We start from the raw sequence: 141,268 nt of genomic DNA on the forward strand, positions 1-141,268 counted from the left end.
TTTTGAGGAGAGGAGGAAAGCTGGTGTTTTCAGTCTTCCTTTGTACTCATGATGTTGGCATTTGTTCTGTGTATGTTCTAGCTGCACACATGGATCACTATGCAAAATAACCCCTTACAAAATGCTATGTGTTAATCCTGTTTTGAAGCTCAATGTGTAAAGGTCCCAAAAGGATCTGATTTCAGAGCACATGCTGATTGAAGCTGGGTTTTCTGAAAATAAAAAAATTGCTCATAATGTTTAATCTAAAACTGGGTGGATCTTGCTTTCTCTCTCCATGATTAATTAAATAGTGCTTTTTTTCTGTGCCTGACTTGTGTGTCTGTTGTTGATGGACACAGTAAGAAGTCAGTTGAATGTGCTTTCTGGTATGAATAACATTCTCCTTGTGTTCATTTATATCACTTCCTCCAGTAGTAGGAATTAGTCAGAAAAAGCCTTATAAGGAAGAAATATATTGAAAAAAACCCAAAAAACCTGGCCCAAACCTAACAAATATCTGGTCTATAATACATACTTTTTAAAATAATCTACCAGACCTACAAAATGTAAGTCAGCTATTTGATGTTTTGTAGCAATATCCTTTTGAAGGATACCACTTGTAGGAATCAGGTGACATTATGCTGACAACTGAACTTTCAAGGTGGAGGAGGCTAAGAAATGTCTCTGGTAGATTGAACTCCTTCTGCATTTTTGATTAATTAGTTACCAAATGAAGCTGAAGGCCGTGATCTGGTTGTATAATTCAGTTTTGTACAGAGGAAATGCACCAGGGGAGGCAAAATGGAGACATGTTGGGGGCCATCCTGCTGGAAAGCAGCTTTGGAAAGTGCTTTTTACTCTGAGTGTGACCAAGCACTGGCAAAGGTTGTCCAAGAGGTTGTGGAGTCTCCATCCTTGGAGCTACTCAGAAGCCTTCTGGACATGGTCCTGGGCAGCTGGCTCTTGGTGGCCCTGTATGAGCAGGGGTTAGACAGGGTCTGAAGAGGTTCCCCTGCTACCTCACCCTGGCTGTGACACTCTGAAGTACAGGTTCTGTAGGAGCTTCAGTGACTGGACCCTGCTGTCCAGCTTGTGCCCTGTGTTAATGGCACAACTGCAGCCAAAAGAAATCAGTTCCCCAGAGAGCTACAGTAGACACTGTGTATGTCTATATTGTGCTCCTAAGGTAACCATAACTTCTACAAAATGTTGTTCCAGTATTTTCAGCAGTACAGCTGCTGTGGAGTGGTGCTGCAGCCTTACAAATGTGCAGCTAATCCATGAGTGTGCTGTGGTGACTGTACTAAATTTGGTACCCAAGCTCATTAATTCATGCTTAACTTCCAGATAAAACTCATGTAAATGCTCCTTTCTTTGACTGACTTGGGTGTTGAGGAGAACAATACCTGTTCAGCAGTGAGCATGAGGGGGCCTGTCACAGGCTGGAGTGGTGGGATACATTCACTGTGTTCTGAGGTGCTCACTGCCAGCACCATTGACTCAGCATTCAATTTGTCTGAGCAGCAGCAATGATTTCATTGTTAGTGTCATTGGAAGCCCCAGTGCTGTGGTGTTTGCTGTATGATAAACTTTTCTAGTGGAAGAGATACGGAGTGTAGTGTCTAAAAGGCTGTGCTGTGATGTGTGCAGTTTGTGTTCCCATCTTATTTGGGAAACAGGTTCTTGTGTACCAGCAAACATCAGAGGCTGCAAAATGCTTTTGAAGTAATTAAAGGGTTGATCCTTGGAATCAAGAAGTGAAGCACCCTTCTGGATCTGGCACCTTAATTTCTGCATGGATATCGTGGAGATGCCATTGTTCTGTAAAGGTATAGGCATCTTAGCACTTGAAAGGAAAAGGTTGATTGGGTGGGGTAAGCATTAAGAGTAAATTAAGAGCAAAGGTGAAAACAGCTCTGCATTATGCCATTTCTGTTCATTTGCACAGAAAACAAGAGTGAGGCCAAAAGGAGGCGGACAGAGAGAGTTAAGCGAGAGAAGATAAATTCTGCAGTAAATAAAGACTTAGAAAACCGCAAAAGATCCAGGTCTAACAGCCATTCAGACCAGAGCAGACGAGGAAGAGGAAGACCTAAGAGTGCCTCAGCGAAAAAGCACGAGGAAGAAAGAGGTATGAGAGCTGCAGAAGTCTGTTAGTTGGATTTTCTATTTGTATCTTTTGTAATCAGCAAACCTTTATACAATTCAATAAGCAGACTAGTTCAGCCAGTACCTGATACCTTAATGTGAGGAAGGGACTGATTTGCATGTGTAGAGACCTCTGGTTTTATGTTTCAGTGTCTGATGAAACTAACTACAAAGATCTAAATCTGTATTTTTAGCCTCTGTATCAACTTTCACCATGTAGGTTGAAAGCCATTGGACTGAAGTGTTAAGTAAGTTTTTGGTTTTGTTTTTGGTTGTGTGGGTTTTTTTTTTGTTTTGTTTTTTGTTTTTTTTTACTATAACCTGAATTTTGGTTCTCTGTTTCTGGAAGAAAGAATGCCTCCTTGTCTGTTAAGGTTCCTTGGTGACCTGCTGGTTTTAATCATTGTACAAAATGATTAAAGAGGCTGTTACATAGCTAGAGTAATTCTAGAAGCCTCAAGCATGTAAGTTTCACTTAGGGTTCTTTTTGTTTTAAGAGCCTATTGACACTGCATTTTCTAGCTGTGTTTTTGGAGATAGTAATTTAGACCTGAGTTATGAATCCAAAATTTAGCATGGGCTTCAGAAGGTTGGAAGGGAGAAAAGGGGAATGAAAAACTTCAAATATTCAGCAGATACTGTTCCCAAAACTCCTGAAATCTTGAAGCATATCATGTGGCGTAATTCAGAAATGCAATTATTTCTTCTTTCCACCTTACAAAATAAAAAAAAGGTGTTAATCCATGTTGCAAATTCCTTGAATTTCTGACTTCTTAAAACCAAGTTTGATATCTCTGCTGTTTAATGTAAATCTGTTTCCTAATGTTTCTTTAATGTAAAAACCAAGTATAAATTTGGATTTGTTGGGGTTTTTTAGTGCTTTGAATGTGGGAAGAGGAAGTGGAATTTCATTTCTGTACGTTTTCCAGATGGCAATTGTTTTCCTGTAATAGAAGTGCACTTTGTAGTATCTTTGTAGTATCACTGTTGCATATGCCTTATTGATGTGTGTGGCTTCCCTATTTGTTAGTGACCCAAGCTGGACTTTGGCAGCTTTCTATGCATTTAAATGCCAGTCTAGTTCACAAACAGCCTTGGTTTTAAAATTCCAGCGAGCAGGTTGGGTTGCCCTATAAAAATGAATCTTCTGTCCTCTGACAAAGAGGAAAGCAATGTAAGCAACCAAAGGAAAAGATCCATTTTCTTAAGACATGTTTTATAATTTCCAAAAAGCAAGAATTTGATAAGAGGGATAGGAAGAGAACATATTTTCCTGTCCAAAACTAGAGTGAATGTTTCTAACCTCTTGCTGCAAACTCCAAAGTGTGACAATACTGCAGTGGTTGGAGGTAGAAGAGTAGACTTGCATATAATGAGATCTTTGCATAAGAGTGTGTGTGGTGTGCCTTTTCTTGGTGTTGCCTTAAAGTTGAATCTTACTTGATAAGATTGCCTTCATCTCCTTGTGCTGTTTTTACCATGCCTTTTCCTTGATCTTGTGATGGCTGTTTCTTCCTCAGCCTCCTGTGCAGGGATTTGGCTCATACCCATTCGTCATTGTCTTTGCCCCAGTGCAGCTCATCTTATTGTTCAGGAGTAAGTAGGCTTAGAATATTTTTATACTTCTGGTTATGTCAGAATGTAGTGTGTGTAGACCACTGTGATGATTATCAGGCAGATTTAAAAAAGAAGATTTATATAAAAGTCTGTCATGGCTATAAAAATAAATTCAGCAGGGAGCTCATCCTTTTGTAAGTAATTATTGAAACAAGTTAACATTGACCTCTCCCTTTTCAAGTTGCTTACAAAATTGAAACTACTGTGTGTAGAGTAATTGGCAGGAATTTTAGAAATATTATTCCTTTACCACGTGCTGCTTGATAGTGTTGTTTGTGTCTATTAAGCAACTGTAATTCTGCTACAGTTAAGGTGGTTTTTGTGTTGTTAGTTTTTGTGTTGTTGTTGCTAGTCCTTGCAGCAGTCTGTATGTGTTGAAAGTCAGCTCTGCAGTACAAGATGTCAGTATCATATTTCCTTGCCTGTTGTATGTTTCAAGGATATTTTGGGTACTTCTTACTTGCCAGTAGAGGTTGTGCTTTTGCCCCAAAGACTTGAAAAGAAGCCATTGCTTGCATGGTTTAGATATGTGGCTCCTAATGCATTTGTAGATGGAAAAACAGGCAGACAGAAAACACCTCAGTTGTATTAACATGGAAGAACAGATTATCTGTACATTTGAAGACCATCCAGCTGTGAAAATTCCCTTCCTAAAGACCCCAGGGACATCTGTAGCTTTGCTTCCTTGCTTGTCATGCAATTCCATACACAGTGTGCTTGTTCCCAGTTATGTCTGTGCCTTTGACTGGTTCCTTTGTGTCCTTCGTGACTGGCTCATATTAGCGCAAAGAGCTGCAGCAATTAAGAAGAATAGAATAAGCAGAAAGGCTTTTTAAAACAAGCTATTTTCCCTGCAGATTTAGCAAGAAGGAATGGAGAGGGAGGAAAGAGGAAGCAGACATAGATTGAGGGGATATGGCAGTACTGGGACCCAGAAAATTATGTTTCAGAGCCATGTGATGAGCCTGGAAAATAGGAACTCCTCCCTGCAGCCTTGGCTTGTCAAAATAGTCACTTAATTTCTTTGTCAGATGTACTGCAATGTATTTGAAAATACAAACTCCATAATAATTTGACTCTGATTTTGTTGTGTTCTTTGTTTTACTGTGTGGCACTGGTTCCCAGGTTGCCTTGTTATCTGGGTAAAAACCCTGATTGTAGTAAAGCAGACAAAAACCCTTTTATACTGGGGGAAGTGGTATTGGTTGTTCTGAAAGAGGTTACCAGCAAGTAAGTCTCAGTAAGAGACTTAGCAGGCTAAATCTTCATAAAGGTAGATATAGACATTTCAGTATCCTGATAAAACTTAAGCTGAATACATTTTATTGATGCAAGTTTTCTTTTTCCTGTAATTTCCAGCTGCATTACTCACACATTTACTTTCCCAGTGTGGATATTTGAAGTAACTTGCTATCTTGAAAAATGAATCCATACAAAATTTGTGAAGGGGGAGGTCCATATGTGATTTATAAATAATCACTGTTTTAAGGGCTGCAGTATAAGGGGATTGCAGGAGATCTGGGGATACAAGAGATGTGATCCAGAAAAGCTATTTTTGCCTAAAGAGCCTCTTAGTTTTATAGCAAACCCCCTAGTTTTTAATGTCTTACTGCCTTGTAGAAACACAATACTATTTTGCTTTTGCTCATAATAGAGAAATTAGTCAAAACTACTCTCAGATAAGACTGAAGTGGAAAGTTTTCAGTGTGTGTATGGAAGCTGTGGTATCTTAGGAGTAGTGTATGATAAAATGTCATGCAGGTGTGAGCTCTTCACTTGTTACTGATGAGAACTGCAATTGTCCTGAAAGTGCATGAAGCCTGCACACCTGTGTTAATCCCTCATACTCTTTGATATCAAGATTACAGTAAGCTGAAGTCTCAGATCAGCTGAAGGCTGATCTGGGAGGAAGGGAAACTAAGAAGTCCACAGTCTGTTAACAGCAACCAGGGTGTGGTGCAGGGGGAGTATTTTTAATTTTGCTGATATGTTCAAGTTGTGGCTGGATTCGTTTGGATCAGGAAGTATGAATCAAGGGGTGGGGCTTAGATATGAAAATAGAAAAGGTTAATGTGGAATAACCAGTGTGTGTAGTGTCTGTACTCAGAACTGCTCCCAGCATTGTTAATTTTTAAATGGTGAGAGGGAGGAAGTGGAGCAGCCCAGAGTGTACATACAGAAGCTGATTTGTCTTGAACTGTGGGGTAGGACTGGCAGCAAAACTCACTTTCAAAGTCATTTCAAACTCACTACACTAGAGGATATTGCCTTGCCTAGCCAGGAAGTCAGCAACAAGCTGGTTTCTGCTGTTTCTGTGTCAGTATTAAATCAGAACACAGTGGTAAAGGATTTTGGAGCTTCTCCCACTCAGCTGTTGAGCACAAGCACTTGATTTCACCCAGAAGGCAGTCTGCTGGAGTTCTCTCTGTAGCAGCACACAAATTTGAAGCCAAATGAGTGTGAACCCATTGAAGGGTAACCCTGTAGGTAGGTGGAGATGGGAGCTGCTGGGATCTTTGTTCCTGATCGTGCTTTCTGTCATTTTCCAGTGCTGCCTTTTCTTTGGCTTTCCCATACTAGTTTAGGTAGAGCAGTTGCCAGTGTGGACGTGTGTGACTGTGTGTTAGTGAGACAGAGGGGTCTCTCAGGTGAGCTTTGTGTTGTGACTGGAAATGAGTCCAGGCCACGTGGAACCTGGATTAGAGATGGAGTTCCACAGCTGAAAGCTCTGAATGTATCTTTCTCTTCATTCTGTCTACAAGCCTGTTCTTCTGCTGACAAAACTGTTTCTTTGTTGGCTTTATTTTCTTAACAATTTGTGTCAACTACCTGTGGCTTGCTAAACTGGGATAGAACCAGTCAGGATCTGAAGGAGGTGGTATTTATGCAAGTGGTGTTACTCAAGTTACGTTATTTTATGAATTTTTGTAGTGTAACTTAGTTTATTTGAGCACTACAGTATGGAAACTTTTTGATGGCTTCCTGTTATGTGTCTGGCATTGAAGCAAGCCAGCATCAGCACAGGGAACTCATGGGCTTTTACTTGCTCAATGAGGTGTGTTAGCGTTATTCTACAGTTGGGATAAGATGGAAAGTCTGCAGTGTAGAAAGTCCAGAAATGTGCATGATGATAAATTTGGAGCCTGACTTCGTCCAAGTGTCTGCTCTTTGGCCTTTGACACTGTCACTAAACTCCTGGGGTTCTTTCATGTAGCTGTAAAGTAAGGGGGCAAATCTTGTGTTTAATGAGCATATTGTGAAATAACTTTTTCTTGGATGGGAGGTGGTCATGTAAAGAAAAAAACCCAAACAACTAAAACCAAAAAAACCTGAAGGAACCCTTGAATACTTGTTTATCTTTATGTTAATGATTCATTCTTCCTTCGGTGTTAAAGAGGAGAAATTCAGTCATGCTTTTGGTTGACTCATTCTGTGGCTCTTCCAGCACCTTTGTGTGCCTCAATTACTTCCTCCTCTTTCTTACTCCCTCTGTGCATAGGAGTTGATTGTCTAACTTCAATTCCACTACTTCACATAATTTAATAATTTCTGTGTAACTTGCATTAACTTCAAATAATGGAAAAAGCTTCTAATAGTGACTTTTTTTTCTTCTACAGAGAAACAAGAAAAAGAAGTTGACATGTATGCTAACCTTTCAGATGAAAAGGCCTTCGTATTTTCAGTGGCCTTGGCGGAAATAAACAGAAAAATTATCAATCAAAGACTTATTCTGTAACTTGTGAGCACAATCTGATGCAGTTTTATGCAGGATGGCTAGCAGATTTCCAAGGTGCCATGGACTCTCGGAAAGTGTGTTGTCTGCACCAACAAGGACCATAGCATTTCCTGTTAAAAATTCTACTCCTGTTCTTGGAAATCGAATTCTGTCTCTACAAATCAGAAAAAAGTGGTCACAAGATTGTGCTGTGAAAGAAAGCAGATATGTTTCATGCCTTGAAGACAAATGCACAGAGAGACTGCACCCATTCCAGAGCACTTCTTTTGAATTTGCTGCCAGAAATGCAATATTTTAAATATTTTCAGAAATAAATGATTTTCCTTTAAAATTATATATTTCAGATTTTTCAGCTATATTGCAGTTTACGTATGTACAGTTCACATAACTTTTTAATAAATTGATATTCCAATATTTTATTGAACTGAGAATTAAGTACATTTGTGATACTCAGGGTGTGTTGGTTTTAATCCTTTTAAAAATCTGGTATTCATCCTAGGTATGACATTTTGTAATAGGTGTGATATACTTCTGGTAGGAAGAAAATTAAAATGGTTTAATTCGGGATAATTATTTTGTTAGACAACTTCCTATTTTTTATGAATTATGTGTAGAAGATAATTTCTTGCTTCATAGAGTTGTTTTTTAAAAATCATATGCTTTGGGGGTCAGACTCCTGAGGTTTGAGAGCCAAGCACTTCTTTTGTAACAATTATTTGCTGAGTATCTGCCTTGTCCAGCTGGTAAGTTCTTGTCCTGTACTTTTTCTTGGCCCATTATTTACTGGAGAGGGAGAGAAGGAGACATCAGAAATGTAGATCTGCAATTGGCATTCTGTGACTGGTATTTCCAAAACATGATGTCGTAGTTCCCTTTACTCCCCATAGCTTTTTTTGACTGTCTTTAAAAAGCATAATTCTTACTGGTTTTGTGTTTGGATTGCTGACTGTAAATACCAAAGCAAAGTCTACCTGAGTTTGCAAAAATGACAAATAGTTCTGGGGAAGACATTCAACAAAGTAGTCTTTCTTAAAGTGGTATAGTTCAATTTCAGCCAAAATTCTTCCTTTAATAACTATATGGGGACTTTATTTTACCAAGAAAAAAAATCCCAAAGCCTCAAGCTGTGTAAAATCCTGAGGGAGGAGCTGTAGGAAATAATTATATTCATAAAATCTGACACACTGGGATTTAGTCACCTTTAATTTGCTCTATTCTAGGAGGGGAAATGCAAATAAATGTCTTTTTCTTCAGTATTACTGGTGGTTTTCGGTATCACATTGAGTAATGAGAGTTGCCTAATGAGCTACAGCTACAGAACTGATCTCTGGGTGGAAGGCAAGATGTTTATTAATCAAGCTGGACTATCAGATACTGGCTGTTTATTAGTTACTGATTAACAGAAGGCGCTGTGATAACTTCAAGTTAAGCCACAAGACACTGATCAACTGCAAACTGTGAAAGCAGGAAGCATGGAAAGTGGTTTTCACTTCTTAACTCCTAAGGAATTATTTGCATCCTTGTTAACACTGGATGAGAGAGATGGTGTGGAAATGTGCTTAAGCCACTAAAACACATTTGTCTTTATTGCAGTAAATGAGAAATTGCAAATACAAGACCTACTTCTCTGCATCATTGAACTTGTGCTTCCCAGAACTGTAGCCTGTCACAGATACCAGTAGTGAGGACAGATGAGTCAGTCTTAAGGATAGAGAATTCATTTGCATGGTAAGTTACAAGTCCCAGTGACTAGAGGGAAGTTCTGACTTAAGGGTATAGTCAGGTGTTGCTTCTGTTTGTGGAATGAGATGTGCTGTGTTAGGAAGGGACAGGGGGAGCTGCCAAGGCAGTCTCTTTGGTGCTCTAACTGCTTTCCTACAGCTTTCTGTCTCTTTCTGCTCCTGCAAGTGGAATTGGTTACTGTCACAGGACCAAAGTTAATGTTGTTGGATGTGGCAAACTGTAAGTTAATTTCTGCATTAAGATTGGTGCCTTTTCTAATCAGTACTTTTGAAAAACACCTTTGTACCTCTCAAATGTGCAAGGCCATTTATTCTCCTTCATTGGTGGAGGTTCTCCTGAAACAGTGGTTGAGTTCTATTTCTGTATTTCTTCTCTTTGTATTCCCCAGATCTCTTCTGTCATCTCTTTCCACATATCCTTATGCTACTTTTCTTCCCCTGATGACTTCCAGTTTCTTTGAGAAAGCTGTGATGGAAGCAGCTTGAAAACACTCTAAGGAGGGAGTGGGTCTTTGCCAGGGGATCTGGCAAAGCAAGAAACCTGACTTTATCTTCCCACCAACCAGAAACAAGCCATTCCTTCCTGTATAGACAGGACATTTTGGCCTCTTCCAAAAGCCCTGGTAACTGTGGTGTGCCAAGACAGATTTCTTGGAATATATTCAGTAACTGAACTGGAAAGTGTCTGCTTTGTACAAAATAGGCATCAGCATGATAGATCTCAAGAGCTCTTTCTTTTGTGTGTTAGAGATGATCCATGGATGAAACACTGGCAAATCACTGTAGATTATAATTGTAAATTGCATTTGTTCTCCATCTATGAAAGTAAAATAAAGCCAGTGACAGCTGAATGATGAAAGAGTAAAATTCTGTGTACTGCAGCTCTGACTTGCTTGGAAACTGCATAGTTTCTGAGAAGCAAGAATAAATATGGTAAGGCTTCAGGAAGTTGCTTACGTGAAGGTTTTCTTGTGACTAGTTTCAGTGTAAGATTTTAGGCTCTGCCTTTGACTGTCATTGTGGTCCAGGCTGACTTCGTTTATTTCAATGCAACCTGACATGAAAAAAAACTCTTTTAGAAAAAGTGAGTTAGGCTGCAGTTTTTTAATGAAAAAAGAAGATAAAGTGCAGAACCACTGCACCTCTATACATGTTGACTTGCCTGACTGGATAAACTGTTTGTTGTGAACCAAATAGTTTAGGATTGTATTGGGAACTGTCCGTTTGTAAACCACCTTTTAACAAATTCTGCTTTCTGCCATTTCTTACCCATTTTTTCCCCTGAAGATCTGTGCTTCCAGTGTTAATAGCTTTGTGTAATAGCATGTCTGACCATCAAGTGGGCTCACAGTTCAAATTTTGCCTTGAGATTTCTCTGCATTTCCCCTGCTCTGCTCCTAGATGGCAGCCTTATTCTAAACAGCTCACTGGTGTTCCGGCATTCTCACCATGGAGACCAGGAAAAGGGAGTGTTTTGTTTGCAGCGAGAGCATCCTGAAAGATCATTTTTCTTTAGAACATCACTCCTACCTAACAAGGGAAATTAAGATCCTGCTAATGGGTGTTATTGGCTGTCTGCACTGAAACATTGCTTCATCAGTTGTGTGGGACATCCGTTCTGGAGGTGTGAGCATTGGTAGAGTTGGCTAATTTGTCAGGACCAGAGAATTCTGAACTTTAAATTGGCAATCAAATAGAAAATGGTTTAAGGAAACTTGTCACCTTCCCTGAAAGTCCCCTGAAAGCTTTCTTTGGTGAAATTTTACAAGCATCTTTTAATGGTCCAGTTACTTTTGTTCTGATACTGCTATGGTTGATTAAAAAAAGTTGAAATTGCGACAAGGTATTGGGGAATACTTTGCAGATTATCATTGTCCTGTGGCTGGGCAGGATTTATTGAGAAAGAGACTAAAAATGAGATACTGGCTTTGAATATCAGTTCTCAAAGAAGATCTTTAGGTTGGTTTTATGTAGTGCTTTTTGATTTTTTCTTTTTTTTCTTTTTTTTATTTTGTAGTTTTTCTAGATTTTGGGGTGTTTTAGAGTGAAACAGTGATCATGTAGGCTATTAGCAGCCCTGTGTCTGTTCCTTGTATCTTGGAGTGTACTATAAAGGATGTTTAGCATTTTACTGCCTAACAGGACATGGTGCTTGGCTTCTGATAATATTTAAGGTATTGCCAACTTGCGATTAAACAGTGCAAACAGAAAGCTGTGTTAAGCCACAGTTTAATATGGGCCTGTTTGAGAGGGATCCCTGTGTGTGCATGAATAGGTGCAGGTGTGTTGTAACCTCTGAGTGTCTGTGCAAGGGCTTTTGTTTGCTCGGGGAGTGTGTGTTCCAAGCAAATCTCATGGTACTCTGCACCTCCAGTGCTTAGATTTGCATCATGGGCTAGTCTTGGGAAGGAGGACGGACAGCACTCTTACAGGAGAATTGGCCTGGAAGGTTGTTCAGCTGTTAGTGGGTGTTTGGTCAGCAGGACCTGAACTACTCCCAGCTGGTGCTGGGCTCTCAGTTCCAGCTGTTCCACCCCAAAGATCTCCTGTGCCTGGCTTTGGGTTTGTTATGACAATACAGAGAGCCAGTGTTAACAGCCAGTGCTTTCAGGTGAGTCTAAAGGCAATTTGTCCTTCAAAGTATGGACAGTGTTTTGGTGGTAGGCTTCTCATTAATTTCACTGTGGGTTCTGGCAAATAACCTCTAGCAAATCTAACTGCAGCACTGCAAGGCATTGCTTTCCCCAGTTATTTGCCTATCCTTTAAGGAGGTTGCCACTTTGGTTGCAGTGCTGGTGGTACAGCTCTAATATATAATAGAATCCTTTTATTTCCTCTTTTTTTAGGTTACCATTTTTAAAACAGGTTACAGAATTTTAAGTCTGGTGGTCCCAATGTTATAAATGATTAAGCAGGTTTTTTAGTTGAGATGAAGATCAGTTTTACTGCATTATGGCAGATTAGACACTGCATGATTTCCACAGATATTGTGAGGTCATAATGAAATGATAATATCTGTGAATCAATATACTAAAATGTTTGGGTTTTTTTTCCCTGCACTTGTTTCATAAGGGTTTCTGGCACTGCCAGCTGTTGGTTGGGATGTGCCATCCAAGTAAGAGGCAAGGAGTTGATTAGGCAGGAGGCAATGACACTGGATAAATATCTGTATTTCTTTTTTTCTGCAGAAGAAAACCTAAACCTCCTTTCACCAATGTTGTTTAAAATTTCAAGCCCAGAACATGGTTCACATGAATCATGTGGTGTCATCATGCAGCATTTCCCCAGGAAAAGGTCAGGTACCTCTTCTTCATCTTCCCTTCAGTCCCCTCATAAGCTGCTTTTTTGGTGCTTCTTTGTATGTCAAACCCGAGCTCTGTCTTAGTTTATTGCCTTTGGTCTTCTACTAAGTGTTATTTCTCTCAATTGCAACTTACTAATTTTGTTAATCAGAGTTAAGAATTAAATACTATTTTTAATCCTGGACAGCATTGAGGACTGTAAAATGCTGTTAAGAACAGTGAGTGTTCCAGGTACTAGGAGTACAAATATGAATAGTCTGGCAGTTTACCAAATTTCTGTGGTTTGTTTTGTCTTGGAACAAGCAACTTATGAATATTTAATGGAAAATATAATGCTAATAAAGAGAAATCTTCAGACTGAGGTCAGAGTTGCTTTATTTGGAGAAGCTGTGGAGCAAAAGGGGGGTGTTTGTGTGTGTGGCCTTGTGTAGTGATGGGAAGTTGTAGGGGTGGACTTGGAGTTTCTGCTGTGGAGGTGCTCTGGGCCCCAGCTCCTGGTTCTCAGCAACACCAAAGAAGTGTTTCAGGGTCGGTGAACTTGCTGGAGCAAGAGGTGACCCAGGAGTAATGGTTTTCAGTAAAATGAATAAATGATTTTACTAGCACAGCAGGTGTAGTGTATTGACAGTAGTGTTTATCGGTGGAGTTGAATTCTTTGGCAAATAAAAAATTCTGATGTCTAGGGATATTTTTAAGGAATGGCACACAGTTTATTGACAGCAGAGTTCAGGAATCTTTAGATTTAGACTTGTCATAACCCACATTAGAGTGCAGTAGGTATGAAATCTTATCAGTTAAACCACACAAGTGTCCTGGAGGTGGTACAGGTTTTGTTGGAGAGACAGAGGAAAGGCACGAGTGTAAGAAACTCTGGAAGAGAACAGCTGTTCATGTTGCATGAGCCTCTCAGCTGGAGACCATTAAAACTGAAACACTGGTGTATTGCTCAGGTGAATGAAGTTAGAATTAGACTCAATTTGTTGAATTGACCGAGGAGCTGTGAACTGAGGCTTAAGGTGAAAGTGTCATTTTTTGCTTTCTGGAACAGTGGAGGATAAAGACTGTTTCTTGTCATCTTAGAAGACTAACAAAGATCTCTGTTCTTTAGGACAGAGCAATGCCAAAGAAGGAAAAGTGGTGCAGTGAGTTAGGAAATGCATAAGACAGAGGTATCTTGAGTCTTTGCCAAGTACTGATTCAGAGCCTGATCCTGAGATAGTTTTACCTCTGATTGTGTTACAAACAAGAAACTAAATTAGAAACTATAAAAAAAAGTGGTTTTTAATTGCACTACTAGAATTCTTTCCTAAACTGTGTGGACAAATCTATATTAAGGTTAGAAGATGAGCATTAGAATTTACTTTTTAAGATTTTTTTACAGTGGCAGGTCTGACATCCAATGAAAGGTTTTCAAAAAGGCACATTTAAAACAAACCTTTTATTTAGCTGAATGATCACAATTACTATTTCTAACACAAAGAGAAAGGTTTTGAAAATAGTACCTCAAAGCAGTGTATAATGGGCTGAGGGGAAATTGAGCAAGAAGCCTAATTTAGAGAAATACTAATAGCTGCATTCTGGAATACAGCCTGAGTGTTCTGATGGGGAAAAGTGTCCCACAGCATTAGGATTACTCATGAGTCTGGTCATCTCCAGATCTATTTCTCTTTCATTGTTGCTCACACCCATTTTAAGAAGATTGGGAGTCTCATCCAAAATATTTAGCTTACATTTCTTGACGCTGAGCAAATTCCAAACGTGGCAGCTGTGGTGCTGTTGCTTACAACAGTGGCAGGGCAGGCTCTGGCACACAGTTACTTAGCAACAGGGAAGCTCACGTTTGCTTACAGCTCCTGCGTGTGCATCTAAATGTAGTTCTGGAAAAAAATAAAAGGTTAAAGGACTTTGGAAGGGGAAACAGATACTTGAACAATTTGTACTGTTCAGTGGTTGAGATTGATGGCAATAGTACATAGGAAAATTAGTCTCAAAATGTTTTGCCTCTTAAAATCTTTATTAGACTGTTAATATATTGCAAAAATTTGAAATCCAGATGAGCAGAACCCTACTCCTACCAACTACAGAAAGATCAAAAATAAAAATACAGCAAATGGTAAAGAGCAGGGGGGACATTCTGTTTTGAATGCCTGTGTTACAAATGCATTCTTTGGAAACAAGAAGTTTCAATTTTTGAACATTGGGAATCTGAGGAAGTCATAAAAATTATGTTTTGTGAGATGAACAGATGGGTTGAGACTATATTAGATTTATTACTACTGATTGTTGATTGTTGCTTCTCAGTTCACCAGAGCTTTTTTTGCTGATCAAGCTGTGAAATCTTAATGGGTTTTTGACAGCTTGCACTCTGTGACTGCAGTAATACTCAAAACCACAGTGGCTTAAAAGGCCACTGTCAGACTGTTCTTGGGCTGTATTATGATTACAGTAATCTTAGTTTCTGGGGTTTCAGGCATGCAGTTTTCCTATTAGCCAGCACTGGAGCTGCAGTGGGGTTTCCTTATATAGCAAAGGCAGGAAGGTGATTGCAGCTCACTCCAGACATGAGGGGGAGGCAGCGACCAGAGAGAGCATGCCAGGAATGGAGAGGGTAGGGAAAAGACAAGCTGGATTTGGCTAGGGAATAGAGAAAGGTCTGGTGGTGGGAATTAACAATGAGTGTGGTCAGGCTGTTGGGGAGAGTGACCTGGACACCTGCACGATGTCACTGAAGGAAGCAGTGCATTGCTTCAGCAATGGGAGCTGGGAGGAGGAACAGGGCAGTTTGGAGAGCAAGGAGAGTGACTGGAGAGGTGCTGCCCTTGCAGAGGAGTAAGGATACTGCTATTCCAGCTGCTCCCAGAGTTGAGCAGTTCTTTATACCTAGAAATCAAGTGGTTGGAAAAAGGAATTCTCCAGTAGCTATGTTCTTTTGTTCCTGTGCTTGGTCTTCCCCATCTGTACCCTTACTTGTGAGATTTCTGGGCTTTTCTGTGGGCAACAGATTCAGACATGATATGGAAGGTGAACAAAATCCCACCACCACTGTGAGTGGAATTGAGAGTGTTAATCCTTGCTTTTCAGAGCTGAATCAAAATGGAGAGACATCTTGTGAGGAAGGTTTTTGAGGGCTAGAATGAACCTGGTTAGGGGACAGTGATTTAAAAGACAGGGGAAAAAAGTCATCAATCCAGGCTGCCAAAGTTAAAGTCCACCAAAATATTTACCTTTGAATTTCATATTCAGTCTAGAGGACTGTATAATTCTGATTTCCACATGTATATTCATGTGCTTCATGTGTACTTTATTTGGCTTACTCACTTAAATGATGTCTCCTCTAGTTAATGGACCATTAAATGAGAGGCTGTAATTACCACCTCTGTGGCTGTCTCAGAGTGGGCAAGAGGATATGTGTTAATTCTTTATAAAAATGACAGGATAGTGCACCTGCAGAATAGGAGCTTGATAAAAATCTCTCATCCCATGCAAGTGTCAGCCTGCTCATCCTGTGTTGGGAAACAAGCCTGGTCTGCTCCTCTCCCTGCTGAAGGCTTTTTAGAAGGCAGGTAGAAAAATGATGTCAAATCGTTTTGTTTCCAGTTACCTCTCCATGTTTTAAACTAACAGGCTGTTGAACATGAAATCTGTGCTGCAGCAACTTTTACCTTTTGTAAAGGTAAAATGAGTAAAATTTGTTTTTCCTTTTACTGTTCATTCCTTCAGTAGTGGAGACTAGAAGGATCCAGGTGCTTGTCAGGTTGACCTGTGTAACAAGGCTTGGGGTTTCACAGAAGGAGGCGACTGCTACCCAAAAATTGGCCCCCACCCTTACAGAGAAGGCTTCAGTCTCTTCTCCTTTGGACCTTTCTTCTGACATCAAAGCCAGGTTTGCTGTGTAATGTGGTAGCTCTCCATGCAAAATCATCTACATCACCCACCCCTGTTTGCCAGGAGACAAAGTGCATAGAGAGTCGCTTTGTCTCTTAATTTGTTTTTTTATGGTGGTTGTAGCTATTTTCAAGTCTTCCCTTGGTAAGTTCCTTTTGTGAGTTTATTCAGCTGCAGACATTATATGCACTTGCTTTGGCAGCTGTAAAAAAAGCAGAATATTGACAGAATTAAAATTTGCTGGCAGTTGTATTTGTGCTTTGCAGGCAGGATTCGTTGTAGTGCAAATCTTTGTGGGCTAATGAAGTTAAAGCAGGGCTTTAGATAGTATTCTTTTCAACAAAAGCAGCTTGCCTAAAGCTGTCTCTGCTAGTGTTTTCCTTCTGAAACAATGACAGCGAATGCTGAAGGTTTAAAAATGGAATATAATTTATGAGGCATCAAGCCTTGGGCATGAGTCCTTGTGTAACTGGAATTTAAAATCTAAAATGAATATTAATGAGGTGGGGAGGGTTGCAGACCTGTCCTTTAATACTAATCCATTGTGAGTGGAGCAGCTCTAGCAATGAGCTGATACTGGCACAGAGACAACCAGGAATTGACTGCTCTTAGAAAATGCCTCATCACTCAAAGTCTTCACAGGCTCCTGAATACTTGTCCTGATCAGATGCAGAAGGGCACCTGAACATTTCTGGTGTCAGTAGCCTGCCTGCTGCTCCTGTGTGCATTTCCCTGGGGACACTCCTGCGCTGGCTTTCAGCTCCAGCCCGTGGTGTGGATGGAAGCGTAATGGAAGGGTAAGTTAGCAGTGCAGTTTGAAGTGCCTGTGGAAGAGAACTGGGAACCTTCAGGCTGATGTTTAGGGCATAGGCATGGTGGCTTATACTGGGTGACATCAGTGGTAGAAGCTCCCTGCCCCTGATTATTAATGCCAGGTTCTCAAATACTTATGTGATTTCCTAATTCTTCAGTGTGTGTAGAGTGACTAAAGTGTGCCAAGTGACTAAAGCTTCCCCTCATTTTCAGGAAAGAAGGTACTTTGTATTAACCATTTGATCTAAGTAATGTTGTTCAGATTATAAATTCCCTGAAAATGGGATGCTTGTGGACCAGTGCACCTTTTCCTAATTCACAGAGGCTAATGCTGGGAGATGAGAGAGGTCACCTCAAAAATGCTGACCCCCTTCATTTTACTCTGTAGTTAGGGCAGGAATTGGCAAATCTGTCAGCAGCTGGCTGGAGAAGCCAGTTAAAATAAACCTCTTTACTTCTTCCCTTGTCTTGGTCTGTGCTCCAAATGCACTGATGTGCTGCATCCTCTCTAGCTTGAGAGAGGAGTTTTGGAGTGTAAGTATAGCAGATTTGAAGAGTTCCTCTAAAAGCTGAAGTACTAACCTTGGTCTTGATTTCATTTGCTGGATGTTATGTGCATGAGTTTTGGTAAAGTTCTGCATTTCTTCTATAAGTAAATGGTGTCTTGTGACACCTTCAATGCCTATACTCAAAGTGATCACTTTCCTTGCCTATAGCTCAAGGGCAAGGCACCAAGATCTATATTTCCTTTTATGTAAAATCCATTAGACTTTACCCAGGTACTAAAGATAACATAGTCCTGTGTCCATTGTCACAGAAATACATTTAACTTTGTGAAAAGTGGAGTATTTCCTTGTTGGAGATTGAAAGTTATATAGTTGCTACTAAATTGTTGCCTTTAAATACTCACAAAATCACACAGTCCAGGACTGATGTTGTGAGATTGGAGATGAAACTGAGGGAGAGACAAGCTCCAAATTAATTCTTTTTCAGAATCTAAATGGAAAAAAAAAGCAGTCAGTGAAACTCATAATAAGAATTATATTCTTAATATTAATTAATGCAAATACTGCAGGAAGGTGTTGTTTTACACTGTGGTTCTGTATTTAGATCTGCTAATGGAAGGTTGCAGGCTGAGCATTGCTCATTCCAGAATTCTTGCCAAAGTTTCTAAAGGATTCTCTTTGTCATGCAAGCTTTCCCCTGTGGCATGGTTCTTGCATGCTGTACATGCCTCTGCTGCCACATGAAGTAATAGTGTCTCTTTACTAAATCTAGAGTAACTGCATGGTTATTTGTGCTATTGGAAGAAGTCACAAAAATACTTCTTTCCCTCCCTTGGGTCTAAGGTCTGTACCTCTTGGGCAGTTCTAATATTTGTTCCTTTCTTAGGTACTGGAATGGGGGTCTTTAATTCCCACAATCAGTTACATGGTAGTAAAAAAGCTGAAGGCCCTGTTCAAGAGCTCGGTGTCCATGGGGATGGTCTCCTGTTCCTCTGAGAGTGGCTGGGTGCTGTTCCCAGTGCCAGGAATGTGCTGGAGGTGCTGCCACAAGGCCAGCAGCATCCCTACCCTGTCCATGTGGAATGGCTCAGCAGGGGCAGGGCTTTCAGCTCAGAGGGCACCAATATTCCTGTGCCACTGCATGCACCCAGCTGATGTGTCTTAAGAATCTTGGGGCAGTTTTGACCTAGAATTTATAAGGGCAGAATGGTAATAATAGATCTTAAAGCTGTGAATGTTCTATGAGCTAGGAAAGGTTTAATTCTGTTTTACAGGTGAAAAAGCCAAGGCATGGAGATTGAGTTAGGCATTGCACAGGGGTCTGCCAGTTGAGACTGGTCTCATCTCTGGAGGTTTAAGTCCAGCATCTGAGGCAGCCTCAGGCTGCCTATGTCCCTTTAGCAGGATGTTACACTACTAACATCTCTAGAGCTCATGACCCCAGGCAACCCCTGTTCTGCACTTGTTTATTAAATAGCCTGAAAAACATTCCCTGCCAGGCAGTAAAGCAAGCATGGCCATCTCCTCCCTGGCTTTTGCCCTGCAAGTGTTCCTCACTCACCTGATTCTGGTTTTGTCTGTACTTATGTTGGTTTCATTTCATTTTTTAACAGCATATTTGTTGCTTTGCTGTACAAACCCAGCTGGAAACACACCACTTGTTATTGCTGTGAGAGGGGCAGCCAGCTCTGTACCCCCACGTCGGGACCTGACATCTCTTAGATCATAATGCTAAAGGTACAGTATCTTATCTCCACCACTGGCCTCATTGTTTCAGGGCAGGGTGCCTGTGCCCCTGTGCTCTGGTGGAACACACTCCTGGTGGGATTGAAGCAGTGAAGATGTGGCTCATGCCAGTCCTGCTCCTGCTGCCTGAGGTGCTTGTCCACCTGCTCAAAGGCAGGGCCATAGTGAGAGGCTGTCATTTGTGTGCCCATGCCTGATGGATTCATCTTAATGCTAGATCACTTGCAGCTTGTAATCAGAGATAATTCTACTACAGCTTGTTGGCTGAGTGAAAGAGGAAAACAAAGATTAAAACTGAAAGCAGATTTGCTTCTACTTCTCTAGAACTAATTTCCTTCTTAGGTCATCCAGCGTCTTGGTATCTGTTCTGTTTGTCTATTTGTCCTCCATGGACACAAACTTACAGTTAAGAATTCTATTAAAAAATTGTGTATCTTCCACAGGACAAAATAAAAAAGAATTAATTGGCTGAGAACCAAATGCGCGAGAAACATCATTTAGGTGCATTGTGGCTGCATATTTAACTGTGTAGGTAGAAATTAAAGACCATAGATCTAGGGGGTTCACAAACATGCCTACATGGCCTTCATGGCAACGTACATATGTGCAAGTAAGTGAGCTGTTTAGAGACTGAAGGGTATGGCTCTGTGTGCATAGTATCAGATGTAGAAATAGTGCTTAAGGCATAATAGGTGTGTGAATTCTGATGGAGGATGAACCCTCCTGAATGGTCATTTTGAATCTATTCATTGTTCCCTCTATTCCTGTGCTTAAGAAACTGGGCATGCAAGAAATTCCCACATGTGTTCCATTTGTGTTGTGTTGAAGGCAATATCCTGCAGCAGTTATCAGTGTCACTGAAAAGCAGAATAGCACTTGGATAAATTGCAGTCTTGTTACTGCTTGGCTGAAGCCAACGTGCTGTCCTTAAGTTACAGCTACAGCAAAGTAAAATTGGATTAAAATAAATGAAGGAACAAAGAAATGCAGAGAAGGGACTGCTCAGTGACTCCAGAGGTCTGGCTGTCATCTTGTATTGTTTCTGTGCCCTGGAGTATCTGTTATCAGTGATTCAGGAAGTGAACTGCTGGGATATGGATAGAACTTAGTACTGTGATAAGGCAGTGAAATGACTGAAATGCCTGGTGTAGTGTCAGATAAGATGAAATGCCTGGTTTATCACACCAGCAGAATTCTAGCAAGATCCAGGGAGGCTGTGCAGCTTTATTCAGTGAAAGGCTGCAGGCTACCACGGTGACCACCAGACAAGACAAACAGAATGGGGACTTTATATCAAGAATCTGCCCTGCACAGATCCCTACGTTTGAGCATGGGAGGATTTTGTGTTTCAGATTACATAAAGAGATTTACGGTAAGGGACTCCTTAGTGCTTTATTGTGAGCCTGGTTTGAAACTGAAAACTTTCTGGATGGCACAGAATTGGTTTCTGTGTCTTTGTAACATGCTGTGTGTGTTTGACATTCTTGGCCAGGTTGTGCAGCCTGTTGGCTTGCAAAACACCTGCCAGCCTCAAGGAGGTGTTTCTGAAATGATGACTGCAAGCTTTGCCTTTGTAAATAAATTTACTTTTCAGGGGAGCCTTGGCACATTCAAACTTTTATTCTGACTGGAATATTTATTGTTTAGGATGGCACACTGACATTCAGATTATGTGGAAGTTGGTTGTTACTGCTTTTTGCTTTGCTTGCCATATGTCTGTGAATTTTATACAGTGACTCTGTTGGGCAGGCTGACCCTGAGGTGATTTAATGAGCAGCCAAGTTCTGCATGAGCCCATCTGACCTGTGGTAAAAGCAGTGCAATCACCTTGAGCGGTGGCACTCAAAGAGTGCTCTGGGGTCATCCTGGAAAGCTGTGAGATCAGAACCCCACAGTGCACAGGTCTGAGGAGCAAAGCAAAAGAGAATTCTCCCCAGAGCTGAAGCCCTGATGGACAGAGCACAGACCCTGTAAGCACACAGAGCCGTGGAGACGCCACTGGTGGAAGGGAAGATGGGAATCTGCTTTTCTACCTTTGTAAGCTACCCATTAAAACCCACTGTGCTTTCAAGCTGCCTGTGAGCTTCAGTTTCAGTTGCTACCATGGCAGAAAGTCTAGGAAATGTATTTTTTTTCAGTAGCCTGTTTGCATTTACCTACTTTTTGAGCTGCTGAAAAGAGCAGTAGCAGAAAATGTACTTAAGCAACTTTAAAAAGAATTCCATGGGCATATAATAATGTTCAAGAAATTTAAAAAAAATTGTAATTGTAAGAGTTGCATTTTAATTAGAATAGATCAGATTGTTGTGGGTTTTTTGAAACTGTTCTCTTTCAAAATTTTGAAGAAAGGATTTCCTCATATATTTTGTTTAACAATAGCTGTAATGGCTTTTCTTAAAGAACTTGTATTCATAATCGTCTTTGTTTTTTAAAGAGCCAGTGGAGTAAATTAACTAAATCAACGGCAGTAAACTGAAATCTGTCTCAGTTGAAGAACAGACAAAATTTTTACTAATTTCAATAAGTAGGATATTGTTCCAAAGCCTTAAATTCCTCTAATGTAACAACATGTAATGGAATTATTAGGCAAGAGTATGATGATTTTTTTAAATCATATATTACATAAGAAACAGGCTCAGTTGATCAGACACATTTCATATCCCAGTGACTGCATGTTTTCTTGTCTATTTATGGCAACGTAGCAGAAAAATGTTTTGGCCTGTTCATTTGAATATACTGCTCATCTGTTGTTCTTGTTCAAGAGGTAATGATGTATTTAAATTGTTCATTTTCAGCTTTTTGTTAAAGGTAATAAACAGCCTGAAATATATGAGATTTTCCCTTGCTTTTTTTTCTGAAGGAGTACAAATAAAATATATTTTCAGGACTACAGAAGGTGGCCCTAGAACCATAAAAACAAATGAGCCAGGGTTTTTTGGACTAGTCATGTCTTGGGGCAAATAAGTCAGTACTGCAGTTATCTGTCTCCATGGCATTCTGTGGCTTGGCTCTGTGCAGATCAGAGTTAGTGTTTTGCAATGAAGACTATAATGAGATTCAGAATATCTTGTTTCTCTGTAATTGATCTGTTGGGTGACTGGGTAATTCTTTCATATTCATTACTTCAGTTTCCTTTTCTGTAAAATTAGTGATAATGGTGCTTCTCTTCTGGAAACACATTAAGGTCCACAGGTAAAAGTTATCTTAGATTTATTTTGATTTATTGGTTTTCCTTGTCCTTGGTGCATTAACAATCAAAACCAACTTTGTTTTGGATGTCTCGCATTGGATTACATCACTCTGGCCAGTTTACCAAACTCATTATGTTTATCTCTTGGAAAATCATCCTTTGTTTTGTTCACAAAGCTAGCACTCAAATTCATGGAGCATTGCAAAGGGAAGGATGCTTTTGGAGGATGGGACTGGCAGAGAACACATCAGGATGAATAGTCTTGGACCACATGTGCAATTCTTAGTAAAGCTGGTGAGAACTCCTCTGATGTGTAAGTTTAATGTTAACCCTAGGGAGAGCTCTCTTTTCCCAGGGTCAGCCTGCAGGCCAGGTTTGAGCCTGTCCCAGCAGGGTGTGGTGGGTATGGGTACAGTTCTACTGTCAGTGGTTGCAGGGGGGAATCTGTTTGTGTGTTTGTGGGCTGGAGTCTCCTGTGCAGTACCGAGGGGCTGGCTCAGCTGGCTGGGCTGTTGTGGAAGGCCTCTAACCCCAGGCAGCTCTGCAACAGTGCCCTGCATGTTTTTCCAGATTGACTGGAAATCTGTTACTGCTCAGAGGTACAGTGGAGGGAGGAGTTGGTGCTCAAGCAATAAGATGAGGCTTTTTTTCTCTGAAATTAATTGGACTCTTAGGAGAGGCAGTGACAGGAGTGTTCTAATGTGTGCCTGAAGATCAAGGCACCTGTACTTCCTTCAGGCTTTTCCTTTCTGGAGCTGAACAGCTTTGATGTTCACCTAGATCAATCCTTTTAACCTTAGTGCTGCTGCTGTCTTTCTTCTGATTTGCTGGACCTGATTTATTTTGTATCCTCTTTTAGGACACAGCCACTTAATGAGATATTTGAAGTCACCTGGTCATTCCCATAAGTTAATCTTGATGCTCCTCTCCTCATTCATGTGTGTGGTTGGGGGTGTCTCACTCTGTGGGATTTTTCTGGAGGGCTAAAATCTTGCTGCTTTTGCTGCTCAGAGATATTTTTCTGAGTCCTGTGTAGAGTTATTTGGAACTCCTCAGGTGCTGTTGGTTCACATCCTGAGCTTCCTGTTCTTGCACTGCACAATAATCACCTATAATTTCTTTGCACAGTTGTCTCCTGTTTTGTGGAGTTGATGCTGGGACGGCAGAGCTGTTGATGGAGATCAGGCCTTGGCACCTGCACTTCAGGCTCCTGCTTACCTGGGAGTCACTCTTCTCTCTCCTCAGCAGAGCAGCTCTGGGATGCAGGCTCTGGACAGTCCATGTACTGCAGGGCCCAAACAGCCCTCCTGGGGTCCAGATTCTTGGCAGGCTGTGTGCACACTGCTGTGGAGAGCTCACAGAGGCAGAGTGAAAGAAATGAATGGAATTGGTAAACCATTCTGAAGGATTGGGATTTTTAGAAAAATACATGATTGACAAATTTCTGAGCATCTCATTTTTTAACACTGTCTCCCCAGGCTTTGTGGGAACTCAAGAGGAAGATGTCATGTGCTCCAATTTAAATTTTGCACCATAGTGGTCTGCAGTCTAAATATACTCTATTGAGTATCCTTTCAGACAGTTCATATCCCAGAAACTAAAGTAGTAAACTATATATAGTCTGTGACATTACAAACCAGGTTTGTTTTCACCTTCTCCATGGCTGAATTGAGGTAGCAGGAGCTAACAGGTCCTCCTGCTGTTGTCTTCTATATTTGTGGCTCACCTTTCACTCTCTCATTGGTGTCCTTGTGTTGTTGTTTAGGCTTGAGCAGCCCATCTGCTTTCTGCTCACCTATCTTAGGCATACTTTTGATTTCAGGTGCTGAATGCTTCCCTTCAGAGCCCTGATTCCTTCCAGCCCTGTCATTGCATGGTCACTGATGTAGTCTGGGGCTGGGCAGAGTTGAACAGAAATGCCCTTGTTCTATCAATAACTCTGTTCTGGATGTTTTCTTGGTGGGTTCCTGTTCCAGTTTCAGCTGAAGTCCCCAGGAGCCCAGTGTGGGAAGCTTCAGGGTTCTGGTTAATTCTCAGCACCCCTTTAGGAATCTGCACAGCTTGGTTTGCATCCCCCTTGCCCTGTCTTGCTATAAAAAGAAAATAGTTTGCTGCAGATGTGATGGCTGACTGACCTTCTTGTTTCTTGTTCTTTATGCAGAATGATCAGGTTTAGGGCCAGAACACATTGGCACAAGCTACCAAATGTCTGTGGGTCATCCCACTGTGTGAGGCAGCTGTCACCACAGCCAGCAGGGATGGTCTGTCTTGGCAAGGCAGGTAGGAAGCTGCCAATCATTGCTGTAGGATACTGAGCTTGTTTTGGGGCACTTTTATCTGTTTTATGGTCAGTGCAGAATCCACTCTTCACTGGATTGATTCAGTTAACACAAACTTTGTCAGAATTTTCCCGTTTCTCCTTTTGTGCTGGAACGAGAGCATGAGACCCCTGTATTTGACCATTTTCAGGGATATTATGTAGGGACTCTTGCCAGCTGTAATTTGCTTACCCCTCTGCAGAACATGACAGCAGTATTTTCTAGCATCCAGCCCTGTGTTATAACTCCTAATTTCTTGCACTGAAAAGGTCTTGATGCACTGCTACTGGATTTGTAGCTGGCACTGCCCTGCTACCCATTAGTGGCAAATACTCCTGGTATCAGCTAATATGAAATCCAAACCATTTAAATCCTGGATCTTTTATCAGCACTGTTATTTGCTTGCTTTCCTCTGAGTGATTTTGGCTTTGTGGTGCCAGGCCTTGGGGCTGTTTTTGTAGTCCAGCACTGATAATCAGTGTGTCTGTTTACACTACAGCTGTCTCTGCAATGCAGCTGGAGATTAATTTGTCACTGATCTAACAGCAGAATTCCAAATTCAATGATTTATTTGTTTTAATTCAGGAGCCTCCTATGAGTACAGAGAAATGTCTTGGTGGCTGAGGAAAAGGAATGCTTTGGAGTCTGTTGACTGCTGATTTAAGGTAGCAAGGTAGTTCAGAAGCAAAATTTCCTGAGTCCTGACAGAAGCCCTGCAGAGAAGCACTGGGGGGTATTTGCTGTTTTGGGAGTGGAAATGGCTGTACCAAGTGTGCTCTGGATTTCTGTTCTTACTAGATATTTGTGCTGAGATACTAACCCCAGATGGAAAGCTGGACCTCTGTGCTCAATCGTACCACTGGAGCCCTAATTCAAGGCTTCTAAATCACACCCAACTGTTGTTAAGCTATCTGCTTTAGAGAGATAAACTTAAAAACTTGCCTTTTCATTCCTTGCTTTGAGAAACTTGATTCTTGTTGTTAGTTGCCTTCTGCAATTCCACTGGCATGTGGTATAATGTTCCTTTAGGGAAGCTTTTCTGTAGATCACATTCTTTTGTTTGTTTCCTGTATACTTCTTCCAACCTGATAAAAACCATTATAAGTTTAGCTGGAGATGTTTTTCATAGCTGAGATGGATGCAGCAATTTCTCTGCTTTTTGTCAAACATTGAAACATTCACCTAAAGGACAGCAAGGGGCTTTTTGCTTCAAGCTTTGATTACTGAGAAGAGTTAGCAAAACCACTGCTTTTTGTACACAAACTCTTTTATTCTCAGTCTTTTTCAAAGCAGTTTGTGTTGAGACTGATGGTTATTAAGCCTGAACTGCTGGTTATTCCTGTATTTGTGAATGATGTCAAAGCAAAATATCAGACATCTAAATCAGCAGGTGAATATAGAACATAACAGACTTCCTTATAGGGCAGATAAGTATTTACTTGATCTAAAATTTTGTTAACGTGGTGTTTTGGGTCTCAGTGAGAAATAGCAATGTCAAAGAGTTCTTATTTTAAAAATCCCCCCTCTGTTACATTCCTGCAAAGACCATTATTAGCAAGGAGCAGTGAATGCAGTGCTTGGTGTTTGTTGAACCACAGTTGGGAGCTGTTGGGTGGAAATGCGAGTGAGAGAAAGAAATCAGGGACTGAGACCCCAGCTTGCACAGGCCTGACATGATGGCAGGAGCTGCTTCTGTAAACTCCACCTGGGATTTTCCAAGGGTGTGTGGCAGTAGCCAAGGGATGCTGGAGTCCAGTTGGATGGGTTTGGAGGCTGGAGGCTGCCTCTTGCACGGCTGCCTGTGAGCACTTCTGTCTCTTCATTCCAGTGCAATCCAGCATGATTTGAGGTGCTAGTGTGTTTTACCTGTCAAAGACCTAAACACTGCAATGTAAAATTGTGCTGAGGTGGTCACACCTCAGTCAGTATCCAGGAAGGGGGGCTGGAGGACAGAGTTCTTGCCCTTCAACCTTGGGAATGTAAATGGAGAAGCAAAGGAAATGATGTGTTCTTACAACAATTGTCAGTCATGGTGGTGAGAAAGGTGGAGTTGGAAATGATGGTTACAAATCAACAACTTAGTACAGCTCTGAGTGTGCATTTTTGTTATATCTTTTCAGACTTGAAGCTAAAAAGATCTTCTAAAGTAGGAAGGGAGCAGAAGTGCAGAAAGTGCAGTTAGGGGATTTGCATCTTCTCAAACAAAAGCATGTTGCTGGCAAAGTAGAGGCTTTTCTGAGGGATTTGATTTGAAGCCAGTCAAATTTCAAGTCAGCAAGAACAATTGTGCTGGTTTTAATGTGTTTTGGAGCAAACTCTGGATTATGTAAGTTTGTTTTTCAGAAAAGTTGACTGTCTAGAAATAACCCTTTCTTATGCAACAGGTCTGTTTGCTGTGTGTGTATCTGAGAGCCCTATCCCATCACTTCGGTGAGGAGAATTTGCTTTTACTGGTTTTATTCCTGTTGGCATTACTGCACAGCCAGGGCCACTCTCCTGTTGTGGCAGATCCCCCCTGACACAGAATTACTTGTACCTGAGCAAACTGCATTGACACAAGAGCTTTTGGCAGGTGTCAAGTGGGTCTCAGGGCTCTCTGCTGAGCTCCCAGTAGTACTGAGAGAGCATCTTGTAAGTAAGAGGCTTCTTCAATCTGAGGGAAGCTTTTGTGGCTGACCCTTAAAATCAGCAGGCTTTATGAGAAACTGACTTCATTAGATATAAAACCACTGAAATTCAGGGGAAGCAGGAACAACATGACTCTTTTGTTCAGTTTCTAGAGGAGAGGTCTTTGTTGAAGGGTGTGGAGGAGTGGGAGGGTGAATCCTTACCACCACACTGAGGAAACATTCTCAGTAACCACTTTTCTGCTCCACAGTTTAATAGCTGCTTAAAAACAAAATAAATTGAAAGGAGGAGAATTCCAAGTAATGAGCTTTCTAATGTAGTTTCTGTGAGTAACAGATTTGGTGGTGAGGAGTAAGCTCTGGGGTCAAGTGAGTGAGTGTGGATAGACAGCAGGTGCCCTGTTTGCATCCTGAGAGGCAGAGTAACCTGGTGAAAGGACTGTGGGCAAATGGTAAACAGTGTTATCTAGAAATCTCATCACTTTGATGTAAATGAAATGTCATAATTGATCTGTCCAGCTCCCTGCTGTCAGCTGCCTGGCTGAGATGCATTACAATAGTGCACATGGTATCAGGTTCAGTAACCTATCCCTAGCTCTGCTGCTGCCTGCAGACATCCTTAGCTTCAGTTGTCTGGAAAATAATGAAATGGAGGTGGGGAAGGAAGGCAGGACTTGCAAGGGTATTTCCTAATTGACTGTGTTAGCAGTTTGCTCTCATTCAATACCTAGAAACCCCAAGTTTCCATGGTGATTGTTGGGGGTACCTGGCACCAGAGCCATGTTGGGACAGAGGCAATATTGAGTTGTTCTTGCCAGGGTCACCTGGGGATACCAACAGTGTTCCATAGATCCTTTTCCTGGGCAGGTGGATTTCAACCAACAGGGTGTGAGTGATGCATTAATTAAATGTGGGCTCCTTGGCCTTCTGAAGCAGGTGTGGTCCAGTTCCCAGGGTGAGGAACTGGACTTTCCCCTGGTCCCAGCCATGGGACTGGATGGATTTGTCCAGGCTGTATGGCATATCTTGCCTTTGGAAGTTACTCCTCTGAATTAGAGCCAATGCCTCCTCTGTGCTTGCTGCTGTTAGAGTTGGTCTGTTCCTGCAGCATTACCCTGTAGATTTCATAAATTTATCTTTTGTGCTGTTCATGAGAAACTAGGTTTAGTATTTCAAAAATTTAGGTACCCTAAAATGGTTCAGTTACCCTTTCATTTGCTGGAGAGAAAAGTAGCAAATGTATGTTAATGAGCTGCAGCAATTAGATGTAGATTAAGTAGATTTTCATTATAACTTGAAAAAGCTAACATCTGGTTTCTAAATATGTAAAAAATCTTTGTAAAAAAGTTTACTTTTTTTTCTTGTCTGAGCAGTGTTTTTCAGATGTAGCCAGACTGCTTTGAGCTTATTTGCTTTGGTTTTTCCTTTTGTAATCTCCTGATGTTTTGCCACATTGCATTTTCCATCTCCTTGGAACTCTATTGCACTGCAAACTTTTCCCAAAACCTTTAAGCTCTGTATTAAGCTTTGGCTTTTTATAGGCCATATAAAAAGTTATTTTGTCACTTTCTTATGTATTGTCAGCCATCTCCAGTTTTACAATGTTGTTGGAAGCAATGCAACAATCTAATGAGATGATCTGTTTGAGCAGCTGGTTTTAACCTCTGTGACATTTCTCATTTGGGGTATCAGTCTCTGCTGTCACATCAGTACATAGTGTAGATTTTTTTTTAATATTTTGTTTTCTATTCACTCCATCTTTGAGGATTTTTTCCTTCCTTTGGATCACACCTAGCAAGGAGGAATCGTAACTAAACTGCCATGTGATAGATTTTTTGTGTTGAATCAGAATTTTTCTCTTGTTTTCTGACATCTCTCTCTCACAGCTGGGAGTGTGTGTGAGAGGTGTGAGCCAAAGAGGAATAAACTCTTCTTCCCCTTGAGAATAGAAGTCTCTGTGGCATCATTGGTCCAAGGTCACTTGTAGTTGTGTTTCTCCAGCATGTGAGTTCCTTTTCTCTGCATTCCTGAGATACCTGATGCCTTGGAGGTGTTTCAAAGGATCAGAAAAGTTCATTTCAGTCCAGCAGACAGTAGAGTCAAGGCAGTTGCCTGCACTCCCAGTGCTCATTTTTTTGTTACCTGGAAGAAATGAGCAGGAACCCAGAGGAGACCAATTGTCATCAGAAACTTTGTTCAAGTTACACCCAGACAATGATGGAGTCTTGTGGGTCACCAGTTGGGCAGTGCCAGCAGGGGTGACTGAACATAACTGTGCTCTCTGCAGGAGTGCTGCAGCATTCCCTGCCATTTGTTGTTCATGCAGCACTCTGTACATTTGGGGGCTGAAGGTGAAGCAACCTGTGTTGTGGTATCTAAGTGCAAAATGTCCTTGTAAGGCACAGCTCCTCACAAAGCAAGAGTGGCTTTGATAGGCTGTGGCACTTGTCACAATGGCTGTGCTTTTTTGTGATGTCAGGCGTTTTAGGGTTTTTTCCTTATTTTTGGTAACTATTGAAAGGCTTGGGACTAGCAATGGAAATAAATACTCTGCAGGCAGCTCGAGCAAGATCTGAACACTGGGCTGAATCACACTGAATCAGTGTTCTGAACAACAGTTGCCTGCTTTTGTAATTCAAAGCAAAAGGAATAAAAGGGTTTTTGCCAGTATTTGAGCATATTATCATCCTGAAGGCAAGACAAACTGTTAGACTTGCCAGAGCCATTTTTTTCTGGTTGTCTGTTTGCCAGCAATGCAAAAGGAGAGTGTGGAGGAGAAAATGGAAAGAATAAAGAATAGCTGACCTTTGTGACAGATGTTTAAAACTTTTTACTTTGGTCCAAATGAGGTTTCTTTCTCTGTCCTTCATCCCATCTGTAATTTTGCAGTTGTTTATGGAGGCACAGTTTGATGTAAGTAGTATAGTAAGTCAAACAGCTGTATCAGAGTAGGAGGCAGTCATGGCTGTATCTTCCCTGTTCCTCAGACAACACTAGCAAGGAATGTTTGCTGCATATTTTTAGCAAGAATTTTCTGTAGAGCATTCTTTCAAACATTTCTCAGTGCACTGTGTGAGAAGTTGGGTGGTAAAATCTCTTCCATGTGGCTGGAATACACAGTGCTCTTCCATGTTCCATGTGGCTGAATCCAGAGGAGAAAGGGATGGATTTTTTGGGGTTTTTTTTGAAGCCCCACTTTTTGCTTTATGTAGCATTTACCACAGTAAGTGAGGAGGATGAAATCAGCTACATGAATAATAAGACTAGATAATAACAATTGGGCAGCAATCATGCTTTTTGCTCTCAGTTATTAAATAACTAAGACAGCAGCTCAAGGTTTTGCAGGACTCCTGTTTGCCCCCAAGCACAGCCAGTTGTGCTCCTGGTTGTACTTGCATTGTTTCCTGTGCCTGGAATAGCACACTGGTGGTTGGTGGCATCTTGAGTTCTGTGTGTGCAGCTGGGGATGACTTTCTGTGGCTAAGCTTCCTTGCTGAAGTATCTGCTGTAAGTTGTCTGACTTTAAATACAGCACTCTGATGACTCTACTGCTTTCTTCTTGTTCCTAACAGGACAACATTCAGCAGGTACTCTTGATTTAGTGAATTGTGTTGGTTGTTTTTACCTTTTGTCATCAAGCATGTTTGTGGGCTTGAAAGAATTAATTCCTTGGAGGCAGTTGGCTAAAACCTCTTGATTCTTTAACTGCAGTAGTAAGAGTTGCAAGGCATTTATTGCCCTAAACTTTCAAGACAGAGCTGCATATTTAACTGTGTTGTATGGGATATCACAAAACTTACACCATTCTATCCCAGACCACTGTGAAAACACCAGTGACTTTAAAATACCTTTTTGGTCAGGAGAAGTGACGTGGCACAAAGTGCCAGTTTTCTTTTAAAGTCATTGCTTGATATTCAAACTCTTCTATGAAGGTGATAAACAGTCCAAGTCTCACAGCTCTGGCTGTGTTTTTTGGTTGGTTATTTGCCTCTAAATGTCACAGAAACACCAGGTTGGCTATAATTACATGATGGCCTTGGTAGGTGTAACACTTCTTTTAAAGTGTAAATAAAAATTCTCATCTTACAGAAGTGGCAAGGATCCAACATTGTCTTGAGAGGGTGACTTTAATGTTGCTACGACTCTGTGGGAAGGGTTTTAATGTCTAGAATGTTCTGTGTCATGCAGGAAATTCACTTTAAGAGTGACCTTTTCTTTCAATGTGCCCTTTACAAAAAATGAGGAAGGGACTGGAGGCAGAGGGGTGCTGAGTATCCCAAAGGCTTTGCTGTGGTTCCATTGTTTCCCTTCCTTGCTCTGCACTCAGCAGTGCAGAGGGACCCGGGAGAACCAGACACAGTTGTGTGACAGGGTCACATCTGGCATGGGACAAACTGCTCTCTCTTGATGCCACAGTTCATCCTCTGTGGCAGAGAACTGACTCCCCTTCTGTGTGCTATTGTAAGGGTACATTCATTCATGTTTCTAAAGTATTCAGAGCTGTGGCAGTGGAGCCTGGGCACTGTGAAGTGACTTTTTCTGTTCTCTACTGACTGTAATTTGTATAGTAAATATGCTGTGATTCAGAAGTGAAAAGCAAGTCAATAACAAATCCTTTAGGATTTATTATTTAATAATTTAATTCCTAATAGACTAATTTTGCTGTGCCTTCATTGATTTCTTTTTTAACTTGGTTCATTTTTATAACCTAGGAGAAAAATTTAATTTTAGAAGTTTCAGTTGACAAAGACATGCTGGTGCTAGGTATGTATTTCAGGTCATTGTATTCTATTTTTAAATTCAAGTGCCAGCCAACTGAAAGAGCACCCTGTGTCTATGCTGGGTGTTCTGCATCCGTGCTACAGAGCTGAATTCTTCCAAGCTTCAGCACAAGGCCAGCCAGTTTACTTTTATTTTTTTTTCCTATTTAATGAAGGGAACTGTTCTAGCACCTTTTCATTATCACAGAACTAAAACTGGTCATGAAAACAATCCCCCTCCCTCCAGAGGCCTGTGCAGGCATTGGCCATTGTTAAGATGCTTGCCTATCAACAGCCACTCGAGAAAGAATTTTAAATGGTTTTGTGACGTCAAGGAGGCACAAGAAAACACAGTCTGGTGCCAAATTGCCTCCATCATTGAAAGCACACAGTAAGAAATAGATAACACAGAAATAAATCTTTTGTGCAGTAGCTATCTCACGATACGCTCTAGCGACTCCAGTAAGTGAGCTTGTCTGGGGTAGGAATAGCTAAAGAAGATGAACTTTCAGAGCCTCATTTTCTAATTTATGATTAATGCAAAGCCAGCCTAATCTGTCTGATTTCCTGCTGTCTGGACACAATGTCTGTGGGGAGCTTGGACCTCGCTCAGGGAAACGCCCTGACCAAGTTTCAGCCTACAAAAGTGAACAGTTTGAGTACGGTGGACAAAAAACTCTATCTCTTGAACGAAAAGATGGACAAACTGCTGCACTTCCAGGAAGACCTGACAGGCAAACTGCAGCGAGTGGACAGAGGCATTGCTGCTGCAGGAAATGGCATGAACAAGCTCACAGTGTCCCAGGCAGCTCCTGATGGCACAGGTGCAGTGCAGAAAGGCCTGAAGGAACCGGACGGCGCTGCCCAGGCTGACGTGCAGAGCATGTGCTCAGAAGTGTTGAATTTGATGAAAGCTGCCCAGCTAGATGCCTCCAAGCATAAGGAGAGGCTGGCAGAGATAGAGAAAAGGGTTGATACCCTGGATAAAGTTATTGCGTTTGTGGGAGAAGTATTAAAAAATTCTAAAGTAGTGGATTTCATTCTCAAAGGCATTGTGCCCTGGAAGAAGGGGAGTCTGCTGGAAATCCCTCTTGAGGTTGGTTTAGTTTTACTGTTCTTCATTTCACTTTATGACACAGCAGGGCTTTAGGCTCTCCTGTCAATCTCTTGCATGATGTTTAATTCAAGTTTTCCTTTCTGTATTGCTGGTACAGGTTACTGCTGGGACCTTTGAATTGCAAGGCTCTTAAGGCAGGGAGCAAGCTCAAAACAGTGTCTGAGCTTCCTGAAGGGTGCTGGGCAGTCCTGGAATGGCTGTGAGGAGGAGATTGCAACTGGAAAGGAAAATTCAGCTTCTACCAGTGCTGAAAGCTCAGCAATGTCACCCAAATCAGTGACTGAATTGAGGCCCCAGTGAAAAGTACGAGTAACATACTAGAAGCTTTTGGGTTTTTTTGAGAGAAGCTTCTACTTCCTTGTTCATTCACAAATTCTGAACACAGCACCAGTTCCTGAGACCAGTGCTGGCCTGTGGTCACGTTACTGAGCAGATTTACACATCCTTTGACATCTTAGTTGTCTTTAGCTACATTTTTGTGATGCAGCTGTGACTTCATCAACTCCATTGGAATCATTCAGCCCTGAAATCAAGTAGTTCATGTGTTTGCAAGTTCCCAGACATCAGTTCCCAAGCATTTCTTAATTATTGAGGACAGTGAGGAACAGGCAAGACCAGATATGGTGTTTTAAAATAGATCAGCCTTGGTTTTGAACAGTTACAGGCATCTGGAATTAGTTCTGGGTAATGGAAGTTTCCATTTTTCACTGTGGCTTCTACCCCACCATGAGAATGAATGAGAGGAAAACTGCAAGGGCTGGAATATGTTTATTCATTCCAAATCTCCATGTATGTGGAGATGTGATTAGTCAGGAGAATTTAGCTCAAATGACAATGTCCATTGGTATCTAATGCAAACATTTTTCACCAAAGCTATGAAATCCTTTGATGGGGAGGTACATCTAACCCATTAGAAGAACAGGGCAGTGCTTGATGGCAATTTACCTTTCCAAGCTTTCAGTGCTCTCCTGGTCTTCCTTTTTAAGTGCCAGAGGCTAACAAGTGAGCTGGCCTGTTAGGAGACAGAAGATTTTATAAAGTGCTTCCATTAGTGTTGAGAACAATAAATCATGCATTAGTTATCAGCCTTAAATCTATATAGAGATAAAGCTCAGTTCCAGCAGTTCCAGCTTCAGTTCTCCAGGTTTTTGGAGAAATGGGAAAGTCTGATGTGTTTTGGGTAGAGCTGTGTTATTACAGTCACTGCAAAATGCCTGGAGACAGATACTGTCCTTTGCTTGATTTGGTGGCTAGGCAGGTACAGGTTGAGATGGCATGACCTGCTGGTGACAGCCTGGTGCACTGGGAGGGGTGTCCAGGCTCTAACCTGTGCCTTGGCTGGAGAACAGCCAGGGTGCAGTGGGCAAGCACCTCTATGGCAAACTCCAGTTCTGCAATATGACCATCATTGTCCTCCTTTCTTGTTTCTGCTCATGAACACTTTTTGAAATTGGAGCATGAGGTCAGTTATAAAACCTTAAGTCTGTGCTTTGATCACAGACTGCTGAGTGATATCTGAACTAGGCTTGAGCTAGTGAGGCTGTGTGTGTACGTGACCTGGCTGGGAAATGTGGAGCAGAGCACAGGTGAACAAATTACCTTGTGCTGAGCCATGTGCTAACTTGGGGCTGGATTTTGCAGCCTTTTGTGTGATAGCAGCACAGACACGTCCAAAGAGCTGCACAGTTGCAGGGGGAGCACAGAAAAAGAACTTGCTGCCTGCTTGTTCCTGTTTTCCAGCCTTTGCTGTTTGTACCAGGGCTCTGCTTATCACAGGCTGGGCTGGGAGTGGGGAGGTCCTGTTTGCATTTCTGGGTGAAGCTGTTCGTGACAGCATTCCAGGCATGCCTTGGGAATGCTTATGGAAGAAGTTTTGTGGGGTTGGAGTCAACAAAGACTATGAACTGAGCTTCCTAGATTCCAAACCTCTAACTTCTTACTTAAAAACCAGAAAAAACAAAAAAATGCACCAGCATTAAACTGTCACTTACCTAAGGCTTTCTTTGCATGTAGGATTGTGCCAGAATAATGTTCACCCTGGTCATTGTTGCAGGTTTGCTTAGAGCTGTAATAAAAAGGGTAATGATTTTTTTCCTACTTTTACTCTTTGGGTGTTTTGGTTTTTTTGGTATGGGGAGGTGGGGAGGCTCTGTTCAGTCTGTAGGGTTGGTGCATGAAATCCTTAACTGCTTTTACTAACAGGTGAAGGGCTGTTGTGCAGCTGTCTTGTAATCAGTTACCTGCAGAAATACTTTACATGCTGCTTATTTGCTTGTACAAATCAGGATAGGAGGCTAGATCATCACTAGATTCTTAACTGTATGTCAACCACAGGAAATATTATGCTTTTCCCTAATTTTGTGTAATGCTTTTTGCTACTCAGAAGTCAGTTGTAAGTTGATTTCACATGTATTGCTGTGTGAGGTCTTTAGTGGTCCTATTACAAAATATCCCTCCTCTCAAATTAATTGGGGGGAAAACACTGCTTAAAGATAAAAATCTGCTTCTGTTTTTAATCATTCTAAAGGTGACATGTGAAATTTCAAGTACATACACAAGAGTTGATCTAAAACTAGAGGTTCTTTTTTGGTATCACCTCTTACCAGGTCAAAGAATGAATTTTTAGGTACCTTGAGACAAATATGTTTTGACAAATATATTCAGAAACATTACCTTTCATTCTGTCACCAGTCAAAAAGCAAGAGAAATACAGCATCATTTCTTTTTCTATTGTCTCATGTTTCACATGTCATACTTTTTAATCAATGTGAGTAAAGATGACAGGAGGCAAAAACCCTGACAGTGAAAATTTTGGAAAGCAGTGGGCTCATGTATTAATCTGTTCTGTTGTTTTGAAAGGATGCCTGCCTGCAAAGGCAGGGAGAGACTGGAGGAAGGAAGTAAACACAGCACTGACTAATAATGCAGAAGAGGTGTAACTGTCCGTTTTCAGAGTCTGAATGCCTACATAGTTGCAGGAACCTAGTGGGAAATAGACACTCTTGGCTGTAACTGTAATTTCTGTGTCCCCCTGTCATTTTTAGGCCAAAGATAAGTCTGAGGAGAGTGGTGCAAAACCTAAGCATGTGCTTAGTAACAAAGGAACCCAGACTGAAAGCAAGAAGCCTCTGGAAGGTATGTATCACTCCAGACATGCTGCAAGCTTTGACACATTGCAGCAGACAAACTGGAAGTTAATAGCCTGCTATTTCCCACTACCTGAATTACTCAGATGTATCTGAGTAACTTTGCCCCTCAGTACTGAAGAACAGAATTGTTCTCACCGCCTCCACAAGATGATTTATCCCCAGGATCAAGCACCACAAAAAGCTAGAAGATAGAGAAATTAAAAGGAGCACTTTTGTTTAGCTGAAGAGCTGGGGTTTTTTGAGTTGGGTTTCAGTGAGCTGAATTCAGAGAGCAGAGCTTGTTTGGAGATACTGTGAAGATAGTGGCCCTATCACATAGCAAACCCAGTAAGTTCTTTTCCATTAATACCTCTGAAGCAGCCCTCCCTCTTCCCTCTCTCTGAAAAGGGATGTGTTGACACTGGAATATCTTTTTTTGATCAGCAAGTTTCACTGGTGTGTCAGGGCCAGATTCCTATTTAGGGTGCATCTGTCAGGGCACTGCCCTGTTGCATCCACTGTCAGTGCCTGTGGAGTTGCAGCAGGGGTGAAGGTGATGTTGAGCAGGCCCTGTCTTGCTGCTGTCTTCACAAATTGTCAGTGAATCCTTTGCCTTATGGGCAGTCCCCTATTTAGCTTCATGGCTTTGCAAGTGACAAAAACAAAGCAAATGGTCACAATTCTGACCCAAAAGCTACACAGAGTTGTGAGCAAACCTTGGTTGCTGGTGATCTGGGCATGCTGGATGTTAATAACCACAGCCATTGTCACGGGAAGGTGATGGAGAGCCCTTTTAGTACTTTTGTGCAAAATGCAAGTGGCACTGCTGTCTCATATCTCAGTGTCCCTTGGAGTCCTGCTGGATGTGTCCCTACCCCCCCAAATGAAGAGAAGGGTGTCTTGGGTCCTGCAGGATCTGCAGTGCCTTAAACTTCCTGTTAGATTTGCCCACAAAGTGATTTCAGATTTTAGATACAATGAGCTTGAGCCTTGCAGGTTTTTTGTTTGCTTTAAGGAATCCAAGTCCAATCTGTGGCTCTGCTGGAAAGCACCAGAGCAGGTGAATCTCTGTTTTTAAGCCATGAGCATTAGTGGTATCCGGAGCCTGATAGTGTCAGGATTTTAAACCTTCTGGGGGATTCTTGCTATCTTTTCAGGTGTAACTGTGTGGGTTATTTTGAGAGGTGTGTTGCTTTATTCCTCCTCTGTTTTGCCATGACTTTTGCCAAGGATAGTTTATTAATGGATTGTTTTCTTCAGAGACAAAAAGCGTGAAAAAGCTGGATGAAAACAAGGGAGCATGTGAGAAGGTGAACACTTCCAGTGCTGTAGCCCACAAAGCTGACTCCAAACCCCAGCTTAAAGACAGGACAACCCAGCAGCAAGGGGTAGAAGGTGCTGGCAAAACACAGAGCTCTAAGAGCTGTCCACAGCAAAAGGACATCGATGTCAAAGCTGTGAATCAACACAACGGCCTTCCCTTCGTACATCAAGATCATGCAGGCAACCAAAATGCTCCTGCTGAAGCCCAGAAGGTGAACAGAGCCCCAGGCCTTGCTGAGTGCCACAGGCAGCTCGTTCCTCAGAAGCCTGGGAAGAATGAAAGCAAAGCTGCAGCGGCGGGCGCGGCGTCCCGGGAAGCTGTGCCCTCCACGTCCAGGGCCATATCTGACACGGGCTGTGAAGTGACACACACCAGGTAATGGCCTTGGTGGTGGCTTTCTGGGGGACCTGAGACCTTTCCATGGGTTAGAAGGGAGAAAAGGAAAGCCAGGCCATTAAAGGAGGCAGCTCCTGCGTGGTGGGAGAGGAGGAGAGACCCTACAAGGGTTGAGGCAGAAGGCTCAGGGGACCCTGGGTTCTGTGCAGCCCAGGGCAGAGGGGTTTGAGGTGTCAGCACTTCTGTGTGCTGACCTAGAAAGGGACCACCACAGAGGAGCTCAGCTAGTTATAAACCACTCACTCAAACCACTCCCTCCCTCCCAGCTCCTTGGTTTCTATAGCCATGGGGGTGAAAGGAATTTGGGATATTTATTAGTGTATGACAAAACCAAAGAACTTGTGTTTGTTGTCCTCAGTGTTTTCAGTGTTTTGGTCACCTAAAGATTGTTCATTTATTCATCTCAATCAGGCTAATATTTTTCTCATATAGGTGTTTCATAGTCCATTTTTCTTTGGATTATTTATCTAGGATTTTATTTTAATCCCATTCATTTAAAATTTTAAAAGCCCACACAACTGCAAACAACAAAACCCCACAACCAAAGACCCCTCCCAACTGAACCCAAACAAATGGAACTTCTGTGGCAGATTTAAACTGCCAATGCTTCTCTGTCTGGGTGGGTGGCTCTCAAGTGGTTTATATGTGTGTGTGGGGGTGACAGACACTCATCCATGCACACCCACAAATGTATGTGTAACTTTGGGTGGGGAATTTCTCCCTTGTTCATGGGTGCAAATTTGGTGTCTGAGCCCCAGGTTTTGGTTTGGGGATGAGGGAGGCCAGCAGGTAAGTGGAAGGCAGAAGCTGGAGTAAACCCCAGGGGCAGCTGCAGCCCAGGCATTGTCATGGTTTGGAGTGTGAAGTCACATGAGGGTGGTAAACACCTCTCTAAAATGGGTGCAGCTTCTAATGAAGTTTGTAAGCCCACACAGAGGTGTCAGAGGAACATTGTGTTCCCCAGCTTGGAGAAGTGCCCGAGAGTCCCACTGAGCTCAGGCTTGTCTAGATAGCAGAGGAAGTGTTTGCTCAGAGCTGCCTTCAGCTGCTCTCCCAGCTCACACCAGAGCAGCTTAGATCCACAGCAAGCACCAGGGTGTTAAAGGTGCAGAAAATGAGACATTTACACTCTTGTTTTAAGAAAGCAGAAACATTTTCTTTTATAACATCTTTTGTAATGAGGTTGCTCCACTGAAAGAGGCAATTACCTTTGTGGAAATGAGGTATGTTCTCTCCCAGACATCAGAAGCTGTCTTCATTTGCCATTGCATGAAATCTCCTTTACAACTTCACAAGTTTCAATTCAGTCTTGGTAAAATCAGACTGCTCATGACAGCTGGAGCTGTAACAGTTGCCTCAAATATTATCACTCAAATGTCTTTGATAGAGTTTAGGAGCACAGAGAATTGGTTCTGACCTTACTCTTTTTAGGCACCACAAGAGGGGAAAAATCCTTAAACAGTTCCAGTAGTTAAAATGCCAAGGAAAATAGTATTGCTGGAGTGAGAGGGTTTATCAAAGCTAGATTTTTAAGAGAAAACTGTGGAAAGAATGCTATCCCATCAGAAGACCCAAACACAGATGGCTGAGTGTGCAGGTCAGCCAGCTGGAAGAGGACACAAGCCATCAGATTTGTAGAGCAGCCAGCCATTTAGCTAATCAGCCTGTAATTTGTGCAGGCAATCACTATCCTCTCTCTGCCCAGATGAGTGGTGTTTTATTAGACCAACCACAATAATTGCAAAAAGTGGGTAAGTTTTCAAATGTAGGATTAACTCTTTGCAGGGTGAGACATTTTGTTCAGCAGAAGGGCAGGCATGCAGAGAGAGGAGGACACAGAGAAAGAGCCAGCAGGCTTTTTGGTGCTCTCTCCTTTGTGTATGTGGGTCATTCCCAGCTGGATTGGTACAGTTAGGTTTTATCCACACTATAGAAATGTATGGGTTTGGAAACAGATTTTTCTTCCCCCACAAAGTTACAAAAACCAGGCTGGCCACTTGCTTCAATATGAAATATCTCCTGTTTGCTCTGCAGGATATCCATCAGTGTACATATGACTGACATGAAAGAAAAAATTGAGATGGCCAAGGAGGGAAATGCAAGTGACAGCAGAGGTAAAAGTTCCAAAGTGAAATCCACACCAGCAGACTTGAAAGGAGTCAAACAGCAGCCTGACAAATTAAAACTTCAACAGAGTCCTAAAAACATCAGCTCCAAGCCAGATTCAGAAGTTAAAGGGGACAATAAGCAAAATGAACTTGCACCTCAAACAGGGAAGCCAAAGCCATTCCTGAGCAAGCCCAAACCGGGTGAAAAAGCTGAAGACAAATCAGAATTAAAATGTCAGCCCATAACCTCACAGAATACCTCTGCAAAGGATCCTGTGAAAGATGCAGGGGTAAAAGTGAAACTCCATCAAGAAACAGCAAAAGCAGAAAAATCCCCAGCAGATAACAAGTCTGAGAGGAGGGAATCTGAGACTGCAGGGGGAAACAGACATGATGCTCGGCAGTGTACAGGAGAGGCACCAGAGAAGACCAAGTCTCTGGCAGCTGGCAGAGCTCTTCCCATTCAAGGAGAAATCCTTGGTAAGTTGCTCTTGAAATCTGTACATTGAGGATTTTTGCTATTCCTGCCTGTTGTACAGACAACAAGAGCAGGAGCAGTGCTCAGTAGAGCACTTCAAGGGCTTTTTGCATTGGGTACCTTTGACTATGTGAATAACAATTCACAGACTCTTTTAATAGTAACTTCTTTTAAAGTGTGTTTTGAGGAAAAAAAAATTTAAAATAAAATAACATGAAGTGTATGTGTGATGAGAAGTACAAGAATTCTGAAAAAACCCATTTTCCTTAGATGCAGCATTTGTTCCTTCAGATAGAGGGTGCAAACCAAGCACACTTCAGCAACTATGGAGATCCAGAGCACAGAAAAGTACTGCAGGAAATGTTTCTTGGTGTGGCCTGTTGTGTTATTGGCCATGGGTCTCTTGTCTCCTGAGGGAACACTTGGTTGCTTTGTCTCAGGGAATGCTCTCTCCTGGCAGCACATGTGTGTGTATGTTCAGAGTGTACAGACATGGGCAGATGACCTGACTGCTCTGGCTTTCTGAGCAGAGGCTGGAGATGAGTTAAATGCATGTTAAATTGCAGCCTGAGATACCCAGAGATTAATTATAAAATTGCTTTCAATGGGGGACATAAAAATTGGGTTTAATGAAGCTTTACCCTAGAAAACCTTGGACATTAAGTGCTCACTGTTAACTAATTTAGCTTACCACAAACAGACTAAACTTAGTAGTTGTAATGCTAATAATTGCAGCTTTAATTTGGCAACTGTCTGCAAAATTCTTGCTGCTAAGAGGAACCCCATGATTTTATCAACCACTTTCCTTATTCCTCAGTGCTGTGTATTTTTGCTGTTTTTTCTGGCTGTCATGTAACAATTAAAATATAAGTGTAATTTTTTTCAAACTTTCAGGTAGTATTTTCTGATGGCCCTTTCTGTTAATGCATAAACTAAGATGTTGGTCTTCTAAAGGTGTCCAGTGGGTTAAAAAAACAGAGTGGAGGTTCAGGAGGTGGGATGCTGATCTCAGTTCTGGGACTGTGCTCCTTGTCTGTACAAGGGATTTAGCAGTGAAAGCCCCTCACATGCTGTGGGGTGAAATGCACGGTGTGAGGAGGTGGAGCAGGGCAGTGGTGAGTGCAGAAGTGTCAGAGCAGCCTGTCTCCCCTGCAGATGACAGCCCCTCTCCTCCAGCTCCGTTCGAGCACCGCATCGTGAGCGTCCGGCAGGCGGAGGTGACCGCCAGCTACTCCGTGTGTCGGCACGAGCTGCTGGGGGGGTAAGTGTGCCTGTCCCCAGGCTGTGCTGAGCCCTGCCGCTGGCCCCAAGGGCTGTGTGTGAGGGACAGAGCAGCCCTCTGCAGCCAGAGGGGGTGGGTTCATCCTGGAGCCCCTTGGGTGATCACAGCTGCTCCTGCACTAAGGATGTCCCTTAGATGGATGGTTTCTGCCCCAACCCCATTTTCAGGTGCCTCACTGCCATCCTGGTGACTTTTTTTCATTTGTTTTAATAGTCCTGGCCTCAGTGTTGTGGGAAGAACCTGTACCCTTAAGGCAGACAGATTCAGAGCATTTGAAAAGTCAACAAAGCCCATTTGGCCAGGCAGCTTCCAAAATATTTTTTTTTTCTGTGCTGAGCTGCACATTAAAGAAAACTAAGGAAGAGTTATAATTATTTTGACTTTATGTTTAGTTGTTGCTCATAGGAAGTCTGCAGCTGCTTCAGCTTTTGTATTCCTGTATCCTTACTTATGTGACAAGAAGGCTTGATTTGCACATTGATCCACATACAAATATGGCTTAATAACCATAAGCAATGTGATGCAACAGCAGGGAAGATGGTGGTTAGGAATCATCCCAAGGGGCATTAACATATCTGCATGACATGGGGGAGAATTTACAGCACGCCAGAAATGCAGGCTGTGGAGTGGCTACAGTTACTGGTCTTATGGTCATTTAAAAAGTTCTGGGATCAGGACAGAAATATCCTTGTTAATAGAGCCACTAACATATCCCTGAAGGACAGCAAGGGGGTCCAGTTACAGAAGGGAGCCAGAGCATGGCCAGGCCATCATACCTCAGCAGGACCAACGGGGCTTAATATTTTAATGTAAGCACTGAACAACTGGCTGGAAAGATAAACCTAATCCTTCATAAGCTGAGAGAAAGAGGAGCTCCATGCTGCTGGCCACCCGACTCCGTTCACTTTGTCCTGGGCTATTTTTGCTCATGATAAGAATAGTTCCAGGAGAGCTTTCTCTTTCCCATCTTTCCCATCTTTCCCATCTTTCCCATCTTTCCCATCTTTCCCATCTTTCATCTTTTCCTTGGCATCCACAGGGGGCGTTTTGGGCAAGTCCACAAGTGCACGGAAATATCGACGGGGCTCAACCTGGCAGCCAAAATCATAAAAGTGAAAGGAGCCAAAGAGAAGGTAACCACACTGCTGGAAGCTCTGACCCTGCCCTCCCTGCCAGGGCCAGCACCACTGCCCCCAGCTGCCCCATGAGAGGCAGCTTATCCTTGGGTACCAACAATACTGCAAAATCTTGGGCTTGCTGTGACTCTTCATCCTCTCCTGTGTTCATGATTAAACCCCCAATCCCCCTGAGATCTGTGCTGTTGTTGGGCTTTATAAATAGTTCTGTTTTGGTATGTTGGAATTCAAGGAGTGTATTTTGCTCATTTTTTGTTGCTTTGTTATTTTTTCCAGGAGGAAGTAAAAAATGAAATTAACATCATGAACCAGTTAAATCACGTGAATCTGATCCAGCTTTATGATGCTTTTGAAGCCAAAAATAATATCACTTTGATAATGGAATAGTAAGTTTAAATGATCTCAGGAATTGTCAGATGTCTGGGTTTTCTCAGGTCACTAAAGGAAATAGGGAATGATAATTCTGAGCTGTGAAAGAAGTGAGTGGTTTTCCAGCCTAAGAGAGAGTTGATCTCACTTTCAGAAAGAAAAAACAATGTTTTAAAGGTAATTTCTTCAGGTTAAAAGCTTGTCAGAGCTTTATCTCTGAGTAATTTTCTCTTCTGTGCAGAATTAAGTTCAGTTGTCAGCTCATGTGAGACAGCTTTCAGTTTGAGAAGTTCCATTTAGTAAATTTTGTAGGTTGAAGGCTTATTTTCCCATGACTAGTAAGATGAGAGAATAACAGGCACCTTAGTACTCCCTGTAGGCTCTCCAGGTCCCATAGGATCACCACGTCCTGTGGGTTGGGTTTGACATGTGTACCCCCAAATACTAGTGCCAACTTTCCCATTTCTGAATTTAGATTGATACTTAATTTCAAGAGAAATAAGTCTGGAAGTCATTGAGGCTGCTGATACACTTTCTATTGGATGTTTTGTTAGGACCCTCAATTACAGTGCCTAATTCCCAACTTGGAAATAAATTGGGCTAATGCAAGATTTTAGGGTTTTTAATGCTTTTCTGTGTGAAAATTTTAGTCTTGATGGTGGGGAATTATTTGACCGGATCACAGATGAAAATTACCACCTGACAGAGCTGGATGCCATCCTGTTCACCAAGCAGATTTGTGAAGGAGTCCACTACTTGCATCAGCATTACATTCTGCACTTAGATCTGAAGGTCAGTTGCTTGTGCTCTCTGTGCCTTAGTGGTGCTGCTTTAGGCACCACAGAGTCTCTGATTACTGAGGAGTAATTTCTCATTTCATGGACTCACATCATAAAAAAATAGAATTAATAGCTGCAATGAATGGAGCTTTAGAGATTGATTACTTTTTTTCCAGTGTCTGTTCAGTAGCTTACTTGGAATCACCAGGATTCTGGGCTTTTGCCTTTCTTAAATCAGAAGCTTTTCATTCTCTGTAGCATTAAACAATTCCCTTTTATAATGGATTAAAACCCACCCAAAACCTCGTGGGCTAGAAGTGCCCACAGTCTTCCCTCTATTTCCCCTACCCTTTTTTAACAGTGTACAAATACCTTTTCAATCATCTTCTATAGTTTGTACCTTTTACTGCCTGGAATCAGCCTGCAGCAAAACTGCAAAGTTTTCCTAATGGTCCCTTTATAATGGATATTTTTAAACAGAAATACAAAACTGTTTTTTTCCTGCCTATTTATATCGCATCTTACACAAATGACATTAAACCAGGCTGGCTCATAGACAGTTCTGCAGCTGAACCCCATCACCCCCCTATCCCCACCTTGAAAAACATTCTCATTGGGGGGGAAAAAAAATTGGGTGCATTTGTGGCTTTTTATGGAGGGAATTTTATACTATCTTTTGCTAGATATCTCTCTCAAACATTTAACTCACAATACCCTCTTCTCTTTTTGTAGCCTGAAAACATCCTATGTGTAAATCACACAGGAAACCAGATTAAAATTATTGACTTTGGATTAGCAAGGAGGTAAGAAAGTTCAGTTGTGAATTATTTTAAAAAACAAAACCAAATCAGACTCACAAATCTCTGACATGTTTCTGGTAGTTCTTTGGTGGGGGGCTGTGTTTTGATGGCTCTGTAATAATTCTGTGTGAATGAGCGAAGCATTATGCTTTTGCAGGCATGAATTTTCTGCTGTGTGCATTAATTATCTAATTACTTTTTCAAATAACATTTCTCTTGGATAAAGCTTTACTACTGTTCTAATTATCTCAAAATTATTCCCCATGTAGAGCTTTTACTCTAGGGACTCTGTGAAGGCTCCCAGAGACTTCTTGACTGCAGGGTTTCATGGTACAGGTTCTAATTGCAGAAATTATCTGCTAAACTCTTTAAGTAGTTAAGTTGATTGAAGGTAAAAATAAGAAAAAAATAAGCATGTTTGAGCCATCCTACATGAAACAGGAAACCTCAGAAAAATAGGGACTTTTCTCCATTCTTTTATTTTGCTTGCATGAGTTTAAAGAAAAGCAGTGAGAGCATAGATCAATTGCCCTAGAATAAAAAGGAAATATTTATACTATTATGACAGTAAGAACAATATTTCTCTAATTATTTTCTAAACCCTTTGAGATTTTTCTTCAGCTAAAAGCTGGTTCATTCATGCATATATAGATTTATGTGCTTGTATATAAGTGCCTGTTCAAGGACTTTGTTTCCATAAAATACTTGTGAAAGAAAAAAAAATGTACACTGAGTTTGAGGTTTTGTTTGGTTGGTTTTTTAATTGGGAGGGCAGTTTTGGGAACAAGATCATCCAGGAGAAAGAGATTCCCAAGCAGTGCTGTAGTGGTTTGTTCTGTTTGAACACAGATGTGGCTCCAGCTGCTGTTAGTGGCAATTGTTACTGCTTCAGTTGTGTAACCTTTCCCTGTTTAGCAGTAGCAAAAATAATAGGGTCATTTTCCCCATATGGGGTCACTGTTGCTTGTTCCCAAGCCCAGATAATCCTCTTCAGTCCCACCTCAGTTATACTGAGTTATATCTGTGATGCAGATGTTCACCCTGAGCTGTAGCTGGGGACACCCCCCTAATCCAGTGCTCTCCAAATCTTGTATAGTCAAAACTGCTTTGTTTGTTTTATGGATTTTGGACAACATCTGGAAAGCATCCTGTGGTGTCTGGCTCCCACTCTTTGGTAAAGCTGCTACCACTCCTTGGAGGAGCCCTTTGCAGAGTTTAGTGTTCTTGTTCTTCCTCCTGGCTTTGCCCTGGCAGGGGGACAATGATGGAATATTCCCCTGAGGTCACCCCAGAGCTGCCCTGGCTGCCAGCACTCAGCTCTGCTCCCCTGCCACGCTCCCAAAAGCTGTGCCTTGTTCTTCCCTGCTGGGATGAGCTCCCCAGCTCCTGACTCATGGCTCTTCTCCTGGTACAGGTACAAACCCTGTGAGAAGCTGAAGGTGAATTTTGGGACTCCGGAGTTCCTGGCTCCCGAAGTGGTGAACTATGACTTTGTGTCCTTCCCCACGGACATGTGGAGCGTGGGTGTGATCACATACATGCTGTGAGTGCTCCAGGGCCCTGCAGGCCAGGGCTGCAGCAGCCCCTGAGCCCATCTGGCTGTGACCTCTCCTAATGAATTCTGCTAAAATCCCCAGCTTTCCATACAGGGGCACCTTGCTGTGTGTCCAAAGATCTAAAGAGCAAATGAGCCTTTGATAAATATGTAAATGTTCTTCTCCCTTATCATCTTACTTAGCAAAGTTAAATGGGACAGGTCTTTTTTTTTTCACTCTGAAAAGTTGCCCAAAATATGTGAGAATTTTAATTTTGATTGTGTTTTTGAGGACTTGAATTAATTTTTAAATTTGTATTCTGATCATTTTATAATCTTACACTTGGTGTGTATCTGCTCAGGAGAATTAATATGATGTGTGTTGGGCCATGGTCTAAGAAATGACCTGTCACAAACAGGGCTAAAACTTTTCTCTGACATCTGGATGGCAAACATGGAGAGCTTGTCTGTCCAAAGTCTCTACCTTCTGATGAGCTTGTTTTGCATCCCAGAATCTTTCCCAGACATTTTCTGTGAACTGGATACATTTCTGGTTTACATTTGTATGTTACCCAAAACTCAGCTGAATGAAGTAATAAATGATGGAAGCAATAAAGATGGGCTTAGAGACTGTAAAAAGTAATTTATTGTTCAGAATTGTGTTTAATTCAAGCCACATAAGGATATGGGCCCTGATTTGGGAAAGCTCTTGAGTCCCTCTAGCTTTCCTAGCTGGGAAGGCACTGAAGGATGTACCTAAATCCTCACTGAATCCTTGGGGACCTATTAATGGTGCTCCCTGACCTGAGTGAACTGCTGGGGGTAACACTAAATTACAACATTTAATTGCCCCAAACTGTTGCCTTATCCTGGCAGGGACTGAGAAATGGAACTTTCCATAGCTGAGAGCCTTCTCCCTCCCTAAGATAACAACAGCTACAAAGCAGAGGATTCATAGAAGGGAAAAGACACCTTGCATATGATAACTGCTCTTCTCCCCCCACCCAATTTTTCTTTTTTTAAGGCTTAGTGGCTTGTCCCCATTCCTGGGAGAGACTGATGCAGAGACAATGAATTATGTAGTCAACTGCAGCTGGGATTTTGATGCAGAAGCATTTGAACAGCTCTCAGAGGATGCCAAAGACTTTATTTCCAGACTGCTTGTGAAGGAGAAAAGGTACCTGGGTCTGATTGTGAGCACAGTGGCACCAGTGATATTAAATTCTGACCAGCCAGTTGTTTGGATTGCAGCCAACAATGAGAACTTACTATGTGACATTTTTGTGTGCTGGCTCTGGGCTTGCTGGGCAGTTCCTCAATGATTCAGAAGCCCCTGTTTTAAAGGAAAGTGTCTGTGTACCCTGACTGAGGAAAGTTGTTTTTCACAGTATCAATACAGGCAGGACACAGGAAATCTGGAAGGATTTGCAGTATAGGAATCTGTCTCTAAAGCTTTTGCTTCTCTGAGCAAAAACTATTTCTATTGTTAGTTTGGACTGTCACAAGCCTTGACAGAAATTGCAAAAATGCCTCTTGAATGCCATGGAGGATAAATGGAAGCTGCAGCTGTGAAAATGTGCATTGTTCTCTTCTGAAGTGGTTTACAGGCTTTTGGGAGATATTTGGGAGCATTTGGGATTTAACTCTGCTTGTGGCTTCTCATTCTTGGCTCCACTGACATACAAAGTGATTGCAGATATGAAACAATACAGAGAATGAGGATCATATTGATGTCAGACCATGGCTGGGGGGTTGGCTGGGTACAGAAATTTTTCTCTTGCTGAGTAGTGATACAAAACTAATCAAATCAGGAAATGATGCATACAATAAAACAGATTGTGTGTTTGAGGGGAATTCAAAGGAGTGCTTAGAATATTAACACCTTCCAGATCATTACCTAAATCAGACAAATCAGTTCTAGTACTAATTCCATTTTGAACAATAGGTTGCTATGAAAAGCAAAGAATTAAGTGAAATTTAGCATTTTGCCAGGAGGAGAGATCTAAGATTTTTTTCTCAGACTGTAAATGATGATTTGCTGCGAGACTGTAAATTTTGGAGTCTTCAATTTTTCTGTGCAATGGGATTAGGATGTCCAGAGGGAGCCTCTCAAATTCTGGTTAGGAGCTGTGAATGAAAGGAGTATGTGAGAGAAGAGTGCTGTCAGTGAGCGGCAGAGAGCAGGATTAGCTGGCCCAGCTGCTCACAAGGTGCGCGGCAGCCTCTGCTCTCCTCAGCCCAGGCACCTTTGCCCTGCTGGGACCGTGGGTCCGGCCTTGGGCAGGAGCTGCAGCTCCCTCCCTCCCTGACTGCTGACACTGGGCTGAGCAGGCAGCAAGTTGTCTTTTCATCACCTCAGGAGTTAGGCTTTTGATTTGAAAAAAGGCAAATTAAACTTTGTTCTCAACATTCTACCTCAGGATTTCCTCTATTACCATATACTTCTCAAACCTTTTAGGATAGGCTGTGGCATTTGGGCCCATTGTTGGATGTCGGGATGTTAAGTATGCTTAACTCGATCCAAGTTTAGGGTGAATAGACAACTGGGCTTTTGAAATATGAGGCACAGAATATGCTTTTTTAAATACGAGGCACAGCTTGTGCTGTCAGGACAGACGGATGACACCACAAATGTCACTTTTCTGTTAGCAAAGTTCTGAATTTGCATAATAAAGTGATCCATTAACTTTAGCACGGCTCAGCCGAGGCCCTGCAGAGCCAGCAGCAGCCCTTCACTCCCTGCTCCTGCTGGAGCGTGCGGGACGCTGTCAGCATCCCGGGCACGGCCATTGCGCTCTGTCCGTCCGTCCGTCCGTCCGTTCGTTCGTTCGGGGCAGCCCCTTTATCCCTCCCCCGGAGCAGCCCGGGGCCCCGAGGAGGGAGCAGAAGGCCGGCTGCTCACGCTGATCTCTCCCGCAGCTGCCGGATGAGCGCCACGCAGTGCCTGAAGCACCAGTGGCTCTCGGACCTCCCTGCCAAGGCCCAGCAGTGCAAGCTCCGCCTCAAGTCCCAGCTGCTGCTGCAGAGCTACATGGCCCACAGGAAATGGAAGGTAAATAAATCTGCTTCCACAGATTTATTCCACAGCCATTCCACAGATTTATTCCACAGCCATTCCCCCCTCCGGTGTGGTAGCTCACTGGTGCCCACAGGCGTCTTGGTTGTAAGTATCAGTTGTGAAGTCTGAAGTCTGATTTTACCTGTAAATGAAGTGTTTTGTCCTGCTCCTATTTCTAGCAAGTTTGGTTTCAATTTTCCCGCTGATTGGTGTTTAGAAGTCTTTTACATCTTTCTTTCTACATGTTTAGAGGCTTCAGATGCTACTTTATACTAAAAGTTCATTCTCTTTACACTTTTTTCATTGCTAGCAGTTGCATTGATCTGTTGTCACTAAGGAGCGGGGATATAACTTAAGGCAGTGTGTGCCTCTAGGCTTAAACCCATCGAGAGAACTCTTCAGGATCTTACTGATAACCCCAGGTTCCTTCTGAACTAAGTTTTTATGAAGTGATAGATAATAATTCCTGTTTGAGTCTCTATTTGACTGTAGATAATTGATCCTAAAAGGTGAACACAGTGATCTTGTTAGAAGGAAGGCTGTGGAATTGTGAGGCAAACTCAGGACCATTTCCTTCTTTTGTCATTGGGGAGTTGCATTTCCTTGCCAAGGAGTTAAACCAGAGGCTTACACTTCTTTCAGTCCTGCTTGGTGGCAAACTCCTGCACTTCCATTTTAAAGATGACACAATCTAAAGACCCGTCACTGTACAGTTGCTAATAACACTGAAGAACCTCACAGTGCTGTGCAGGAACCACTGCAACCCACCCAAGCTGGGGGTCACTAGAGGGAAATGGGTTTACAAGGAAGAGGAATCCCTGTCAGCTGCAGAAAAGTTCCTTTGCCTTGGTTGCACTCACGCTTGGACTGTTCTGTTCTATTCACAGAAACATTTTTATGTGGTGGCTGCTGCTAACAGGCTGAAGAGATTTCAGAGTATGTCTGTCAAGCTTGCATGAGCTTGTATGAAACCTCCACCACTCCTGGACATGAAGGTGGACGTGAAGGTGGAAGGAGGACTCAGTGTCTCCAAACATTTCTATCCCTGTTCTATAGCATAAGGTTTTGGGACTGCCTTCCTCAATTATTTTGTGTGTTAGTGCTGTGGTTCCAGAAGAGCCTTAAGGAAGAAACACAAGATTTCTAAAGGCAGAAGTTACTTTGTTTGTTTTTACAAGTTTTTAGTTGTTCTATACAGTGGTGGAAAAACATGGCTGTTACTGGGGCTGACTTCTTGCTGAAGGCTTTGATTCTGCAGAGTATTGTTGGTGTGTTTATAGCAGAAAACTCCAAGCAGTTTTCTGGTCTCTCACACCAAGCACAGGATCTCTAAAGACTTTTTTTCCTGATTGATGTTTGTGAGTTACCAGCTTTAGAGAACTGCCACGCAGTGGCACAACTTGTCCCTCAGGTGTTTGGTACTTAAAAGATACAGACATTTTCTTCTGTACTTCTTTCCAAAAGGTGATTTCCTCACAACATGAAGATGCTTCAGTGCAACTCCAGCTTGGGTGGTTTTGGTTTGTTTTGGTTTTTTATTATTCTGTTCTCTCCTTTAAAAAATAGTCACTGCATAGTTAGGAACTATGAGGAACCCTGGTTTGGGGTAACTTTGCTGTTTGTCCATTGCTGCTGTTTCTTTAGGGCATGTTGAATTGAGCTGAACTGATTGAACTTCTGGAAGGAGATGTGTGAAACTGCCATGCATACAAACCACCTAGTGACTGTTGGGTCTATGCAAAAAGATCTCATGTTGTAGAGAAAAGAGGAGAGTTCCAGAGATTTTGTTTTTAAAACTTGTAAGTGCTTTTCATTGTCCATGACTGCAGCTCTTAAGTTGCTAAGTTTTAGTTTGAGGATTTGTTTCTCTTCTCTGGAAATTTTAATGCAGTATGAGAAGCTGGTATGGTATGACATGCAAAACAGGTTTCATTTCTAATAGGTTCAGTGACAGGGAAACAGTGTGTTGCCAGACTCTGCCTTTAGTCCAGTTAGGAGGTTGAAGCCCTATTTTCCCCCCTCACTTAGCTCTTGAACATTAACCTTTTCTTCACAATATTAACTTATTTTGGATTTTAAACTCTTTTCTTATGCATAGAGTGGGAGCACTTACAATCTCTCAGATAAAAGTACAATATTATTTATTAAACCTGCGGTTTCCTCCTCTGAATTCTGCAAAACTCAGTGTGAACTGGATGGGCTCTTAGGAAAAATGGAAATTAGTATTACTAAAAGTAGCTTTCCAGCAAAGGCATCTGTAAAGTTCCTTTGAACTTTATGGACTTTGACACCCCTTGAATTTGCAGAAGTGTTGGTTGCTAATGATGAGGTTTGTAAGACTGCCTTACTCTGGTCTATCTATCTTTTCCACTCAAGTGCTTCTCACTTTGCATAGTCCTGACTATTTTTGCAGCATTTCCAGAACTGGGACAGAGAAGAATCTTGATAATTTATCACCTTCTATGAAGGCCCACTTTTGTTCATGTTTTCCTTCCACAGTGTTTCTGCATGCTGAATGTCATTGTATTCATTGGTCTGTATATTTCTGAATTAATACTAATAAATTTCATGAAAGTGGAACAAGAATATTCATCAACATTGGTTTAAGCCCTGCTGCCAAACAAACCTGAAAGTATTTCTGGGTGGGTCCAGAAAACATGCAAGAGAAATGGAACAAAGACCTCTTCTCTAAGCTTGACTGTGAGACAAAAAATCTGTTACCCAGTCAACATCCTTTTCCTCTGGATATCTTTCTTCTTAAGGCACAGACATCTCCTCCATGTTATTTTGCATTCCAAGTACCTGTGCCAAGATGTCATTATACAAAGCTTCTCTTTCCAGTACTTTTATTGGTTCTTGGAGTATTTGGGACCCCTTTTAAAAGCACAAGAGATTTCATTCCTATACACAAGAAAATAAGTCAAATTCATTGACTCAACAATATTTATTAAAAAAAAACCAAAACCAAAAACTAAAAAATAAGGCTTTATTTCTCTGCTGGCTTTGCAGTTTAACAAGGCACTGTTAGTCCCCTTCCTCTTATTTCACTGACTGCTTCCAGCCAGGGGCCCAAGGGCCTGTAACTTATAACTTATTTACACTTGTAGTAGCGTTAGAATGTTACCTGCTTCTTGCAGCAAGAGAATGAAACTATTCTACCCCTAATGCCACAGCCTGTGAGCAGTCACACACACTTCCTGTAAAATCCCACCACTCCATGGTGTCATTTATTAAAAATAACATTCTTAAATACTTAAAACCTAAATAAAATCAGCTGTTTGCCAGGCAGCCATCATTCACATGCTACTGGATCTCTTGTTGGAGCAGAGGGAGAGTTAAAATCAAGAGCAAGCAGCAGTTACATTACTGGGTGGCATTACAGAGTCACTACTCCTTGTCTCTCGTGCCTTAGCAGCATTTTCCAGGATTTTCTTTTTCCATTCCTCATAGTCCTGATTAGTTTCAGTCTTTGGCTGTTTACATGGCAGTTCCTCATCCTCTTCAGAGCCTGTGAGGAAACAAGAAAGCCCCTGAGAGGCCATCATGGGCAGCATGCTGCTGGGGATAGCAGGCAGTGAGCAGATGTACAGACAGCAGGAGGGGGCTGTCCCTGTGCTGTCTAATCCTGTGGGTCCTGCTCCCCTCACCTGCTGGGACAGTCACCTGTGTGTCTGAACAGAGCAGCTGTCCTTCATTCTACTGGGACTACCCTGTAGAAACCCCTCTGTCCTGCTGCCAGGCTCTCTGTGCTTCCACAAAGGTTTGCAGGACTGAGAGCTGCTGTGTGCTGAGGCATCATGGCCCATCACACAACTCAAACATGAGCAGCAAGAAAGCTCAGAACCACTCCAGTGAGGTGACTGTCTCCCACAGGTGAACACAACTTACCATCTTCCTGCTCACACTGCTCCAGGGTGCTCTGCAAGCTGTCAGGTGTCTCTGCAGCCAGTGGAACAGCTTCTAAAAAAACAAATTGTTTTGCTTTTGAATGGTATTTGGAGCTCCAATGGTGGCTAAAATGTAATTCTTTGACAGCAGTGCCACCTTCCTCAAGTACTGTTGTCCAGTCAGAGCAGTTCCCTAGTCCAGACTGATGCTCAAGCTCTACAAGAGGTGCCAGCACTTCAAGTATGGCATGAACTGACTGGCTGCTTTAATTAGCAGGCTGCTGATTAGCAGCAAACTGCTGCTGCATTGGTAACCACAATGATCCACCATGTTGATTGTCCCAAACCACACTGCAACCTTTCTAGGTCACTCAGGCAGGATTATCAGTTATTTCTTTCCCTTCTATTCCATTCCCACTATTTTCATAGATACCCACAACAGGCAGGAGGCTGTGCAGGTATACAGAAGCACACTGTTCCCTGAATTCTTCTGAAAATTCCCAGTTGTCTTTAGTGCTGGGGTAATGTTTGGGTTTTTATAGGGCACACGCCTAGGAGAAAGTAGCAGATTCAGACACCATGTTGCAGAAAATATCAGGGTATGAAGACACAGTGAGAGAGGATAACTTTCAGTGGGAAAGTAAAAAATGGAAGCCTGGGAAAAGAAAAGAAAGAGGAGGCAGCAGAAATACAAGGACATTAGGGCACATATTGTATTTCAGACTTTCTCCCCCACAAAAAGCAGAGAGAGCTGCAGGCTCAACCATGGGCAAGAAATATTCCTGACATCTGCCTAATGTATGAGGAGGGCTGGTGCCAGGGAATGGCTGAGTTGGTACCAGAGCAGCAAGGCTTATGCTTGTTAATCTTCCAGTGGGGGAAAAGAAAGCACAGGAGTGAGTCAGCCTGAGAAGATGTTTGTGATAATTTGTGTGCCAGGTTGCCATGTTAACAGGATGCAGAACCCAGGCAAGAGGGAGGAATCCAAGATAGGTCAGGTAGTATGGGAGAAGCAAGGAAAAAATTGCAGCAGCAGAGACTGTAAAGAGCAGCGAGTATTTGAGAAGAGAGGAAGATATTATTTTTGTCCTTGCCACTTTTTCTCTATTTTTGTTCTTGCTAAGCTATTGCAATTTCTCCAGAAGCAAGGACTGGGAGTGGAACTGGGCTGCAGGAAACATGTTAGAATGGAATGGATGGACAGATTTGGCTGGAAGGCGACAGCTGACAGTGATCAGACTGAAATCACCAGTGGAACAGGATGGGGCATTGTGAGGCCAGGGGATGGGTGTGCTGTCTTACAGGGACAAAGCCAAGAACTTACTGCTGAGCTGCTGGCTTATCTTCTCCAGCTGATTGCACAGCCGGTCAAATATTGCTTTTTTCACTCCAGATGTAGCCACCATTTTAGTTTTGTCCACTTTTAGCTTCAAACACCTACAAGAGAAAGTCATCTCTGTACAAAGCAACACTCCATCAACTACCACTTAGGTGAGGTGGTAATTACTGTACCAACACTGCCTCTGAGAAGGAGGAAGGCAGGCCTGACTTTTTGTCCCACCTTTCCTTGTGTTACTTAGAAACAAATCTGGTTACAAAACAGACCCCTGCACTACTCAGTCAATACAGCTCAATTGAAACTCAGGGTGAGTCCAACTTACGTAAGGAATTGTTTTAGGAAAGGGTAACTTTTCAGATTTTCAGGGAAACCAGGACAAAATGCCACTACAACAAAAAGCTGAATGTGTCAAGAGAGCCCTTGTCAGGAGCTGTGCAACTACACAGCACCTGCACTGCTGAATGTGACTGTCACAAGGTGTAATGCTGAGGGAGGAAGATCTTAGCATACAAGCAAATTCTTCCCAAGTGCTGGCTGAGTCACACACCTCTCTTAGCTGACATGGGCCTACAGCTATCAGAGCCATCTCCCAAATGCTACAGCACCCTCAGGATGGGATGGTGTAGCTCTTGGGGCTTTTCCTTCTTCAGAACAGCTGCTTCTTGGTGCTCAGAAGCCCCTCTTGCACCCTGAGCAGCATTTCACCAGAAGCCATGTGAGTTTTTGCTTTGCGCAGTGCACCTTGAAGAATTCACTATGAGGAAAGGCCTGGTTTGCTCCAGTTGTGCAGGAGCAGGACAGCAGGATATGCTGAGCAAGACCCTGAGTGAATGAGCTGCTGCACTGGCTGGTGTCTCAGCAGGCATTTCCTTTCAGCCTGCAGAAGATCTCCCAGGCTGCACTCACCTGCATGCAGTGCACAGAGCAGCTGTTAGAAACAGGGGTTTGGAGAAATCCAGGTCCGCTCGCTGTGCTTCCGAGAGGCTGCACTCATACCTGGGGAACAGCAAGTGACACTTGGACAGGGCGTTTGCCTCACATGAAGCTCTCAAATCCATCTATCACTCAGACCTTGAACAGGTCTGCTGGAACACCTGGGCCTCTGCAACCCAGTCAAGCAGAAACAGCTGCTACTGGCTGAGAGGAGCAAAACAGATGGGGGAAAGAAGGGGGTTGGGATGACCTCCTCCTCTGGAATTAGAGGTGTTTTAAACTGGGGATCTGGATCAAGGCGTGTCACTAAAATCTACTTCTTGTGCTCCTGATCCACACAGCACTTTAGCTTTCCCTAACATCTTAAAATTTACAGTGAGATGCTTTCCATAAATCCATCCTACAACAGAAGGCAGCATTAGAGTTTCTTTCCTGGAATATGTATGTTACAGAGGGGAAGGCTTATAAATGGAAAATGACAAAGTGGATGTGCAGCACTGAAAAATGTCATTTTTTTATTGTCCACCTGCCCCAGGCTATTTTTTTTCCAGTTTGTATTAAGTGCCACCAAGCAGGCACAGCCTTTGTGCACTGACCTAACAGGATTAAACATGTGCTATCAGGGGGACAGCACTGAGCTCTTCAGGGACTGCTCTGCTTCTCTGCTCAAAGCAGATCATACAGAATGGGAAACTTTAGATAACTCTGCTGAATCTCCACTGAAGTGTTCTAGCTATTGGTTTTACAGGTAGAGTGATGAGTATTTTAAGAGATCTCTATCCCCAAAAGGGAGGATTTATTTCTACTGAGCATTACTTCTGAACTGTGCCATGATCAGTAGTTAAATGGATGACAGTGTGATGCTATGGGCAAATACAGGGATTTAGAGTCCTATATTTTTTACACTATTCCCAGCTGAAAAATTCCTAGTTGCACAATCAGTTGCTGAGATTCACACACTAAATCTTTCTAACAGGTATTCTAAAAAGTGGCCCAGCTCATGGCTGGATTTTCAGTGCTAAGAACTCACCTCAGTGCTCCAATCAGCAGGAGATATCTGGCCCTTCCAAACATCAAGCTCTTTAAACACCTGAAGAACTAAGAACCCTACTTGTGCTTCCCAGTGTGCCCAGAAGAGCTTCCTCACCTCTGCAGGATCTCTGAAGCCATGGTCACTGCCTCTGAGCAGCAGAACTGCACAGCCAGGTCTCGCATCCCCAGCCTTTGGTTCACCCCTAGCAAACACTCCAAAGACTTCATGGAGCTCTGGTAGGTGGTCTTGTTCAAACCCGAGAGTTTGACACAGTAGCTCTGTCAAGAAGACAAAGACAAGCCCCAAGAATTATCAAGAGTCCTTTCTGACATCTTAATCAGGCAACCAAGACAACCATTAAGTTCAGTTGCTACATTAAACAAATTTGTGCAATGAATAATGTATGTTTTGATTGCACACAGAAAGATTAACCACCTAGGAATGCCACATCTTTTAATGCAGTGATATTTTTAGGCCGTTTCACTGGAAATAAGGTTTGACATTTCCATATATGACATGGCCCCTTCATTACAAGGTAATTGGTGACAAAATTACCAAAGCCTGTGTTGGAAGACATGAGCAACACCTTCATGGAGTCAGGTCCAATTAAACTCTCCTCTGCTGTAAATGGACAATCAGGAATAGGTAATACCAGGCATTATTTTGACAGCTCAGTGCTATTCACCTGGCAGATTTACAGATGGAGGTTTACAGGTATCCCTGCAGTGAAAGATTTCTTAGAGCAGCTGCTTTCTTCCCACAGTAAAAGAGAAATTTTAAATTTAACATCCTTATTGGTAATCTATTTGTTACTACAAGAGTTGAAATTAAGTTGACATTATACCAAAGCAAGCTCAATTACTGAGGGGACTATGATGGTGATCTCAATTTTCACTGTTTCAAACTGTGAAAGGTCTACCACAGCAAACTGCGGGATTTAGGGGGAAGTTAGTCATTATTTCCCATTCCTGCTCCCAACACACACTACAGAACAGTGATTTTGCGGAGTCAGGCAGAATGCACCAGCCAGCCAAGTCACACGCTCTTACTTTGTCAACCGGTTGTTTCATGAAACTCGCCGCCAGGTCCAGGCACATCACAGCACTGCTCGTCGCCGTCATTTGAGCCATTAACCCCGTGCACTTCACCTGGGACAGCCGCAGATACTCCTCAGCTTTTCTGCAAAACACCCAGAACACAAAGGCCTCGTCAAAGCCACAACTACGAGGCAGAATGTCCCGCAGGACTCGACCCAAGGTTCCGCAGTCCGGCTGCAGCACGGCCTGAGGGCCCGGGGTGCAGGGGGGGCACGGCCGCCCTTCCCTGACGCTGTGCAGCAGTTCTGCTCTGCAGGGCCGCCCATGTCCCCCGGAGCCCGCGGCTCGGGGCCTGCCAGCGCATCCCCCAGACCCACGGCGGCCGCTGCTGCGGGGCCGGCCACAGCGCGGGGGAGCGCGTCGGGTCAGGACGGCACGGCTGGACCCGCTGCCCCGGGCAGGACCAGCACAGAGGCGGCTGCGGGCAGGGCAGGGCAGCGCGGAGCGAGCGGCGGTACCTGAGCAGGGCGGGCTCGGCCAGGCCCAGCCGGGCCGCCATGGCCCGCACAGCCCCGCGCTCCATCGCTCGCCGCGCCTGGCGCGCACTCAACCCATTGGCCGCCCGCGCCGCCAATCGCCGCCCGCTCCGCCAATGGGCGCGCAGCGCGGCGCTTCCTCGGAGCGGGCCAATGGGCGGCGCGCGGCGGCGGGGCGGGGCGGTGCGCGCGGCGCAGTCACATGACGGGGCGGCGCTGGCGGGGGCGGCGGCGGCGCGACCATGGTGAGGGGCAGCGGCCGGGGGGCCGCGGGGCGCCGGGAGCGCCTGCCGCGGGCGGGGCTCCGGTGGGACCGAGGGGCCGGCGGCCGAGAGACGGGCCCGGGGCAGCGCCCTGAGCCGCCGCGCTGGGCCGGCGGCGCGGCGGGCCCGGCCGGGTGCGGGGCTGCAGCGGGCGCGGAGGCCGCACGGTCCGGCCCGGGCGGGGCTGGGGTGCGGGCCGGGCCCGCCGTGCCGGCGGTAACGCTGCCCGCGGCCTGGGCCGGGTCACCGGCTCGCTGCGTTCTGCCCTTGTGCTCGTAGGGGCGCAGGGAAAGGCGGTGTTTTTACCGGGGAAGCGCGGCCGTAGCAGCGGGCAGTTCGGTCAGTTTCTCTCTCTTTGGCCGTGCTGCCCCTGTGTTAATCCCGGGTTTGTGTCATTGCCGGTTCTGTGCACGTGTGCCGTGGTTGTCCGCCTTGCAGCCTGCGCTCCTGAGCCTCCTGACCCTCCAAGACTGCCGTCGTAGGCTTCCCGAGTAAACTTCCTTTCTTTTCCGGCAGAAGAGGTGGTTGTGCATTGGTGGGCGCAGCTCGTTTGCGCTCTTTGCCGCAGATGTTGGTGTTTGTTAGGCAGGGAGGCAGCGAGGTGAGGCTCAGCCAATTCTTCCAGGCAGTTAGCAGAAGGATAGGAGGGCATAGTCTTAATACGGGCCGGGGGAGGTTCGAGTTGGATATTTGGAGGAATTTATTCACAAAGTGGGTGATTAGACATTAGAATGGACTGCCCACGGAGATAGTGGGGTCACGGTGCCTTGAGGTGCTTAAAGAAGGACTGGGCACCGGACATGGCACTCAGTGCCTTGGTCTGGCTGACAGGGTGGTGTTTGATCTTTCCAACCTCATTCATTCTGTGAAACCTGAAATTTCCCCATGGAAATAGTGCATACTGAGAAATACTTTTCAATTCTTAATGAAAATAAGGGGACAGTCAAGTTTCCTAGTAAAACACAAGTATCTTTAATGCACCTTCAGTGGTATGTAATATTCAATAAAATTGTAAGCAGCATGTGCTGTAACCACAACAAAGTGTAATTAGCCCAAGTGTGACGTGTGAACAGTACTAACAGTATATAGATAGTGGGGCAGAAAATAACTGAATGCTTTATAAACAGGGGATTGCTCAGTTCTTAGGCTTTTGGAACAGACTTTTTTTTTAAAGTTATAGGTATATTGATCTCTGTATCTTTGGGCTGGGCAAAACCTGTACTGTTACTTGGAAGAGGAATGTTAAATACTGAATTGGGTGAATGAGAAATGCTAAATCTATATAGCCACCAGTCTCTGTCCCCCACACAAGTATTTTGTGCTGGTCAATTATTCAGCAATGCAACTACTTTTCTTTGCTTGCCATTTCCATGGGAACTGGCCAGACACTTGTCTGGTCTTGTGGCTTCTTTCTAAGAATAGCTGTTGTCAGGTGATTCAGAAAAAATAAAGTTACAGATGTTGAACATGGGATAATCACAGGTGTTAAACATGGGATAATTCCCTCTACTAAATTAGGCTCCCCTGTGATTTCCTGTGCCTGAGCTTTGTTTAAACCTTGAAGCTGAATGCTTAAGTACATTTAATATGACTTGTTTTAAGATGGCTCTGGCTGCTTTTGATCATACCCTGAATAAAAAGTCCATCTCTTTAATACTTAATAGTGTCTTGTGGCTTCCTGTAGCAGTAAGTACCAGTTTCAACACGTGAAAATGCTTTCATCTCTCTGATTTATCTCTGAGCTCCTATACTGTGCAATGTCATAGAAGTTCTGGAGCCTACAGTGTTGCAGAGAAATGCTTCCTGTATGGTATAAAATGCTTATGCTTTGGTTTTTGGTTATTTTTTTTTGGTAATTTCCTCAGTATGTTAGCCAGCAGTGCACTGTGTGCTGTAGGCTGGCAGTGCCCTGATCTGCTGCTGTAGCTCAGCCCTGCTGTCTCTTGGGCAGCCCCATCTGAAGTGTCTGAGCAGTGGTGTGTTGGCAGGTAGTCTCAATAGCAATGGGAAGAGGCAGGAAAGCCTCCCTGGGTAAATGTCGTTTGTTGTGGTATTCAGTACAGGCGGTGAGCAAACAGAAGGAACTGCCATGTGGAACAGGCTGTAAGCACATCAGTTAGCTAAAGAAAAGGACTTCTGGAGATTAGGTGAAAATGCACTTTAGAATGGAATGGAAGCACAACCTTTTACTCATAATTATTTGTACTCTGCATGCAGCTTGAGGCACCTGTGTGTCAGAATGTGAGCTATTAGGCTTGACAAGCTCCCTGGAACTCTGCTGTCTTTCAGTACTGTGTCATTCTTGAGTACTCCAAGGTACCAGATTTTTAAGTGAAATAAGTCAGCACATTGGTTATTATTTTGGGCCCTCTCTGGAGTGCAGCTCAGTGTCAAATACGGAACTAAAAATGAATCTCATGGAACTGAGTGTTAGAAAATGAGTAAATCTTACACAATAGGTGCAATGTTTGGTTTGTATGTTCAGGAAGAATTGCTGTTATGAGGATAGTCATGATCCAGAATAATATTTATGGCTGCAGTAATACACTTCCCTAATAGTTATCTGCAGGATAACTTGTATTAACTATTCTGGTCAGCTGGTTTCAAGCTGTTTTGGGTTTAAAAAAATTGTCTTCCAAGGCAACTCACAGTTTAGTTTACTAGCCTTTATTAAAAAAAAAAAAAAAAAGGCCAAAGAAACAAAACCTAAAAGGAAGGAAAAATACACCAAGAAACCCCATACCAAAATCTAGCTTTCCTCACCCCCCCTTCCAAATTCATCTGCTGTGAGTTTTGACTTCCATAACTTGTATGTGGTAACTTATGCTGGCCCTGTGTTAAAGCTAGCAAGGCTTCTGTCTCTCGTGCAGAAGCTGCTGGTGCACCTGGGGGAGGCAGTTCTCCGTCCCTTCTCCACTGCTCACCTGCTTCAGAGGAAAAAATGAGCAGAGCAAAACTCTTCACATCAACTTTCTGTTTTTTCTACAACATTGGCAGTGTATCTAGTGTGGGTATAGCTCAGACATTTCTAAAGTCTAAATAGGTGCATAATTGAAGCTATAAAGCTTCTCTTGTGCTCAGGCAGGGGTTTGTGCCTTATTGTACATGTAGTTGACAAGGCAGGATGTTCTGTACTGCTGCTTTTGCCCAGGGTCAAAGTGTCTTCCACTTCAAAAGCTGATCTTCAAGATTGTTTTTGTAGATGGACCTAGGACTCCACAGTTGCTTTTTTGATAAAATGACACTTAAAAATACCATCTTATGCTACTAGGTTGGTAATTTAAGTGCAAGATACAGAATGCAAACAGCTTTATTCAACATGGAATCTGACAGAACTGTGTTCTGATTCATTGTGTGCCCTGCTGGATCTCACTGGTAAACTTTTGCTACATGTTCTCTTTCCTTCATTTGCCTTTTGTCACCACATCCTCAAACTTCAGGCATATGTTAGTAGTATATTGTGTTTGGGAACTCCTGCAGTTCTAAAGCTGAAAGTAGCTTGTCTTCTGAAGTTGGAAGGGTAAGCTGATACATATTCAGACTTGGAAAAGTAAAAGTTGGAACTTGTTCACTAGTGCTGCTGTTAAGATGTTTTCTATTCCTACAAAAATAAAGCTGGTACAAACAGCCCCTCAAGTGACACCACTGCTCCTGTGGTATGCTTTTGACAGGAATGTAGGTTATTGTGCTACCTGTGCCACTCAAAAATGCTGCAGTTGTATTTTCTTCGGACATGGAGTATAGTGCCCTTGTAGTAATTTAGTCTGATCACCTTCTCAGTCTTCAGATCAACCCACATACAAATTGAGTTTTCCTATTTCTTAATTTTCCATATCTTGGAGAGATACAAAAGAAATAAATTAATATCTTGTGTTAGTATGAAAATGCTTCTTTTGATGAATTCAGTACTTGGTCCCAGTGTTGAATACAGTGTGGGACCTCGCTGTTCAAATTTAGAGCAGAACTGGAAGTATTCTCTGGCTTCTGTTAATGCAGGCAATTTGATGTAAAGCTGACACTATAAATGAATGAAACTCCAATTTTTCCCCAACTGAACTACAGTGGCTAAACTACAGTGGCTAAAGTTCTCTAAGAAGATACAAATGTGTCTGCTGGGCTCGTAGCTGGTGTCATGAAAAGGATAGTTCTGAACTTTTAGCCATGATTCCATAACCACACTAAAAGTAAGGAAACCAGTGGACTCAGCCAAATACTTCCTGGGGTTGTAGCAAATGTGTATGTTTTAGCAATGCTTTGGCTTGGTGTTTCTGTTAAAAAAAACCTTTTTTTCACAGTCCTGCTTGCAGTGTTTTATGTGACTTTCGGCTGAACCAGGTAAATGGTAATCTATTAATCAGCTGGGCTTGTCTTACAGCTTTTTAGAGGTTTACAGGCTAAACTGCTCTCCCAGCACTGCTTGACCCTATGAACAGCTGGGGATGAAAGAGCAGGGCTGGTGGCTGTGTAAACTTAATGCCCATCAGGACAAGGAGGCCTGGGAAGTTGTGGTCAGTGTTAGCATTGCTGCACTGTTCCTAGCTGTGCTTTAATAGAGATTGGATGTGGTCAGAGCATATGGCATTCAGCTCAGTAGTGATTTATTTTCTCTAAAGAACTGGTATGGATTCAGGGGACTGTAGAGTGTAACCAATGTTCTGGCATAGACATAATTCAGCAAGTCTGTAATGTGATGTTCTGATATTGATTACTGCACACTAGTCCCTGCACTGTCATTTTGTGTTCCTTAAAAGTCTGATCTGCCATTGAATAATTAAAGCTTAGCAATTACAGCAAACTTCTGCTGGCAGAACATACTTGTTTCACAGTTTGAGGTTGTCTAAGGGTTTGTAGCTATTGAATTGCCTGGGAAATAGGATCATCTAACCACGCTTGCTGCTTTTTCCTTATGCTTAAATCATTTTTGGAAGACCTGCACATTGATTAATTATGTAGAGAGAGAGCTTTGTAAGAGGTGGAGTCACTCTAATTAGCAGAGATGGCATTTTCTTTGACTAAATACATTTCTTAATTAGTTATTGTGCATAGTTGGAGTATTACTGAGGCACACTGACTCACAGAAGTGTTGGTTGGAAGGAACCTTTTTCTCATATAACCTTGAAGCAGGTTTGTCACCAGTGTTGGATCAGATCAGCCTCGGTTTTGTCCAGCTGGGTGATTGAGGAGTTTCAAGAACAGAGTTTCATTAGGGCATGATCAAGGCAGGAACAATATTGCAGAGCACGCTGTTTTCTATATGGGCAAAAGGATAGTGAGGAGATTTCAGCTGCAGAAAAAGAACCCAATTAAATATGGGAAATAACAGGGCTGTGAAATGCTCTATCACCATTACATTTGTGTTAAACTAAAACTTCCCTGCTTTAATTAAGGCCTCAATTTTAATCTCAGTCCTCAACAGATACTTCTGGGGACTCCTCACATGGGACATGTGGGAGTTGGTACTGAAGACAGAGTTTTTAAAAACATTAGGGTGATGTAATTCATGGCCTTCCAGCTTGTTTCTGAAATGCAGTTAAAAGGAGCAGACCAGGGACCTTCTGAGCACAGTGGATGCAGGGAACAAGTATAAATAGCTGAGAATTTATTGAGGTGAAGGCTCAGAGAACCTGCTGTGCAAATGACTGTGCTTGGTATTTGTCATGACTAGAGAAGATGTAGCTGAAATACTGCATCAGTGCTTTTGTCTCCAACGTTATTTCAGAGAGGCCATCTGAAAACAAGCTGCAAGATTGAGAGAAGTGGAGATGCTCTAATGAGGTGTTGAAGGCTGATCCTGAACAAGAGGTTGATGGCAGTGTTTCCTTGTAAAGCCTTAGGAGAAAGGCTGGGTGTAGGTGGGCACAGCAGTAGGGGTTCTGATCTAAGTTTGGACATCTTAGCAAATAGCTTCAAGATGCTTGCAGAAACTGATCTCATTATTCTGGTAGAGGGAGGGTAGCAGCTGCAGTAGGAGAAGGCCTGTTACAGCTGGATTGAGGGGAAATATAAGGATGTAAGCAATGGATTTATTTAATATTTTAAGAAAATGCAGTATGAACCTTGGAAAGTCAAAAGATAGTGGAAGTTTCAGTTGAAGGCATAGAATGTGCCTCTCTGAGGGGAAACAAGTGTCACTCTGACAATGTGACTGGGACAAGGACACATGAAGAGTTGTTTCTCTTCAGCTTTCTGATCCAATCTGCAAGTAGCTTCTACCTTCTGGAAGGCACTAACTGTACTTTATCCTTTGCTTATCAGAAGCTTGTCCTGAATGGAATGGCGTAGCTCAGATAGCAGTTGAGAACTTGTGGCTTGTGAGCACAGAAAGCATCTGTGCAGTTGCAGTGTGTGGTCTGGGCACTGCCTTGAGGCTCTGTGGACAGAAGTAACAACAGTGCTTCCCCTCAGCACAGTCGTGTCTCTGCATTCTCTTGGAGCTTTTCTTCCCAGATACTTGCACTGGGTTCTTGACCTCTAAATGTTGGAAAGGAAAGGTTGGCCCTGCTCTCCCCTGTGGCTTTGCTGTCCAAGAAGAAGTGGTGGTTGCAGGCTACCTGTAACCTCCCCTCAGGTTTTTGCAGGGCTCTTGAACTTTCTCCATTACATGTCACACAAGTATTTCTGACAACCCTTGAGTGGTGACACTGCAGTGCCACTTGCGGTGCATTCTAAAGTGTGGGAATCCAGTTTTAGTCAAATCATAAGCAGCTTCACTGAATTCTGTTTTGTTTGGTTTCTTTTTTCCTCCAGCCAACAACACAGCAATCTCCTCAGGATGAACAGGAAAAACTCCTGGACGAAGCCATTCAGGCTGTGAAGGTGCAGTCGTTCCAGATGAAGAGATGCTTGGTAAGAATGTGACTTTAAAAGGCAATGAAGCTTCTTGTCTGCTAGGAATAAAACAGTAAATCAATAGCAATCTCTACTGCTGTGAGGAAAATTAACCCTTTATGTATCTTTGCCAATAAATCAGGCAACTGCTCATTGAGAGTGAGCCTTGGGTATTCTTTGAATGTGTCTTCCTGATTTTGCTCTAGTATTTGACAAGATGAGTTAAAGATGTACCTTTATAATTTACATACTTGCATTTAAGTAAACCTGAGATAAAGTTTATTATGAGATTATTGTTTATATCCACCATTCTGTTGTTTTTTTTTTCATGTAGCCTTTTCTTGGTGTCACTGTCAGACTGAGAGGCTGCTGATGAATTACCTGCTGCATACGATCAATTTTGTACTGATTAACTGTAGACATACATGTGAATTCTTCTCAGACTGGAAAACACCATGGGCTAGTGTTGAGCAGAGATTTTTGTCTGGGAATTGTAGCCAATTCAGGCAGATTATGTAATCACACATAGCTTTCTCGGGTTTGAGAAAACTCAGCTTTTATTTGGAGAAACTGCTTAAAGTTGCAATAAAAACTTAAATATTCCCATATGTTTTCATGTGGTTAGCCAAGCCAACTTTGTTTGCAGCCAAATGACAGTAGCAAGAAGTGTAACACCTCTTCCAATTTTGTGCTCAGTGGAATGCTTTGGAAATCTTCAAGTAGCTGCAGCTGTGCTTTTCACTGCTATCTGTGATTAAGTGGCAGTATAAATACACTAAGTGTATCACACTAGCAATTCCTTTTGTTCTCCCTCAAAACTTACTGCTACTGCTTATGATGGGTTGCTCAAGTCTGTAAAAGTGGTAGATTAGAGGTTTGTGGTTGTATCCTTTGATGCCAGGTGATTAAATGCACCAGAAGTGTAAGTTAGATGCAGACTAGTAAGGGGTGGTTTTCAGTGAGGTGTTTTTTGTGGGTGAGAAGGAGGGGAAGGTGATGAGGGCAGTGTGTATTGTCTGTCTCCTGGAGCTTTCTAGGAGATCTGAGCAAAACAGCAGACCAGATTTGGAGGAGGGGAACACGTTCTGTTTTGCTTGCTGGATAGAATGTGAGTGTTGGGTGGAGATTGCTGCATAAGCAGAATGAGTTTAGATTTTTCTACCATTAGCATTGGGATTTATTACTGTAGCTCTGTCTTCAGATGCATCTTCTTATCACCTCAGGCAAAATGTTCACTTAGCTAGCATAGGTGGTGTAGTATAAGCTAGATATTAAATCACTTGAGATTTTTTTTTCATGGATAAAAAATCCTGCAGTTGCCTAAGTGTCATTTCTAACAGTCTTTTCTCTTTCCTCCTCTGAAGGACAAGAACAAGCTCATGGATGCTCTGAAACATGCTTCCAACATGCTTGGGGAGCTGCGGACTTCGATGTTATCTCCAAAGAGCTATTATGAGCTCTGTATCCTTTCAGGGGGAAATTAATAGTTGAAATGTATTTGGAATGGGATATTCATCTGCTTTTTTTGGTACAATGGTATCTTGTGTCAGATACTGATTAGCACTTTTCTCCTCACAATTCAATTATGTGTATATTTTGTAGGGCAATATGCACTTTGCTCACTGTTTAAGTTCAGTTTTTCTCTCTGGTATAAAACGGGTCTTTATTGTCTTTCATATCTTCCTCTGGGAAGTTTCAGGAGTCTAATTCTAAAAACAATATCAGCTCTGTAAAACAATTCTTTTATTCCCAGTTTTATTCCCTTTTCTAATATGCTAAAAATTGATCAAATGTTTGAGGTTAATTTTGCACATTTATCCCAATCATGATTACTGTTCAGAAGTACTGCCTGCTTGGGCATATTTGTATTTGGTACAGCATATTTCTTCCTGGGTGTGAATGAGCAAATTACTATGAAAATGTGTTGTAGACATTCTCACTTACAATCCTTAACTATGAGGAAAAGACATGGCAATTTCTGATGAGCTACACTACTTGGAAGTTTACCTGACAGATGAATTTGCCAAAGGCAGGAAAGTGGCAGACCTTTATGAGCTAGTACAATATGCTGGAAATATCATTCCAAGACTGTAAGTGTGTGTATGTTGGTTTGTGACTTTGTTTGCTTTTTCTTTTTTAAACTGGGAATAGTTGTCCAGCTCTGGGTTCAGGCAGTGATTGCCTTCTCAATCAGTTTACAGTGGTCAATAGTATTTCTGCCTGTCTGGAGTGGATTACTGTGAAACTTCTGAGATTAGGCCCAGAGTGCAGGTGCAGGTCAGTTCTTCCTGCCAGTGTGTTAATTTTGCCCATGACCAAGATGAGAGCACTTCAGTCTTGGAATGAAGTTGGCTTTTGGGCAAAGTGCTGGCCAGTGGAAGATAACCAAGTACCATGCTTTGATCAGAGAGCTTGACTCCGCATTTATTAACTGTTTCTGTTACCTGAGAGTCTAGATCTTACCTTCTCCCACACAGTAGTTGCTTCATAATTTTCTGCCTTTTTAGAGAATAAGTGTGATTAGGAAGCTGAAAGTTTGTGACTTTACTCTTAGAGTCTTTGTGTTTCTAAATTTTTTTCTTTGGCAAAGTGTTAGCTTGCCAGAAATTATACTTGAAGGCCTGCGAGGCTTATATTTAAATATGTGACTGTTGAGCTGCAGTACATCTTTGACATAGACACAGACACTTTTGGGATTTAGGTTTTGCTTGGTACTCAAGTTTTTAATTCCTGACCTGATGTTCATGCTATAAAGAGGCTCTGGACACATCAGGCTGCATCTTCATGCAATTTCTGGAGTTTGGCTGATGGCTACCACAGTGTCTTCACCTCTGTGTGTAGCCATCAGTTTTCTTCCTGCCTGCTTGTAGCCTCTGGTTCTCCCTGATGAAAATTTTGATGCTTTCATGAAGGTCCTGTGCATGGGGCACAGGAGCAGGCAGGGAGGGGTGAGGCCTCTAAAATGAATACCTGTAGTTTCTGAGTATTGTAGTTTTTTTTCTTCTAAGCTGAAATGGAGTCGAAATACACTGGAGCAGCAATCTTCTGCATCTCACATATTCCTGCTGCCTGTTACCTGATGCAGAGGTGCTGAGGGAATGAGTACAAAGACAGTAGTTCCTATTGGAACTACTGCTAGAATACAGAGAGGCTTAACTACTTCCCCATCATAGGTTACTTATCTATACGTGTTAGAGCTGTTTTCCAGCTTAGTGTGATGCTGGAAGTATAAATGCAGAGGAGGAGAGTTGAAAGCTGACTAAATATCCAAAATTATGGGGCCCAGGTGATAATTTTATTGCTTTTTTGTGTTTTGGTAATCCTGCCATATGGACAAAAGGAGCTATTGCCTTTAAGTGTGATGTTGTTACATTATGGTTTATTGTTTGACTCTGTGCCTTTTGCAGGTATCTGCTGATAACAGTAGGTGTTGTCTATGTCAAGTCATTTCCACAGTCCAGGAAGGATATTTTGAAAGACCTGGTGGAGATGTGCCGTGGAGTGCAGCATCCTCTTAGAGGCCTCTTCCTTAGAAACTATCTCCTCCAGTGTACCAGGAATATCTTACCAGATGAAGGCGAGCAAGCAGAGTAAGAAGGATGGGCTATAACTTAATAAAATTACTGTTAATAGAGCTTATTTAAATTTTCTGTGTGATGTACTTCAGATTTGAGAGAAGTAGATATGCTGGAATTCCGTAGACTTGACAGGTGTTTTATCCATTAAGAATTCCCTTCTAGCATTCAAGTTCCTCACAAGTGAGGATATGAACCTTTCTTATGAACCCAGAAATCCCACCCTCTAACCTTATTAAAACTTGTATGTTCACCAGTGGCTGGAATGATGAATACCTCTGACTAGCTTTTCTGTTCTTAACCCCTTATCAATTGCAGTGAAGAAACCACTGGAGACATCAGTGACTCAATGGATTTTGTGCTGCTGAACTTTGCTGAGATGAACAAGCTGTGGGTGCGAATGCAGCACCAGGGCCACAGTCGGGACAGAGAGAAGAGGGAGCGAGAGAGGCAGGAGCTGAGGATCCTCGTGGGAACAAACCTGGTTCGCCTCAGTCAGCTGGAAGGGGTCAATGTGGAGAGATACAAGCAGGTGGGAGGGCTGTCCATTCTTTCTGACTTCTGCCAGCATTTTCCAAACTAAACAAATTTGGACTTGTAGATGAGCAGCTGGAAGTGTTATAGCTTTGCTAAAAGTTCAGTAATCCCAGTGCTTCTCAAACTCTTCACCAGAGGAAGAATTGAGAATACTGGCATACAGTGTGTTCTCAGGCCAAGGACATGATTCACACATTCTCCTCTTAAGTCTGTCTGTAACAGAGACAATTCTAACCTTTCCTTCCTGATTCCCGTTTTCCTTGCAGACTAATGGGTTGGTCTAAGGGATGTACACACATGTGGTGTTCTGGGATAGATTTCACAAGTTGTGAGGCTGTGCTTCCCAAAGCATTCAAGAGAACTGTTACTGTGTGAAATGACAGTGAAGGAAATGTATTATTTAAAAGTCTGTCCCTTGTAAATTCAAGCATGGTGCTGCTGAGACCCTGGGTATGTGCCAGCAAAGTCAGTAGCACTGACTTATGAAATCAAAGCTTGCATAATGTATGAAAGGGACAGACTTCTGAGATCAGTAGTTTTTTGGGTTTTTTTTCTCTGAAGGATGGAACTGCAGAAAAATGGGACTTCTTACCAGAAAGTCTTTACATAGAGAATCAGCTGAGAACTGTTAGAAATTCTGCTCTGCTTGGACTAAATGCATGTGTGAATATAAACTTAGGAGGTAATTCTAAAATCACTGGAAGACCTTTTCCCCTCCATTCCAGATTGTTCTGCCTGGAATACTGGAGCAAGTTGTGAACTGTAGAGATGCTTTAGCTCAGGAGTACCTCATGGAGTGCATCATACAGGTGAGCTGCTTAAGTTCAGTTGCAGTGATGGGACACAGGGACACTTCTATACATTTAGTCAGATTCAGGCAGCTTTCACATCTTCCTCATGGACTGAAAAACTTCATCACTGGGACTTGTACACAGTAGCTTGTCCTGTATTTTTTACCAGATGGGCAGAGAGGAGATTTTGTGCTCCTTCTGTTGCAGTAGCTTGTAAGCATCTTAGCAGTAGTGCCTGTGTTATGAGTTGTAATAGAGAGGTGGGCCCTCGAGTTACCCATTTGTTTTATATCTCTTGCTTCATGCATTTCCCCAGTCAAGGTCAGATTCATAGGCCAGTGTATTTACTGTGTGGCTATCTGCTTTAGAATTATTCTGTTGCATTTTTCTTCTGTGTAACAACGGGCAAATTCAGTTTATAACTTGATGACTATTGATCTAAAACTTCAGGTTTTCCCAGATGAATTTCACCTCCAAACCCTGAACCCATTTCTCAGAGCCTGTGCTGAGCTGCACCAAAATGTGAATGTGAAAAATATAATTATTGCTTTAATTGACAGGTGAGTGACCAAGGGGGTGGAACTTGACTCAAAATTAAGTTTGTGTTGTGCACAAGGAGATGATAATTCTTCTATCATTTGAATATGTTTAATTTTTGATACCACTTCACTGTTTCCATGTCTTTCTATCAGCTGTAATTAAAGCTGTGAAGAATATTATTTCTGTGACTTCTACTCTCTGAACTCTGCTTTTACAGCTTCCAATGAAACCTGCTTTATGGACTGATTAAAACTTGTAAACAGATTAAGCCAGGAAACAGCCCATTTAGTATTGAGCAGTTTCATGCTTCAGAACTGAAGTGACAGCAATGCCCTGCTTTGACAGCCATATCACTCGTAGGTAGCTCTTGAAATCTTGAAGATCCTAGTGGCTAGATCATCAGGAATGCTTCACCTTGCAGGGTCAGAGATCAGAGAACATAACAATGCTTCTTCAGAACAGAGCTAGTAGGAAATGGAACTACCTTCTTAATTCTTAGCTTGCCACTAGCATCTACACTGTTCTCTTAAAAGCATGTTTTTCCTGTGGAGGTACTGCTTAAAACTGCTTGCACTGAGTTCAGATTTGGGGGAGAAATCATAGAACCCTTTGTGTTGGAAAAGACCTTTAAGGTGAAACTGAAATTTCAATTTTTATCCTTAAAAGAAGCACAGATTTTCAGTGAGCACCTGCACTTTCTTACTGCAGAAAGGAAGTGGACTTGCATGGCTTGTCTCAGGCTGTAGAAAAGCCTTGTGCTTTGTATTTGCACCCAGGTGTGTACCTCCATACATCTGGTCCATGTACCAATGTGTGGAGTTCAGTTAGCACAGGGGTCTCAGGTTCCCCCTGACATTCAGCACTGGGTAGGATTGCTGTATCCTCTCTAATGCCTGGAGAGGACTTGCGTGTATTGGGCATGAGTGGTACGACTTAGGATCTTGAATTTTTACTTATCAAGTCTGTAGTTTGTCTTCTCCAGGTTCTGTCAGATTTATATGTTCAAGACTTTGGTTTTATTGGAGTACCTTTCAGTGTTTGTGCATTTGTCGGATGGGCACTGTGCTGCCTTTGCTGCCTTCATACAGAGATGTTCACAGGAGTTCTTTGGTTTCCCACGCTTTGATGCTGTGGCTGAGATTTTTCATAATTCTGTTAGCTTAAAAAGAAACCCAAAATTGTAAACCTCAAACATCATAAAATCCCCAAATCCCAAGATATGTTGCCTGTAACTGATTTTTGAGACTGTCTTGATTACTTTTTAAAGAGGTTGTGGGATATTTTGCTAGGCTCTTACACTGGCGTCTGGCAGTGTCATTCTTGTGAGAAGGCTTTCCTTGTGTAGCTTTTCCTGCCCTGTTAAACTTTGGTATCACCTCCACAGTAAGTTTTTTTGTGTTATGTTACAAACAGCAGTAAGTGACTGACCAGCAGTGACCCTCTGTCCTCCCAGCCTTACCACAGCTGGGGTTTGTTGGGCTGGCGTTTGTTGAAGGCTTCCAGAGCTGTCTCTTTGACCTGTAGGACAAGGGCAGAAAGGTGGCAGCATGATGGTTATCTTTGCAGTATTGCAGCTTGAGATTTTGACTGTAATGTTACTGCCAGTGTTGGAGCATCTGAGTGGATCTGTCCTTGGAATCCATGTGTGTAGGGAGGATGTTGCTCTTCTGTTTGTGTTGGAGCTGGTAGCAGCAATGGCCAGGAGCTTCAGTATTGTGTAGTTGAGATGTGAAGCTGCCCTGTATAGGTTGTGCCTCTTGGCATTTCTCATCTTTGTTTCAGCTGGCATTGGGTAATTGAATCTGAACATCAGTGATTGCTGAAGAAGCTTGTGAAAATTTTATTCTTATTCCTGTGGGGCTTTCCTGCTAAAGGAATCTCTGCAAGTAGTCTTGCTGCTTTGGGATCTTTGTTGCCTTACTAAACCATTCATGACTTTTAATTGTGCTGCCATCTGCCTGCAGCTTGTTCATACCTTGTATGGATTGTAGCATTGCTGGCTTTACACCGAGCTGTTGCCAAGGAAAGCTGCCTTGTGCCTCTAAGAAAAGGCAGTCATTGTTCCTGGCTTCAGGAAGTCTGCTTCTTATCACCCTAATCAAATATAAGAATAGTTCAATGTCTTATTTTTCCTGGCAGTGAAGTTTTTTTGCCTCCTGGGGTTTTCTTATGTGCCTCTTTATTTCAGATTGAGAATCAAAATTGAGAAACCCTGCAGAAAGAATTTTTAAAAATTTAATGCAATGCCTTTTCTTAAATATTTTTGTAGTTCTTTTTCTAATTCAGAGTATAATAACCTCAATAATTAGAAAGTCAAGATAGTGCTGAGCTTCTTAAACTTGAACTCTGGTAGGGTTTTAATCTTCTGATAGTGGTACTTTCTGTGTCTCATTTTTGCAGAAATGCTGCTTGGCATGACTTCCTCTTACAGATAAAAATACCTCTCACCATCTCCTGAATGCTTGCTGGATGTCAATTTCTTGCTCCCACCCCCCAAAAACCAATATTCTTCACTTCTCCATTCTTAAGTTCACTTTGTATTTTGTTCTCTGCAAATAGTGTAAGTTCCAGACATGTTGGTTGGTCTTTAGCGACAAAGAGTAGTTAAGTCAGCATATTCCTTCTGTGTGTTTTTTTTCTGGAGGCTGTTTTGTGAAGGATGCTATTGGGTGTCTAATTTCAGTAATATCACTGAATGAATAAATGCAGGATATTTACCATCAGCCTACTCTATACCTCTTTATCTGCTGGAAAAAACAGAGCACTTGCTTCTAGCTGAAGAACATCAATTAGGAATGTCCTTCCTGTTCCTTCTTCACCTTGCCTTTTCTGTCAGCGCTCTTTTTCAGGACTGATAGTTACCAGGCTCACTTGCTCATAAGACTTCTGACTTCCATTAATTTCCTCTTTGCTTGTAATAGAGCTTCCAAATATACCTATAGGACATGCTTTTTCTGCCAGTCCCTCTTTCTGCTCTGTATTTGAGGAGTGGAAAAGCTATCCTGACCAAGCTGCTGTCCTTGCTCTGTCACCAGGTTAGCTTTATTTGCACATCGTGAAGATGGACCTGGTATCCCAGCAGATATCAAACTGTTTGATATCTTTTCACAGCAGGTTGCTACTGTTATACAGGTATGTTGGGTATCCCTGCATGCAGTTTTGGGGGTGGTTTTTTTTTTTTTGAAAAGTTGTGTGCTTTAGTATCAGTTTCATGCTGTCTTAAATTTCAGTCTCGGCAGGATATGCCCTCAGAGGATGTGGTGTCTTTGCAAGTTTCTCTCATTAACCTGGCTATGAAATGCTACCCAGACCGTGTGGACTATGTTGACAAGGTGTTGGAGACTACTGTGGAAATATTCAACAAACTTAATCTGGAACAGTAAGTGTCTCTTGCATTTCCTTTGGCATGGCAATTAATGCCCTAAAATCAGGCCTTCTGCATTTCACCACGTTTGGTGAAATAGCAGAGCCATGCTCTGGATGTGTAAGGTCACTGCTTTTGGACCAAGCTGCAGCAGCCCTGATAAGCTCCTGGCTAACCAGGGCTTGCTCCCCTGTGCATAAGTTGTGCTGTACATCCACACAATGTGTGTGCATTCTGTAGGCATCCCTTACAGCACTCTAGAGCTCTGCTATTGCTGCATTTGCAGCCACACTCTGCTTCTGCTGGCAGCAACTTAAAACATGCATTTGTTACTGTACATCCCAAAGAGCAAGACTGACTTATTTTGGTACTTGTTTCCTTTCTCCCTAGCACCAAGTTGCTTGGTGGTTGTTGTATACCTCAGAACTGATATTCTGAAGCAGACTTTAAACCTGTCTACGTGTGTGAACCATTGATTAATTGTATTTTTTTTGCATCTATTTTCTTTTAGTATTGCAACAAGCAGTGCTGTTTCAAAGGAGCTGACTAGACTTTTGAAAATCCCAGTTGATACTTACAACAATATCCTGACAGTTCTGAAACTAAAACATTTTCACCCACTCTTTGAATACTTTGATTACGAGTCCAGGAAGAGCATGAGTTGTTATGTGCTTAGCAATGTATTGGATTATAACACAGAAATTGTGTCCCAAGAACAGGTATGATACAGTTAATTTGAAAATCTAGGTTTTTAAATGATTGCTCAAGGACCTGAAAACCCATTTAGTGACTTCATGCAGGGCATGCTTTATTTCCTAGCCTGCATGCCCCTGCCTCCCCTGGCAAAGGCTTTATCCTGCTTGGTAATTCTTCCTCCTGTGTTCTTAAATGTCTTTGAACATTTTACCTGACCTCATCCTAGAGGCTACTTCTGATTTACCACACCTCAGTCTAGACTGTAATCTGCTAGGTGTGAAAAAAGACCCTGAATCCCTTTAAAAGTGGGTCTGCCATCTAAAGAAGGCTACATAGCCTTTTGAATATGAATTTCCTCTGCACTACTGTGCTGTCCTGTCCCACTGTGCTGAGAGGAACCCTTCTTCAGGGTGTAAGGCACATATGTCTGAAGCATCACCACAATGAGTGGCTGTAAAGATGTTCCCAATTGCTGGCAATTTATGCTTATGGACTGCTGTAGTTTAAACAGAGCTTCTCTTGCCTTTACAGGTTGATGCTATCATGAATTTGGTATCCACGCTGATCCAGGATCAACCAGATCAGCCTGCTGAAGATCCTGACCCCGAGGACTTCGCAGATGAGCAGAGTCTCGTGGGGAGATTTATTCACCTGCTGCGTTCTGATGACCCTGACCAGCAGTACCTGGTTGGTGACTGGTGCTTCTCCATGTCTGTGCTCTCTGAACTGTCTCAGTTCTTGCTTTATTGACTGTACAAGACTTGAAGCTGGGAGCTGGGGCATCACTGCTCTGGCACTACAAACTTGGCAGAGAACATTATGTATGACACCTTTAGTGGTAGGATGATATGTTGTTTATTCAGAAAAAGCAGATGAGGACTTAAGCATTTGTTGATTGAAAGTTTTCATCCCATGGGGTGGCAACTATCTGTATTGTTTTGTGCAACTCCAAATGTTCTGATAACTTCATATAATGATCTACTGAAAACACAGCAAGTGCTGTTTGGAGTACTGTGTATTTGTGTATTTCAATACCAAGGGAATGCAAAAAACCTCAAAATACAGCTTAGTATGTTTGGCCTTAGGGATTTTAATTTCTGTAAGGATGGGGTCTTCACACAGCATGTAGTGTCCTGCTGCTTGGTTCCACATGCTTTTCCTCTCTGCTTGGTCCATCTGTAGCAGTAGATTTGACATGTCCTTGGAATCTGTGCATTATGGTACTTGTAATGGTTTGAGTTGATCTGTGGCAGTTTAATGTAGTTCTGTTGTTAATCTGCTATATCTGGCTTTAGGGAGGTCACTTCAAGACAATTTATTTGAAGTTTAAGTGTGTGTTAAGAGTAGAGAGCCAGGGATATTCTGTCTATGCCAGATCCACTGGAGAAACTGGCAAAGTGTGCTGGAGTTGGATCTGCTGCAGATGGCAGTTAGCTCATGTCAGAGTCAGGCCTGCTTAGGGACTACTGTGAACTTACAGTTTGTGCCTGAAATAAATGTCACACTGTATAAACAGTTAGAATAGAGCAACAGAATAAAGTGCAAGCTATGCATAACACAACTAGCATTGATTTAGCTTGGCCTTAAGGTCTGGTATAAAAAACTCTTGCTTGAAGTGTAATGGGCAGTATAATAACTTTACAGGAACTAGAGTCAGTTGTGTTTCAGAACCTTATTACTGGAATAAAGCAGAAAGTTGGGGGTTTTTTTCTTATTGAGAGCAAAGCTTCCCTCAAAGGAATGCTAGCACCAAGGAAATTATTATTTCTGCCCCAAAAGAATTTACATAGCTAGAGATGTTGAAGCTGTTTCTGCAAAGATTCTGAGTGTCAGTCTGTCTTTCTCATCTAGCAGTGCTTTGCTTTAATCGCGTTGACCCGCTTTAAATATCATCAAAGGACTTGTCACATTATCTTTTAGGTACAATTCTATGAGCTACTTAACACCTTTTACTAATAATGCTTAATTGCTCCCTCAGCATCGCAGATGCTTGCATCAAATTTTTCTACACTACAGCAGCAGGAGAAATCCAAGGTTATAGGATTTTCACAGTATCTCACTTTAAATTATGCATTCTGTATGGAAGAGATATGAAATGCCAATTCAAACAGCCTAGTCCAAGTGTATTAGCCAGAGTGGCTAACCAGTGTGTAATGGGTGATTACAGACCTCTGTGTGTTCAGGTTATTGACATGAAATCTACATCTAATCTACAAACAGGTATGGGGTTAAGGGTGGGGCACTGAGCTTCCCTTGAGTGCGTGTTTCTCTGAAGGATTCTCTGAGCTCACAGTGCTTCTGTTGTAGATCCTCAACACTGCCCGGAAGCACTTTGGGGCAGGGGGCAACCAGCGCATCCGTTTCACGCTGCCGCCCTTGGTGTTTGCTGCCTACCAGCTCGCTTTTCGCTACAAAGACAACTCCAAAGTGGTAAGTTCACCTCTAGCTTGCTCTGGTATGCTTGCTTGGCTTTATTTTGTTGAAAATGCATTTTGTCTGGCTACATAAGTATGCTCAGACTTTATACAGAAGGCTAGTTTTGTTTGGGTTTTTTCTCGAGGTTTGAATGCTTTTTAATTTAATGAAGATTTTTATTAAGTCATAGTAAATTACTTTAGTACTTGAGAAGTGAAGAAGTAGAAATTGACAAGTTTTGTTTATTCATTAAGGTGACTGATTATGTGCCTTTACTGGAGACCAGAACTGATGGCATGAAATTGATTTAAATCTGGATATTGAAATTCATCAATTTCTAAATTCTAGCTGCATTATTGTAATGTTTCTAAACCTAAAAAAAGGCACTTGCTTTAACTGTAGTAAAAGTGTACATTAAAATAATGACTTATCCATTTTGGCTCTTTAATGCTTTCTGGTTGAGATAGTTACCTTAAATATGTATTTCCTTTATTGGGGGTGTTATATTGTGAGGAAATAAGTTTAAATGTTAAAATACTCTTTAAAAGGAAGGTTTTGAAATTCTCTTCCACTTTTGATTGCTCCAGACTGAACAGAATTTTTCTCCCTTTGGCTAACTGGGCTTTTGCTCAGTTATGTGCTAAGCATAGCTGTCCTAACTGCAGTTCAGTGTAGGCTTCTGAAGAAAGCTCTTATGAGCTCGTAGGAAAAATGGGTGTGAAGTTTTTGTAAATGAAAGAAATACTTTGTGCAGACCTACTGAAGCCAACGCTGTACTGCCAGAGTGACTGGAGTGGCATCAGAGAGCAACAGACTGGGGCACTTAACAGATCTTAGAACAATTGAGATTCCCTTTTCCTTGTAGCAATGCTCTTGTTCAAGCTTGTAATTGCTTTCCTTGTCTAGGATGACAAATGGGAAAAGAAGTGCCAGAAGATCTTCTCATTTGCTCATCAGACCATCAGTGCTCTAATCAAAGCAGAGCTGGCAGAGCTGCCTCTTCGACTCTTCCTGCAGGGAGCACTGGCTGCAGGAGAGATTGGCTTTGAGAATCATGAAACTGTGGCCTATGAGTTCATGTCCCAGGTGAGTGTCCAACTGTTAGAGCTGATGTCCTGTGCTGCCTTTGATTTGATTTGGGTAGGTTTGCTGAACACTGAACCATTTGGTGTGATTAAAACACCTGAAATGATGGACAGCCAGTGCAACTAGGTAGAAACTCCTCGTTTCATTCTTGCTTCCCAGGCTGCTGTGGAATTAAGCTCCATTGCTACTGATTTGAATACTCAGTCTGACAACAGTGGTATGTTGCAATGCTGCCTCCTGCTCGTGTAGTTGGCTCACTGGAGGAGTGTAGTTTCTCAGCATAAAATGCTCCTTCACTGCTTCTGTCTCCAGCTCCTGATATCCAGCTGGTATTACCCTGACCACAAGCACTCTTTGGAAGTTCTCTAAAATCTGCAGTGTTCATGACTGCTATGCTGGGCTTTGCCATTTAAAATCCTTGTATTGGAACCTATTACAAACTACTCTGAAAATCTATTTGAACTTGTAACTTGGTCTTAAGCCTTACTTGTTGCAAAACCTTCCCCTCCTACCCATCACATAAAGAACCAATGTGTTCCAAGTTATCCATGCTGTAGCTTTGTCCTAATCTTTCCTCTAATACTGCTACTAAATGCATGTTTTTAAACAGAGTTGCTGATAAGCTGGGTTTGCTCACTGTGTTGTATCAGTTGCTGTTGTAGCACAGTTCTGACCATGAGAGCAGCATGGCAATTATGTACTTTCCATTAGAGAATACAGTTCAAGATTTGTCTATTCTTCATCCATGTAGCAGCAGTGCAAGTGCTTTTCTTACCTACTCTGTCATCACTGACCTGCTGTCAACTTCTGCTCTGCTGTTTTGTGTTTCAAAGAACCAAATCTTCTTCAAGGACTGTTTCTGCTGCTGAAGTTCTGTGTCTGAATAGGTGCTTGAATGAGGAAAAACTCAATCTTCAGATTTTATGTGGGATCACACTTATTTGCTATGACCACTTGAATACTATTTCTTGTAAGACTTCTTCTGGTCTGTGGATTTACTTGATTTTACACTCTACACGAAAGAATTTTTTCCTGCCTGAAGCTTTTAACAAATGCAAAACTGGACAGTTTCTTGCTGTGTGAGTAGCAGGTGTGATTTTTTTTTTCTGATGTGTTCTGATTGAGTCTTGCTTTCTCCCTTGTCTAGGCCTTCTCTCTATATGAAGATGAAATCAGTGACTCAAAAGCACAGCTGGCTGCAATCACCTTGATAATTGGGACATTTGAGAGGATGAAGTGCTTCAGTGAGGAGAACCACGAGCCTTTGAGGACTCAGTGTGCACTGGCAGCCTCTAAACTCCTGAAGAAGCCAGACCAGTGCCGAGCTGTGAGCACTTGTGCCCATCTGTTCTGGTCTGGCCGAAACACTGACAAGAATGGAGAGGAGGTAAGAACAAAGTGACAGCAGTGGGACACACACATCCTGCCTCAGTAACAGTTCTGCCATCCTTCTGTAGACACTTCTAAAGTAGATACATTGGTGATGTGGGTTTGGTTGGGATTTATTCGAATATATGAAACTTGTAAAACTCACTGGAGTGTAAAATGCATAAATAAAAACATGGAGAAAACTCTAATTTAAGGGTGGAAGTAGCAGGCAAGCTATTGAGTGTCAGCTAGTTAACTGGGCTACACTTTGCTTGTATTTATTATATTAGCTCAGTTTGTGTGTGAACTACTGAACTTCCAAATTACAGATACAAGCTGTTGAAGTAAAGGCAAAAAAATCTTTAGTGTTCTTCAGAGCTTGTCACATAAGCTGTTGTAATTTTAAAGAGCAGTGCTTGAAACATATTTTTCAAAGTATGCATTATGGTACATGCTACAGAATTGACTTAATTGATCTCATAATTGAAGGCTTTCAACAACTGTTCATGCTGCTGTGTGATTTAACAAAATCTAATGTTGGTGGCAGTCAGGCAGAGTAAGCTTTCAGTGACAGCTTGCTCTTTGCAGTTTGTGTAGTTTAGTGTTTCTGTGGCAGACACCCAGGAAATGCTGTGTGTGCCAAGGGAAGAGATACTGGAGCTCCTTAAGGTTCTTTGATTTCTTGTAACTTTTGTGTTTTCCCTTCTAGCTTCATGGAGGAAAAAGAGTGATGGAATGCCTAAAGAAGGCTCTGAAGATAGCAAATCAGTGCATGGACCCTTCTCTGCAAGTCCAGCTTTTCATAGAAATTCTGAATAGATATATCTATTTTTATGAAAAGGAAAATGAGGCGGTGAGTGGAAATCCATTTTCTTTTGAATCTTTTTTAAAGAATGTTTCTTTAAGCTCTTCACTCACACTTACAACCACAAATTCTCTTCAGCTTGCCCTGTGTCTCATGAGAGTCACAAGTTCTTGTGATAAGAGAGAAGTCAATTCTTGATGAGCTAGTATAAGTATTGGATTAATCTTCGTTCTTCTCACATTGGGGGGGAAATGTTTGCAGTTTAGTTATGAATTTAAACATGGTGAGACTTGTATACCTAAAATATTTTGGATTAAAACTTACTGGAACTTAGATGAGAAAGTAGTAGGATTCTAGCTTTAGAGGTACCTAACTTAATGTGTACACAAGGGAAAAAAAATTCTTTACAGGTGTTCACGGTCACTCCTGACTCTAACAGGTTGGTGTAAGCTTAATTTCTCAAAATAGATATGACACCATATGTACTCAGCTTAAATTTTATGTGTGTATAATCTGAGAAAGTTACCTGATCCATTATCTGTTAGCAGATAAAGAAGAGTTATGCAGTTTGAAAAACCTGCTTGGTCAAGTAGAGAACAGTGTCTTCTCTGATGTCATTGATTGAGACCAGACATTAAAGAATACCCTGCAGTTCTGAGAAAACTACTAAAGAAATTTGAGGGATTTGCTGCCTTTCCAATTACTGAACTGGCTTCTCAGTATAGGGGTGCTCTAGTATAGGAGGTGCTGTATTTGATGGAGATGAAAATAAAGCTTTGAATTTCAAAGCACTTGGCAGATATAAAAATACTCTCTGGATACTCTGGTGGCCTGCAGTGCATTTTGTGTAGTGCTGAACTTCAGCCCGTAGGCAGCCATGGCTTGTTCTCTAAGAATAACTTTAAATCTGATATTCCCATCCTGACTGACTTCTGTAAGAAACAATTATCCCACAGTGCATATACAGTCTGATTGTGTGTACCATTTGTTTGAAGCTTTTAAAATTTGTATTGAATACACTGGAAAGAAGTGTTCTTGGAATAGTTACAAAGCTGTCAGGCTAATGACATATTTTTCACCTTTGCTGGGATGGGGGAATTTCCACAGAACTCTGAAATTGGAAGGGTCCTGTGCAGAACCAGAGAAGGCAGTCCCCAGCAGTTTGCTTACCGTCTTATCAGCATTTTGAAAGAATGCCCAAATACAGATAGCTTAAAGACAAGCTGTTCAAACTAATGTCTGTGCACTTGGACACAGGTGGTGTTGATGACTTCTGTTTTATGTTCTGTAGGTGACAATTCAGGTTTTGAATCAGCTTATACAGAAGATCAGAGAAGATCTCCCAAACCTCGAGTCTACTGAAGAAACAGAACAAATTAACAAACACTTTCACAACACACTGGAGCACTTGCGTCTGAGGAGGGAATCACCAGAATCTGAGGGGCCAATTTATGAAGGTCTTGTTCTTTAGAAAGACACTCACTCTACCTGTTTTCATTTACATACCATGTGTTTTTTTTTTAAGATAGGTTCCTAGGTTGTGCCTTTCAGAAATGTCAAGTTAACATTCATGTGTTCAGTCTGGCACTTCAAATACTTGTGTTGAGTACTCTAACAAATTTGGAAGGTTGGACCAGCAACTACAGGTTTCATCAGTTAGCATGGTTGAAACTTTCTTTGAAATCCATGTGACATGGTAGGGCTCTTCAGTTCTGATTTCTCTTCTGTCCGTTCACTGTTGCTTCTGTAGCACTAGAGCTCTAAACTGGCAGTAACTGTCAGCTGAAACTGTGTCTGATCCTTACAGAGCATCAGATTTTTGGGATTATTGTATGTCAAATTCTGCTTGTGCTTTTCTTTTAATGCGAGTTAAGACTAAGTGTAATATTTTTCCCTAAAACTAGAATATATTAATGCATGTTTGGAGAGTTTTAAAGTACCATGTTCAAAAACAGAAGTTATATTTTGCATATTAAGGCTCTGTGACATTCAGTGAGGGCCAGTACTGTGCACAGGGCATATTTATCAAGATAATTTTGTTCCAAATAGTATAAAAAATAGAGAAATTGCAATCTATATAGATATGTATAACCTTCATTACTGTAAATTTAGGGGAAAATGCATTACACAAGTTTATTCAGTATCATGATTTTGCACCGGTGAAACAATAAAGTTGCTATTAACACCTGTTGTTTCATGTCTCTTCAGAGCCCACTGTTGAACCCAAAGCTAATGTTGAGCCTTCTGATGAAAGTGAAAGAACTTTTGTTTTGTAGGGACAGAAGAATCAAGGCATAGTTGCCCTGGCTGAGCTGGGCAGCTGCTGGCATTGCTAATGTGGGAGTTTGTGATACAAAGCCAGTGTTTCTCCACGTGGTGCTGAGATGATGTGTGCTCACATTTCAGAATGTTTTTATGACATACTTGGAGTGAGGAAGAATCCTACTGGATTCTGTGCCAGAGAGTGACAATTGAATGACAGTGCTGTAGGGAACTGAGCAGTAGAGCACAGCCAGTGGCAGCTGCTGCTCAGCTGGTCCTGTCCATGGGTTCATGCTGGTTGCTGGAAGTTCTGACCTGTCTGGTTTGCCTTGGCTGAACGTGGTGTTCTAAAGATAACTGATTGAATTGCATTACTCCTTGAGTGACCACTGTTTTCTGAAAATGTGTCCTGGCTTGATTGGATATTAAATGAGATTTTGGTGGGATTGTTTGGTAATTTAGTGCTACCTGTTTTCTGAGAAAGGCAAATACAATCCTAGGAAACAACTGCGGAGTAGACAACAATTAGATCATTAATATACTGATGAATAAGTCTGGCTTGGAAGCGAGGAGGAATGAATGGGGAGATAATTTAAAGGCTTTACTTCCCCAGGTTTATAACTGATGCTGATTCAAAACTCTTCATGTTGCTCTGTATCTGTTGAAACTGTTCCTCAAAGGAGAACTATTAATCTGTTTTGTTATAGCACATCCATAGCAAAATGTGGTGATTATGTTCATGTGGATATGTTCATAGTGTAGGGATATGCCCTCCTAGTTTACAGTATTTGCTAACCATGTCTGTTTAGTCCTCAGTGTCAGTCCTTGTAACTTAGGAAGTGTCTTTGAAATACCAGTTCTGCAGTTTCAACTGCAGTCACCCAAATGTAGACTGGTGCTTTTTCACCCTCTCCCACTTGTTAGGGCTACACAGTTAGGACTCTTCCACAGCTCTTAATTACTTTTATTGACAGTTTACAAAGAAAATAACTTTACTGCCTGTAAACTTTAAGATCAATTGTATTACCATGCATTTTGACTCTGGCAATGGACAATTAGAGCTGTTAAGTAACTATCACTTGTCAGCAAAGGAAAGCATCTGTTATGTAGTAAATGCTGGTGATGGTGGAACAAAGTTGTATCATTAGTGATGCTCAATGTCACACCTTGTGGGACAAATCTGCAAACTCAGAATCAGTTGTGTGAGCTGCTCCTGTGGCACAGGCACAATGGCAGAGACTCTTGGGCTGTAGCAAGGCTGTAAATTGTAACAGACTTTGAGTCGTGCCACTCATGATGCATAACCTGGGAAATATCTCACCACTTGAAGTGATACTTTCTTGACCACTAGTGACTTGATGGATGGAAAGATTCAGTGGGGGGGTAGGGGAATTTTTTTTTTTTTTAATCTAGCCAGCAGTAGTAAAGGTCTGATGGTAAATGTTTTAAAAATTACTGGAAGGGAAGCTTACCTAAAGCTCTGTCATGGATCTCATAGACTACTTAGGCTTACTCTGTCCTTACAGCAAAGCACAGAGTAACACCCTCAGCCCTGTAAGAAGTGGAGTTTTGACCTCAGTAGATCCCTGCTCACGCAGGATCCTGGTGGGAGGGAAGGAAGTCACTGCTGAGGGAGGGAACTCCTAGTTAAATTCTTCCAGTGTGTAAGTTACCAATTCTTGTATCTCCTATTAAAAAGCTCAAAACCCTTTTATACTTCTGTTCCTGGACTTTGTTCTACTAAATATTCCTCTCTCTTCTATTTCCATCACCTTTTCCCTCACATCAATGCTCCCTTACCTGCTACAGTTGCTCAGCTTCTCTGGTAACGTTTGCTGTTGTGCTGCCTCCTCTCCCATGCTTTTCCTGTATTTTTTTCTTTGGTCATGCCTTGTCTGGCTTGCCACTAAGTGGAGGCAGGGAAAGTATCCTAGACTTAACCACTGAGTTTCTTGATTCTTGAAGTGGGTTTGGGGTAAGATATAACAGATCTAAGATTAATGCTTTATGAAATTCCAGCAATATTTACAGTTATTAAAAGTGACAGAGCCTGAACTCTAATTATTAGCCATGAAAATTATTTTTTCAGCACTTCAACACTAGTGCACCATTACCAGAAAATACACTGTTACTGTAATTTCCCAAAGAGCTTTGAAAAATGACCTTTCTTTTCATTGCTGTGATTTTCCTAGCTACATAGATGACTGTATTTCTACATATTCATAAACATCTACACTTGTGCCTACTTACCAGTATTCCATAAATATCTGCAGGTATTGCAATACTTGCTTTTTGGTGTTCCCACCAAATGCAATATGTATTCATTTTCAGCCTTCCTACTTTTCACATCAAAATGTCAGGATGAATTTTGGCTTTTCGTGGACACAGGAGTTTTATGAAGGCTTTCCTAAAGCTCATGTGACACAGTGGGTAGAGAACAGGGTTAATGGCTGAGTTCACCCACAGGAGCCAGAATGAGATCTCATAGAGGGAGTAGTGCACACAGTGCCCATGGCAGGCTGCCCTGATGATCATCAGGAGCGTGTATGGAGCCCAGCACAAGCCAAACACACAGACAATAACTGCTAAAGACTTTGCTACTCTTTTGTCCCTGGAAAGTCTGAATCTGTTTGCCATAATGTTAGCAACGTCCACTTTGCTGCTGGGGAGGCAAAGGCTTTCTCTTGCTTTGCAGAAGCCACTCCTGGGAGGCCTGGTCTTCACATCCACCTGGAGGGGTGGAAGGTCAAGACTGGCACTCAGGTTGGATGGCTGATTGCCAAGCTCGGCCGAGGCCTGAAGCCTTGGAGCCTTCCCTGGGGGAAGAAGGCTGCTTGTTCTCTTCTCCTGTTTGTCTCTGTTAGCTGGCTTTACAAAAAACACAGTGTGTTCCCTTTTTTCCCCCTGGAAATTCATTTCACAGTCCTCTTGACCGAGGGAGAGGTTTTCATTTCGGAGCAATGTGCGTTTCCTGATGTTAAGGTAAATACTTAAGTTAAAGTACATAACACTGATGAAAGGTGTAAAGAATTCAACAGTAGAGGCAATCATTAGGAAATACCAGTTGTAGAAGAATTCTGCATGACATTCTCCTTCAGGGAGGATGCTCTTTTGGGCAATGTGCTCCCAGCTGAGGATGGCTGGCCCATAGAGGAGAAAAGCAGCAATCCATACAGTCATAATCTTCAGTACTGCATTTCTGGTCATCCCTTGCTGAGCCCTGTAGCTGACCTGAGGGACAAAAGTCACACAAGTTACACATCTCCCATGTGGCTGCTTTAGAGCATGGCCCTCTCTGTCACTTGTGAGGGTTGGTGAGAGACTGGTTTTGGCATGAGGGTTTTTAGACCAAGCTTACTGGTGTCACAGAAAAGTTAGTTCTGAAATATGCCTTCCAAGAAGCCTTATCAAGGTGATTGGATAAGTTCTGAGAAGTGGATCAGATCTTAAAAGCTTGAAAACCAAGTCTCCTTCAAAGCAAATAACCACCGCTCTTCCCAGAACTGGCTGTCACCAGTTTCATATTTAATTGCATTAGCTGTGATACCTGTTTACAGAAGGGTTAAAAACATTTATTGGACCCTTTATTTGGAATTTTTAAATGATTTGGAATATGTAAAAGGGTTTGAACTCAGAGAATATCAGGCAAGTTCTTTTATTTCTGCTTTGTAGAGATACTGTCTCTTAAAGTGAAAATCACGCAAAAAATTTACAACACTTTCTCTTTGATATACTTAATTTCATTCTTTCATGAAGTACTTAAAGAATTCCTGTTTGTAGTTAAGGTGTATAGATGGAGTGTTGTGGTCTGCAAAGTGCTTTACAGAGGCATAACTCATTTCTGTTATTTAGAAAATAGAGAAGCTAAGGTGCAGAAATGATGTGTCACTAATACTGAGCCAGTAAGCCATATCAGCAATGGAATTAATCAGAATTAATCAGTCAAGATCATCTCTATTTCTGATTCCCTGGAATGTTTTTCCTGAGGACAAATATGCATGTAGTGGCTTGGAATTCACCCTTCGTATCTCCACGCAGCCTTTGGAATATGAAATTCTGAAATTCTGTACAGGGTTCATGTTTACTGCCCCATCTGTGAGCCTTGATCTCCACAGCCAGTGCTGTTCTGGTAGAGGAACCACAGAGCTGAGGAAACCTGAGTGTGTCTGAACTTGGTCTGATTTTGCAGTCCTTAACAGAGCTATGAATGATTTCAGGAGCAGTCTTGGAGGAAGTTACTATTTTCATTGAGATGGAGAATAATTTGGAACTTCAGATAGTCCTGCTTATATGTTCTCATACTGCCCTAACCCAACAGTCATTTTCTGTACTCTTGCTTGGGGAGGGATTTTTATATGAGGGATTTAATTTGAAGTATTTTGAAGTGGATGATTATTTTCATTTCTTATGACCAGTTTCCATTTCTGTTTCTGAAACTGTCTAGTTTATATATTTATACTATGTGCATAGTCATGAGAGATTGGTTTATGAAAGAAAAATTCATGGCTAATTCAGAACCTAGAAAATAAAGGAATTCTGAGTGTTGAGTGTTAAAGAATTAATCTGTTCATTTCTCCCACTTCAAAAAGAAGTTGTTAAAACTGCTGAATTGATTCTGCAGTCTCTCTTTGTACTTTTTGTGATTTAAATGAGCAACAAACTTAAATGAACCCTTTAAGAAACTGGGTGGAACTAACCAAGAAGTGTGTGTAGAAGTGTGAAACCTATTAGCAGGTAAAATGTGTTATTTTGACACCATCCAAAATACTCTAAGGCATTATGGTGGAGGTGTAAATTAGGTGCACAGTCTAATCTTCCTTTTTTAATAGGTGGTGTGCTGCAGACACGACTTGAGCGATTTCTGTGGCCATTACACAGAAATGGCATTTGCATCCTGTGCAGGATGTTAATTTATAATCTGCCACTTTTGACCCATCACAGCCGTACACATCCAGTTCCCCTGAGAGTTCCATACCCACTGCAAGCAGGTGGGCTCTCAACAGGGCACAGCCGTGTCCTGAGGGAGCAGCTCTGCTTCAGCTGGCTAAATACTTTAAAGCTTATTCAACATGCAGCTGGGGAGGAACTAAGTACACCTTGTTCCCCCTGCAGACACAGCCTGTGCCTGTTTCTAAAGCAGAGTACCTTTTCCACTGTAAAAGTGAGAAGGAAATGCATTTTCTGGCAAAGCTGCTCACTCCCAGAACTATTTCCAGGACTGAGAGAAGCTCGCCCCTGTCTCACGTGCTGCTCGAGAGAGGCTCAAGGGCGTTGGAAGCCAGGTGCCCTAAGCGAACCCCCGTGCCTGGAAGGGCAGCCCTGGAGCCCCTGCCGCGCCGCTGCACCCCCTGCCCAGCCCTTACCGCTCTGGTGACACAGATGAACCTGTCGAAGCTGATCAGGACGATGTTGAAGACGGAGGCGGTGCACACCAGGTAGTCCACCACCAGCCACAGCTTACACAAGCCCCTGCCGAGCCTCCACTCGCCCGTCAGCACGTAGGGGATGTAGAGGGGGATGCAGAAGCCGCCTGCGGACAGAGCTCGGCGGTGACACGGGCGGAGCCACCCCCCGCCCCGCGGCGCCCCGGCACTCACCCACCAGCAGGTCGGCGACGGCCAGGTTCAGGAAGAAGAAGTTTCCCTGAGTGCGGAGGCTCCGGTCCACCACGAAGGCCAGAATGACCAGGGCATTGCCCAGCACCGTGGCCAGCACCAGCAGCCCCATGAGCGCGGCCAGCAGCACGGCGGTGCCGGCGGGGAAGGGCCCGCCCGCCGCACAGGCGCTGCCGGACAGGTTGAGCCACGGCCCGTCCCGGTCCATGGTGCCGGCGGAGAGCCCGCGGCACTGCCCGGACCCGGAGCTCGGCTGCGGCACCGCCCCGCCCCGCTCAGCCCCGCCGGGCGGAGCGAGGGGCCGGGCGGTGCAGCCCTGCCCTGCCCTGTCCTTCCCCGCCCTGCCCGGCCCAGCCCAACCCGCCCTGCCCGGCCCAGCCCAACCCGCCCGCTGCTGGGGACGGCGCCGGTTCCGCAAAACTTCCCGGAGCGGCGCTGGGGAGAGCGGAGTGCGCCAGAAACTCCAGCCCGGGGCTCTGGGGCTGGGCAGGAGAGACCCTCCCCAGCCCGGCCGTGACGCTCCCAGCGCCTCTCCCAGTCTGTCCCAGTCCGCTCGCAGCCGCTGCCGGGGCCGGCTGCTTTGCCTGCCCGGCTCCCCACACCGCGCCCCAGCTGGTCCCCATGCCCTCTGCTCTCTGCCATTCCGGGCGGGCAGTGCGCTCTCGCCCTCAGGGCACCCATCCTCTGCCTCTGCCGAGCTCTGCCTCAGCCCTTCCCTCCGGGACAGCGCTAACAAGGGCTCACTGCCCTGCCTGGCTACTCCTTCCCACAACATTTGCAGGTATTTCTGAGACGTCTCTTTTCAAAACTGGCAGTGGCCTGGGACAGTGTTTAAGTGCATTATAGTAGTGATGTCAAGGAGCCAGTTTTACCACAGAACGCAGCTCTGTTCCAAAAACCAAACCCAGGAGCAGCCAGGAAAGGGCCTGGGTCTCCCTCAGCCTGTGGCACGATGGCTGAGGTGGCCCGGGAGCAGGAGGGGGACACAGTGACCCCTGAAAGAGCTGCTCAGGCTGCTGAGCTTTGTTGACTTTGAAGGGTAATTCAGAAGAGGAAATGCAGCTTTACCTCTACTCTCCTGATTTGGCCCACTAGATCTTCATCTGCCTTTAAATACATGAGGGATGGGCTTTGCCTCCCTTTCCATGAGAGTTCTGAGGAGGCTGAGAGCACTTTGGGACTTGCTGCCTTCGGTAGGGCCCCTTTGTCACTAAAAGGCAACAGAACTTGCTCAAAACCAGTGCATAATCTTCCCTTAATTCAGCCAATGTTTCACCTGTGGTAAACTCCTCTTTTATAAACGATTTACATAAATAAGCAGTTTGAAATAAGTTTAGAAGCAATCACAGCAGCTTTCTAAAGAGAACTATTCCAATGGGCATCAGGTGAGACAACAAGAGCAGCTGAATAACTTCTCTATTATTTGTCGTGGGGGGAGGCATGTGTTTTCAGGGTAACAGTGGACTGGCCTTTTCCTCAGGGGGAAGATAAAGCCTTTGTTAATGCTAGAAATACAAATTCCAGGCCAGTTAATCTCTGTAAATCAGGAGCTCCACTGAGGATAGTTTGCAATTGAAACTGTTTATGATACAGCCAATACAGAGACAGAAATGGCATCTGCATATCTAAAATGTGTGAGGAAAATACTCCTTTTACATCTCCCCATATCATTTTCTCACTCAAGCAAATAAGTACAGCCATGCAAAACAAAATTGAAAGGGACAATGGAGCTTGTGATTATTATTACCTCCTAGTTTAGGGACTCATTTTCTCTACTCCTTGAGCCCTATTGGCAGTTTTCCATTCACTTCAGTTTGGACAAGATCAAGCTTGTGATATTAACTGCTCTCTGATTGTGTTGTGGTATATAAAAGATAAAGAGTCAGAGCCAAGAGACTAAAAAAAAAAAAAATCTCAAGCACCAGGAAAACATGGAAGAATTTATTCTTTCATGAATAACCGCTATATTCTTGAACTCCTCTAATGTAAAATATTTTTACAGCAGCTCAGTGAATTTGCAGCATGTAAACTTGTGTTTTTATGTGAAGTAGCTTTTATAGTGTTTTTCCTCCTGACAGATTTCGAGATTCTCAGTAAGTTCCATAATTGCCTTTACTGCCTTTTAATGCTCCTTTATTATTGCTGCTTTGGCAGGGGATAATGTCTTAAAAAAACTCTGTTCCTAAAAACATGAACTATCAGTCCATAACTCTGCATTTTGGAGACTTATTGTTGAAGACTGTGCGAGTGCTGTCCTGAGACCTTGCAGACAGCTGATACAAGTGTGCATTAGGTGGGCAGCACTCTCAGAACAGCAGGTCTCAAAATCCATACTTCAAGCATTTTCTTGCTCTAAGATATGTAAATTATTAGAGTTAGTAAAGAGGAATGACAACAGCCCAAGCAAATGAAAGATGCAGTGTTGTTTTTCAAGGCATATCAATACTGATGTTTCTGAATTTTTTTTTCTCTGTGATTTCCTGATAATTATTTTCACTTCCAAAGACATCCTTCAGTAATTTCTGAGAGCTGTCTGAATCATGCCATTTCCCATGACTCGAGCATATGTGGGTGAGTATATCCAGAGTAATGACAGAAAAACAGAACAATTTTCCCACATGGCAGACAGATAGTTCTGTTTTCCCAGAACAGGCCAAAATCAGCTTCCAAAAATACTTGGGAAACCACATGGAGAGGGGGTACACTCCAGCTGGCTGTAGAGCCTATTGGGCCAGAGGGTGCTGAAGATCCCCCTGGTATCTTCTTCCAGTAAGGTAATAAATATATTTCCATTGGGTCTTTGCCTGCATCTGAACCCAAAGCTAAGTCATTGTGCCTTTTCCAAATAGCACAGTGTACATAGTCTTCTTCTTGTTGTTCTTTACAGAGATGCTTTCACATGGGGGGCAGTTTTCTTGGTGTGCCACAAGCTCTCTGGTACCAAAGCTTTACTGAAGCTAAAGGGCAATTTTTGCACACTTCAAGAGTGGGATGGCATAGCTGGAACCTTCACTTATTTAAAAGAAACTATGCATTAGTAGTTTTGCAAATCTTGACAAAAGATTTACGTGTTAATAGCCTCGTTTTATGTTTAGAGGTTGTTGTCAACTATGCTTTTGCTATGAGTGATTGGTGTTCTGGCCAAGAAAAAAGGAATGATTTTTAGACTCTCTGAGAAAATGCTTATAAGGCTGTATCACTTGGGAAATCAAATGTTGCTGTTGGAGCTGATCCTAGTTAAATGAATGGGGAAAACTAAATTCTGCCATGAGCGTTTCCTATTAGCCTTATACCCTTTGCCAGCCAGGGTTTTGCTTGCCTACTGATTCTCTTCATTTTTTAAAATGTTTTGTAGAAGTCTTCCTGCATATGATGCAGTTCACATTTTCTTCTTGTTCCCACACATGCAGAGAAAAGTCAACGGTTTGGTCAGTGCCAGTGGAAGGGCATCTGCTTCAGAGCTCACAGTGTTACCTACCATTTACCAAGGAGGAACTTTCTTTTCTTCAGTAAGGAAACATCCACTTAGTCCTGTGAGGGATGTGGCTGTGGCCTCTTTGGTGTGGGTGTCAGTAGCAGCAGCTGGTGTAGTTATTCCAGCCTGGTTTCCAGGCACTTGCAAGGGAGTGGCTCTGGCACAAAGAAAGCACACTGCAGCCCTTTGGTTCTTGCTGAGAGGCATCATGGCCTGCTCAGACATCAAGAAACTGCTTTCCATCCTCTTCTAGTGTGACTTGCTGCTTAAGAAAAGCCTCTTGTGCTCACATGTGACAGAGGCAGAGGCAGGGAGGGGAGAGGGGCCAGGCTGGGGTGAGTGGGGTCTCCTCTGTGTTGTGCAGCTCAGGGGAGGCCACGATTGCCACATCCCACTCTGAGGGAATCCATCCAAACATCACGAGCCTGAGGTCCCCTTGATGTTTGGCTTTATTATTTTAATAACAATTTGTCAAGAAGTAAGTTTTGTGAGTTTGATGAATACGGATGAGAGATTTGAAATATGATTTAACTAATGGACTTGGATAATTAGGCTGCAATAAATGGAAATAGTCATCCCATAGGCAATTGCCTTAAGGTTACACCAGAATTTTATTACAACTGAGCAGCATGGCAACAAAATACAAGCATTACAAGTACTTTTATTTTCTTTTGCTCCTTCTGCATTCCTTCAGCAGTTTCACCTGTTATTCCTGGTACCCTGTATTACCAGTTCAGCAGTCTGGCATGTTTGGCATTGGTGTGCTTCCCATCCTGGATACTTCATGGATCAATATTTCACTTAGGCAATTTCATTTATGTTGCCAGCATCAAAGATGTCATCCCAATTTTGTCTCTTGGCTGCAAGTACATTACAGAGAACCAAATGTTCTCTGATTTCACCCAGTGAGGGCTGGACAGACTTCCAAAAATATCTCTTAACATTGTATTGGTGATGAAAGCATTGCAAAAATTAGAGGTACCCAGACTGTGGCTTATTTCACATTTTTAGTTCCTTCTTCCTTAAGCCTTGGAAAAGTTCCTTTTCCCCTGGCATGTCACCTCTTTCATTTGCATTGATAATGTCCAGATACATAATCTTGCTAATCTGGCAATTCTAGTCAGAGAGATACTCAAGTTCTGGGCAAACAGTGTTTCTGGCAGTTGAATGTATTTGCACAACAGCTTCTTTCCCACCAGTAGATGGCATTCCCCAGGAATAAGCTGGAGGCATGGCTGCTTTCTGTATCTGCAGCCAGGAAGGTATTTCCATGGCAAGCTGGTAATAAGACTCACGATATTCTCCCCAGCATCTCTAAATATGCATTTTATCTATATCAGAAGTCACTGGGCATAGTGGATACTGAAAATTCATGTAAATTCTGACCTTAAATTTATCCATTGAGGGTAATTACAAACAAACCTGCAACTGCATTCTCAAGAATTCCCTGTACTGCAAATCCTAGGAGACTAGGAGACTGTTCTGGAGAAGTTACATTTCATTCTGGGGAAGTAATCGTTATATGATTACTTTGTTTTCATGCTCTTTTCCCAGCAAAGCTTTCTGTGGGAGACAGGATTTAAGTCACTGAGCCTGATCTAGTTTGGATGTTCCTATATTAGGCCTTGGTTTTCAAAATCTCTGCCTTGATCATAACCAGAGCCAGATGATGAATTCTTGCATCAAAGGGAAACATAATTAGGGCTTTGCTATTGAGAGCAGCCTCCATCGAGCAGGAGGAGATTAAATGTAAGATTAAATAATGTAAGATTAAATAATAAATGAACATAAATTCTGAAAACACTCATTCATAAGTGACTAAACTGAGATACCTGATGTGTTGGAGGAAAGAATATCAGAATCAGAAGAGCGCATCAGAATTAGCCATTGTTGTTGGAAGGCAGTGCACGGACCTGATGTCATTCAAAGCTGAAAAGGCAATGTTTGAGTTACACAAGTGAAATTTGGTTATATTGCAATGTGTCTGAGGCTCATGTTTCCTTCTGTGATGTGGCAGAGGTACAACCATTTAGCCCTCTCTTCATTCATGTACTCAGGATGGAAGCTGAAAGACTGAGGAGAAAACTGAGCTTGAGTTCCCCAAATCTCTAGAGGTGGTGCAGGGACAGCTATTGCAGGGAGAGTGGGGGAAGAGGGAATTGCAGCCTGGTTATTGGACACCTGCTTTGGTTCTTGATGAATAACCCCTGGCCTATTTTTTATTCCCCTGGAGAATGCTCTAATTGTAGAATTCCAGCATAGACACATCCCTTGCAAAGAAGACTTTCTCAATCTAAAATTGAGAAAAGAAGTAATTAAAATCTGTTTCTTTGAGAGTTTCCTTTTGGCTAGCTTTTGTGGCTTCCCTCTCAGTGTGCTGAATATTTGTGGACCTTTTATTAAAATGCCACACACACCCGAAGCACCTCAGTCTGTGTGGTGGTGGGAATATCACATGGGAGAGAAGCATCTGAGAGACATCAGAGTACATAGGAGGTGTTAAAACATAAATGTTGTTGTACAGGTTTCTAGGTATAAGCAGTCTTGTCTTGAGGGGAAAAAACACAATTTTTTGAAAGGGTGCTATTCAACAGAGCTATGGGCTGGTATCTATGGAAACTTAAAAACTGCTCTGGAGAGAGAGCTGAGGAAGGGCAGGATAATTAGCATTAAATACCTCTTAATGACAAACATTCGAGTTGACTGTCTCACAGGAGACTTGCAAACTTTGAAAGAAATGCTTGATCATAAGGATACTCTTCCACTGTCAGAGAAGTCTGTAATTTAGCAGCCCACAAAGGGTTCTCTGAAGCCATGGGCTGGCTGTGTGGGAGGATGTCACTTAGGGAGGAGATAAAGATCACATCAGAGGTGAAGCCTGGAAAACTCAGCTCATGAAATGTATAATATATGAAGGCTCAGTGCACAGTGTGCTGTGAACCAGAGACTGGCACAGGGTGGCAATTAGAGAATGAACTGTCAGCTCATGAAGGCTTCATTAACAGATGGTAACTGACAGCAGAATAATAGGGGACTTTAATGGGTAATAACATTTCTTCTAGGTACATCTGTAATGATAGAAATGCCCTTTTCTTGCTAATACCAGGACCTGGTAATTATCATCAGGGGGATTGTCTTGCCCTCAGAGTTGCACTGTATTTCATAGTCTTTATAGAACCAGCCTTCAATGCCACTTTAGGGTTGGGAATTTTATCCTCTTTTATCTTCCTTCAGCTGTTAATATTAACACTTTGATTTAACTTGTGATTTCATGTATACTTCCTTTCATGTTCCAAGTGACCTCATCTTGTTTATGGAAAAGAATTAATGTTTTCTCCCTAACCATTTCAAAAAAGTTTTGACCTTTCAATCAAGAAATTCAAGGATGTCAATGTGTGTATTTATTATGTCTGACTCATTAAAAAACAGCTTCTGACATTGCTCTGCATTTTTGTAGCTTCCAAATCATCACCTCAGCAACCTGTGTACACTGTCTATGAGTCAAACCCCAGATTTTAGTGGAATATTTATTTGGTCCTGACCATGAAATATTTAAGAGATGGTCAGAAGAAGAAAGTGATCTGGGATTTATAGAAATCAATAAAACTCTTCTGCTTTTTTCACTGGGATGCAGCTTCACATCCCAGTCTAAATTTTCAGTGAATTACGTGTAATTTCATTTGTTGCTCTATAGGGGTATTGGTGTAAATTACCAGATTCCACTGACATGTTACAGTAGATGCCTCCCAGGGTTAATCAAGACACCAGTGTTTGGGGTCTGTGCTTCCCAAAGACCATCCAGAGTGACCTTGGCTTTGAACACTGCAACCTGATTTAGATGCCTGAACTTACTGTCAGTGTTCACCCATCCATGTCTGTCTGATGGGACACAGTGTAGATCCATCAAATTAATTTTTCATCTTGCTTGTAAGAAGGATGATAAAAAATCTGCTGTAATAAAATTTGATACTCATCCTTTGATGATGAGTTCAGTTTTATTATTTGTACAAAGAATGTAATTGAAATGGAGTGGAAACACAGGTGCTGCACTTCTAGCTATGTGGTGAACTTGTCATCTCACCATAGAGAGATTAATGGGTTTTCTTCCACCAGATCAACCTTCAGACTTCTCTGATGCAGCAACAGCTTTATTTATTCCATGGGCAGGGTGAAGGAGTTTTGTGAAAATTTCAAGGTGAAAGGGGTATAACATTTCTCTCACAGGTGTCACACCCTACATTGATCATGGCTGATCCATGCTGGTTTTTCTGAGAGGTGACACTATGGTAAATGAGAAAATATGTTACAATTGCTAATGAGATATTATTGGGATTTTTCTCTTCATCACCTGTGCAGGTTTTCAAGGGCTCCTTACAGTTAGAATCAAGTTCTTATGCATCTGCTCAGGCTGTGACCACTCTTTGTAGTCCAGCCTTAATGGGAACACGTAAACAATCAGAGGTTATTGGCAGAGAAGGATCTACTCCATAAGAAAAAGCTCCCATTGCCTTCCTATTAAATTCATCAGCATCTGTGGAAGTTGCCTGTGTGTCTCTTCTGCACCTTTTGGTTTGTTGGGTTTTGCTGGCTTTTTTTCCTGCTAGGATTCTCTGTAGTCATCATGCAGAGGTTGTGGCTGCACAGGAACTTTCCATAGAAGCAGAGATGCACAATGGATGGGATTCTTGGCAATCATCAGGTCAGTGGTATAAAACCAACCAGAAGGTGTCATCTTAAAGTATTTTTCAACATAGTCATCTGTGACATGAAACTAAGAAAAATAAGGGTTGTTTTGTTTCCTATAGTCATAGTCTTTGCTTTAACTAACCCTCACAATTTGATATGCTGATAGCAGCTTCATTTTCTTGTTCAAAATGTCATACAGACTTTGCTCCTAAGCCAGTGTCAGGAGGGATGCTCCCTGAACAGCCTGTGTTTTCCTCAGCTGCAGAGGCAGCAGAATAGCACATTTATCACCACATCCTGAGCAGTCTCCACTCCTGTTCCAGTTTGCTAACAAGGCTACCTAAAACCAGCAGAGCTGCTTCCTGCTTTAAATGAAGCAGCTGCCTTTTCCAGATGCTGCTTCCGTGGGCTCTGTGTCTCCATCTGCTTTGGCTGCAACAAAACCTTCATGTTTTGAAGGATCTGCTTCTATCCCCAGATAACCTTATCAGACCAGGATCCCTCTTAAAAACCAACAAACTATGCAAAGAAATAATTTGGGCAAGGTTTCCTGTTTCTGAGCTGATATTTGCACTTTTAAATTCTGTTATATTTGAAGTTGATGGCTTTGCAGGAACTGTCAAGGGTGTTAAGCCTGCCACAAGAGCCAGCTGAGTAGCTGCTTTGGAGTGATGCCTATATAACTTAGATCAAAGTTACAAGGTGCTTATGTAGCTTGAGTTATAAGATATCTATATAACCTGATATCAATATAACCTAAATCATGACTTTTTATTTATCTGTTTAATCTGATACCTATCTAACCTGAATCATAGCTTTTTATACCTATACAACCAGAAATAAAGAACTTTTTATACAATGTAATGACTAGTATATGGTTAACTAGTTGCTCAATGCTGAATTGACAAAAAGAAGAAAAAACTCACCAGGAATCCACCTGCTTTACAGATAGATAGGTATGGTACTAATGAAAAAATGGCAAGTGCAAAGCCAATTAGCCACAAAACACTCCTCACTGGCACTGCAATAAACAAATACCTGCTCTGCAGACACCAGTCTGTGGGGATTTATTTCCTGCATAGCTTTTGGGCATCAGGAGGGAGATGCTTTAAAAGAGAGCAGTGCTGCCAGGCTGCTTTCTCACTTTAGAGTAAGATATAGGATATGATACTGATACTGTTTTGGTCTTTCAGCCTCCACTTTTGTGCTTTATCCTTGAGTTTTGTCCTGGCTATACAAGTTTCTGGAGGACTTTTTGGTTTCCAAGCAGTACAACAGCTCAATGTAAGTGGCATTGCAGTGTGATTCACACTGAAAATAACCAGCCTTCGTCCTGGCTTTAATTAAGAGCAACTGGTTTTTATCATTCCCAAGTATGTATCAGTTCTGGCAAGGAGTTGTGACAAGTTGTTTTTACCATGCTAACTAGGCAAGTGATGAGTACAGTAACTCCTTTCAATCTTTCCAGTGAAATATCTGGAACAGTTAATTTTGATCTATTATAAAATTTGAAAATCCAGACCATGTGTTGGTATTAGCAGAGTTCTAGAAAGAACAATGTTTGATTAACTCAAGGAAATAGCTACAGGTCAGGATGGATGAGGCATAAAGAAAGTAAATGCATGTAAATATGGGATATTCCATTTGGGACCAGGTTTGTTTGATACAGTTAGAGAAAACCACTTGCTGTTATCTTCTTATCAGTAGCAGAGGTCTGAATAAAAACATTGTTTCTCCCAGTCCCTCTCAGCCTTATCTTCTCAGAGGTGAAAGATCTGCCTCAGCGCTGGTGTTAACTCCTGGACAGCAACACCTTTTTTGTGACAGGGGGAATTAGGACTGTGCCACTTCTTGGCAGCTTTGGAGAGTAGTCTGTCTGCTGCCTTGTCAAAAGCAGCATCTCTCCCTGGGCACATGTGTTAGAAGCATATTGATGATACATTCCTGTGAAGGCTTTTCAGGTCATCAGCTTTGTTTCACTCCTCCAGACTTCAGCAGGAAAGCAGGAGCTGGTGTGTCACACAGGGAGCTGTGCTAGGGATGACTGATGTACTGCTGCCACTGCCAACACGGGAACCTCACATTTCTGTACTTGGAAGGGAATTAATGGATGGAAGGAGTCTGGCATGAAAAAGTCAGTGACAAGCACGTGCCAGGGGTGTGGTTACAAGTGCTGCAGAATGCTTGCTACCAAGAGAAGGATGTTAGTAAAAGATTCTTTTTATGGACAAGATTTGGAATGCTGGAGTTCTATCTGTCTAGCAGGAGGCTGCATATTTAGTGAGTCACAGCTGAGATAGGAGACAGGCATTTGACTTTGTTCAAAGTCAGTCAGCCGTTTTTAGTCATCATGCCAAGGACACACAAGAAATAGTTTTCATCCTCTGGGAATACCCCACTGCCAGGCACTTCCCACCCAGCTGGGCACATCCATGCTTCCCTGTGCCCCCAGCTCCTGGAACAGGTGCTGGGTGCACCACAGCAATACTGCCTGGGAGCTGGGGGAATTAGGCCACCCTCTACTGCCTGTGCTTTAATGCAGCTTTAATTGGATTTTTATTGCTTGCTTCCACCAAGCTTTGTTCCAGCCACAGGTGGGGCCACTAATGTTTGGAATGACTGGGCCACGTATTCCATTGTTTTATAAACCACAGGCCTTAGAAAACCTGTATTTTGTCTGAAACACTTTTTTTCTTGAAAGGCCTTCAACATATTTTTAAAATTCCCAAGTATCTTCAGAATTCTGTTAGAACAAGAATTGGCTTTATCATTTAAGTGTGTATGTAGTTATGGGTTGTGTCATTATTGGATCATGCAGTAGGATCACTGTGATTATGCACAAATTGCTAAGCAGATTGCAGGAAAGCAAATCCACAATTCCAGTGTACTCTGCACTCTCTCTTCTGGCTTCTCCTGCCCGTGCTGAAGTGTCTGTGTCTTCACTGCTCTGGCTGGCACTGCAGGGAGCACACTGACACAGCTCCAACTTCCCAACTGCCATCTGCTCATAAACCCACTGACAAGTGTTTGTCAGAAAGCACTTCAGCCTAATTCATCTCTTTTCTGACACACTTTAGTAGCTGATTTTTAAGACCTAAATCCGCCATTGCTACACATTAGTTGTCAAGATAACAACACAGCTGTCCTCTGGAAAAAAAGAACCTAAAGGACTTGAACTATCACAAAAATATAGGAGAATTGCCTTTAAATGGCCATGTTCAAAATTTTAAGTGAGATAAAAGGAAGTGTAGATCAAAACAACATATCCCATCTCCAGCAGCTGCATTCTGTTGCATCATTAGTAAATTTAATTTTGTTTTGTTTACAGTGAATGAAGAGGTGCAATGATCAGGCAAAATCACTAGTGCAAGTGATTTTCATTCTCTTCAATCATGCCTTCTTCCTGACATAATTGTGCCTAACAATTTGTTGCATTCTGCATCTGGTGTTATCATGATTTCATCTTTACATTTAATCACTGCATCTTAGCTATTCTTTCAAAGATGTGGTCAGCAGCTCTGGAGGGGCAGGAAGTTTGAGGAGTCAGTAATGGCAAAGGATGCCAGGGAAAATTTTGACAGTAATAAGGCAAAACCCAGCTTTCACTGTGTTATACAGTGCTAAATGCCTGATATATGAATCTCACAGTGTAAGTCATAAAGCTGAAGCCTGTTTACAGTTTCTGGTTTTGCCCAAATCCTCTATTTATTCCCATCAGTCCTTAATTTCAATTTTAACATCTGTTGGAAAATCTTCCTGCCTATTGTTTCTCTCCAAACAAAGAGAACATTTTGTTGTGGGCTGTGTTCCTATTGTACTCTGCAGTTATTTGAGGAACACCTTGCAGGAGCCTTGTTTTATGCCTCTGGTGCTTCCTGGCTCTTTCCCCAGAGAGAGGAGCATCTGAAGAAGGGCCCAGTCCAGTCCCAAGGGAACATGATCGATAGCTACTGTGGCACAGGAGTCCTAGTCAAGCACTCTGCAGGAGCTTGAATTTCCATTATTATATGCAGTCCTATGTAAATCAATATTTGGATTAAGAGATCCTCAGATGAGGGCACAGCTGGACACAGGAAGCAGCTATGGAGAAGATGAACTACAACGCCATGGGAGGACACCTGGCAGGATTCCCCATGGTTCTTTGCTGGTTAATGCTAATGTGCTGTTGTCAATCCACTGCTGTTCATCCCCCAGTTCCAGAAAGTTCTGTGCTCCCCGTTCCTCCATTGGCTTTCCCTGGGAGGCCCCTCCCACTCTGCTCCCCCATTGGTGTATCCTGTATCACTCCACCTTAACCCCACCCCTGACTCCCTTCCCCATTGGATAGTTGGTACCTGGCCCCGCCTACCTTCCCCACTTATATACCCTGGCCCCTCCCCTGCTCCTGGCTCTTCACTCCTGGTTCCCTTCAGTGAAGGTTGTATTCCTGCTTGCTCCTGTTTCCTGCCTCACCTCCTCTGGACCTCTGGATTTTCCCTGAATAAACCCTGCTGGATCTGCCATGCCAGGAGTCCTCTCGTCACTCTGGTGAGGCTTTGATTGCCCATCCAGGCTCGGGTGCCTGCGGGGCTGGGGGAGTTGCCAAGGCAGCCCCAAGTGGGGATGCTCTCGGAGTTGCAGGCACCCTGACAGCACCTGCCTGGAGAAGCTGCTCTGGCCACCCGCAGCTGTGGTGCAGGTATGTCTCAATATGTGTAAAATAATGGAAAGGAAAGGGAAAAAGGGAAAAAATAACCCCCCACCTATCTTAGATCAGTTCTCAGCTGCACCCAGTTCTACTGAAGCATTCTCATGGAATGGGTAAGGTTGGAAGGGACCACGGGAGGTCATTAATCCAATCCCCCTGCTCAAAGCTGGGTCTCCTAGAATGTTGCTTTGGCTGCTCTTAAGTGGATCTTGAAAACAGAACTGCAGTATCCTCCTCAAAGAGCAAAAGGGCAAAAACCTCTTTTACTACGTCCATGATAGGAGGACACAATTTTGGAAGCAGTAATGTGAATTGAAAGAGAAGAATGGTCTATTAACATGAAAATCCAAATAAGCAATGCAGTTATTGGGGTTTTTAAAATATAAAGTGGCTGTCAGAACAAACCTAAAGCCACCCAGTATCTTCCTGAAGAAGCCAATATTGAGAAGATTCTGAAATGAATTGAGAACGGGTTTGAAAAATTCGGTTGCTTTTTTGGTAAGAATCAATGAATTTAGATTTACAGTGGTTTAAGTTTATACTGCTACAAAAGAAAATCTAAAAACTGAAGGGATTCCTGTCAAAGAACACCAGTTATCTAACCCAATTTGTAATAAGCCAACTAATTAACAGCAATCTACAGTTATGTGACCCCATTCATCCTTGCCATAAAAGTGGTTTGCAAATGCATTACTGAAACATTATGCAGTGAAGGATATTATCTGCATTTTACAGTGCAGAAATGGAGGCTTAGAAAGACTATAGCGATTGCCATGGCAACAAAGGAAATGTGTGGCAAAACAAGAAAGGTACAAGGTATAAGGAATATAAGACATACTGTCTTATGTGGTGGTGTCCTAAATTTTTTTCTTTTGTGCATACTTGTTTCTTTCCCATTGCTGTCACATCTCTGCTGGCTTGGCTCAGCTGCTTATTCCCCCCATTTCATAGACAGTTTCTGATTTGCAAGCTTTATATTAACTAACAATTGTTTTCATTGCATGTAATTAAATAATTGGTTGTAGTTTAAGGTTGCCTTGTACTAAGACATGGTTAAGAAGTTACTATTTTAAGACATTTAAAAGCACAAATAGTCTTTACTCTTGAATGAGGTATGTGTATGTCCACAAAAGAAAATGAGTACCAGCAGCAAATTAGAATGAAGAGTTTTTTTTGGGTTTTTTTGTTGGTTTTTTTTTTTTTTTTTTTTTTTTTACATTTTGGATAAAGACACTGGCTAAAACACTCTACTATTTTCCTTCAGGTTTTTAACCTGATCAGGTTTTCAGTTGGCATGAACAGACATTATTCCAGGAAGATCAGTGGCCCAATGAAGGTCTGGTTGAGTGTGACCCAGTGAGTTTATCCTACATGTACTCCTGTAGATGGGTGGGTTTTCCATAAGCCCACATATGGAAGGCAGGGATATCCTGGCCCTCTTGGCTGCATGCTCTTACCTCTAATCACTGGAGCCCCTAGAGCTGCACTGTGGAGAGCTGAGGCTCCTCTTACCCAGTGGGGTGGGTTAGCACCAGGCTTTGAGACATCACAGCCCCCCTGATGCCTTTGTGGCACCTGCATTGGAACTGCTGTGATCTGTGATAGGAGATGAGCCAAATCCCACAAGTGGGGTTTATTTTACCATTGTGTTTCCTCACTTAAAATTAATATCAAAAGACAGCTAATGATCTTTTAGTAGTAAGACTCTAGTTCCTCTCTGCATTTCCTTAGGTTTATGTAGCTGCATTTGTGTTAATTTCTGTAAAGCAATTAATGACCTTCTGTGATTTTCAAGTTCTGTTTCCTATGTCAAGTTTTGAAGCAGAGGCGTATTTCAGATTTCAAAAGACAGAGTTCTGCATATAAGCACTCCTCACTGTTGTAGTATTTCAAGGGAAACAGCAGGTGAAAAAAATCTGTTTGGGGCCTAAGATAAGGCTTGGGGTTTTAGAAACATTTCCGTGATCCATCTCATTTACAGGATCAACAGTAGTGAGATTTCATTCAAAAGCGTGGGAGCTGAGAGCAGAGTGTCTTTCCTTTCTCTTCCTCCTCTCAAACTCAGGAGTGTCACTGTTCCACGTGAAATACTGCCAGTCCTCTGGACTTCACACAGACCTTACACAGGAAAAAAAAAAAGCTTGGGAAAGAGAGCAAAAAAGAGTAACTGAGGTAATAGAAGAGTGTGCTGTGCAAAAGGAGACTGACTTGACAAATGAGGTTCAGGAAAGCACTAATTCATGCTCAGTGATATACTGGATGGATAAACATCATAGGGAGAAAAATAGCTGAGTTCTGGAAAATAACTGATGATCTGCAGTCTACATGCCTGGGTGAGCTGAAAAGTGGAAGGTTTCCAACAATAAGAGGACTGTTTCTATTTCCAGTATGAGGGGAAGGAAACCAACTGCAGAGGAGTTTTTTTGACCAAATGGAGCTTAGGATGTCCAAGACACTTGCAGCAGCAATCACTGGCTCTGGAAATCAACAGCGAGGGCTGTGTTCCTCTGAAATAAAACAGCTTTTTACAAGGGTTGGGGGTAATTAAGCAAACAGTGTGTCTTACCTGATGGAACACGTTCTGCCCCAGCTATTTTGTAAACAAAACAAATAGGGGTAAATGGGTTGTCCTGATCTCAACATTGTGCCAGTGTTTCACCTTGGTGAGGAAGAACTGATCTTCCCACTGTAAGGACACAGCACAAAGTACCACGGCTCCATCAGAAGGGTGCAAGAGAGATTTGTTATAGCAACATAAGCATTCACTGCCCGTTGGTTATAAGAGAGAAACAAAGAAAGTAGGTGAACAAGGAGCCGTGTCACTCTGTGAGCCAGCTAGAGTCCTATCTCTTAACTTTCTCTCCTTCATCACATCTCCACGGTGACAACATTGGTGTCTTCCTCAGGAGAGATATGGGGCTTCCCTTTATCTTCAGGAGGCCTTTGCTAGCTCACAAGAGCAGCACAGAATGTCTTTCCTACAGTGGACTCCCTGAATTTATTGTAGCTATTTAGGGGAAAAATAATCAAAACATCTCAATATGGGAACCTCCATAGCCATAACTTTATGGTTATATAGTTCCTCATCCACCAACACCCCCAAGTCTTTCTCCCCAGAATTAGTCTCAGTCCATTCTCTGCCCAGCCTCTATCTGCGCAGAACCTTGCACTCGGCTTTGTTCAGATGCGTGAGGTTGGCCAAGAGGCCCCTTTCAACCTGGGGAAATCCCACTGGATGGTATCCCTTTCTTCTGCTTAAGTACTAATAGCCTGCCAGTTTTTAAAGATACTTTATTCACACACTCTGCTCTAAAAGCCTGACCTTGCCAATAGGCAAATTTTGGGAAGGTTTCAGATGTTTCACTGTAATTTTGTAACTAATTGTGATAGATGACCATTATATGTGTATGCTTAAAGACCCATGTCCTTGGTATAATGGTTAACTCTGAGAACATTCAGCAGAAACCTCTTAGGGACCAAACCATTCTCCTCTTGGGGTTATGGTGGGCAAGGGGTTGGTTTCAGCGGGCCTACGGAAACTCCTGCTCGGGTCACATCGGGATGGCCTGGGCTGCGGCTGTACTCAGACCGTGTGTTCCGGCAGGCACGGTGCTGCTGCTGCGGCACAGCATCGGTATTTGGGGAGCGGGCACGGTGCTGCTGCGGCACACCAGCACTGGTTCTTGGGAAGCTCCGGGCAGGAGCGGCTCCATTGCCTGTTGGAAATCCACGGCAGCCCTCTCGTGGCCGCTGCTGTTCCGGAGCAATTCCTTGGCTTTAATTCCCGCCGGCCCTTACCGTCACAGCTCGGAACACGCGGAGTGGCCTCGGGAGTGTTATACATTCTGATCAGGTGCTTGCTGTGTACGAACCGGCCAGGGCTGGTAGCAAAGCGGGGCTGCCCGGCGCTCCAGAGAATTCCGTTCTGTTAGTTGTGGGCTGGGGTTCGTTCATTTGTTGATGAATTTTTTTTTTCCCTTTATGAGGCTGCTGATTGTTGGGTGCTTTTACATTTTTTGCGGCTGGGGCCGCCCGTGGCCGGCCGGGTTCGGTTGTGCTGGAGGAGGGAGGTTCCGCCCGCTCCGCTCGGCCCCGGAGCGAGTCCCGTCAGCACGGGGCCAGGGGTGGCGGCGGACGGCCCCGCGCGCCAACGGCCGCCGCTGCCGGCCGCCAATGAGGGCGGGGCGCTGCCGCCGCGAGCCAATGAGGGCGGGGCGTTGCCTGCCGGCCGCCAATGAGGGCGGGGCGCTGCCGCCGCGAGCCAATGAGGGCGCGGCGCTGGCGCCGGCAGTTTCCCGGGCTGTTTGAAGCCGAGCGGACGGAATGGAGGAGCTGCGGCCGCCGGGACCGCAGGGGGACGGCCGGGACTCGCTGGCCGCCGGCGCCGGTGGTCCCGCTCCCGGCCCCGTCCCGCGGGAGCGCCCCGAGCAGGCCGAGGGTACGAGCTGCGTGTGCCGGGAGGGCGCGGGGAGCCGGCAGGGCAGGGCAGCCGCGCCCCGCGCTCGGGCGGTGCCCCAGGGATGCAGCTGCGCGGTGTGGACAGGAGGGGCGGCCAGGTCAGGACGTGCTGCCCGGGCTGCTAACGGGGTTCGGATCCCCCGCGGGCCGCGCCCCGTCCGGCTAACGCTTGGCTGGAACGGCCCTCGCACCGGCCGGCCCCGCCCGGCTCGGAGCGTGGGCACCGGGCTGGAAACGAGGGTAGGGCTGGCGCTGGAAATCAACTCTAAAATGTGGTGGAGTTTTTTTTTTTTTTTTTTTTTTTTACTTTTAATCGCAAAGTTCTGGTGCGTTTCTCAGTGCCTACCAAGGCGCTGAAATGAGCGGCCAGGAACGTATGTGGGTTTGAAACGCTTCACCGAGGGTAAGTTAAGGTGTGCTGTAGAAGGCAGGTTCGGGATAGACCTTGGGCTGAGCAGGAGTTTTTTGGGAACACAGGAGTGAATCAGTGGTTATGTGATAGTTTGTGGGGTTTGCTTTACTCCCGCTCGTCTTCCCAGATCGGCAACAGGAAGATGCCGAGAGTGACTGGAGTGCTGACTCCTGGAGTGACTATGGCAGCCGTGACAAACCAGGAACTACTTTGGGAAGGACTGTTCCGGACGGGAACGTGCTTTTCCCCGACATTTTCCACACCAATCATCTTTTGTTTTACGAGCGATTCAGCGCTTACCAGGATTACATCTTGGGTAAGTAATTTTTTTATAAGAAAATGAGGTAGCGTTAGTTTTCTTGTAGCAACTTTCAACAATTCAGTTCAAATGAAGTCAATTGTATTAAGCTGTGAGATGCCTTTAATAATGGGGGCTGGAAAAGATACAGTGTCTTGCCTACTGTGCTGCTCTAGCTGGTGGACCAGGAGGCAGTATTGATATAAGTAAATAAAATGTGAATGATGGAAAGGCACAACTGTTAGTAATCCTGAGCCTTGTTTTAGTTGGTGTTCCTAAATTTTTTTGTTTTTGCATATAGTAAAGCTGTTTTAAGATAAGACAAAGGTTATGTGTTTAATACCATTGTATTATCATTTATTTAGTACTGTTCTGTTATCATGAGCATAACAGAATGAAGTCCAACTTTAGAGGCGGTAGAGGAACATTTCATTTGTTTTGGCTTTCATTTTCCAGTGATCTGGAGGCGTTTTGTTCCACTCCTTGCATAAATGCCGTGTCTTCCCTTTCTTGCAGCTGACTGCAAAGCCTCTGAGGTGAAGGGGTTCATAGCTGAGTACCTGGAGAAGGTTCTGGAGCCCTGTGGCTGGCAGGCCATCTGGCGCACCAGCGTCTTCGATGTCCTCGTGAGGGTGAGTGGCTCGCTGCTGCTTGGGTGTTTATCTCCTTTTCACATAACTGACCTCCCTAACAGACTTCTCTAAGTCTCTCAGTGTCCAGGTCATACCTCTGTCTTGCAAACCTTGGATGTTCAAACTGGCAGTTCCATCGCATGGTTGAGGAGGGAAAAACTTTGTGGCCCCTCAGCTCTTTTCTGCCCAATTAGTGACAAAATGGCCTGGACTGTCTCTTTGGATTGTTTGTATTCTGTGAGCGTTTTGAAAACTGAGCCTCAAAGGAGTCCCAAAGGGCTGTGAAGTATGGATTTGAGTCTGAGGATATTGCTTTTGCCATTTTTTAAAAACAGCACCACAAAAAAAAAAGGGGGATGGGGAAAATCAACCTACTGGCCTTGTTATGAGCATTATGAGGGATTTGAATGAGATTTTGGGTATGGAAAAGGCTCTCTAGCTGTGGGGTTGTGAGAAGCTTAACTCTGGGACATCAGTTCAGCTGAGGAGGTGGCCTTGGCTGTACAGTGCCATTTGTGTGGGGTCAGTGGGGACCCAGCACGGCCCTGACTGAGGCACATGACGTTCCCCTCCCTCAGCTGGCTCTGCAGTTCTGAGGGATTCTGGAGCTGTTTGTTCCCACAGGTGGTGGATGTGAATTTCCCAGCCCTGAAGGCAGTTGTGCAGCTCAGTGAGCCGTTCCTGTGCGAGTCCCAGGACAGCAGCTTCACCCTGGAGTGCATGCAGGAGCTCCTGGAGCTGAAGGAACATCAGATCCTGCTGCAGGAGCTGTGGGTTGTTTATGATGAGTCAGGAGAGTTTGACCAGACAGCACTAGCTGTAGAGCATGTCAGGTAGGACAGCTGCATCCTGCTGCTTCCCAGTGGGTTCTGTCCTGAATTCTTGGGCCATGCTGGCAGCTCCACAAGCCAAGCTTTCCATAGTCAGTCTGATGATTGGTGCTCTGAGGAGACTGCTTTCCCTCTCTTTTCACCCCAGAGTTCTTTGGACTGTATCACCTGTAGAATAATATACTGTTCTTTCTCTTCATTTACATTTTTCTGGATTTTTCTTCTTCTTTTCCCAGTCTTCCTGCATTTTGCTTCTTCCCCTAAATTTGCTCTTTATTCTTTTGGTGTCTCTTCACATATTTTGTTTCTTTCTTCTTTGTCATCTGTCTCTTTTCCATCTCCTTTCAGGCACTACATGCTGTTTGAAACCTCTCTACAAATAGGCTGTGGGACTGGACAAAAAAACTGAAATAGGAGGAATGACCTGCATTGTCAGAGAGAAAGCTTAGCTGAAGGGTGATTGGCCAAAACCAAGCAATCAGAAAGCCTCAGAATCTGAAGAGTGTCAGTCTTGCTTTTCAAATTCAGGTTTTAGCTGTTCACTCCCTTTTGAGGAAGTAGAACACAGGTTATTATGAATTTTGAGCTTAGACACACCAAGTGAAACTCTTTATGCAAGTAAGCAACAGGCAGGAAGGATGGCTTTGTGTGTACTGAGCAGCCTATGAATTCCTAGAGAGAGGTGAATTCTCAAATTGGTTGCATTGTGTTTGCAGTGCTGTTGACTCTGCTCTCCTGTGTGATTTAACACTTTGCTTCCCAAGGTTCTTCTACCGGTGCATCTGGAGGACCTGGGACGAGGAGGAGGAGGATGAGTTTGATTACTTTGTGAGATGTGTTGAGCCCAGACTGAGACTGTGAGTGCTCCACCTTTGCTGTTCTTAGGGCAGAACCACTGGAATGTGTCATGTGGGGAGAAGGAATCACAATTAGGTGTAAAAAGCCTCTGTTGATTTGTAAGCCAAAGCAAGTTTGTTTTAACAGCATTCACTGTCTACTGGTCAAAATCTTGTGTGGAAAGAGATCACAACTGAGGCTGCCACTTGATTTCTGAGCCTTGGTGTTCCATCAGATGGTGCCCCAAACCCAGCAGTAGTCATCCTCACACTCATTAGAGTTTAATCCTAATAAAAGCTGGCATGGGATGCTCCACTTTTACCTCTGGGCATAAAATAAAAACCACAACAGAGCTGAATATAAACAAAAACTTGTAAATTGGTCATTCTCCAGGAGGAACGTGTGTGAATCTTTCTGTTATTCTAATAAAGGCTTAGATATTACCTTCTAAATTGTTACTTTTTTTTTATGGCTGTGCTTATGCCATTTTTTTAGGGTGAGTTTTAGTAGACAGTCTTTCAAAGTGGGTCGGCAGCTGTTTAGAAAATAAAATATTTGTGTCTGCTCAGATTTTTTTGGTTTTTCTGCTTCAAATAAAATGGAGCAGTGTTGATGTAGACTGCAGAGAACCTTGACTCGAGTAACTGATGCAGAACTCCAGGTTCTCTCCAGTCTCATGTTTGGTCTGTAAGGATTGTGAATGTGCCATGTGCTGACCCCTTGCTCTGAACTGCAGGCACTATGACATCCTGGAACACCGGGTGCCTTCTGGGCTGGTAGCTGATTACCAGAACTTGCTTTCTCAATGTGAAGAGCTCTATGAGAAGTTTTTAAATGTGAGGAACAGCATACCAAGCAATGATTCAGACTCAGAAGCAGAAAACGTTTCCATGGTGGAAGGATTAAAATTGTATGACCAAGTGGAGCACATAAAACAAAGACTAAAACTAATAGAGAATCCTCTGCTGAGGTAAGGGGTGGGTTTGGGCAGGGAGGAGGCTCCTAAGGGGAATCCCATAACTCAGAGGAGGAGGGGACTGAAGGAAGAGCTGTTGGCTCTGGTGCTTTTGTTGCAGGTATGTGTTTGGTTACCAAACATACGGCAGCCTCCAGGCTAAAGGACTGAGATCAACGGGTGCCAAGGTCATTCATGTTGTGCCCTGGACCATGAAAGCAGACCTGCTCCAGCTGTTGACAAGAGACAAACTTTGCCCAGAATCTTGTGAAGACTTAGAAATACAGGTGCAGTAGCAGGAATTGTCTGTCTGCTAATAGTTTTTCCTCTCAAGAAACAGTGTACAAGGATAAGTTAATTTACCATGTGCAAGATACTATATTTGCAAGGTCCTACAGTGGTGGGATTGTTTTGTCACTTAAAAAAATCACTGTAATTTAAACAACAAGTAGTAAAATTATACTATTCAAATAATGTGACACAAACATCAAAGTCATGTGTTAAGGCTGGTTTTGCCTGCAGAGGGCTACAATTCTTGAATTCCAAGTAGAAATTTTGTATTCTTAATGCCATTGAAAGTGTTTCTTTAAAGCAAAAGCAGCAACGTTTAATTAAAAGCAAGCTCTACAGGCATAAATGCATCTATTTTTACACATTCTTTGGGAACTGATTGTATTTCTTTTTCTTCTGCAGTTTCACCGTGATCCACTAGCAGCTGTAAATGCCTGTTATGAAGGAGACAGAGTCATCATCTGTCCTGGCCATTATTTTGTGGATGGCATGTTCTCCATTGCTGATTCAATAGAGCTAGAAGGTAGCAGGTTTGCTAGTCTAAAAGTCCTTAAACAAGCACATGCAATGTCTTAAACTAGCTCTCTGTAAGGATTTACTCTTTGCAGAGTTTACCAGGAGCTTTTTTCTTCAAAGTATTCCTGTTTGTGCTGTAGAGCTGTGCCTAATGCAGGATGGAGTGAGCTGTTCAATGAGCTTTAGTGCGATAAACTGCAGATTTTGCTGATTGATAGCAAATTCATAATTTCCTCCTATTTGTCTACATAAATGGTGATTAGGTAATAGAGAGGATTCAACAGAAACCTAAGGGACTTGATGGTTGTAGTAGTGGAAACAGAGAATTAATTCTGAGAGGCTTCTACTAACATAGGAGTACTTGAGAAATGTCCTTGTTCTTTGAGTGTCTGAATGTGCTTCAGGGTAGACTCTGAGCCCCAGGGCTGGTGCAGCCCCAGGGAGTGCAGGGGGAAGGAGCCAGGAGGTGCTTTTAGGATTTACTGATGGCACTTGGAGCATGTCAGTGAGGGGGGAACAGGGGCTGCCAGCCTGGCTCTGCAGTGAGTGAAGCACATGGGTGGAGGAGGAAACTTTTGATTAACACATTTTTTTCTGCAGAAACAGAAACAACAGATGTGATTTTAGGATTTTTCTTGCAAAATATTTATGTTTTAAATACTTCTGCTTTGCCTAGGATATGTTGCTGTCTTTGCCTCACCATTCTTGATTTCTCAGTGTGTCCCTTTGCTTTAGGCAGGCACAGACTTGCAGTACTATAGTCTGTTTATCACTAGGGCTTCTGCAGCTGTTCAGATACTTATTTAGTTGCATTTTTATCTTGTCAAAGCTTCTTAATGAGAAGAATGCTGAGAGTTTAATTTCCTGCTGTTCTGGACTTTATTTTTCTTGCCCTTCTTGTTTTATGAGTCAGTTTCTTTCTTGCCCATCTCCAGCGTGTGTTTGATTTATGCAGACACACATTGTGATAACCAGTGCACCTGCAGGACAAGGGACATCGATAAAGTGCTTTATTTATCTCAAGAGTGACATTGTTTTGAAATTCTCTGTGGTGCTATTTATTGCTTTTCTTGCTTTAGGAAACTGATATACAAATGATGCAGTAACACACATTAAAGGATGAGCTGCTCTATTTTAAGAAACAAGGCATATAAATATGTATTTTTAGTACATACCATGCTCTGAATAACAAGTACTTGTCAGGTATTTAATCTTCTTATAAGGACTCCTGTTAGATAAGGTATTATACCAGTAGGAGCAGCCAGGAACATTTGAAGTAGGATCATCAAGACATACTCTGCTGGCACTAATCTGAGCAGCTGGCTGCTTTGGTGGCTTTTTTGGGATGGAGGGGTGACTCATGAAAGATATGTCACTTTGCTTAGTGGAGCTTCTATTTTTTCCTAGGTACTGTGCAGTCAGTACTGAGGTTGAAAGTATGAAAATGAGTAAATCAGGGATAAATAAAAACTTACAGGAACTAAATATGGTTAAAACAGTAGCAGCTGCAGGAAGTGATAACTTCCATGCCTGACAAGAAGGTGTTGCAGAGGCGCCTAAGAACTTCCCTTGTGCTTGTGCCATGGTTTGTGCAGCTGCCTGGGAACCTGCAGCATCAGCTGTGCTCAGTGGCAGGGGATGACTGTGGCCTTTGGCTGCTGTGCAGCCCCTCAGGCTCAGGCAGCCCTGCTGGGGAGTGAGCAGCACTGGGCAGCAGGTGAATCTTCATTCTAGAGCTGCTGCTTCAGAGATGAAGTATAAGGCAAGCTAAAGGCACTGTTAGAAAACTGCAGGCACTCTGCAGGATAATCATTCCTAAACTCCTGCTTTGGGTAATAACATCTTTCTGTAGTGGTGAGAAGTTAAACTTTTGCTGTCCTGTGGTGCTCTCTTTTTACATGTTGGAGCTGCCCCATGCCACCTCCTCTTCAGGGGTGACCATAAATCAGTAGCAGTGGGAAGAGATTTCTAGGTAGTATTATGTGTTGAAGTATCAGTCACTTAACTTTGCATTAAATTGCCTGTCTCTAAAACTTTCTGCCAACTCTTGTTCAAAGCTTTTTATTTTCATTTTGTTTTTAACCTTTCTGCTTGCATGTGGCACTGTTTATTTATTTATGTACTTGGTTAGAAGCTGGCATCCTGCTCGGGCACTTCTTATCTGTCTGTGCTTTCAGAAAATGATAGGACTTGTGCTGCTGTAATGGATGTGGCATTATTGCTTTCCTTATCATGATTCTTGTCAGTGACAAGCAATAAAAGCTTTACATGCTCATAAATTTTCCTGTAAGTGCCTAAATGCTGACAACTGTGGATGGTTTAGTAAATCAATGTTGGCATGTGCTTCTGAAAGCTGCTTTTGAAACTGAACTAATCTGGAAGCCCTGCATCACAGGAGCACTGAATTTTCCCCCAAATTCCGTGTAAATAGGGAAGCTGAATGAAGCATGCTAACAATATCGAGCCCTTTGCGCTGTTTTTTCCTCATGTTGTGGTGTGACTGCTTTTTCCCTCTGTTCTTGGGAACCTCTGCCTGCTGTAGTGAACTGTCCTTTGAGAGCAGACTGGAGATGCCTGTGAGTCCTCAATTCCTCTATCCTGCTGCTCTGTTGGCAACTTTTGGGAGTGAGAACTTTGGCCTTGGCAGATATGAGCTCAGTTACCCATTTGTTCAACTTCCTCAGAAGAGTTTGCATTTTGTTGTGTGCCATTCAAATAAGGTAACTTTTGAGTTCAGTTTGGAGTCCCTGTATGTTGGCACAGAGGTGATGTAAGGTGTAGCCTGGCCACTTCTTGAAAATCCTATACAAGGCATTAAAACATCAAGCTTTAAACTTCTGTCATTGATTTAAATGTCTGTTATGTACTGAGCACCTCCTTGTCACCAGATATTCTCTGAGCTTGCATCTCTCACCTCTGCTCTTAGGCTATGGCCTGCCAGATGATGTCGTGATAGAAAAACAAGGGAAAGGAGACAACTTCTTTGACTGTACAGGAGCCAATATAAAGATCTCCAATTTGAAGTTAGTGCAGCATGATGCTGTGGAGGGGATTTTAAGTAAGTGTAAAAGCATCTTGATCTTTTTGTGACTCTTTCATAATTAGTGTTAAAGCTGGGACCCAGTGTTGCAGTTTAACAAAATATTGCAAATAGGAGCCCTACAGGTATACATATCAAGTCTTCCCCTTCTTTTTTTTAAACTTGCTGACTGACACTCAGAACTAAGTCTGAGTTATATCCAAGGAGTTTATTGGCTGTGGCCTTGTCTTTGCAGAAGATTCTAACTAATAATTCTGCTCAACAGACATTTGGGCTTTAAACATGTAAAATGTTTCTTAACACTTGTATGCCTGTATTTCCTATCTTTTGAATCAAAAAGTCTCTTAGGATTGTCACAAAAAGAATTATTGCTGTCATAAATAAAAAAGAAGTCAACCTGTGGGACAAATCTCCAACCAGTTCTCCCTTGTAGCAGTGTCCCTGCTTAGACCAGAAAAGCAGCATGAGTTCAAACCACACATGAGCAAATCAATGAATTGAACCTGAAGTGGATAAAATGAAAATATCACATTGCAAAGCTGCTGCAAGGCTGTCTGTCTGTAGGAGGGGTTTGTTTTTGCAGAACTGGTTCATCCAGCAGTAATTCTTTCTGTGTATGTAGATGTCCATCATGGGAAAACAACACTGGAGAATTGTGTGTTACAGTGTGAAACCACTGGAATAACAGTGAGGACATCAGCTGAGCTACTGATGAGAAACTCAGATCTCTATGGGGCAAAGGTACACACTCATTCTTAACTTTGGCTTATTTCCTACTTTAAAATAAAGGTTTCTCTCTGGAAATAGTGCAGTCAGTCACAGGGTGGCCTGTGTTCCTCTGGAGAGAACCTTTACAAATTCATTTTGGACAGCTACATGTTACTGAATCAAGATTGGTCTCAGGGATCTTGTAGCCTCTTATCAAATCTAGTGAAATGTCTCAGGCTGATTTGTGTGTGATGATAACAAAGTGATGCAGTAACAGGGGACATCTGTGCAATAATCATTGCTGCATGGCTGGTTCATGTCCTGCAGTACTTCTGTGGTGATTTTCTGCTCTCTCTGCCCATAGCTAGTTTTCTCATTTCTGTTTCTGCAAGTGAAATGCTCTTTTTAGACACCTTTGATTCTTACAGATGGATGATAAACACAAAAATGGATTCTGATACTCTTTGGGTATTTTGAGGAATGATGGAGCTTGAGGTACTGAGAGGGATGACTAAAGCACAAGCAAGTAAGGCAAGGCTGTTCAGCTGCTCTTTAGCAGGCCTTCATGGACTGGTGCCCCATGCTGTGGGGCCTCAGCCTTGAGTACTGCTGCTTGAGAGGGTAACAAAGCTGTGAAGCTGGAGGGCTAACACGGTTTTGCATTGTGCAAACTGGTAGGTGAACATAAAGATGTGCCACGGAGTGGTAAAGTTCAGTGGTAAATGTGCCTGAACTACTTGTGAACTGCTGCCAGCTGCATCTTGTAGGGTAAAAATGTGCCTGAACCACTGGTGAACTGCTGCCAGCTGTATCTTGTAGGGTAAAAATGTGCCTGAACCACTTGTGAACTGCTGCCAACTGTGTCTTGTAGGGTAAAAATGTGCCTGAACCACTTGTGAACTGCTGCCAACTGTGTCTTGTAGGGTAAAAATGTGCCTGAACCACTTGTGAACTGTTACCAACTGTGTCTTGTAGGGTGCTGGTGTGGAGATCTATCCAGGAAGTGCGTGCACCCTGCTGCACAACGGGATCCACCACTGCAAGGAGGGAATACTGGTCAAGGTCAGTCCCAGTCACAAGGTACTGGTTTGCCAAAAGCTAATTACTCACTGCTACAATTAGTGCCAGTAGGTTTGGGTTGGCTCAGACCCTGCTGTGCTGTGCTGGAACTCTTTACCTGTCGCTCATGATGCTTGCCTTGTGCTTGCCTTGATCCTCGCTGGATGAAGCAGTTCTGTAAAGACAGACTCCTCCTACAGACAGCTTTGCAGCAGCTTTGCAGTATGATATTTTCATTTTTGTCCATTCCAGCAATTACCTGGTTTAATTTCTTATCTGCCAGAAGGAGAAAGTGCCTTTCACAATGTCTCCTGTGTAGGCAAATAATCCTGCTCTAGCTAATACAGAGAGCTGATTCTACCTAAAACTAGAAGATTTTAGTGTTCCTGTAGCTGGCCATGACATGTTAGATTTCTCTTTTGTTCTGTAGAACTTCTTAGATGAAGTTTACGAGGCTCCCAGGATAACCATGGTTAATAATATGATCCACAATAACGAAGGATATGGTGTGGTCCTGGTCAGACCAGCGATGCCCTCTGAGATGAAGGATGCTTCAGCACAAGGAACAAAAGGTACTTTTCTTTTCTTAGAAGAAACTCCTGAAACTATCAAGTCAGTCTAGTATACCCAGGTTTTTGGATTGCATACTTCATAACTTTGAAATTTGTGGCTGTCATGAAGTACCCAAGAGTGGGATGAGTTGACAATGTTATGATTGAAGAAAATTAATTCCAGGATTTTTGAATGATGTGGCTGCTTTGCATGACTGTTGATGACATTCTGTTTTCTGCCTTAGGGTGTACACAGCCTACCCAGGCAGGTGATGAGACAGCTTGTGCAGAGGGCTCCAGGCAGGAACAACCTGGATGTGTAACTGATGAGCTGGAGCTTTGTAAGCGAGCTGCGACTTCTGAACAAACTGAAAACAACTCTGAAATTGCAAATGTACTTGGGGCTACTTCTGCAAAGAAGAGACAGAGACCCAGGAAAAGACTGAGTGAACTGGGATTTACAGAAGCTGATGACAACTTAATGTCACAGGAAATGTTTGTTTCTGTTGATGGCAATCAGTTCAAATGGAATGGGAAAGGAAGTTTTGGTATCTTTTTTTTCTGACTGTCTTGACTCCTGCTGCCATTGCAGTAGGATTTGTACAGCTATTAGTTGGGTCACATGCCAAGAGTTGTGTTATGGTGTTATGCTTTTATTACCCAGGTGTAATCCCTATTAAAGGACTGAGGCTGAAAACTCGCTTGGTTCTTATGTCTATCTTATGTCCATCCACACCTTAAATCTCCTGGGGGAGCTGCCTTTGTGATGCACACGTAGTCCTCCTTTCCCTTGCATTTCATTTTAAGCCTGCCTGAGCTCTAGACAATGTCTTTCTTGTCTCTGGTTCTTGGAATCAGCTGTATCACCAAAGGGCCCAATGGGTCAGGTTGGAGTGCCCACAGTGGGTCATGTCCTCCCCTCCCTGCTCCAGCAGGACCATCCCAGAGCTCATGGCACAGAGTGGTGTCCAGGATTGTTGTGGAATGCCCCAGTGAGGGGGACCCCACACCCTCCATGGGCAGCCTGTTCAGTGCTCGATCACTGCACAGGAAAGTTCTCCCTCATGTTCAGGTGGAACTCCCTGGGCATCAGTTCCTTCCTCTTGTTCCATTGCTGAGAGCCTGGTCTGTGCTCTGACACCTCCCTTTGGACGCTGACAGACAGGGATGAGGTCCCTTCTCAGCTGTCTCTTCTCCAGGCTGAGCAGCCCCAGCTCCCTCAGCCTTTCCTCACCAGAGATGCTCCTGTCCCTTCACCATCTGTGTCACCCTCGGCTGGCCCCGCTCCAGGAGTTCCACATCTCTGGTACTGAGGAGCCCAAGCTGGGCACAGCACTCCAGGTGATCCTCACCAGGGCTGAGTACAGGGGCAGGCTCACCTCCCTGACGTGCTCAGTGCTCTTCTCAAAGTCCCCGGGATCCCACTGGCCTCAGCTGTGGGCAGTTTGTGGTGATTGGGAGTGGGGCTGGTCCCTAACGAGCTCCAGCTGTGAGCAGCAGGTGAGCAGCACTGCCAGCTGTGAGCCATTGGGCACTGACGGTCACCAAGGGAGCAGAGGACACACAGGTGCAGTGCATTAATGTGAGGGGATAAAAGGCTGGGCTGAAGAACAAGAAGGGCAGATGCTTGCAGCCCTCTGACGTGACCTGGTGTTACTCTGGATGGGCAGATGCCTGAAGCCTTCTGATGAGGTAAGGGGTTGCTCTGGGGGAATGTTTAAAGCTGCCTGGAATTGTGTGGCGATGCTCTGTGTTGTGACAGTCTCAGCTCTGACACATGCTGTGACACTTATGGTCACAAGGACCCAGTGCTGGCCGTGGAGCAGGGCCCCCAGCACCTCCAGCTGCTTTGTTGTGCCTGTTTGTAGCTGATCATGCCTGGCTGTGGTTGGGTCCTGCTGTGTGTGGGTGCACCCCCGTGTTCTGTGCTCTGCAGACTGCACCTGAGTCACTCCCACAGTAGGATGTACTTGTGTAATTGTTGGTAAATCCCTGGGTGGTCTTTACCCACTCTAATAAGGCCTTAATTGCTCAGCACAAAATTAAAACCTGGAACCAGCAGTATAACCAAGTACCACTTTACTTGAGAGTCCCCAAACAGTCTTTTAGAGCTTTTCTTCAAAGGCTTGTTTTAAAGTTTGCTCTTTTGTTCAACTGCTTTTCTCTAGGCTTGGTGTGAGTGTTTAATAGTGTGAAGCATGTTTTTCACAGGTATTTTTCACATTAGCACATTCTTGGTTTTCACAAAGTCACCTGTGTAGCTGTTTATAAGGAATGTAAATTCATTGACAAGCAAGTGCAGTTTGGGAGAGGAATACATCAGCTTAAAGCTGGTGTTTGGCTGGCAGAGTACCTTTGAAATGGCTGATGCTCAGAGGAGGTGGTATGGTGAAAAAGCAGTATTTGAGCTGGGGTCCAGGATTGTGGCAACATTGTAAGATTGTTATTCAGATCCTGCACAAACACACTACAGTTCCATGGACCAGCTGCTGTTTTGAATTCCAAAGCAGCCTGGGAGAGTGTGCCATCCTTTCCCTGATGGACACAAACTGCAAACCACAACTGCCTTGAGTATCCCCTGCTCAGATCTGTCTCGTGTTCTGTTTCCATTCCTGGGGCAGGTTTCATAGGTGATCATATTTTTCTTTTTGGCATTGTACAATGCAGTAATAGATTGCTTTTCTGCTGTGAAGCTTTGCATTTTCTTTTGGCCATGAAACGCAAGCCTGTAATTGTCTCATGGCAGATATAAGCTTGATGATTTTAATTAGAATAGTTAAATGCAGGGAGAGCAGCTGAATTAGCCAGATTTAAGTTGCTATTTCAGTGTATCCATTTATGCATGGACATTTCATTATGGTTAGGGTTATCCTGCATTTTTGGCCACATATACCAGGCTAACCCTTGCTGTTTGCTGAAGAGTGAAGTGATACAATAAATTAATCTCTTGGGCTTTTCAAATTGCAATTTCTTTCAAAGCAGTGAAGAAATTGCCAAAACCCCCACACAGATGAGCACTGGTTTTGTTTTTTCCATTAGGTATATTAGGTACTTGTATTTTTGCTACTAATGAAAAATCAATTTCATCATTTCAATGTAAGGTATCTTTGATAATTTCTGCTGTTTGAGGATGATACTCTCCAGTTTTCAATTTAAGCATCATCTGTGCTTATGTTCCTTCCCTGACTGAGAGTAATTTCAACAAGCCAATAATTATTTTGGTAGTGCTGTTTTTGAATTTTCTTCGATTCTATTGCTATATTAGTGGGAAAACTTGTCTGAGACTTCTCTAATGTTATGGGGAAATTATAGTAAAGGCACAGAGGAAATCCTCACTCTGATAAATGTGTTCTGCACACATAAAAAGCTGTGCTAGGAACCTTGATGAGACCAATTAATATGTGTAAGACCTCTGGTATGGTGAAATCCACCATTTCTATTCCCAGCCTAATTCCAGTACTGGCTAATGTGGAAAACAGTTTTCAAATGCACCTTGAATTATGTTTCCTGTGATCTTTGGATACTTAGAATATGATTCCATTATGGGTTGGAGAGCTGTTTTAACTTGAACTGTATCTTACAGGAACATACTGCCTCACTTTTGCTGCTGCAGTAATGCTGTTTCTACAGAACTTTGTATAAAATTGTTAGCTCTGTTTTCCTCTGTGCTGGCTGTTGGTCTTTATCAGAAGCAGCAGTCTGGCCTTACCACGCTGCTTTTTGAAGATGTGATTGCAGTAGAATTAATTACCTGAACTGTTTAAGAACATAGGTCTTGGAGCACACCAGTAAAATGTTTCAGAAATGTGAACTACAGAATGGATGATTGCTTTATTTCTACAACAACTCTATAAATAATGAGGGAAAACTCATCCAGTGATGTAAAGAAGAAAAGATCATTAATAGCCAGTAAGCTTCTAACCTGGGGAGTGTGTCAGTAAGAGAGGAAAAAAGAACAGTGGAATAAAAGCCTTAGAAACCAGTTATGCCACCAAATGTTCAGAAGCATAAAATAGCAAGGTGAACTTTCTTGAAGACAAAATGTTTTAAAGAAAGGGAACTTATCTGACTGCATTAAGAGAGTTTGATTTAAATTTATACTAAATCCATTACTGTAATGTCAGATTATGTAGAGAGTTAAAAATAAAGCGTAGCCTGCTATGAATAATTCTCTGTTCTAAATTCTGAAATGCTTCAGCCAAAAGCAGGAAGACATGAGCACAGAACAACTGACATGTCTTACCAGAATGCTGTACATGCTTTTACTTTGTGCTGCTCATGCCTCTCTTTTGGGAGACCTTATTTTCTTTAAAATGAGTTAACAAGGGGCTTAGAATTAACACAGACTAGCATCATAACTTCTCTTGCTTCAGTGTTTTCAAATCCAAAATAAAATAGTGTTCTGGAGTGTATTAATGGTATCTTGGGGGTCAGGGCTGAAATGCTGTGTTTTCATTAGCTGTGCTGCTTTGCAACATGCAGTGTTTTAAATCTGTTACAAATGGTGAAAAGAGGTTAATGCTGCATTTCAGGTGTAGGGAAGTATCTAAAACTTTCCTATTTTATGTCTTTAGCAGGAAGGTCTAGAGCTTTTGAAATAGTCCATTTAACAAAATTCGACATTTCTAAGGGGGAAACAAAGGGGCTTCAACTTTCAGATTATCTCCCCAGACAAACAGGCATAGCTGACTGCCTGTTAGACACTCTGAGGACATTCCTAAGGTTTCATTCCAGATTGCAGATGTCCCTGTGATAGGACTTTTATTTTCTCTAAACTCTTTGATTGTATAAAAATATTTGTAATTTTGGAAAATATTTACTCAGTAAGAGAAACAACACCTAGATGTTTTACAAGTGAATTTAGTGCTGCCTGATATGCTTGACTGACAGCCCTTGGGACAGAATGCTCCATTTGGTGTCCCAGAACAGACACTATAGAGTAACAATGTGCCAGAACTGTTAAAAATTCAGAGTGAAAATCCAGTCTCTTGCTGTATTCATGGTGGTGCCATGTATTCCATCTGTTCTGCTAATGCAGGCAGTAAAGCACACATCTCTCCTGTGATACACTGACTTTATTGAGGCAGAGATCTGTCTGCATGTAAAATATGATTACATAAACAATTCATATAGTCTAGGTCTAAGATTTCTGCCAGGCACTTACTGCAGCTGGTTGCTATGGAAACAGGCAAAGGAGGCTGGTTTGAATGTGTTACTTCACTCTGTGTGTGTCTTTCTATTTTCTTGTGTTTGCTTTCAGATGGGAGACACGCCAGTGTAATGTCTGTACACAAACATTTTACAGCTCGTGTTTAAAGCCAGTCCCATGGGGAGCACAGCACTTTTCCCTTGTGTAAATCACTCGTTTGTGGCACTGCTCTGCCCCAGTCCTCTCAGTTTCCTCAGTCATTTTTGTGTGTAAGAGCATATTGTCAGAAGCACTGGTACTGTTTGTGCTCCTTCCCACCTGGAACACCTCTATTAGTTGTTATTGTTTTTGTGTTTTTTTTTTTTTTTAAAAACCCCTGCACTAAATCAAGGTGAGCACACCAGGACAAGTGGGTGGACATAAAAAGTGCCTGTAAAGCTCAACAGTTTCATATATCAAGATGCAGTTAGGGCTTTCAGATTAGGGCACAGAGGAGAAAGTCACAGCAGCTTCATTGGCTGCAGTAGTACAGCCATGGAGGAAGGCAGTGAGTAAAGGGCAGGGAAGTGTCAGCAGAGAAAAAGGATGAACATGGGGAAGGATAATTGTGCTTTACATGGAGCCTTCTTCCTGGGAAATACTCAGCTACTGAGAGCCACCAGTCCACAGAAAGGGAAAGAACTTCACAAGTGACTTTGCAAAGCTGTTCTGGGCTCTCCACCAAAGCAGAGGTGATTTTGGGCAGGTAAATTGGTCAGTCTTTGTAGCCTGAGCAGCTCCTATAAAATGTGGAGTGCACAATGAGTGCAGGTGTTCTTGTGTGCAGGGGAGCTTGGCAGCAGCTGAAAGGAACCACATCCCTGTGGCCCAGGGACCTCATGGCTCTGTTTGGAGAGGATTTACTGTAACTGACCCAGCCATACCTTCTCTATTCTATGTGACTCTGCTCCTCACCTGCTAGAAGTGAAAAACCCTGACAGACACTGCCAAAAATGAGAATTCATGTAGATATCTCACCTGGATTCAGTGCAATGCAGGCTGGTTTAGCTGTGTAATTTAAAGTTACATTACTGCACATCCAGTCATATGTGATCTGTCTGATATGTCAAGTTTCAATTTCTTTCCATCTCTAACAAGTCCCTCCTGTACATACAACAGGGAGTAGATGCTGCAGAAACTTTGAGGTCTGTATGGTCTTACCTTAACTTTCTTCTTCAGTTCATCATAGTATTTAATCATAGTACATTAGATTGATTTAAAATTATTATAGCTATCTGGTTAGGAAAAAATCCATAATGGAAATAGAGAATGTTAACCCAAAGGAGATTACTCTGCACTATTTGTGCCCCAGCAGATGTTTCTCTTTGATAAGTGCTGCAATCAGTGCAAAGAATAGGGAGTTATATCCTTTCATGCTGAAATGTGCATGGAAATCTTTTCCATTTTATTATTAAAAAAAAAAAGGTTTGTGGGTTTAAAAAAGAATCCAGCTCTACCCTGTGATTCAGGAGACTGGCAGGTGAAAGCTGCCTCCTGATGACCTTACTCATTCAGAAAAAGAACAGGAGTAATTTTCTTCTTCAATAGAAAATCTTACATATGCCTAAAATTCATCTTGTGATTATGATAAATTAGCAATACTTACATGAACAGTTCCTTTGTTCAGGAGATGGGGTGCATGAATGTGTAGGAGCTGGCAGAGTGCAGCTCAGGCCAGAGCTGCCCCAGCCATGGCAGCAGAGGCTGTCCAGCAGCAGTGGCACAGCTCCATGGCCCTGCCCTGCAGGAACACACAGCAATTCCCAGCAATTATTTGCTGTGCAGGACACAATCTGCCCAACAAAACCACAAATCTGGGTGTTGCTCACCATCTCTATTCCAGATCACCCATTTGGTTTTCTTTTGGTGGGGTTTTTTTTTTTGACCAAGCTGGGCAGATAGAAAATTTTCATATTTTCTGTCAAATTGCAGAGAAAAGCTCTGTACAGAATCTTGAGGGATTACTGCTACTCTTTAGCCATACTGACAGTAAACCAATTATTCCTTCTTTAATTTCTATCCTCTGGACAGTTTGTAGTTTTGATGAAGTATTTTGCTTCTTCTCATATCTTACTTTGGGTTTTCAAGCAGAGTCCTGTGAAGAATTCTGTCACAGGCCTTTTGTGAGCCTGAGCAGGTCCTGCCAGGTGGTTTTTGTGTGGTTACTCTGATCAAGTTCACATGCCTGATGGTGGCCTGCAGGGAGCATGGCTCATCCCTGCTGCTTGTGTCTGTCAGAAATTGTCATCCTAATTTTGGGGTTTGTTATTAAACATTTTTATTGGAAACTTGACAAGTTTGAAAAAATAAAAAACGTTTCCTTCCAGTTCAGGATGAGCAGGGACTGTATCACTGGTGTATGGCTGTGCTGTCACACTGACATGAGTCTGGGTAACTTTAACCATGGCATTGGTTCTGAAGCATTATCAACTCTGTGCCAGTCAAACTCAATACCTGTGTTCCTGCAGAATTAGTCATCAAAGATTCTTTTTCTGAAGAAAGTAGTGGCTGCAAAGCAATTTTTAAGAAATACTTTTGTTAGTTCTAAAAGCTAAGAGACTCCACTCCCTCAGATACTGAAGCATAGAAAGAATGTGTAATTTCATTCTTCATGTACTGAAGTATATAAAGAATGAAATTATTTGGGAGTGAAAATCTGTCCCAAAGCTGGGTCAGATCTTCATGTAGAAATTGGATTATAGATAAACAGGTGCATTTCTTAAGGAAGCATTGACAAAGGTTCCAGTGCTTAGCTGTGCTTGAATGACCCTTTTGTTTTGGTCATTCCCAAGGATGAACCAACCATCTCCTTTTCCCCCAGCCTTGGGCTCAGTCATGCCTTTATCCAGGAATGTCTTTGGAGGGTTTAAGTAGCTGTACCCTAAGCTCTGTGAGTCACTGGAGGAGAAAAGGGGATGAGCAAATGAATACTTAAAAGAACTTGTAGTAGCAAGGATTTTAAAATGGCATTAATTTCACAGGCATTGATTGATTGCTGGGCTTGCAGCAGCTACTGAGAGACTCCTCAACCTGCTCTGTAAGGACCAAGCACAATGGAGCAAGGCTGCTGTTGATTTCTCTTACAGTATCCTAGGAACCAGTCCTTTGCATCCATCTGCTTTTTGTGGGCACGGTTTATCTTACAGAAAAATTGTTGGTTTTTATATAGTAAGTTGTGCAAATTCTATTCATCTGCCTCCTTGTGCTGGAAATCTTTTCTTGACCATGACTTTTCATCAAAGTTTTTTCATCAGAAAAAAAAACCCTTTTCCAAAATTAAGAAATGTACTTTTGAAAGTCTTGTGGTTTAATATTCTATGTGTGCTCATACTTTGTGGATTTTTTGTTCTTAGAATGTAGTGAAAAATGTTGTGCTCTAATATCAGAGTTTGTCATGTTTTCATCCTCACATTACACATCTCTTTCACTTTATGTGTTTGGATATGTTTAGAAACTAAATTAAGACTGAACAGTAGTTAAGGAATTTCAAATTCATTGCCCCCTGTACAGCCACATTTTCCAGTAGACACAGCTGTGGTCATTCTTAGGCAGAAGGACACCCAAAGATTACTTTGTGCTGTAGTTTGAGCTATTCAATGAGACAGCACACATGAAATGCATGAGAGAGGGTAAAAATGTGGGTCTTTTAGCACAGAAGTATTTTTAGTTGCTAGTTTTTATTATATTGTCAAACAGCACAATGTGTTCAATGATAGCAGTGATACATGGTGGTGCCACTGGTAATGTTTAATATGAGGTTTTTCTTGCACTGGATACTAAAAGCCTCTTTCTGTGGACAGCTAATCTGCATTAGCTGTGCTTAAGGAAAGAGGATCAGTCAAAGAACTGTCTCTTTTAATTGTAATCAATTTAGGAAAGCTTAGGGAACCAAATAGGGGAGGCCTCCATCATAATTTGAGCTGCAGATGTGCAAAGGAAACACAAGCTAACCCCAAAAAATCAGGGAGAACTGACCTTTTCTGAAGGAAGATGTAAAGTAAACATGATTTCCAATGAGCAGCCTTGGGTTAGAGCTCTGATATCCAGGCAGGCAGGGCAGATAACAGGAGATGGATTGAGGGCTGACACTGCCCAGGGTCTCTTGCACATCTGGGTCCTTCAGGACAGTGGCAAACATTCCCAGCCCTGGAGCTGCTGTGCTTTGCTTCCAGCCACGGAGAGCACCTGCCCAGCTCCTGGGTGGGCTCTGGAACGTGCCAGGGCTGGCACAGGAGGAATTTGTGCCTCTGCTCCAGCACAGAGAGCAGGTTACAGGGGCACAGATCCTGCCCTGGGTCCTGGAAGCTGCTTTCCCTTTCCTTGCCAGAGACGCCTGTGCAGCGCCGTGGGGCTGGGTCTGTGCCCCTCGAGGTGTGCCCTGGCAAAGACAAAAGGCTTTGGTTCTCTCTGCCAACAGCTGATCCTGGGCTCCCCTGCACCTCCAGCTCCTGGCCCAGCACCAGCAGCTTCCCCCAAATGTTACAAACATTTTGGTAGCTGAGCTGTAAGAATGCTGGGTTGGGTAGGAACTCAGTGCCAGGAATGGTTTTGCACATGCATTCTTTTCTGTGCCTTGTGAAACCACCTCAGTCCTGGCAAGCACAAATACACAGGCTGACCCACTGCTTATAAGTTTGAACTGGAGAAACTTTTTTTTTTTAAAATATAAGACACTCCAATTCAGCAGGTAATTTCTATTCTTCTTATGTATTTTTGTGTCCAGGCTACTCTAATATTACCTTTTACTTATACTATTTTTCTTACTGCTGAATATAACCATGAGCCTCTGTTGAAGGTACTACAACCATTTTCTTCAGTTAGCAAAGGACATAATTGTCTCCAGTAAGATTTAAGCTTGTTCTTTAAAGCTTAAGTGTTCTCCTAAACTGCTGTCTGCCTGATAGCAATCAGAAATGGATATTCATCCCATCGATTCACTACTTCAGAAGGATGAACTCTCTCTCATTTCAGAGCAAGACTATTTATGAAGCAATATAATAAAAGATACAGATAAAGAGCAAGACCATAAACCTGGGATTTCTTCAGTCACTTTGGTAAAGCAGCCAACATTATATTCTTTCCATTTTAACTGATCTAAAACATTTCCTTCTGTACTGGTGTAAAAAATGCACATACCACTCAGTCAAGAATCTTTTTGCAATCCCCTCAGCAGCAGCAATGCTGTTCTTCTGCACTGAAGCTCTGAAAAACCAGGGTTTATTGCTCACAAAGTGCTTGCAAATCCATGCACTGTCTCATTGAAACTTTCCTACTTGTTTGAATGCTGTTTATATTTCCATAGTTCTAGACCTGTGTTTTTAATGATTTTTGATTTTTTTTTTAGTGTTGTATGCTATTTGATTGCTTCCCTCAGTAAAAGCCAAGCCAGTATTTTCTTGTTGTCTTTGATGGGACCCCTCTTGTTAATCAGGACATTCAGCTGGGAACACTGCCCACATGCATTGGGCATGTGAAAAGCTTTCCTAGAATTTCTCAGAGCCATAAAGAACCTGTGTAAAAAGCTGCTGGTGTCTGAAAGTCCATCTCTTGATTTCCAGGTGCTTAAGATTTCAGTTGCCTGTGGCTGGTGCTGTCTCTGTAGCAGCAGACATGGCTTGGCTTCTTTTACATGTGGCTTTCTGCACTTTGGGCAGTTGAACTCTCCAGCAGCAGGACAGAGTAGAGTGAAGATGCAGTGAAAGCTCCATGTGTGTTTCAAACAAATCAGAAAGCAAACATCTTTAGAAAAAAAGCTTGGATTTGAAATTAAGTGCTCCTAAAATACCAGCAGACACTTCAAGCTTTCTAATTGCTGCCAAAGTGCAATCTGTCACAATACAAGTATTTACAATATCAACTAGAAATATATTGAGAGAAAGATGAGAAGCTGAAACAGAATTGGAGAATTATTCCTGTACTATTACTGTGTTGGGTATGAAAAATTCACCTTGGTATCACCTAGAAGGAATGTATAACCACCAGCACAGAGACTGCTGGGGGGAGTAAAGGGAATTGGCTTTGTGAGCAGAATGGGCTGGAGAGAATGGAATTGCAGCTGTGGGCATATATTGGAAATGTCCTGGTTCTGTGCACCAGTCAAAGACACCCTGAAATTGTTCAGTACAGTCATATACACAGCAGGGATGTCAGAAAGGGAGGCAGGGATGTTTGTACACTGGGGACCTCCTGCATTTATGATTCACTAGAAATGACCCCTGGGGGAGAGAGGAGGGGCTGTGGAGAAGGTGTGGGGTTAGAGGAACAGCTCAGCTGCAGCAAGGAGAGGCTGCTGTCAGCCAGGCCTGTCCCAGCTCTTGCCAAAGCACAGGTGACCTCACCTGGCTTCCCTTGCCATGCAGGCTGGGAAAATGGCTTTAGAGAAGGAGACTGTGCTTAGTTTCTGCTGCTTCATTTGGTGTGCAGCATTCTGTGGTTGTAGCCCTGCAGAGCAGGCTGGGGGCAGTCCCACAAGGCTTGCTTGCCGTGGGGAGGATCCCTGCTCCATCCCTGATGCCGAGGAGAGAGCATTTACCTCTCTCAGTTTGGTTGGCTGACAGCTGCTGAGGAGCAATGCATGCAGTTAACCAGTTTGGGACTGGGTTAAGAGTTTCCCTGAGTGTCAGTGAGATGAGCAAAGTGCTCAGGGTATTGTTTATGGGCAATTCCCCTTTCCACAGTTCCTCTTTGCATGTGAGCACTGCAGCCTCCCTGGTGTAAAGTGAATTATTCCCATGTGACCCTGCAGGTGTGGAAGGCAGCAGCTCCTCAGAGGGGGACCAAAGGCTGGGTTGTGCTGCTGGAACGTGGGCAACAAAGCCCCCAGGGGGTTTATCCCAGCCTGGGGCAGGGGTTGGCACAGCTGGGGGAAATCCCAAACACCCCTCCCTGTCTGGGGCCACCAGGCACCGGGTCCTGCTCTCAGCAGAGATCCCCACGGCTCAGTGCTGCCACTGCTGCAAACCGGGGGGAGTTCCTGCAGCCCAGCTGGGAGGGAACAGCAGCCCTGCTCCAGCCCCAGGGCATGGAGCTCCTGCATCCAACCCTGGGGACACACCTGAGCATCCCCAGCTCCTGCATCCAACCCTGGGGACACACCTGAGCATCCCCAGCTCCTGCATCCAACCCTGGGGACACACCTGAGCCTCCCAGCCCCACCCAGCTCCTGTATCCAACCCTGGGGACACACCTGAGCATCCCCAACTCCTGCATCCAACCCTGGGGACACACCTGAGCCTCCCCAGCTCCTGTATCCAACCCTGGGGACACACCTGAGCATCCCCAGCTCCTGTATCCAACCCTGGGGACACACCTGAGCCTCCCCAGCCCCACCCAGGGCAGGGAGCTCCTCACCCCAGGGCTCCTCCCCTCAAGTGCTGGTTGCCCCATGGCAAAAAGGAAAGCTGCCTCGTTTTCTATCTGTATTTTTATGTACCTTTTTTCCTGGGAAATGGTTGTCTCAGAGGTCACCTGAGGCACTCCCGTGGCACTGGTACTTCAGCTGGTGTCTGGAGTCAGCAGATTTTATCTGCATGAGCAATTCCCTGCATTGCCAGGGGTTTTTGTTGTGTTTTTCAACAAATGTAAATAAATTAAACGCAGCATCATGAGAAAGGAATAGATCCTGTGGTATAAAGCTGTCCTAACTGAGAGGTGTGTGTAGGGGATTATGGGAGCAGCAGCATTTACTTTTGGGTTTAAATGAGGTAATTAAGAAGGATGTGTGTGATAATGTGGTTGGCAGTCACAGAAGGGAGCTGGAAACAAAGGACTGTTTATTTCTTGCCTATAGAATTTTGTAATCAGCTTTGACTACTTTTCCTAGTGAGCCCTAAGGTAGAATTGTTACATTTTCTGTAGCCATTAAACTTCTCTTCTGAGGTGCCTTTGAGACATTCAAATAGATGCAGCAGCAGTTTGGTGCATAAGCAGCATGTTTTGGTGTTCCTTGGAAATGTTTCCCGTGGCTTTGGACGCTGCTTTGGGATGTTTCCAGAAAAGGCAAAGATGCTCAAAGAAATTACTCCATCCAGTGTGGTGTGGACACAGCTCAGAGGTTGACTGAAGATGCACAAATGCCCCTCACCAGCAGTTTCCAGTTCTCCTATCACACTTTAAGCTAGAGAGCTGTTCCAAAGCCTGCTGCCATTAGTGAGAGTACATTAACCACAGCAGCCAGGGAGCTACACCTGCACTGCAAGTATAGGAATGCAAAGTTTCTGCAAAACACAGATCAGCTTGATAGGCTGAGAAAAAAGGAATGATTCCTCAGCAGTCTGACCATTATTTTTCACCTTTTCAGACTATTTTATATATTAGGGAACTTTTAGTTAAGACTGTGATTTTTTTTTTGGTATCCAAGTGTAGACTTCTATGTCTTTTATAGTTCAATATTACATAAATATCTAGCTAGTACAGTTAAAAATCATTCTAACAAATAATAACTCTTAGAGTTATTAAATGACATGAACTCACAATATTGCTAATTTTCCTAGCTGGCATAAACCTGCAATTCAGATGAAGTATTTTCCCAAAGATGAACACTGTATTTTTGGTGTCTATTATTTTGTTGCTCATGTGTTTGGTAAGTAATACCCTTTTATGACTAAATTGCGTTTCTATTTTTATAAACAGCTTAACCTAACCATGTAGGTCTGACATGCGACAAACATCTCCCATAAGACACATACGAATGGATTTTTATGATTGGTTCAGTGAGTAATTATCTGCCCGGGGTTGGGATTTCTGTTTGAGCCGCGGTTCGGGATCCACAGCCGCTAGAAGGCACTCTGGTATAAAAGTTCCCTGCAGCCGCGGTTTCTCTCAGAGCGATGTGGGGCTCTGTTCGGGCCGATCGCCGCAGGACGGCGGGGCCACTGCCCCTGCTGCTGGCACTGCCCCTGCTGCTGGCACTGCCCCTGCTGCTGGCTGGGGGCATCTGCCACCCCTCCGCCCAGCACGGCATCTCGGGCTGGATGCGCGGCTGGATGCACAGCTGGATGCACAGCTGGATGCGCGGCTGGATGCGCGGCTGGATGCAGCTCCGGGATCGGGATGGGGCCGCTGCAGTGACCCTGAATTGCTTGGTGTGGGGAGTGGTGGCGCTTGGGGACCGCCTCTGTTCAGTCCTGCTGTGTTTCTTTCTCATTTAGTGTGCAGTTTGGAAAACTGTAGTTTTCGAGTTGAAACACCATTAAAGTATGTGATACAATACACAACAGAACCCTTTTCCTCCCTCCCTTCTTCTCCTTCCTCCCTTCTCCTTCTCCTTCCTCCCTCCCTTCTCCTTCCTCCCTCCCTTCTCCTTCTCCTTCCTCCCTCCCTTCTCCTTCTCCTTCCTCCCTCCCTTCTCCTTCTCCTTCCTCCCTCCCTTCTCCTTCTCCTTCCTCCCTTCTTCTCCTTCCTCCCTTCTTCTCCTTCTCCTTCCTCCCTTCTTCTCCTTCTCCTTCCTCCCTTCTTCTCCTTCCTCCCTTCTTCTTCTCCTTCCTCCCTTCTTCTTCTCCTTCCTCCCTTCTTCTTCTCCTTCCTCCCTTCTTCTTCTCCTTCCTCCCTTCTTCTTCTCCTTCCTCCCTTCTTCTTCTCCTTCCTCCCTTCTCCTTCTCCTTCTCCTTCCTCCCTTCTCCTTCTCCTTCCTCCCTTCTTCTTCTCCTTCCTCCCTTCTTCTTCTCCTTCCTCCCTTCTCCTTCCTCCCTTCTTCTTCTTCTCCGTCCTCCCTTCTTCTCCTTCCTCCCTTCTCCCTTCTTTTCTCTTCTCCCGTCCCTTCCCCTGTTGTATATCAGGTTAAAACACCCCAGACTTCTGGAATTCAATATTGGAACAATTTTAGTCTCAGTACTTTTGAAAGGTGTTCTGTGAAATCATACACCTTTGATACCTGCCAATAGTTACTGAGTCAATATGCAGAACTATGTATCCTGCATATAGGATATTTAGTATATATATGAAGTATATATAAAGGCAGCTGTGTGGGGAGGAAGCACCTAACTAGTGAAATTCAGTATATGTCAGCATGAAAATTGATGGGCACTATAGCTAAACATTGGATGTCAAATTGTGAAACATCAGAAATGTTTTTAATCTCACTTAAATATTATATTATTTTGAATAATATAATATTTAAGTGAGATAAAACATTTTCCTTAACAGTTTGCATTTTGACAAAACATAATTACCAAAATGTAAAGAATTTACTAGCTTACAGCAGAAAATCAGAGATCTTGAACTTGAGCTATTTGTGCCTTTCATCAGTCCTGCTTCTCTTCTTTTTCCTCATATGTGATCTTTTCTGAAGATTTTTCTTTCCTTCCCCTACACCCTCACCTTCCTCTTCCTGAGTCTCATTAAAGCCCTGTCAGGGAGGACAGAGGTAAAAATCTCTGAAAGATTTAGTACCCATATTCCTTTTTCTTACTACTTCTACCAAGTATCTGAATCATGATTAATTGTTGAAGCTGGACCCTCTGAGGTTAAACTTTCCTTACTGGTCCCTCTGAGGTTATCCTTTCCTAGACCTATGTGAAGAGACAAACCTCGCTGCTGTCAATTTCAATAACATAATTTTGCAGATTAGGAGTCTTCAAAAATGTTAATTCTATGCTATTTTTTTTTTTTATTTCATGCAGACTAGTTAAGAAAAAGTTAATGCCTCTGCTCTGGGGGAATATGTCACATTTTGCTGCTTTTTGACATAAATTTTTCCGAGTTGTAGGAAAAGAGATTTGTGAAGATATAGCATAAGGTGCTCTTTATAGAAGTGAATCCAGAAAGGCAGATCTCTCTGTGATCATCAATTAATTATACACAATACTAGTTTATGTAATCTGGTTCCAAATACATTATAATACAATATATGTTGCTGTCATTTCCATTTAGTTCATATGAATACTTCCTGAGATGGAATAAAGTTGAAATCAACACTTTTGTGGAAATGTAGGACTGCTTAAGAAGGCACTAACATTTCATATTAAAACCTCACAGGATTTGCTTTTTCCCCCAAAAATCCAAAGTGCAGAATATGGCTGCCATTAAATCCAAAGAATAAAATAGTTTAGTCTTAGACAAGAGATTTAAAAAATGCTTTTATGCCAGCGTGGGGAATCCAAGTGGTGAAATTCTTGGGAAACTCTTTAGTAGTTGTTATTTTTATTCAGAGACTGCAGGCAGGATGCTGAGCACCTGCTGCAGCCTGGCCCTGGGGCAGTTGGTGGATTTCCAGCATTAGAGAGGTGAGGTGACTCTGTCAGGTCAGCTCCTGGCGTGGGGCTTGTCCCTGGAAGTCTGAACTTCCTTCAAGCCCTTCCTTTCCTGGCCTGAGAACGAGGGAATTCTGCCTGGGAGGGGAGATGGTTCTGCCATTTAGCGCAGAGAAATAAATCCTTAAACCGTGGTCATTTGGGACTAAATCATGTCTAGAGGAATGCTACACGTGGTGGGTTTTTTTTTTTTTTTCTTTAATCACAAAAGCCTGTTGATTCTCAGGAATTTGTGTGTCAGCTGAGACCATCACCTGAGGACTGTTCAGGTTTTTCTGAAATGATCAGGATTCTAGCAGCACCCCAGGACTTTTCAGCCAAGCAGATGTGAAGGTGTTTTTGCTTGCCCTGAAACTCTGAACTCTGCCCCCACTTCCCCGCAGAGAAAGGCAGGAATTGTTACCTTCTGTTACTGGAGCAAATTATGGGGATAGCTCCAGATTAAAAGGAAACAATTTAGGCCCATACATTGCATTTTCTTTTTTCCTTTTTCATATCTTCCACCTCTTCACTCCATGTATTCTGCAGAACAAGTTCTAAGCTGCTTTAGGAATATGGTACTTTTTTTTTGTTTAGATTTTTACCTCCAAATGTAAGCAAAAAAAAAAAAAAAATTTTTTCTTCCATAGAGAACTTTTTCAGCCATTCAAAAGAATGTATGATTTTGAAACTTAATCTTTTTGAGCAATGCTTCTTTCTCATCAGTAACTTGAAACAGCGAAGAATCTTTCTCCTGCCTCCTAAACCTGTTGTGATTGTGTGCTCTGCCAGCTGAGGAGCAGATATTTGTTAGGGATTTCTGCAGGAAGAGCCTCGAAGCCAGACCATGCAATCTCCATGATTTGTTCAAGCAGAACCATCCTGCTGCTCTGGCAGTTTATATTCCACCTCTTGAGAGGTGCATAATAGTTGATATCTAGGAATAAATGTAACAGGTCTGTACTTATTTGCAGCTGGCATTGGTGAAAAATACCTGGGCTTTCAACTTTCACAAAATTGGATCTTTATACAAGTGCACTGGTCTTATTAAAATTTGTGCCTGAATGTCTTCCTCTCTAGTTCCAAGGATACTGAAATGTGATGTTTTATAAGGAATGCTCATAGTCTGGAAATTTGGAAATGATTTTCCTTTGAGGAACTGATCTGCCTGGTGTAACTACATAAAATCATTTATATAAACACCATCACTTTCATGTAGTATTTGCATAAATATCCTTTGAATCTTGCTGTATCTAATTTTGTGTGGAAAGCTTCAACCAAAGGTTCTGGTAAAAACCCTTGGGCTTACCCTGGATACAAAATTAGCTCAAATCCTGGCTCTTACTCTGGTTTTACACAATTCCCTGATATCTTTAGGAAAACCTATTCTTTCCCATCTCCTCTAGGTATCATACTACAAGTGTTTCTGCTGTTCTTTTTGAGGGATTTTCTGACAGAAGAGAAAAAACCCCAACTACTCTTAGAAAGTCAAACTCTTGTTGTAAATAAAATCTTGGGAAGGAATATAACAATCCTTCAATTCTGAAAACGAAGCTTTGAGTTACTGTGATTGAGATAAGGACACAATCTTTTTAGAAATCAGCTTGTTCTTAAATTTTGGAATGGATGCTGATATATGATGAGTAACCTGGAAGGAAGAACACACACTGGCTTCTATTCATTATTTCTGTGAAGTAATGATCATACACATTTTTCTGCTTTTTCCAAGGTTAGGCCAGAGTTTTTTTCCTCAAACTCTTTTATCTTTAGAGGGATGTTGCATATCTTCAGCATAATACAGTGATGACAGAGACTTATTTATTATATATCTAGTAATTCTTATTCAGACCTCCTGGCTGCCATGGACAATCTGAAATGTGAATGCATGGTAAAAAAAGGATATTTTTCTAAGCATGGGCTACTGATGGTGCCAGACTTCATGGTGACCAGGTGCAAGCCCTTTTTCCATTCTCTTCTGTCATGGCTTTATTTTTTAAGCGAATGATTTTTTTTTATTTTAAAAAGCTGTCTACACAGCAGGATAACCACATTCTCTTCCTCTTTGTCCCCACTTTGTTCCCCTGCTGAGAGGTCAAGCCTTGCAGAAGAAAAATTGGCACATGAAGCATCCCATTGACCTTTACACCAAACTGAACTCCCTGGTGCACTTCATCTGTTCTATTGACGGACAGCCGTGGGTGCAAGCAGAGGATGCCCATCATTTCTCCTTTCTTCCTGGCAGAGAGAATGAATCATATTGCTGGGATGATGAACCATTTAATGACTTGTGTGCTGATTGATCAGCTGCTGCTGGAGAGGCCAGTTTGGAGTACAAAGCCATAAGTCACAGTGTTGCTGCACATGGCCCGTGAGGCTGCTTGGCTCCCTCTCTGTGAATTGCTGGGTTAATCAAGCCATCACCAGGCTGGGAAAGCAGGGAAGTGCCTCCTTTTCATTCTGGTGGGGCATTTCTTCACAATAAGAATCTCTATTTTTTTTTTCCCAGGGTTTGAAATAGTTTAATGTGACAAAATTGGCATTTTTGACTTTCATAGTGAGGAAGTTTCATCCTGGGCTAAAGAAATGTATTAGTGGTGAGCGCAGGGAAACCTTCCTGGTGTGTTCTGGACAGGCAATCATTAATAGCTGTTCTCTGAGTGAGGTTGTTCAACCATTTTTGTCTCTTATCATGCAATAATTTAATCTTTATCTCATTTCCAAGCTTGCTTTGCACTGTCACATGAAATACTGTTAAAAAACCTCTTACAGACAAGTTACAGAAAACCTGATATCCAGGTGCTCTTGTACACTGGTACAGAGGAAAATTAAGTTTAACTTGGTTTGTTTTGGAAAAAAAAAAAAATCAATGTTGCCTGCTATATAATTGTATTTTATCTTCAGGAGCTTATTGATTGCAGTGGGGAGTTTTGTTTGTCTCACTGTTGGTGCTGATGCTTTTTTGTTCTGTTTTGGGTTTTGAGTTTTTGTAGAGCTCAAATGAAGAGGTTTAATGATTTCCCCAAGTCCCCTTTTGGAAGATCAGTTCTTTATTTCCCCCCCTTTTTTTTTTCAGTGTTCTGGCATTACCTTTGTCTTCCTTGGATTCTCAGAGCTCCCAAGTAGATTTCTTGGCAAATGAAATATTGCCAAGAAATAGGATGAAATCCATTTGGCCTAACAAATTTAAAAACATGAAACTGGTTCATGTGCTGTAACCTTGTCTGTTCTTACTATCTGACTTTTTTCTCTGAAGGCTTCCATGAAATAAATGCTTCAGCTGAGTTTCTGAAAACATTGATCAGATTCTGTTCAGACTTAGAATTTCTCCATCACAGCTGTTTCACTCTGCAGAACATTTTGCAAAACCAGGTTAACTCTTGGCCTTTCCTCAAAACTGTTTAGCACTTCTGAATAAACTCCTGTGCTTGCCAAGGGAAGTAATTCCCTGTATTTCCTTTTGTCCTTGCTCTGGTTGCCTGTTGGGAAGGAGAAATGTCCTGTGGGGTTCAGAGCCCCTCCAGTGCCTCCAGTCCTGAGGTTTTTTTTTCAGTTTTGTCAGCTGGCAGGCCATGTCTTTCCCAGAATTTTGTCAAATAATCTCACTGCTGTGAGGAAGTGATATTAGGATCCAAAATGAGCTACAGGAAATACATATTTTTTTAATTTTGGCTAAAGTAAGGAGGACTCCTTTTTAATGATTCTTTTTTTTTTTCTTTCATCTAAAAGAACCTCAGTAGTCATTGCTGTGGTCCAGTTAGCTCTCATACTTTTGGAGTTTTTCAGAAGGTGTTTCTATTCTACAGATCACAGTGAACTTGGGGAAAAACAGAGTAAAGTCAGAGGAAGTAGACATGGAATATATTCATGCTTTGATATTCACTACACTTTGCTAAACACTAGCTTTGATGATGTAAAAAATCTCTTTTTGTGCAGAGATAGTAGTTACATCTGCATTGCAGCTATTCTGTGCACTTGGACTAACTTCACAATACCCAAGAAATGAACCTGTTCATTTTCTGTTATATATATAATGTATTATATATATTTATATATATATTTAATATATATATATATATATAAAATATATAAAAATGTGTTGTATATATACAATATATGCAATATATACATATTATATTGTATATAATACATATTATATTGTATACAATATATACAATAAGGCTGCAGAATCTGTGCTCTGAAGGGTGCACAAAGCTGGATGGAATGATCATGGGTCAGGCCTGAAAATCTGTCACTTTTCTGGCATGCAGTGTGTAATTATTTACATGCATATGAGGTTATTCTTTTCTCCTCTTTCCCAGGATGTCCTGTTCCTTCTAGTGCCAGTTTTTCCTGCCTTCCCCCCACCTTGGAACATGCTAAAAATAGCTGTGAATGAGATAGAGCAGCAAGGAGAGCCACATAAAGGTTAAATAAATAGAAATGACAGAGTAAGAGAGAGATTATTTCCCTGTCCTGTTTTGGGAGCCTCTAGAGATCAGTATAAGTGAACATTTCAAATGCACTGAACACACACACCCCTGTGCCTCAGTTGTAGAACAAAATCAATAGGCAGCAGATGAAAATTATTGTGTTTGTTTCCATAAAAATAACTCCTGGCTGTTTCAGAGTGTCAGTGATGGCTGTTATTATCTGGCATGTAAAGCTCCCTCAGAAAAGGGATTTTCAAAGAAATTTGGTGGGAGTGAGACAAGTTTACTTGCACTTATCTCTGTGTGAGAGTATGTTGATTATCAATAATCAGTTTCTGCACCTTTCCAGTGTGCCTGACCCGTTCCAGCCTCTTCTGGAAATGCTTAAATCTACTTATGTATTCACCAAATGCAGTCAGGGTAGTGTATGGTGCTGCTAGATCTGTGCAGGGAAATTCCTCAGGTAAATTTTGTTCTTTGGTATTCACACAAGTCCTGCACTGTGTAATCTCATGCTTCTTTGATGGTTTATGTTTTCTTTGTGCTGATGGCTTTGAGCTATCCCCTGCTCTTGAAGTGAGAGTTGGAGGATGGCCATAGCTCGTTTCCTGACTCAGGAGCCTCCCCCCAGGTGTGTGCAGCTGTGAGTCAGGTGCAATGGTCTCTAGCAAGAGTTTCCTCAAGAAGAAGCTGAAGAGTGGTGTGAATTCAGGGTAAGCCAGGAGTGGTAAAGTTTGGTTGTGTGAAGCTGCTGCTTTTATGAAGCTGACTCCCAGTTTTCACCCATCTCCAATGTTTCCTGGAATTGAGGGAACATTCCAAGTAAAGTCTGTTTGTTCAAAGTCAGTCTTGGGTGATTTCTTGTTATCTGTGTCAACATTGCAGTTCATTGTGCTGTCATTGCAGCAGATTGGCATTGTTTGAAAACTCCATGCTATGAATTTTCATTTAGCTCCTACTGACAAAGGCTGTGGGGTTTGATTATTCTTTGCTGTTTGTCTGCTAAATTTGTGCTATTTACCAGAAGCTCAGAGAACCTTTGTGCTCTTTGTGCACTGAGCAAAGGAATTTTGTAGAGACCAGGGGGCCAGGAGTCTAGACTAGAGTACATACACAGAATATTGCCACTGGCTATACACTAAAAACAAACAAAGGAAAACAACCCAATAAACAAAAAAACCCCAACAACAATAAAAAAGGAGGAACAACTGCCAGAATTAATTCTGTGAAAGGAAAAATCTCTTAAATTAGTAGCACAGGACTGCATTCTAGTTACATGGATCTCAGAACTATGACTGTGAGGCAGTTGAAATTAAAGGGATTTTAAGTTGAAGACATAAGTAGCAGTGATGAGGAACTTTTTCCAGAAGGAGAACAGAATATTAATTTTTCCTAAGTTTCAGCAAACTCCTGCATTTCCCATTCACTATGCAAAAGCAAACAACACAGAGCAGAGCTCAGAATTGCTATTTACTGCCCAGCATATTCAAGTTGTAGCACCTTTTATGTTACCTGATAAAAGCTGTGAATATTTCATTCCATTAGAGGGGCAGTATGGCTCTTTCCCCCAAACCTCTATTTCTTTTCAGCTGCTTTGGCTGCAGAGAACACAGTGGTGGGAATACAGATGGACCCAGCAGCAGTGCCTGCATGCACAGCAGCACAAGGCACGAGCATATGTGTGCTTTTCTGTTCCTTGCTCACTGTAAATAGTGTACAAAGAACATAATCCATCAGATATGGTTGCTGATTACTGTTCAGCCTGCTTGGCACAACCCCACTGCACTAGATTTCTTGTCTGAGGGCAGATTAAAGGTATTAATAACAACCTGATTGCAGAGGATTTGTAGCAAGCAGCTTTGAAATCAAATGATATAAAGGGTAGTGCCTATGACAAAGTGGAGATGTGCTGTGAATCCCAACATGCAGCTCATAAAAAAGCTGTTGAAATTCCAAAGTGGGCAGACTCCCACACAGACAAGAGCTTGCAGCATCCAATCAGCTGGAGAGCTATGCACAGATAGATTATTCTGCAGGTTGGAAGGCTGGGTCTCTTACAAGCAGAGAGGCTTTTCAGATGCAGTGTTTTCCAGGGTTTCAGTCCTGAAATGGCTCACTTTAATCTTAACCAAGGAACTGCCAGCCTTTATAACAACACAATATTCCTAAAAAGTGCTCAGCAGTCTAATGAGAACAGCCCCTGTTTGAGCAGGGCTGATGTTATGTTCCAAGGAACATTCACGGTGTCTTGATCTAGAAAGCTCAAAATTTTGATGCTGCAAGAGATAAATGAGACTCACTTGCCTCTCTTCATTCTAGAAATGCATCTGAAAGTTTAACCTGCATCTCTAGCAGGTTAAACATTTTGAGGATTATGTGGTTATGGACAATCTCTGGCATAAAATGTATTTGGGAATGTGTCTGCTGGTTGAAAAATAAATGTGGTACAGCAAGAATGACAGCAGTTCTGATTTGAGAATCTAATGTAAGATGTGCTACTTTGAGACATGTCATTTCAGTGGGGTACCTAGGAAATTCAGATACTTTGGGGGGGTTAGATCATGTTTAGTGCTTCAGTCTCAGGTCTAAATCTTAGCCCTTTTAGCCTTATTATGTGCACTTTGCTTTAATAAATGAAAATGCAGCAGCACCCATGAAGATGCTTGTTCAAACTGCAATGAAGACAAGGAGAGCAGCCTGTTATTTAACTGAACCTTGTTTTTGTGCAGCTGGCACTTCTTTTTTTCAGGTCCTGAAAATATATTGCTTCTGTCAGTTTTGGGATACATGCTGCACATAGATCCTGTGGGGGTTCTGGATTTTTCTTTTTTTCTGCCCTGCTGTCTGAGTTCACCTCAGAATGACAGAGCACACAATTCACTAACCCAGCATGTCTGTTTGAAAAGAACATGTTTAAAAAGGCAATGGCAGTCCTGTGAAACTGGGGGAGAAAGTTCTATTCAATGGGATGATGTTAAAGAATAATTTTTTGTGTCAAATTTTAGAAAAAGATGCCATTTTTCTGCTAAAGGTTTATTCCTTCTCATGTTTTGTTTTCTGTGACACATCCAAGATGCTGAATTTTCACTAGAGCCAGTTGGACTTGTGCATATGGAGTAAATATTCATTATTTAAGTGACAGATCAATGTCAGATAATTTTTGCCCATTAATGTTACATATTTGGGAGGGAGCCCTCACAAAACACCAAAACAATGCATCAGAAAATCCCTACAGTTATTTGTTCAAGGATGCCATAATTAGGTTGTTGAAAGCTGGGACATCAATGGCACAGATTTCTGGTCAGAAATCCTCGTGGCATGTCTGCCCTGCTGTCATGTGTGGGTGATGAGAGAATTTTGGATCCTGTAAGGGCAGCCCTGGCCCCTGGGAATGAAATGGGAGCCAATTGTCAGTGATTGCAGAAAGTGCCCTGGCTCTGGGTCCCTGTCTCTAATTAAAGAGCCTGGCAGGCTCTGGGTGGCAGAGCTGCCTCTCAGCTGGCAGCAGAAGGTAAATGCAGTTTGGAAGCTGATGTCTGGTAGTTTAGAACAGCTTCAGGTCTTTAAGCAATACCTGTTGTGATTTTATTTTTTTTTTTGTTTGCCTACTTTGTCTTGGTTTCAAATTGTTTTCAATTTCCAGCTCTTTCTGGCTGTAAAGGCTGTGCAAGTGCAGTGGGAAGATGCAGAATGGGTTACTCTGCCCTTAGTTCCATGCAGGAATGCCAATATTGAATTTAACACTTGGGCATAGGTCAAATGTCAGAATATTGTCTATTAGTGCATGTGCATAAAGGGCTGTGGGGTGGATCTGTGTGGTTCCAGTGTTTCTGGTCATTTCCATGAGTAATATTGTTTAGTTGACATCAGAAGCCTACAAATCCCATCAGGAGTTTTGGGAATCTATGCTTGATGTTTGATTTTGACTGCAGAGATGTTCATGCTGGCCTTTCATTCCTGTCCTGGGGTATCCCCAATCACTGGGATGCTGATGGCTTCTCCTTGTGGCTCCTCCTGATTGCCCACAGTGGGGCATGGAAATGATTCCAGCTGGAATAAATGAGATGGGTGAGAGGGAGAGGGGCTGAGTTCACATCCTGCTTCTCTCCCTTGCCCATTTTCCCTTAAATTTATTATTTTTATTCCAGGTCTCACTAAGCTGACTCTGCTCACCAGATGATGGTGATGATCATCAG

General features: G+C 42.8%; 6 protein-coding genes across 11 annotated transcripts in view; 4 read left to right on the forward strand and 2 right to left on the reverse strand.

Moving 5' to 3' along the window:
- The window catches only part of LOC311159138 (UPF0547 protein C16orf87), an 11,851-nt gene extending 3,960 nt beyond the window's left edge, over positions 1–7,891 (forward strand). Inside the window, exons 3-5 of one of the 2 annotated variants that reach the window (XM_084215051.1) lie at positions 1,931–2,113; positions 3,651–3,726; positions 7,365–7,891. In XM_084215051.1, coding sequence (XP_084071177.1) covers positions 1,931–2,113; positions 3,651–3,726; positions 7,365–7,386 — 281 coding nt within the window. In that variant the 3' untranslated portion in view covers positions 7,387–7,891. The remainder of the gene's footprint in view (positions 1–1,930; positions 2,114–3,650; positions 3,727–7,364) is intronic. The other variant, XM_084215050.1, reaches the window with a different exon arrangement.
- Positions 7,892–20,792: 12,901 nt separating this feature from the next.
- On the forward strand, positions 20,793–52,467 carry MYLK3 (myosin light chain kinase 3). 4 transcript variants are annotated; one of them, XM_084215316.1, is made up of 14 exons: positions 20,793–20,849; positions 35,503–35,568; positions 36,534–36,624; positions 37,878–38,316; positions 40,372–40,925; positions 42,079–42,184; positions 43,245–43,338; positions 43,618–43,727; positions 44,361–44,502; positions 45,222–45,292; positions 46,704–46,832; positions 47,848–48,000; positions 49,743–49,875; positions 50,769–52,467. In XM_084215316.1, the coding sequence occupies exons 1-14, from the start codon at positions 20,808–20,810 to the stop codon at positions 50,838–50,840; spliced, it is 2,202 nt and encodes a 733-aa protein (XP_084071442.1). In that variant the 5' UTR covers positions 20,793–20,807; the 3' UTR covers positions 50,841–52,467. The 4 variants fall into 4 exon arrangements, with proteins under 4 accessions (XP_084071442.1, XP_084071443.1, XP_084071440.1 ...); XM_084215317.1 differs by lacking the exon at positions 20,793–20,849 and adding an exon at positions 21,436–21,514; XM_084215314.1 differs by lacking the exon at positions 20,793–20,849 and adding an exon at positions 32,796–33,468.
- Positions 52,468–52,587: 120 nt separating this feature from the next.
- On the reverse strand, positions 52,588–58,704 carry ORC6 (origin recognition complex subunit 6). The gene is made up of 7 exons (XM_084215318.1): positions 58,629–58,704; positions 58,123–58,252; positions 57,188–57,351; positions 56,014–56,103; positions 55,093–55,205; positions 53,770–53,841; positions 52,588–53,389 (listed from the first exon to the last, which is right to left on the reverse strand). The coding sequence occupies exons 1-7, from the start codon at positions 58,691–58,693 to the stop codon at positions 53,223–53,225; spliced, it is 801 nt and encodes a 266-aa protein (XP_084071444.1). The 5' UTR covers positions 58,694–58,704; the 3' UTR covers positions 52,588–53,222.
- A 153-nt stretch (positions 58,705–58,857) lies between these two features.
- Positions 58,858–83,101, forward strand: VPS35 (VPS35 retromer complex component). The gene is made up of 17 exons (XM_084215497.1): positions 58,858–58,891; positions 65,657–65,755; positions 67,102–67,198; positions 67,704–67,827; positions 69,145–69,327; positions 69,631–69,844; positions 70,575–70,658; positions 71,091–71,200; positions 74,216–74,312; positions 74,411–74,559; positions 75,056–75,263; positions 75,772–75,927; positions 77,548–77,670; positions 78,562–78,741; positions 79,889–80,128; positions 80,819–80,962; positions 82,206–83,101. Exons 1-17 carry the CDS (start codon positions 58,889–58,891, stop codon positions 82,383–82,385), a joined length of 2,391 nt encoding a protein of 796 aa, XP_084071623.1. The 5' UTR covers positions 58,858–58,888; the 3' UTR covers positions 82,386–83,101.
- Positions 83,102–83,980: 879 nt separating this feature from the next.
- LOC311159416 (histamine H3 receptor-like) lies at positions 83,981–89,022 on the reverse strand. 2 transcript variants are annotated; one of them, XM_084215499.1, is made up of 4 exons: positions 88,774–89,022; positions 88,540–88,706; positions 86,238–86,407; positions 83,981–86,147 (listed from the first exon to the last, which is right to left on the reverse strand). In XM_084215499.1, exons 1-4 carry the CDS (start codon positions 88,997–88,999, stop codon positions 85,520–85,522), a joined length of 1,191 nt encoding a protein of 396 aa, XP_084071625.1. In that variant the 5' UTR covers positions 89,000–89,022; the 3' UTR covers positions 83,981–85,519. The 2 variants fall into 2 exon arrangements, with proteins under 2 accessions (XP_084071625.1, XP_084071624.1); XM_084215498.1 differs by having other exon boundaries at positions 83,981–86,407.
- Positions 89,023–105,962: 16,940 nt separating this feature from the next.
- SHCBP1 (SHC binding and spindle associated 1) lies at positions 105,963–116,791 on the forward strand (the record flags this gene model as incomplete). Its single annotated transcript, XM_084215302.1, has 13 exons — positions 105,963–106,337; positions 106,600–106,825; positions 107,324–107,439; positions 108,064–108,272; positions 109,034–109,126; positions 109,843–110,076; positions 110,183–110,348; positions 110,755–110,875; positions 113,795–113,926; positions 114,531–114,649; positions 115,592–115,678; positions 116,106–116,247; positions 116,472–116,791. The coding sequence occupies 13 exons, from the start codon at positions 105,963–105,965 to the stop codon at positions 116,789–116,791; spliced, it is 2,340 nt and encodes a 779-aa protein (XP_084071428.1).
- Positions 116,792–141,268: the final 24,477 nt, after the last annotated feature.

The sequence above is a fragment of the Fringilla coelebs genome, assembly GCF_963513975.1.
Source record: "Fringilla coelebs genome assembly, chromosome: 14".
In the NCBI taxonomy this organism is placed as follows: domain Eukaryota; kingdom Metazoa; phylum Chordata; class Aves; order Passeriformes; family Fringillidae; genus Fringilla; species Fringilla coelebs.

Coding starts and splice junctions, on each gene's coding strand:
- ORC6 (XM_084215318.1), bottom strand. CDS start 58,693: ATGGAGCGCGGGGCTGTGCGGGCCATGGCGGCCCGGCTGGGCCTGGCC. Junction 55,206..56,013: donor GCTCTGTGCACTGCATGCAG/GTGAGTGCAGCC, acceptor TTTCTCTTGTAG/GTGTTTGAAGCTAAAAGTGG. Junction 53,842..55,092: donor GATAAGCCAGCAGCTCAGCA/GTAAGTTCTTGG, acceptor TTGTTTTTTTAG/AAGCTGTTCCACTGGCTGCA.
- VPS35 (XM_084215497.1), top strand. Junction 77,671..78,561: donor ACAAAGACAACTCCAAAGTG/GTAAGTTCACCT, acceptor TTCCTTGTCTAG/GATGACAAATGGGAAAAGAA. Junction 80,963..82,205: donor ATGAAAAGGAAAATGAGGCG/GTGAGTGGAAAT, acceptor TATGTTCTGTAG/GTGACAATTCAGGTTTTGAA.
- LOC311159416 (XM_084215498.1), bottom strand. CDS start 88,999: ATGGACCGGGACGGGCCGTGGCTCAACCTGTCCGGCAGCGCCTGTGCG. Junction 88,707..88,773: donor CGTCGCCGACCTGCTGGTGG/GTGAGTGCCGGG, acceptor CTCTGTCCGCAG/GCGGCTTCTGCATCCCCCTC. Junction 86,408..88,539: donor TCATCTGTGTCACCAGAGCG/GTAAGGGCTGGG, acceptor TTTGTCCCTCAG/GTCAGCTACAGGGCTCAGCA.
- MYLK3 (XM_084215314.1), top strand. CDS start 32,956: ATGTCTGTGGGGAGCTTGGACCTCGCTCAGGGAAACGCCCTGACCAAG. Junction 36,625..37,877: donor AAGCAAGAAGCCTCTGGAAG/GTATGTATCACT, acceptor TGTTTTCTTCAG/AGACAAAAAGCGTGAAAAAG. Junction 46,833..47,847: donor GGTGTGATCACATACATGCT/GTGAGTGCTCCA, acceptor TCTTTTTTTAAG/GCTTAGTGGCTTGTCCCCAT.